This window comes from Patella vulgata, chromosome 6 (assembly GCF_932274485.2).
Source record: "Patella vulgata chromosome 6, xgPatVulg1.2, whole genome shotgun sequence".
NCBI classification, from domain to species: domain Eukaryota; kingdom Metazoa; phylum Mollusca; class Gastropoda; family Patellidae; genus Patella; species Patella vulgata.
In genome coordinates, this window is record NC_065884.2 from 18312824 (window position 1) to 18416434 (window position 103611).

At 33.4% G+C, this 103611-nt stretch overlaps 4 protein-coding genes and 1 long non-coding RNA gene across 10 annotated transcripts; 3 read left to right on the forward strand and 2 right to left on the reverse strand.

The window, feature by feature from the left end:
* Positions 1–466: 466 nt before the first annotated feature.
* LOC126823539 (uncharacterized) lies at positions 467–2784 on the reverse strand. Its single transcript, XR_007681209.2, has 3 exons — positions 2552–2784; positions 1130–1248; positions 467–660 (listed from the first exon to the last, which is right to left on the reverse strand). It is a non-coding gene; the product is annotated as an uncharacterized LOC126823539 (long non-coding RNA).
* A 3211-nt stretch (positions 2785–5995) lies between these two features.
* LOC126823817 (di-N-acetylchitobiase) lies at positions 5996–19482 on the forward strand. Its single transcript, XM_050552836.2, has 7 exons — positions 5996–6204; positions 6898–7042; positions 8794–9005; positions 10135–10306; positions 11548–11645; positions 12364–12522; positions 15632–19482. Exons 1-7 carry the CDS (start codon positions 6088–6090, stop codon positions 15833–15835), a joined length of 1107 nt encoding a protein of 368 aa, XP_050408793.1. The 5' UTR covers positions 5996–6087; the 3' UTR covers positions 15836–19482.
* Positions 19483–22162: 2680 nt separating this feature from the next.
* On the forward strand, positions 22163–32744 carry LOC126825187 (di-N-acetylchitobiase). The gene is made up of 7 exons (XM_050554684.1): positions 22163–22380; positions 23721–23865; positions 24655–24860; positions 27202–27361; positions 28288–28385; positions 29179–29343; positions 31894–32744. Exons 1-7 carry the CDS (start codon positions 22261–22263, stop codon positions 32089–32091), a joined length of 1092 nt encoding a protein of 363 aa, XP_050410641.1. The 5' UTR covers positions 22163–22260; the 3' UTR covers positions 32092–32744.
* A 754-nt stretch (positions 32745–33498) lies between these two features.
* On the reverse strand, positions 33499–41655 carry LOC126825188 (microtubule-associated proteins 1A/1B light chain 3B). The gene is made up of 4 exons (XM_050554685.1): positions 41511–41655; positions 38304–38359; positions 36833–36939; positions 33499–35984 (listed from the first exon to the last, which is right to left on the reverse strand). Exons 1-4 carry the CDS (start codon positions 41551–41553, stop codon positions 35825–35827), a joined length of 366 nt encoding a protein of 121 aa, XP_050410642.1. The 5' UTR covers positions 41554–41655; the 3' UTR covers positions 33499–35824.
* Positions 41656–41981: 326 nt separating this feature from the next.
* On the forward strand, positions 41982–102459 carry LOC126825186 (MAP kinase-activating death domain protein). Of its 6 annotated transcripts, none has more exons than XM_050554678.2 (33): positions 41982–42069; positions 43413–44210; positions 44629–44770; positions 53654–53812; positions 54317–54448; positions 54827–54940; positions 57134–57214; positions 60262–60432; positions 68281–68439; positions 69819–70035; positions 70823–70933; positions 71736–71941; positions 72133–72206; positions 72974–73199; positions 73661–73778; positions 74756–74821; positions 75437–75551; positions 75896–76082; positions 78004–78195; positions 78472–78583; positions 79832–79942; positions 82139–82524; positions 83405–83567; positions 83882–84002; positions 84476–84692; positions 85011–85118; positions 85344–85508; positions 86156–86228; positions 86483–86589; positions 91641–91713; positions 93293–93339; positions 96419–96534; positions 97509–102459. In XM_050554678.2, the coding sequence occupies exons 2-32, from the start codon at positions 43600–43602 to the stop codon at positions 96530–96532; spliced, it is 4878 nt and encodes a 1625-aa protein (XP_050410635.1). In that variant the 5' UTR covers positions 41982–42069; positions 43413–43599; the 3' UTR covers positions 96533–96534; positions 97509–102459. The 6 variants fall into 6 exon arrangements, with proteins under 6 accessions (XP_050410635.1, XP_050410636.1, XP_050410638.1 ...); XM_050554679.2 differs by having other exon boundaries at positions 96419–96515; XM_050554681.2 differs by having other exon boundaries at positions 71736–71866.
* The last annotated feature ends 1152 nt before the right edge of the window (positions 102460–103611 follow it).

Below are 103611 nucleotides of genomic sequence, written 5' to 3' on the forward strand. Positions count from 1 at the left end.
TTATCGATAACCATTCAGTTCCAGGGGTATGGGGCGCCCAGGGGTAAAAATTGGTGTGAAGCTTTGGGGTTACGGTTACGAGATGATGCGGATTGGTGTGGTTTAGTAGATACAGAAATTACATGTATCTAGCCTGAACATGCCAAGAACTCACCAACCTGTTTCAGATTGGAAGGCGAAAAAACACGCATGTGACCAGATCTTAGGGTATTTTCAGATAGTCTACACCAAAGTTATCATGTTGGCACTGTCTTGCTTTAATTGTTTTTACTAATTTAGTTATTATGTAAACAGCCAAAATAATCCTTATAAATCAGATTATTGAGTTCTTAGTTGTGCCGACTTGTTAGGGGGGGAGGGGGTAAATGTTGTGTTGTCGTTCATCGGTTAGTAAAGTTTGTGAATTGAACAGCAAATTGGATGTGACAAACAAGATATTTTTTGTTGAAGTAAACTTTATATAAAATTCGTCAAATTATATTTTAATTCTGGTACAGTATATTTGTATGCCATTTAGTTTTTCTTCCATAGTCGATTATGAATTAAAATTACAATATCTTCTAATACACCTTTGATTTCTTCTCTGTTGACACATTCTACAGTGCATGGCAGCTACGGTACCGAAAAATAATCCAGGGCGACCACCTGTGTCTGATGAATCTAGAGAATAAAAATATAGTATTATGCTAGTTAGTTTTGCTTCTATAGTCTATTATGAACAATAATTACACGATACAGGAAAAATTCACGTGGGCCCATTGGTCAACCGAAAACATAAATATACACCGACAGCTAAGTAATCCGCGTAGTCCATAAATCCTACTGCACGCCCTCCACCCCCCCCCCCCACCCCCCCAAAAAAAATACCATTAGATAACCCTGCGGACAAATTGACACACAGATTACACAGACATTGCAAGCAATTACCAATAAACCTACATATATATAAACCAAATCGAGTGAATATCATTGTCTGACAAGAATCAATGACTCAACCAAGGTCAATAACTCTATAAGTAATAATCAGATATTGTTGTAATTGTTATTCCTCGCAATAAAGTAGATAGGGTGATGACTTTCGCAGTTAAGACATTTACAGTTTTCTACAGAATGAGCAAGTGATAGTTACCTGGGACATGTAAATCGTCGTCTAGTCCAGGTAAACCTGGAAGTCCATAGCTTCCCCCTCCTAAGCTTCTTGGTCCTCTGATGTTAACAATATGTGGTGGACCTTCCGGACCATCATTTCTGAAAAGTAGACAATAAAACGCAAAGAATGTAACGTAGTGACAATATCCCGGGCTCCAATTCAGGCTCAATCTGGAGAATCTCGGTTTCAATCTGATCAAAACCAGATGTAACATACGCAATGTTTTATTTTTATATGTTGCAGTCCAATTGACCATTTTCTTTAAAGCTGGTGTTCAGTTTGCGTGAATTTATTGACCAATCAAATTGTTTGTGTATTAGCTGCAATATAATTGTCTTATTCAAGGCTACAACTGATAAACTATTCGAGGCATTGCGCATGCCAAATTAGGTTCAATTGCAACATTTCTAACACTTATAATCACAATTTGCATGGAAATAAGTAATTAGGCCTATGTTACAAATAGTGAAAAGTGGATCACTGAAATCTTAATCTTATCTTACCGAACAGTTTTTCTCTATTATGGAGGTGATGTGAAATCACGTGCGTGTTCTAATTCTGGTTCGGCGGCCAATTTAAAATTGACAGAAATTTCACGTAGCAGTTGGATTTTATCAAATCATATAATTATGCGGTAAAGTTTCACCTTTATTTCAATGGGAATTGGTTTATGATTTGTTAAGCTATGTGCAGTACAGTTTGGGGTCAGTGTAATTGAAAATTTCATGTAGCATTTGTATTTTTTCAAATCATATAATTATGCGGTAAAGTTTCACCTTTATTTCAATGGGAATTGGTTTATGATTTGTTAAGCTATGTGCAGTACAGTTTGGGGTCAGTGTAATTGAAAATTAAGGGATTTATAGGCCAGTAACCTTTTTGTAGTCAAATGACTACAAAACTTGCTCAAGGGCTTAGAACGATCCACTACTGTGACTGGACCATGTGTGTACATGCCTTCGTTGTGGGAATTTTAAAATTGAAGAGGAAATATAGCCGTGATTCTGTTTGTATTAAGAGTTAGTATAATTTGTAAATCGAACTCACACTAAAAGACTTAAATTGAAAGTTTACACTTGCCCCCCTCTTGTCAGACGCATCTGGTCGAATTGACACACTGTGACACGAATTCAAAGAAGCTCGAATTAATTACATCACTTCAATCGGAATAATTTTTTAGGGAGAAAATGAAAGTAAATATTATTATTTTGCAAATGAATAAGGTATTGAAATATACAAGAATTATTCAATGTTATTATATATGCTCTGTCACCTTTGCCATCATATTGTCGTATCATTCTATAGCTTACTTTCAAACTACACAGTAAATAGAAAATATTTTGGTTGGATATTTTGATTGTGTTACAAGTGCCATTAACAAGTGGATAATAAAATATTTACCCCAATTTAAAAGCAAAAGACTTTTCTTCAGCTACATCAATTTTGTCTAAATCTTCTTTGTCAGACTGAACAAATATCAGATCTGAGTTGACCTGCGACAGTACTGGAAGTAAAATGACCGAAAATACAATTATACAGAACAGAGACGAGTTATTTAATACACTTGGCGCCATTGCTATATATACCCCTTCCTTGGAAATATCTCATCGCTCGGTTGTGTTGTGCGTTTTAACTTTATGATCCTAGAACTATACGGAAGACCGTTTAAACATAAGAAATTTAAACTTTATAAAGTGTTGAAATATGAAATTCATTGTTTTTGAGGAAATTTGTAATATTCCACATCCAATTCATCAATGTTTTGTGAGAGTCGAAAATATAGACGTTATCTTCGTCTTTTATCTATTTAGTACTAAACTAGAACAGCGATTTCCATTTGTTCCATAACGCCCACCACCATTTGACCGCAACTCAATTTCTACATCTGTTGATGCGTGTCAAGGGCGGGTATTACATTTCACTAAAGAGGCTTTCAGAAGTTTCTATTTAAGTATTTTATATAACCCACAAACTTTGTCAGAAACCCCTTTTGTGAAACGGGAACCATGGCGTACGGGCCCGTAGCCACGGAGTGGCTGTGGGGTGGCTACCCCCCCCCCCCTAAAAAAAAATCGAAATAGCCACACCCGTAGGCTTGTAGCATGGCCCACCGAGGTCTGCCTGACATCATCACCTCCTGATCCTCTTGTCTTGATACGTGCGTCGTACATAAATACTGTGAGGCGTGTTGGTCTACTGAACACGTGTACTCGCTCATCACACTCACGTACCCGTCGAGTGGCCGGCTTAGCTCGCCACACAGCCCCTCCAAAAAATTCCATATAGCCCCACCAAATTTTACGAGCTGGCTATAACGGGTCCGATGGTGTATGTGGGGCTCCGGGTGAGGGTAAATTCTAGAGGGCGTTAAATTAAATAATAATTAAAATACAGCATTTAGCGGCAATATAGTACGTACCCCTTTTACATTTCAGGGCTTTTTAGCGAGGAATTGTTATTTTGTGATTGCAGTTTACAAACAGCTAGCCACCACGTAAATCAATCTTTATCTTATCCCAGGTTTAGTAGCTCTGACTTTGAATTTCTGTGTTATTTCTAAAAAGCGTTTCATACCAAACATATGACGCAAAACCAACCATTTATGCACACAACTTACAAATTCGTTACTTTACGTTGCACAATTCTATAGATGATGTAGAAATAAATAAATCTAATCCCCAGTTATCTTGGACAACAGCCAGCTCCGGATTAACATGATCTAGAGGCCATGGGGCCCTGAGCACGTGGCCGCTCCCCAACTAATACAAGTGGCCAGAACTTTGACAGTATTATTCCACACATATGAATATAACTACATCAAGGCTAATATGAAGTCGGTCATATCCGCGAACATTCTAAACATCAGAAATGAAATGAAATGAAATGGGGTTTAACGTCCTACTGTTCTGCTCCTAAACTGGGCTAATGAAGACGGGCATACGCCATACAGTGTGCTATAAGGGAAATTGTGCCCGGGCAGCGACGCTACGGCCTACAGTGCCTACTCTTATATCGAATTCCAACTGCCAAGGGATATTTTACGTGCACGCCAATATGTACACGGGACCTCGGTTTTTCGTCCCATCCGAATGACTAGACAGCTGTCAGGCCCTGCGTCCTGCATCACTATCAAGGGGAAACCACACCGGAAAATGCTGGGATCGAACACCCGACCTTCAGGCTAGCGAGCCAGCGTCTTACCCACTTAGCCACGTGATCCCCATAAAAAAGCAAAGCCAGCTACCATTTAATTTTTGTACGTTAGTTACGTACGATCCACGAAGGCCGTAACGTTTCGACATAGTAACCGGTCGGAGTCGATTTTTGATGAACGTCGAACACTGTAAGACCCATACGATAATACGAGATTCAGTCAAGAAATCAGACCATTTCTTCATCAAAGTTACGGCTGATGTATGATAAACTGCCCCCAACACTCGAAGAAAATGGATCATATAATCCTCATCCTAGCCTGACCCAAATTTAAATGCGCTTTGGTGGAGCCAAAACGCAAAATATCGTATACGGAAACTACCCATTAATATACACACCAAATTATCAAATAATTATAGTCAGGGGTCGAACGTCGAAGACGTTTCTCGATTAACCGGCAACAAAAAGAAAAGCAGCGGCTGCCAGGCAGGATACGCCCACATTTTGCAAGAGATGGATAGAGAACAAGCTGAAAACAAAAATGTTTTTTTTTGTACTGGGGCCATAATCCAGAAAGTTATGGTCAGAAATGCGCAAATATCAAGGGACTGGGATTTTTGAAATATTAAGATATGTTTTAAGTTTCATCAAAATTGGATATAAATTGTGACCTCTAGTGGGTCCATAACAATCTGATTCACAGAGAATTGCGAGTCTTCTAATACCTTTGTAAAAAAATTACTGCTTTTAACACGTGCCGTCACAGCATTGATGTCACCCTTATCAGTGATTGGACTAGCGAATATTCACTTCTGATCAGTGTGGGTCATACTTATTATCCAATTTGCATATAAAGAGCGGCCATTTTGTCGGGCAGTTTCATTTCGATTTTCTCGAAATTCCAATTCAACCTTCATTATGGTGGAATGGTGATATATCTAAACGGTTTTTAAAATCGGAAAAAAAAATTGTGACCTCTAGAGAATTCACAAGCTAAAAATGCGATTTTTCGAACAGTTAGGGACCATAATCCAGGAAGTTACGATCCAATTTTATTATTAATATGCGCGAATATCGAAAGTAGCCAAGCTCTTTGGGTTATTAACATGCATCAAAATCGGATTAAAATTGTGACCTCTACAGGTCCACAACCTTGATATACCATATTTTTTACACTATTCGCGAAGCGGCGGCCATTTTGTCCGGCAGTTTTTGTCCGAATTTCAGGAAGTTACGATCCGATATGCGCGAATATCGAAAGGAACCAAGATCTTCGGGTTGTAAACATGCCTTTCAAGTACTGATCAGCACTATCTGCTACACTAAAAGAATTAATTGTGATACCGGCCCGGTATCCAATTAATATTTGTACAATGTACCGCGGGGCTGGATAAAACTGAATAAAATTCTTATTCAATTCAAACTAAAATAGTCCTAAATCATTTACGGGATAAATTATTTTCTATGAACTTGAATTGGACAAATTTTGTCGGGGAATTTTGACCATGGCTTTCTCTATAATCTGAAGAATTTGGGCCGCTTATTACACTATATATAATATAAATAACATAGTATAAATTCATAACACTCTTGAATGAACTAAATGTACTACCGGTATTAGTAGAGTATTACCCTAATCTACGCATGTAAATTATCGGTGATCCATATCTCACGTGGTTTTTACACCATCACGTGATTCATAAGGAAAGACTGAATCAGTTGGATATTTTCGTTTGACAGAAGTAAGACTGCTGAACACTGAGTCGTGTTTACAGACAAAAATTATGATTGTTAAGATAGTATTGGTTGTTTGTTCACTGTTAGTTATTGTAGAAGGTGGAAAATGTCCCTGTGCTACACAAGATTTATGTGATCCTATAACTAACACTACAAGAAGAGAGGTGAGTCTTTATTAATAATAGACATCATAAAATGATCGTAGCCCATACACTCCGATAGCAATTGGGGCACCAGCTAGTTGTGGGCTTAATTTTATTTTTCATAGATTTTGAAATATTGGACCCAGCTAGGGCCCATGAGATGGGTTGGGGGAGACAGCTGATACACTTGTCGAGGGGCCCAAAGCATATAGAGGGCCCAAAGGTATACCCAGTAATGTTTTAAAAGAAATTTGTTGGTATAAAGTCATAAAAAATACAGTATACACGGTTACTTGATCGTAAAGTAGAAGAAAACAGTGATTTTCTGAATGTGGGTACTTAGTGGGATGGGTAAGATTAGAATCAGATTCTGTCAGTTCACTTTTTTTTTGAAAAATTGGTAAATTAAAAACTCTAAGCCACCTGCCAGGGCCCCCTTTATTTGGCCATCAGAATTTTTTATTTCCCAATCTTAAAGTTCCTTGATTAAAACAATATAATGCAGTTATGTCACTTTCAAAAAATGTTTGCGACCTCTGACCCTGCATAGACCTTCTGACCCTCATATCCCCTTAAGGACTCCACTTTCAGAAAACCTGCATAATGTCACGGCCACGGCACTGGTCCAGCTGTTTAATCTGATTGTTATTTTTTTATATTTCACATTATGTATGAGTTAAATTGAAATAAAAAAGATGTTTTATTTTCTTGCAGGTGTTTATCTTCTCTTTAAACAATGATAGAAATAGTTGGGAGAAATATGATTTTACAAAAGTTACTACTGTGGTTATGGTCGGATATGACAGTCCAGAATTAATGTGCCATGCTCACAAATTTGGAGTACGTGCTGTTACTATTGGTAAGTAGAACTTTTTATCGGAGTGTGTTACTTGTTGGTTTACGAAATAGGATTGATATTAACGTTAAATTTATGTTAACATTTGTCTAGCCTGGAATTAAAACTGATATTAACACTAAATTATATTAATATTTGTGTCTAGCCGACGAAAGGGATTGATCCCAAGCCTGGAATTAAGACAGATATTAACACCAAATTTATGTTAATATTTGTGTCTAGCAGACGAAAGGGATTAATCCCAAGCCTGGAATTAAGGCACCTGACACTGACAATGTCTGGCACAAATTTAGGCTTTGTCTGGCACAAACCTAGGATGCTTGTCATTTTGTCTGGCACTGATTTGGTTTAAGACTTTATAATACTTTCACAGAACCATTTCACTTCTTCTATGTAGAAATGTAATTAGGCATAAAACTATTTTAGAACTGATTGTTTTCTATTTCCCAAACCCTCGGTTCAGACAGCCAAATGAATTTTTGTATATGAAGAAAAGTCGACCTCAAAATGCCCAAGTTTTAAAGGGTTAACTTGGAGAGTTATCTGTACATTCCTTCTAGACTCTTAATCCATGAACAAGATTTAGCTAAACCTTTGGTATGAAGCACATGTTTAGATTGTTGAGACTAGAGCAAACTGTTAAATCTTTTGTTTATCTGTCCCCATGGTGACTGCAATGTTTCACCTGGTAAATAAAAAATAAAGGTTACCTTGACTTGAAATGGATATTCATTTTATGCTTTTCCGAGTTTAGTATGTTTGGGATTTCTAAAATCACCTGTGTTGTTATTGAAGAGAAATGAAAATGAAATAAAATGGGGTTTAACGTCCTACTGTTTTGCTCCGAACTGGGCTAATGAAGACGAGCAAAAGCCATACAGTGTGCTATGAGGGGAATTTCGCACGGACAGCGGCACTACGGCCTACTCATATATTGAATTGGAACTGTCAAGGGATCCTTTACATGCACGCCAATGTGTACACGGGACCTCAATTTTTCGTCGCAAATGACTAGACAGCTGTCCTTGTCAGGCCCTCCATCCTGCATCACTGACAACGGGAAACCACGGCGGAAAATCTGAATGAATTTTCTCGGCCAATGCAGGGATCGAACACCCGACCTTCCAACCTAGTGAGCCAGCATCTTACCCACTTAGCCACCGTGATCCCCGTTATTGAAGAGAAAACGAGACATAAAGTATTTCAGCCCACTACACCATTTTTTTCAGAGCACGGTTTTCTTATTTTCGAAGCACGTTATTTTAGGCCCTGGAGCGAGACACTGGCTCACTAACCAGGACGTCGCGGGTTCGCTCCCGTTGTTGGGTGAGAATGTTCCTTGAGATTTTCAGGTGCAGGAAAATCCCTTGACAGTTGTAATTTGAAATAAGAGTAGATTGTAGTGCTGCTGTCCGGGAAAAATTTACCTCATATTGCAGACGATATGGTGTAAGTCGGTCTTCATTAGCCGAGCCGGTGCAGAAAAGTAGGATGTTAAACCCCATTTCGTTTTATATTTCAATTGATAATAGAAATTGTTATTTAGCTATCAATAGAAATGAATATATACTTTTACTTCCTAGCTTAATAAATACTTATGAATGGGTTTTTTTTCTGCATTGTATTCCTTATAAAGTTGATGTTCCTTTTTGATGAGGAAAAGATGGGACACCTAGAAATCTACATCTAGAAATCTACATGTAAACTTTTTTTCTTTTATTGAAAGGATTATGAATGAACTTTTCATCTTTCAGCCAATTATCCTGTTGAAAAACTCACAAATGCTGCAGCTCGTACAGTATGGGTAAATAAAATGTTGGCAATTGTCAAAGAAAATTTCTTAGATGGAGTAAATATTGACTTTGAAGATCCGATATCTAAGAATGAAGTGAATTTAGAGAGAGGATATACATCTCTGGTAGCGGAAGCTAATCAAAGATTTAAACAAGAATTACCCTACTCTCAGGTGATTTATATTTTCAAATTCTTCCTCTTTTATATAGTGGTGGAAATTTTAGTCTTTTTAAAGCAAAAAATCTGTAACAGTATTATTAAAAAAGATGAATCCTATGAAATTCTAAATTATCAATGTCCCAAGAAGAGGAATATCAATGGTATCTGCACTCAAATAGTAAAAAAAATACAAATTACACAGTTGAAATATTTGACAATAGCTCATTTATGTTCACATCTGTTTTATACTCACACCTGTTTTATGCCCATCCCTGTTTTATGCTTACCCCTGTTTATGCTCCCCCTGTTTTATGCTCACACTTGTTTTATGCTAAGAAAAAAAAAAATACAACACAATTAATATGGAATACAATCACTGGTTTAATTATACACATATAGCACGTCGTTTCGACAAGTATTCTCTTATCGTACGATAACGATAAGAGAATACTTGTCGAAATATCGTGCTATATGTGTAAAAACCAGTGATTGTATTCCATATAAATTGTGTTGTGTTTTTTAATGTGCTCAATCACTAAATGCCACTCAAATGCTCACATTTGTTTTTTGCTCACACCCGTTTTATACTCAAATCTGTTTTATGCCACCCCTGTTCTATGCTCACCCCTGTTTTATGCTTGTCGCTGTTTTATGCCCATCCCTGTTTTATGCCCATCCCTGTTTTATGCTCATCCCTGTTTTATGTCGACCCCATTTATTATGCTCACACTTGTTTCATGCTTTATTAATGGGTCAGATATGTGAAAGAATTTTGAGATATGTGTTAATGTTAAAAGTATGAATTTGGATTGTTACACTATTGTGACTATATAATTGATTATTTCTTGGTTAAAATGAAATTCATGGCATATTAGATTTAAATTAATGTCACTGAAATTATAGAAAGTAGATTTCAACAAAATTACAAATATTTGTATATTTATTTTGTATGTAGAACTGATAACAAGCTGTCTATCTCTCAGTTTTTTTATGGAGTATGGAGAATATTCTCACTCATAGTAACTTAGTTTTAATTCTGAGCCAGCTTGATTGGAATATTATTGTATATTGTATCACTAACTTGAAATGGAATGAAAATACCGACATTTACAGAATTGGAACTATTTTTTTCTGTTTTTAAGATAACTGTTGATGTAGCATGGAGACAGCCTTGCATTGATGATAGATGCTATGATTATTCTGGACTATCAGCAGTTTCTGATTTTGTTTTTGTAATGGCATATGATGAACGGTCCCAGATTCTTGGAGAATGCATTGCTGGTGCCAATTCACCACTTGTAAATGCTCAGTTAGGTATGCAGCAAACTGCATGATTAGGTGGAGAATTCTGCCGTATACTGGAATTTTTATTAGATTGTGAATATTACCTAAAATAATATTTAGCTACTTTGTAGATCCCTAGTTGAGAGAGAGAAATAGTTTTTTTTAATGTCCACTTGACACAAATTAGGTAATTTCGGCACTAACATATGGAACAATTATATTTCAATAATTAGTAGTGGGAGAAATTGTGGACACTGAGAAAACAGACGAGGTTGGGCAGCCAACCATACTCCTTGTCACGTACAAGCTTGGGATCAAAACCATGCCACTTGACTCAATAACAGAATTTATAATCAAAAGCACACTAGACCACTTGAGTCAAGTGATCGACTTGACCATCCAACCCCCCACAGATCGCTAGTTGAACATAAACCCAAGGCCCCATGGTAATCTATGTATGTTATGATGTATGTTTTGTTAAATTGTTGCAAGCATCAATACAATATTCCAACAACTGGACCTGTCACAGCAAGAATGTAATATACCTTCTCACCTGTAATCTATGTCACAAGCAATATGTAGGCGAAACTAAAAGACTGTTCCGCATTAGGCTGAAGGAACACTACGCTGATATTACCCATAGGAGAGACACCCCAGTCGCCTCCCACTTCCATTTACCGAGACACTCCAGTCGAAACCTTGACTATCAAATAATTAAACAACTTGGCACAGACCCTGAGCTATATACTTCTACTACCAATAGACGCACAATCGAATTACATTGGATTATAAGATTAAAACCCTTTCGACCACACGGTATCAACGACAAAATCTGAACTTGCCCCCCCCCCTTTTCTTTGTTTTACATCAATACAATAAATATATGTTTAATTTTATCAACAATTTACATTTTATTCCTGTGAGTGATTGTGTAGCTAGGTGCCCCATACCCTTGCTTTGCCCGTGGGCCTATAATGCAAATAAGACAAGCCTGCATAAATCTTTGATAGATTTGTTGTCTAAATCTTGTGCTTACCTTAATATTATAATTCAGTTCCAGTGTGATAGTAGGAATGTACATATAGGTGACAAAGAATATGGTTCTCTATGAAACAGTTATAGCTCCTTTTTCAAAAATTTTAACAACTCTTTGAAACAGGAATTTATCATTTGTTTTCTGAAAGGAAATAGCTTAGTTATTTTCTGTATTTTTAATAGATACAAATAGATTTGAACACTTTTTCTATTGTAAGATATTTTTGTATTACCAGGTATTGAAAGTTATTTGAGTTTAAATATACCAGCATATAAGATGGTATTAGGAGTTCCATGGTATGGTTATCGTTATAAATGTTTAAAACTTGTAGAGGTAAGGACAGATTGGCGACCCGGTCTGCCAATTTAGAATTGATAGCAGAAATTGATTATTTAATCATTTTTGACATCCATCTAGTCATTTTGATGGTCACATCTCTTGGTATAGCTGAAGTGGGTATTGTAGTCGTGGAGGTGGGGTGGGGACGAGAACTGTCAGTCCATGATGCTCTTGGTCTACTGCTTTCAAAAATAAAGGTGATACAATTTACTTTTTTCACGAAAACAATGTTTTTTATTTAACAGTTTAAGGATGTTTGATTTGTATTGTGTAATGCGTGGTGGTTGTGGTCGGTGGTCAAATACTTTTAATGACCTAACTATCATCTTTTTTACATTTAAATATATTAAAATCTCCCAATTACAATTTTTAAGTTTTGTTACCATTTAGTCCATGCTAACACCTGTTAGACAGTGTCTAGTTGTTAATTAACTATTTTTGGTCTCTGAATAATTTTGACAGGATGTAAAATTTCATTTCGTTTAAATACATACAATACACATGTAACTCAGACACTGATAGCTACATGTATTTGAACTTCACAATATTGAAGAAGTGGTATCAGATGTTCTTGAATAGACTAAGCTTAAAGTTAGTAATATTTTGTATATTTATCCATCCATGCGTTATTTCAGAATAAATGCTCAATAGAAAAAAAAGCAGCTTCAAGGTGTAATATTTTGTTTATTTCTTCATACATTAATTATTTCAGAATAAATGTTCAATAGAGAAGAAGCCGTTTCGAGGTGTACCATGTAGTGATGCTGCCGGATCACAGATAGATTATCGTGCTATTGCCATACTTGTTAAAAAGAATCATATCAAGATTAATTTTGACAATTCTACAATGACACCATTCTTTAATTATCAGGTATAAAATATGTCATGTTATATTTATTCCTTTAGTGACTGTCACAAAATTTCAACAAATTTCAACATTTGCGTCCAAACAAATAATCCACGGATAGATCTTGAACCACCCACGCTGACATGCACATCTGCTCCAATGGAGTAAAATAATGTTATGTCAAATTTATTATTTTATATGGCTTGACAAAAAGTTAATATTGTGTTAGAAATACTCCTTTAAAGCCAGGAGCAATGGTGGTGCAGTGAATTAGGCGCTGGCTTGCTAACCAGTGTTGGCCATGAATGTACCTCAGGAAATTCCAGCTTGGTTCAGGGAACATGACAATTTCCCTCAGAGCCAGAGTTTATGCAGAAAAGTGGGACTTTAAACCCTGTTTGATTTCATTTTCTTTAAATAGGCTACTGACATTTATAAATATTGAGTTTAAGACCAAACACAATCAAAATTACTTATATTAAACAAGCAACTTTGTTGATCAAATCGATCAGTTCTAATTTAATAGACATGGCAAGGTTTGGGGGCAAAGGTTCGGAAAAGTGGACATTGAAATATTTATGAAACATTTTCTTTTTATTTCACTGGAACAATAATAGTTTATCCTATCATCTTGTAAGATGTGGGGAAAATATATTCTACAAAATATTATACTGTGGTGTTTTTCACCACAAGAGTTCCACAAGATATTGAACTTAGAAAAAAAATCATTTTTTTTTTCCAAAAAATTCTTCTCAGACCTCCCTATTTGCCTGTGTGGTACACCACATTCCACAAAATTTTCGACTTAGAATAATTTTGATACAGTGTTTTTGGTCTGTGGTGTTTTTCACCTCAAGAGTTCCACAAGATATTGTACTTAGACACAAAACACTGTATCAAAATTATTCTAAGTAGAAAATTTTGTCGAATGTGGTACCACACAGACACATAGGGAGGTCTGAGAAGAAAAAAATATTTTTTTTATCTAAGTCGAAAATCTTATGGAATGTGGTACCACATCGCCAGATTGGTTTAACGTGTGGGCTTTAGATGATAAGGTCTGTCTGTCATTGAGTCAAGTGACATGGTTTTGATTCCCATCTTGTACATAACAAGTCACCTGTATTTTCTTCTGGTCCTATGGTTTCCAGTTTCCCCCCCCCCCCCCCCCCACTGCTAAAGACTATTACTGTAGTAGTACTACGCGCAAGCGAATTATTGAAATAAACTTGGACCATATTATTATGTTAGTCCCAAAATAACCTAATTTGTGTCGAGTGGATGTTAAACCCCATTTCTCTCTCTCACCTTTTACATTAAAATAGCAAATGGTCTGACTTGTATTTTAAGTATAAATTATTAAAAAAATGACATTGAGGAAGTAAACCAGGATGTACATGTTTTGTAAGTGAGTTATGTCCATTAAAATTTGAATTTAGGGAAAACCCACACTCACTAAATGTTAGTGAAAGTTTAATGAAATAAAGTGGTTTAAAAGGCATTAGTTATTTTCCTGTCAGTAAATAAATGTTGATAATACTTTAAGTAGGTCTATGATTATTTGACATTAATCAAACTTTAAACACTAAATCTCCTGGCTTAGATTCAATCAGATTTAAACTAGGCCGATTAGGCTTCTTCACTGCCAATAAAGAGAGAGAGAGAAATGGGGTTTAACATCCACTCAACACAAACTATGTCATTTCGGGACTAACATATGGTTTAATTTTATTCCAATAATTCGCTGGCGCGTAGGGGTCTTTAGCAGTGGGAGGAAACCGGAGGACCCGGAGAAAACCCACGAGGTTGGATAGGCGACCCTACTCCTTGTCACGTACAACCGGGGATTCGAAACCACGCCAGTCGACTCAATGACAGACTTTATGATACAGCGCGCGCACGCTAACCAATAAAAGATGGCACCATCTTCTTACATAATAGTGAACAGCATAAATTGATGAGATTTCAATTCATCATAACTTTGTAAATACTGAATGGAATTGAATCATTTTTGGGCTGATATTCCTATTAGAGATTAAACTTTCACAACGTGTTAGTTTACAAGGGGTTCTTATAGCGCTAAATGACGCATCAAGCCTTTAAGGAATATTTGATCAAAGTACAGATACAGATACACAGCATCCTCCCCACCTTATTTATCTGTCAAATTATTTATATATGTCAACTGTATTATTATACAGATTGGCAATAATGTATTGTTATAATAATGTATTGTTTTATTATAGTAATATATTGTTATAATAATGTAGTGTATTATTATAGTAATGTATTGTTATAATAATGTATTGTTATAATAATGTATTGTTAAATCATGTATTATTATAATAATGTATTGTATTGTTATAATAATGTATTGTTTTATTATAATAATGTATTGTTATAGTAATGTATTGTATTATTATAATAATGTTTTGTATTATTATAGTAATGTATTGTTATAATAATGTATTGTTTTATTATAATAATGTATTGTTATAGTAATGTATTGTATTATTATAATAATGTATTGTATTATTATAATAATGTATTGTATTATTATAATAATGTATTGTATTATTATAATAATGTATTGTGTTATTATAATAATGTATTGTTATAATAATGTAATAATTTATTGTATTATTATAATAATATATTGTTATATTAGTTCATCCAGATTTTCCGGCGTGGTTCTCCCTTGTCAGTGATGCAGGATGGAGGGGCTGACAAGGAAAGCTGTCTAGTCGTTCGGATGGGACGAAAAACCGAGGTCCCGTGTACACATTGGCGTGCACGTAAAAGATCCATTGACAGTTGGAATTCGATATAAGAGTAGGCCGTAGTGCCGCTGCCCGGGCAAAATTTCCCTCATAGCACACTGTATGGCGTATGCCCATCTTCATTAGCCCAGGTTAGGAGCAGAACAGTAGGACGTTAAACCCCATTTCATTTCATTTATTGTTATATTAATGTATTGTTTTATTATAATAATGTATTGTTATAGTAATGTATTGTATTATTATAATAATGTATTGTATTATTATAATAATGTATTGTGTTATTATAATAATGTATTGTTATAATACTGATTGTTATAATAATGATTGGCATAATTTTAATTGTCTTCTTTTAGGATGCCAGTAATACAACATATCAAATTTGGTTTGACGGACCTAGGAGTTTAAAACTGAAGTATAGCCTGGCCGATAAGTATGGATTAAGAGGAGTTGGTATGTGGAATGCTGATTCATTAGATTACAGTGATACCATCAGTGCTCAATTACAGAGAAAAGAAATGTGGGGAGCACTACCTAACTACAGGAATGATTTCAATTAGATCTCACATAGGCCATACAAAAAAATATTCTGGTTCTCAGAAGTTTTTATTTTTGTGTCTTTATTTTATCAAAGTGTCACTGATTCACTACTTGGTTAAATGACTTCTTAATTCTCATACACATCAAATGTCAAGGCACTACATTATATCATCATGTTGTTTATAGGAGTGTATGATTATCCAGTATCATTTATGATTGCCATCAGGGTTGCGTACTTGATAAATGAGCCTATGGGTCCATTCAGATTTTTTTTATAGATTTACTTTCTGTAACCTGGGTGAAATATTTATGTGTGGTAATTAATAAGGCTGATTTTTTTTTCAAAATAAAAACAATTCATGCAGTCCTTTTTAAGTGATGAAGGATTATCTAAGAACCAGAATATATTTTTTATATGGCCATATTTATCTCTGTGTCACATATATCTGCTTGTTAAGTTTAAAAGCTTTTATTGGTGCAAATCATATTTCTTTTTTTTAATATACTACTATATTTTTAATCTAGTTGTATTCTTATGTAACATTATGTTTGTCTGGTCATCTAGCTGATCTGTTGGTTACAGCAAAGCCATACAGAGAGATTCTGGCCAATTTGTAATGTGCATCAAAATGGTTTTGTGTCTGATCTTATGTGCTGGCCAAGTACAGATTCTTACACAGTTCCAACCTCTGACCCACTGTATCTTATGTACAACCATCATTCAGTTTGTTGTCAACGGGGGTTTGGATGGCCAAATAGTTAGCATGTGCGCGCTGTATCATAAGATCTGTCATTGAGTCAATTGGCGCGGTTTCGATTCCCTGGTTGTACCTGACAAGGAGTAAGGTCGCCTGTTCAACCTTGTAGGTTTTCTCCAGGTCCTCCGGTTTCCTCCCACTGCTAAAACCCCTACGCACTAGCAAATTATTGAAATAAAATTGACCCATATGTTAGCCCCATAATGACCTAGTTTGTGTCAAGTGGACGTTAAACCCCATTTCTTAATCTCTCTTTTGTTTTCAATGACACCCATTATTTAATATTTGTTTAGGTCTAATGTTGATTTATTAAATCAACAGATTGGGTAAAAAAATGGCTGGAAATGGCCAGAGGTTTTTTATAGTTTTTGTTCCTCACTTGGATTCTTTAGTGATCTTTCATAAGGATGATGCCTATCAAAAATAATTGTGGTTATTCCCCTTGCCATTGAAGCATTTGAATCACCATATGGGTCAGTGTTAATTATTACTGTCAACATGCTGGATTGATTGGCAAGTGATCAGACAAATTTGATTAAAGTTTGGTTCATAAAAATCTTGTAATCACTCTGCAGGTCAGAGTTTTTGAGATCTTTCTTTGGAGCTGGCTGGCACAGAGGATTGCTGAGTTAGTGAAACCATGAATCTTATAATTCATATATAAGGTCCATGGTGAAATGGAGGAGTTTAAACGAATTTTCCACACTATTTTAGTCAGTATTTACTTCTTTAATTCAATCAAGAACCTTTTCATGTTTTGGGGTGTATGATTTGTTGCCTGGCAACATAAAGCTTCTTTTTTTATCCTGTGCCTGTGTTCAGCTATATACTGGTATTATTTATTATATTTTATAACATTTACGTTACTTTTTTTAGAAAATGAAGCAAGCAAATTCAGTTCATTTCCATTTTATGGACGTATCTGGTGATGGGTTTTCTAAAGTTATTTTTATATTATAATTGACATAACTATGAAATAATTGACATTCAGTCTTCGGTCGCTTTGATTTTTTACTACCTGTAATTTATTACAGAACACAATCTTTATGGAAAAAAATAAAAAATAACAGGTTGTATTATTATAATAAAATGATTCCCATAACAAATTGTGTTCTGTAATATAATATTTATCACAGTCAACCTTATTTATCAAAATATGGAGTGGCAGTTCATCCATAAAGTTTTATTTCCAATTTGATTAGTTAGTCTGTAGAGACATATTGGTATCTGTTTAGAGAACAAAACCTTTTTTAAGTTTTATGAAAATCTGTTTCATATCATGGTTTGTCCACAAGTAGGCTTTATATTGAACCATGCTATGTTTCTCATACTCAGACAAATCCATACCATTGTAGACATTCCATACATATCTTTTAAGTACAATGTATTGTTTTTGTGTAATACAATGTAACTTTCAAGTTATAGTTTGTTAATGATGTGTCTGTGATGTCTGTTAATAATGTAATATTTTATCAAATCAGTCTATTAATTATTTAACTGTTCATTGTGTTTTATTAAATTAGTTTAGTTATTCCTCAGTTCATCAGTTGTGCATATGTCATTTAATAGTGATCAATAATCCATTCATTTTTCATCAGTTCATTAATTATGCATATGTCTATTAATAATATAGTGAGTTTATTAATATGTAGCCTAACCATGTCCATTAATTATGTATCTGAGACCTGAGTCTATTAATTAATTACCAGTATTTATTTTTTGGAATTCACATTGTTAATTACAGGCCTTATTAAAAATGAAATCGGGTTTAACATCCTAATTTTCATTACCAACTGGGCTAATGAAGACATAATTTTTGTCCCATCCGCATGACTCGACACTGTCCTTGCCAGGCCCTCTGTCTTGCAAAGACTGACAAGGGGAAACCACGCCAGTAGATCCTCCAACACTGAGCAAATCCGAAACCTCTAGGTTAGCAAACCAGCATCTTACTCATGAGCCTGGTTTCCCCTTGTCAGTGATGCAGGACAGAGGACCTGAGACAAGGACAGCTGTCTAGTCATTCGGATGGGACGAAAAAATCAAGGTACCGTGTACATATTGGCGTGCACGTAACAGATCCCTTGGCAGTTGGAATTCGATATAAGAGTAGGCCATAGCGCCGCTGCCCTGGCAAAATTTCCCTCAAAGCATCCTGTATGGCGTATACCCGTCTTCATTAGCCCAGTTTAGGAGCAGAACAGTAGGACGTTAAACCCCATTTCATTTTATTTCAATTACTCATGAGCCACCCTGGCTCCCGATCTTATTAGATTAGTTAACTAATTATATATCCAAGTACGTAAGTCGGAGCAGAACAGTAAGACATTAAACCCCATTTCATTTCACATTAGTTAAGTATTATTGTATAGGTAATTAATTATAGTGATGCAATTAATATTTTATGGAAAATCTACTTTTGTTTTGTTTGTATCTAAACAATTTTATTTTGTTTATCTTGATCAAATTGAAATTGTACAATTGTGTTCATTCCTGATAAAGATAGTGTTTTCAAAAAGAGGACTCTTATTCACCCAAGTAACAGTTTAAATTGTTTACATTTGTTCACCAGGGGCCTGTTTCACAAAAATTTTAACTAAGATAAAATCCAAATTTTAGTAATTTGATTGGATAATATTAGATTGATTTTAGTGCTTAACCAATCAAAATTGAAGTATCTACTCAAATTTGGATTTTATCTTCAGTTAAGATTTCGAGAAACAGGGCCCAGTTCTTAGCCATATCAAACATATATTTCATACTAGTAATATCATTTTATATGTAATCTTTCAGAAAATATGTTTTTTTGAATTCATTGTTGAATTAAATCAAATTAAATTTTTATGTGTAGTCTTTCAAAAATATATTTTTTATAAATTCATTGTTGGAATTAAATTAGTTATGCCAAATTGATGTTTTTGTTTCAATATTGAGATACGTGTCAAAAAATTGTTTGTCTGTATATAACAGTGTGTTCATCTTTATCTTGTGAACGTTATGAAGAGAGTGCACACTTAGCAACAAATAATAGCAACACGCCAACACATCCTTTAATCTGCACACGTCATGTTCATAAAGTTGGTTTGACGGTTCCAACCACCATTGACATTCATAAAGCAATTTTGATTTGCTATTAACCATTCATATAATAATAATGCTGTTCACATGTGATGATTTCTTATATATTACATGAAAATCATATGCAACGAGCAAGGCTCTATTCTAAATTATCCCAGCATTTTCAGAATTTTTCAAGCCTGGCTATCTTTTAATAATGGCTGACAAGGAAAGTGTGCCTAGTGTACGTGAAAGAATCCTTGACAGTTGGAATTCAGTAAAGAGTAGACAGAAGTGCTTCAGTTCGAGTAAAATTCTCTTCACGCAATTACTACATTTCTGACTGAAAATGGGAAATTGGAGGATTCTTAATACAGATTACAGAAAATCACCCCAATCACCCCTAATGTAATTAAGAACAATAGAAAATATATTACAACGTATTTGAAAATGGATTGCTAAAAATATTTTCAAATTGAAACAAAATTTACATTGGAATCCCCATTTATTGCTTTTCACAGTCCAGACCAAGTTGTGGACCTTCAAATTATAAACCCCTGAATTATTCACACATATTGTTTGAACTCGCGTTGCTGGCTTCTGTTTATACTATTCGAGCACCCTGTCAGTGTTGTTGGGGTTACCAGGGTGTGTAGGCCTAGTGCTGATCAACTGATTGTTGAGATCTATGTTCTGGTATCCATATCAGAGGTGACTAGGATGTCTTGTCTTGTGCGGGATTGTGATGTTGTTTCGGTTCAGAACAATAAAGGGAAACTATATACACATAAGTGATTGTGTAATGTCTATGAGAGGGTCATAAGACCAAGTATAAATCCCAAATTTAGAACAACCAGAGGTAGGAGGTTGTAGAACAAAGTAAAATAAAGTTGGGTTACTCTATTTTATTTTGTTGTTGATTAATTCCTGATGGGGGCAGTATGTTGAATTACACTGTATTCCACATTTAAAAACCTTACCACATCATGCAATCAATGACAATATCTAAAGTTGGCCACCATATTACTTTATGTGACATATATTTAGTTATCAATCATTTCTCTATTAACCAGGTGATATCTAATCAGTTATCATTTACCTTGACCCATTTATTACCATGAGCAGCAGGTGTTAGTTTGTCTAATGTCCGTCCCATGTACATATTGACAGGCAGGTAAATGAAGCCTTGTTGTTAGAATTTGATATAAGAGTAGGCAGTAGTGCTGCTGTCCAGGCAAAACTTCCCTCAAAGCACACTGGATAGCATATGCTTTCTTCATTAGCCCAGTTGGTGCAGAAAATTGGACGGTAATCCCATTGCATTTTAATGTCAGGGATAATCTAATGTGTACCAGTTTACATTTAGTTAGCTATCATCTAGTGTTTACCAGTTAGGCTATCATCTAGTGTTTACCAGTTTCTATCACCTAGTGTTTACCAGTTAGGCTATCATCTAGTGGTTATAATTATTTAATATGCAGAGCATGTGTATATCTGCATGGTGGCTGACAAATTGATAGACCCTTCCCACCTCCACTCACCTACTTTTCTTGGGGCATTTAAGCCCCCCCCCCCCAAACCCCGCCCAAGTATATCTCACCATGTTACATTCACCTTTATTCACATGATTTGAATATCAATATAAAGACTGTTTTTTATTCAATTATACATTAATAAGTTCAGCATATCAATAAATCAAAAAACATAAACTCATATAATCCTTGAGTGGCACTTAGCAATTGAGCACATTAAAAAACACAACATATGTGTATAAACCAGTGATTGTTTTCCATATAAATTGTGTTGTGTTTTTTAATGAGTTAAACCTCATTGATTTAGGGGGGGTTGGATGGCAGAATGGTTAGCACCTGCACGCTGTATCATAAGGCCTGTCATTGAGTCAATTTGCGTGGTTTCGAATCCCTGGTTGTACGTGACAAGGAGTACGTGTAGGGTTTCCTGTCCAATCTCGTGGGTTTTCTCCAGGTTCTCCGTTTTCCATCCCACTGCTAAAGACCCCTACGCGCAAGCGAATTTTTGAAATAAAAATTAAACAATATGTTAGTCCCGAAATAACCTAGTTTGTGCCGAGTGGACGTTAAACCCAATCTCTCTCTCTCTCTCTCTCTCTCTCTCTCTCTCTCTCTCTCTCATTGATTTAGAGCAGAATGAATTATGTTAAACCTCAATGATTTAGAGCAGATTGAAGTATGTTGATACAATTATATTTTGGTTAAATGATGTTAAGCTGGAAACAAAATCAGATGTATCTAAACACTGGAGACCTGATATTTTAAATAAAGACTGATCTCCACTTAATTAAACAAATAAACACATCTAATTCAGTAAAATGGACGCTTTTTCTATAACCAGATCAAAAATAGCTCACCTAAACTAAGTTTCGGTCATGCATGTTTTCAATGTGTATCTTTTGTTACATGAAATAATAGATCTATTGTAAAATGTCTTAACAGAAATGATTTTATGTCACATGGTTTTCTTGTCATATGATATCATTTATACAATAGACCAACAATAAGTAATATTATTTAGAGCATATCACTGAACACTGAAGTATATATAACAGTTTGATATTGATGTTGATGTTTATATAGTTTCACAGTCAAGATATGATTATTAAGATAGTATTGGTTGTTTGTTCACTGTTAGTTATTGTAGAAGGTGAAACATGTCCCTGCCATGATGCACCAGATTTATGTAATCCTATAAAAGACACAACCAGAAAAGAGGTTAGTCTTTAATATTCTGTTCTCTGGGGAATGGAATCTTACTTTTCTGTACTGACTGGTCTACTGAAGACAGGCATACATCAACCAAACAGTCTGCAATGATGGAAAGTTTGCCCGGATAATGAGCAAGCCAATGTGTGGACACTGTCCTTGACGGGCCCTCCATCACTGACATGGGGAAACCGCACTGGAAAATCATGAGGATCTTTCTCAGATTACACTGGGAGCGAACCCAATACCTCCTGGTTAATGGAGGCAGCATCATAGACACTGGCTTCCCTTCTTGTTAACTAAAGCTTACTATGAAAATCTGAATTCTTATTGGGTTTCAGTGTATATCTAGGGAAGCTTAGAATGTGTCTCGGGGGGTTGGATGGCTGAATGGTTAGCGTGCGCGCGCTGTATCATACAGTCTGTCATTGAGTCGACTGGCGTGGTTTCGAATCCCCGGTTGTACGTGACAAGGAGTCGTGTCGTCTGTCCAACCTCGTGGGTTTTCTCCGGGTCCTCCGGTTTCCTCCCACTGCTAAAGACCCATACGCGCAAGCGAATTATTGAAATAAAATTAAACAACATGTTAGTCCCGAAATGAGTTAGTTTGTGTCGAGTGGACGTTAAACCCCATTTCTCTCTCTCTAGAATGTGTCTCAGGTCATGATTCATATTGACTTTAGTCAGGGGGATTCCCATGATTCATTTACAGGAGGTATATGAGTGTTATGCCTAAGTAAAGGTTGAAAGTTCAATTCCTGAGCAGACAGAAGCATTCTATCATATTAGCCCAAACTTATAGATAAGATACATGTATCATGTATTCAGTGGCAGCACCATAGTTCCCAATCCGCAACCACGCCCACGTACCCACCATCAGATGGCCTAAAAAAAATAATAATGATTGATATACATGTATTTACTTTTCATTCGAAACTAGCCATATCGAAGCTCCATCCGACAATTTTCCTTCTCTCTGATTAAAATGAAAAGTTAATGAGTTGATCTGTCAATTCTGCATACGGGAATCTTCTTACATTAGGCCCCTCATCCTATTCTATGTTTTCGCTTCCCTGCTTGTATGTGACAAGGAGTAGGTTCACCTGTCCAGCCTTATGGGTTTTCACCTGAGTCCTCCGGATTCCTCCCACACAAGTTAATTATTGAAATATTATTGAACCAAATGTTAGTCCCTAAATGACCTGGTTTCTATTTAGTGGACCTAAAACCCCATTTCTCACTCTCCCTCACTCCTATTCTATGCTATTTGCATATGTAAATAAGTGGAGTTCTGATTCTCCAAAAAATCTCGACCTGATTTTATGGCACTTGGTTATTCCTCTTTTCAGGTATTTGCCTTTTCTGTTAAAAATGACACCAATTATTGGTTGAAATATAATTTGACGAAAGTAACAACCATTGTTGCTTGTGGAGGTTATAATCGTCTGTTATTGTGCATTGCTCACACGTTAGGTATTAGAGTAGTAAGATTGGGTAAGTACAAAGATATTGGTAAAATAAATATTGTTGGCTATATAAACTGTTCAAACAATGGGAAATGGTATAATGCATTCTCTATCAGTAAATATACACTGCCTTGTACATGACCTCTGTCAAAAAACCTGCAATTGGTAGAGGGAGAAATGTGTGTAAAACTAATTTAAAAGACAAAGTTGAAAAAGGGACATCTTTCTCAATTTCCCACCAAATTTAGTCAATCAAAAACTGTCATTCTAAGTTCCATTTGACAGATTTTTTGCTAAAAATGGGGTAAGCCAGACTCACTGACTCTATCATTATGATCCACCATTGATTTAACTTGGAATTTAGAAGCGGAAACTATGTGGTAGACTGTAACCTCAGGGCAATATCCACAAGCTGATGAAACACAAATCAGGTCTAGCTGGAAAATGATTTCATTTTTCATGTACAATAATTTTTGTTCACGTTTATATACTATAAGCATGAAAGTTCATCCACATTTGCAGGAAGATGCCAGTATTGTGCGAGTGCATATAGTTGAAGTTTCTACAGAAATCATAAGAATGAAATTGTTGATAAACAGGCCTGGAAAATGTCAGGCACTGATGAAATGGTACCTGACATTTTCAACTTAGTGCTGGACATGTATTAATAATATCAATAAAAAACGACAAATCAGTGCCGGACAAAATGACAGGCACCAGAGGTTTAGTGCCTGACAAAGCCTGATTCTGTGCCTGACATTGTCAGTGACAGGTGCCTTATTTCCAATGATAAAAAATTATATTGTTTATCTTTCAGTCGATTTTCCTGTGACAACTCTCATGAATAAAACAGATCAAGAAGTATGGATCAATAACACATTGGCAGATGTGAGGACACATTTCTGGGATGGAATAAACATTGACTTCGAGAGTGCTATAGATGTTGTGAAAGTAGCTAAAGAGCTTACATCTTTTGTGACAAATATTTATCAAAGATTTAAACAAGAATTCCCCTATTTTCAGGTATAAACTTGTCCTTATGCATCAATTTTGTGGGGAAAGGGTGCAGGGCTTTCACTTCAAAACTTTGCCATCTGGTGATTTTTTGATGTATTTTGTTTAGAGATACATTATGTAAGATTTAGATAAAGAACTATACATGTTAAAAAATAGATAATTCAAAATTAATATATTGAAAATTTCATTCGAATAACTATATTCTGAGCCAAGTTATCACTGTTTGAAGTTTTGTCAGACTGTGGCAAGTATCGTTTATTATGTTAGCAACGTTACTTGTTAATCGAGACTCATCCTCGCTTCTCTATATTTAAATTAAATCATTAAATGGTGATCGCATTTCAATCAGTTTAAATCTCTGCCATCTGACTGCTTAGAGAGTTGATTATAGGCTTGTCATGTGAATAAATGTGTAAATGATAAATCCTCCCCATAGGAAACTACACAGCATATTATGTTCTTCTATATTAGCCCAGAAATGTAAGATGTTAATATAATATACTATTCAAAAAAAGTAGGGGATATTTGATTTTTAAGTGTTATTAAAGTCACCTGATGAAACTGACGAAGAAACAAATGACAAAATGAAATGAAGTTCACATTCATCGATTTATTCCAAATGATCGTTAGACTAAGTAAGGCACAGACTGACCATTATAAGGGTAAAATGATACCCGGGGTCAAACAGCAAAGTTACCACAGCATCACAACCAAGTCAGTAACGGGTAAATCCTCCTCTGTTTGCCAAACAAGCATTGATCCGACGTGGCATACTCCTAATGAGACGTCTAAGGTCATTTTGGTCCAGATTGTCCCATTCCTGTTGCAACGCAGCAGCAAGTTCTTGGACATTGGCAGGACGTTGATGACGTTGACGTAACCTCTGTCCAAGCATGTCCCAGACATGCTCGATGGGGGTGAGGTCGGGACTCAGTGCTGGCCATGGTAATGTGGTGATGTTCTGTTGTTGGAGGTAACCTGTAACGATCCTGGCCCTGTGACATCTTGCGTTGTCATCCTGGAAGATGAAACGGCGGCCATGACGTCGTGCGAACGGCACAACATGGACTGCCAAGATGTTGTCCCGGTAGTACTGGCCTGTAACACGCCCTGCAACAACATGTAAAGCCGTTCTTCCAGCAACAGTGATGCCTCCCCACACCATAACAGAACCACCCCCAAATCGATCATGTCTGATGACGTTAACGTCTTGGAAGCGCTCGTTTCGACGACGCCACACCCTCCTACGTCTGTCCAAAAAATCAACAGTGAACCTTGACTCATCTGAAAACATCACATTGCTCCAGCGTCGATTATCCCAGTGTTGACGATCCCTACACCAACGACGTCTTGCCTGAATGTGATGATCTCTCAAACAAGGGATCACGCGAGGACGTCGGGCGCGAAGGTGACCCCTATGCAGTCGATTCCGAATCGTCTGGCCACTCACTCTCACACCAGTGTCTGTTTGAAGACGAGCGCTGATCTGATTTGCTGTGATGACACGATTTCTCAAGGCCAAGGTACGGATAAATCGATCCTGGGCTTGAGTTGTCGCCCTTGGTCGACCTGAGCGTGGTCTGTCCTGTACAGATTGTGTATCACGGTATCTGGACCATAGCCTGCTTATGACAGATTGAGAAACATTCATCGTCCGCGCCACAACCGCCTGTGTTGTGCCGATCTGTAGCATGCCAAGGGCACGTAACCTTTCATTTTGGGTAAGCCGACGCATATCAAAATTTGTTTTCTGGTCACTAAAACAATTAAACTGATGTTTCCACCCTGGAATTCAATGCCACAATGACTGTAACATTCAAAGTCAGAGTCGTGCAAATCTTGGGTTGGACCCCCATGATGATCCCAAGCTTCACCTGCATTCCATGCGGTAGCTATTGGTGCGTTTGGGCGTCACATGTAACTGGAAATGTTTCTTCTGTTAGGTTCTATAGTGACTTTTTTCGTAGTCATTTGCATATTTTAGTATTATGCCCCAAAAATCAAATATCCCCTACTTTTTTTGAATAGTATATATATAAATATCAAGAATTTCTTCATTTGGAACATTCATATTGTTGCAAACTCAAATTACTTTTTCAACAGAGAGAGAAATGGGGTTTAACGTCCACTCGACACAGACTAGGTCATTTCGGGACTAAAATATTTTTTACTTTTATTTCAATAATTCGCTTGCACGTAGGGGTCTTTAGCAGTGGGAGGAAACCAGACTTTTTCAACAGTATCCTATATTGTATAAGATCTAGGAGTTAATGTACTGATAAAATACAACCAACTTTATTATGATTTTATATTATAAAATGTTGTTATCTTTTGTTTTTATATATAGATAACTATTGATGTCCCATATAAACAACCATGTGTCTATAATAGATGTTTTGAGTATGCTGCACTATCAAAGGTTACAGATTTCTTTGTGGTTATGGCATACGATGAACATTCAGGCAGAACAGCTGGTGCCAACTCACCTCTTGGAAATGAAGAAATAGGTGATGATTCTTTTATACAAAATTCCAGCAACAGTAAATATACCATTTGCAGTATATTAAAGAGACAGAGACAAATGGGGTTTAACGTCCACTTGACACAAACTAGGTCATTTTTGGGACTAACACATGGTTCAATTTTATTTCAATAATTCGCTTGTGTGTGGGGGTCTTTAGCAATGGGAGGAAACTGGAGGACCTACAGAAAACCCACAAGGTTGGACAGGCGACCCTACTCCTTGTCACGTACAATCGAAGAATCGAAACCCCGCCAGTTGACTCAACAAAAGACCTTATGATACAATGCGCACATGCTAACTATTTGGCTATCCAACCCCGCAGTAAATTAAAGATCCCTCGACAGTTGGAAAACGAAATAAGGGTATAAGTAGCACCGATGGGCATATAAAATTTCTCTCATTGCACACTTTGGTGCTAATGAGTAAGAAATTAAATCCCTTTTCAATTCAATTTGTAAGCTATGCAAACTTTTCAGGTGTTCTAGAAATAGTAAGCATACTCTTTTTAATACATAGCACTTGTCACCATTTTTGACTATTAATAGATAGTTAATTTTCGAAGTGTATTTAAAAAGCACCGATCAGAGGATAACTTGAGATTAATATTTCTTTGTTGTGATTCTGGTGAAATTCTTTTAAAAACTTGTAAACAGAAGCTTGAGGTCCACTTCAAGAATCACCAGATGAGTGGTTTAATTTCAAAAGTTTCTTAGCTATTTAAATTCCTCAGTGAGAATGTGTTAGGAGGTTCTCTAGAAAGAGTTAGGATACCCTGTCTTATACCACTGTCATTCAGTAATCTTTTAGGATAAAGGGAAATTTTTAGACATCATACGAACTCAAACAGAATATTCTCCATGAAAGTTATCAGCAGTGTCACCCTTTAAAGGTTTTTATTCTATTTTTTAGGAATCAAGAGTTATTTGAGTATAAATATACCCAAATCTAAACTTGTGTACGCTGCACCATGGTATGGTTATCGGTTTAGATGTTCAAAATTCTTAAAGGTATTACCAAGGCCAACGCTATTTTATTTTCATTTCTTCAGAGTTTTTATAAATAAATGGTTTGTTTACATTTCAAAAAATAGAATTTTGACTTAAAAGCCATCTAGATTTGCAACCACATGCTTTTTGTTTTTATTTTTTTTTTTCTCCAAGTAATAGGCTACAATATTTTAATAGGTATTCTTGAAGAACGGAAATTCAAATCAGTGTGGCTCGATATGGTTAATTACATATTAGCAACAGTATATACATTAAAATCGTGGAAATTTTTATTTTTGATCTGGCTTGATGTGCCTTTAACATATATAGAAAGAAACTATAATAAGTCGGATATATATGGGTGGGTATTTTTTTTATATCTTGGGATGTTATTTTACAAGTTGCTGATGGTTGTACATTTTGTTGAATGGCAAACTATTTTTCATATTTTTTTTGATGGTGTTAAGCATTGACCTGTCATTTGGATAGGACAGAAAACCGAGGTCCTGCTGTGTTATACATTGTGACTTGGTGTGCACGTGCAAACCCTCGACTGTGAAAATGAGAAGGATGAAAATCTGCTTTTTAGGCTTAATTTCACCCCTTTTCGCATTGCATACGATAGAAATAAAAAAAAAAACATATGTTAGTCTCAAATTGACCATAGTATTGTCACTATTGTGTGATGTGGACATTTCTTTCTTTTTTCGTCTACCATGTTATCAAATTTAATGTGTTTGAAATTTTAAAATTATAACTTATCCTCCAGATTTATCCATATCTTAAAAAATTTCTGTTTATGAATATATTTTAGAATCAATGTGTGATAGGAGAACAAAAGCCATTTCGAGGAAAGAGGCCATTTGGAAGTGCAGCTGAATCAGAGATACCATATATAGATATAGCTAACCTTATTGAAACTAAACATATCACGGTCAACTTTGATAACGCAACAATGACACCATTCTTTACCTATCAGGTACAGTTTAAAGTAGAAAATGTTCACATACAAGGTTACGTTAGATAAATACAGCAATAGATAAAAATATGTCTAGTTAAAACAAATACAAATACTTTTATATATATTTATGGAAGATAAAATTCAACAATGTTTACTTGTTCATTTTGATATACATCAACTGATATGCTAACAATCTTTCCTTAGGCATACCCAGAATTCAGGCCTGACGATTCGTTTGATAACGATGAAATAACATTTGAATTTTACTAAGAGAGTTAGATCGTATTATATACTTTTTCTTATATATATATATACTCTTCAAAAAAAGTAGGGGATATTGAAATGCAAATACCTATACAGGTTGTGATATGATAAATAGTCAAAGACATGACATGCTTTGAGAGTATGTTCACAGATGAAGAACTTATCGCCCCAACAGAACCACCGAGGTTCACATGTTTGCTTTCCTATCGGTTCTTGCATAAGATTTATTGTTTAGCGTATCTTTGCTTTAGTGTGTCACGTTTAATTTGATCGGGAGACGTGGTGTCAACCGACAACACTGCAAGAATTGGCCATGGCACTGCAAGAGAAGTGGGTCAGATTTCTCCAAATCGTGATTGGACGTTTGATTAGGAGCATGCCACGACGATTTGCTGAATGTTTGAGGATTGGTGGAGCAATTACTCATTATTAAGACAAAAATCAAAAACGTCAATTTTCACTTTTGACAGTGTATCTTTTTGCGAGTGAAATGGGGCCTTCAGGTAAGCCGCCCATATGAACTGTTTATGTTCATGTGTAGGCAATTGGCCTGTTATTAACATACACTGGTTACCTCTAATAAAAACAGCGGTGCATTTCCGCAGTTTTGTATTGTTTCTGAATATCCGCTACTTTTTTTGAAGAGTATACATATACAAGGGTAGGGACCCTTTGGGGCTAAAGTGGGATTGGATGACAGAATGGTTAGCATGTGCACACGCTGTATCACACGGTCTGTCATTGATTCATCTGGCGGGGTTTCGATTCCCCGGTTGTACGTGACAAGGAGTAGGGTCGCCTGTCCAACCTTGTGGGTTTTCTCTGGCAGCTCCGGTTTCCTCCCACTGCTAAAGACCCCTACGCGCAAGCAAATTATTGAAATAAAAAAACTGAACCATTATTAATCCCGAAATGACCTAGTTTGTGTCGAGTAGACGTTAAACCCCATTTCTATCTCTCTTTGAGGCTAAATCGTAATGTTATCCTAGTGGCATCCTTATTGTCACTATCTTGATCAATCTTGAAAAGTGCAATTACTTTTATCGAAACATTTCTATTTGTGTGCCCCCTTTCGGAGTAGATTGTAATGCAAATGGTCATGTCCAGATCCTGGTTATGGATTTTCAGCAGGTGGGGGGGGGGCGGAGGCTAGATATATCAGATCTCCATACTGAAGTGTTATAGTGACAATTAAAATATGTCTGTATTTTTAAATGCAATATCTTATTTTTCAAGACTTCATCTAGGCTAAACTTTACTCAAATTGATTATTTAATATTTTTAAAATTAAGAAAACAAAACTAATGCTAGATAATCTCCACCACTACTGGGATGAAATCAGATTAAAAAAGGGGCCTGTCAGAATATTTTATCCAATACTTATAATATGTAGCTCTGACTTGTCTATATTCATGTTATCTTTCATCTTCAATAGAAGGCCTGATCTCGCTTTAACTACGTACATCTTATCAAGGCCTTCACATAATACCCTGCAAATTTCAGCACAAATTTCGATTGGGTACAAGCCCAGCTTGTGAGCCTATCAAAGTCCTTGATCGTCGCGAATACCAAGTCTCACGCTTTTAAGCTAAAATGTCTACATGTGATAATCGAGTTGCAAAGTTCAAGGTTCGTTCAATGTCATAGTTTTTCCGTGGAGCTCGCTATATCACAACCTCTGATTGGACGCTACTGTTCACGTGTCTGTAGATAATATAGCTATAAATTCGGGAATTGTGAAGTAATCTAGCAGCGGCCAGATGTTGTAAAACTTGCAGTCTTTGCTTCAGGAACATGGATATCTTTGTAAATACAGAAAGAATTGTGCCATTTTTGATTGATATTCCATTCCCAGATTCAGTTTTTACAATCTAATATGCAAGAGATTCATAATCCTTTAAATGACCATCAGTTGTTCGAAGCCTGCCTTCAGTAGCCCAGTTGGTGCAGAAAAGTAAGAAATGCAATGAAATGGGGTTTAACATCCTACTGTTCTGATACGACTGGGCTAATGAAGGCAGGCATATGCCATACAGTGTGCTATGAGGGGAATTTTGCCCGGACAGCGGCGATATGGCCTACTCTTATATCGTATTCCAACTGCCAGGCGATGTTTTATGTGCACGCCATTGTGTACATGGGACCTCGCTTTTTTTTTTTATCCCATCCGAACAGCTAGACAGCTGTCTTTGCGAGGCCCTTAGTCCTGCCAGAAAAGTAGGACGATAAACCCTATTTCAATTCAATTGTTAGAAAGATACTCTTATTAAAGATGCTAATAATATGTTTTGTATATTGTTGCAGGAAGCTGATAATACAACTTACCAAATATGGTTTGATGATGCCCAGAGTTTAAAACTTAAATATGATATGGCAGTTCAGTTTGGATTAAGAGGTGTGAGCATGTGGACAGCCGATTCCATAGATTACAACAATACAGTCAGCGCCCTGGAGCAAAGAAGAGAAATATGGAGAACCATACCAAGTTACGGGATTGAATAACACAGTAGAACTGAATTAATTGATCAATTGAAATCCGGTTCAATGCTGAATCTATACTAATATTCGTGACTTTTGTTTTTTTGTTTGTCTGTTCAGGGTTGGCGGCTACACTAGTGTTGTCTCGGGGCTGAAATTTGGTGTATATGAATAGCTCAGACCGGGGAGTAACATAGGCCTGGTGGCGATGGTCTACCACTTTCAATTTTGCATTCTCCACACAAGTCGGAAGACAACTCTGTTTGAGAGATTGCCAATTTCGGAGTTATGTTACTTCCTATGCATGGCTAGTTAGTTAATAAAGTTGTTCTAGAAGACTAATCTGGAAAGTTGCTTGAACACTCTTCAGCAAATGATGTCTGATTTTTGAACATATTAGTGGGAATCAAATTTCTATGCATGCATCTAGGCTATAAACCAGATGTTATTTATAATGTTTTTTTAATTATTAAAAACTATATATACTTTGCTTCCTGCATTCTAACCCCCTTTGATCAAGTTATGTAGTTCTTGTAGAAATGAACGTCTTTAGTAAAACTGGACAGAGAAATCGAGAAAAATTTACTTCTTAGTTGTTAACACAATATGACCTCTTTAATTGTTTTTTCATGAAAGATAGTATTCTGTAAAATTGAAATAAAAGTTTGAAAATTATATTTTCGATTTTTTGCTATGAATATCATGGATGTTTGTGTATATCTTTCTTTTGTTAACTTAATAAGAGTATTCTGTACACAGATTCCAAGGTATCATCCTACTTCTGATGTTTTTTTCTGCAGCAGAAAGGGATTCAGATAAGCATAAGGCATCTTGAGATTATACATGATTGTTTTTAATGTGGGGAAGAATTTTGCACAGGCGTTGGTATTTATCTTTTATGGGCACTTCCAATGTATACACTAGACTAGCTGATGATAACCTCCTTGTAGTTGATAACAAAGACAAGTAAAAAAACTTTCCAAGATTCGGGAAGTAGTTTGGTGGCCAAATGGTTTAACATGTGCTCTTTAAATCATAAGGTCTGTCATTGAGTCAAGTGGCGTGGTTTCGATTCCCTGCTTGTACAAGACAAGGAGTAGTTAGTCCCAAAATGACCGAGTTTGTGTCCAGTGGACGTTCAACTGCATTTCTGTTTCCCTCTTGGTTCAATTTACGCCTGGATTCAAACCTTCAGTACATGACTGCCTACTATGAGACCTGGGCCCTGTTTCTCGAAATCTTAACTAGAGATAAAATCCAGATTTTAGTAGATACTTCAATTTTGATTGGCTAAGCACTAAAATAAATTTAATATTATCCAATCAAATTACTACAATTTGGATCTTATCTTAAATAAAATTTTGTGAAACAGGCCCCGGGCTGTACCTTTAGGACTTTTAAAAATTAATTTGTAAGACACAGAAAACAGAATTCTATACTGATACAATTTAATCACCATATTTATAAACAATATTTAATAATTAAAACAATGAAAGGGTTGAATTTAATTCTAAATTTTTCCATACATAGAAAAAAAAATTACCAAATATTTTTCATGGAAGCACATGAAGGTCCCTTACCAGTTTATCACATAAAAATGGCCGAATGATATCAATAGCCAACATTGGTTTCTGATTTCCTTTTAATAATATTTCATGGATCTAAAATACAGCAATGAATGGTTTGCTTCAGTAGATTATTGCAGATTGAGATATCCTTTAATTTCTCGGAACCCTGATTGTCAAGTGCAGAATTTCTATATGTAACCAATATAACATGATTTCTAGAAATTGACAATTTCAGAGACAAAATGATTACTTTGCATCCATCTTAGCATAAACAGTATGAATCTAGCAAACACATTAAAAAAAAAAAATTTAAGTCTATATTCCGAAATGTTTAAGATGTTCATGAGGAACGCCCTCCTATATTAAAGCCAGAAACACATTTTTTATAAAAATTCCACATTCCAAAGAAAATTCTGATCCGATGGGTGTAGTAAGATATCATACTGTGTTTTATATATACCATATATAATCAAATATATGCACAAAACAATCATCCCAAATATACAATAAAATATATATAACAAAACAAAATATATAATTAAAGATGTGAAATAATAAAATAAACAAAGATAAATAACAAAGTCTTTTTAGCTGGTTTTATTTGACTCCTTTCAAAGAAATATTTAAATACCGGTACTAAAAAATAAGATTTTATTTCTTATTCCAAAATAGAAATTTTATGTACACGAGACTGACAAAGTGGTAGAGACACATAAATGTACGATATCGTACCATAAAAAAATGATTTTTTTTTGCAAAGTTCCTGTGCCTTATCAAAATGACTCACAATTGTAGTGGAAGTCCTACTCATGTCCTGAGATCTTAGACTGTTAAAATAAAACCAGCTAAAAATGCTTTGCCTTCAAAACCGTTACTAAACTGTTTTAACTTTTCCCGAAATATAATAATATGTCAACTACAACACTTCAATATAATTTGTTGTTATGAGTTTGACAATAATTTCTACAGTCAGAACAAAATAATACCACAATGTAGGAAGGTACGCATAAAGAAAATTAAACAGATCTACTTTTAATTTTTATTACGTATCATTTACATTTTATAACTTTTCTATTTCTTACAATCTATTTTTAAAATATTATTTAGATCAAATCAGAAATAATAGTTACTTTCAGAGAGACAGTTTATAAGTAAAGAATTTACGATGTGTCTGAAATGTTCTTCTTCAGAGACAAGTTTTTAATAATGTAGAATATATTTTATTTTAAAGAGAAAAGAAACCTACAACAGTAAAAATAAATTTACTTATCAACATACATGTAACATTCATACAGGTTATTCTATAACTAATATACCTGGAATTGAAAATTAAAAAAAAAAGGGCAACAAATAAACCGGTACTTTTATATTTCATCTATTGGTAACTGACTGTAAAGGACAAAATGATCTTTTAACCCATATTTTAGCTGAAAAAAACAACTACTACATGTATATAGTGCAAGGAAAGAATTCTATACCATAGGAATTTTCTGAAATTAACACAACTCTCCATTGTTTTTGTTAATATCATGTAATATTAATACCCATTAATGTATAAAGTATTGATTTAAACACTTCTAAACTACTACATAAAATATTGTACACCACAGTGGAAAAATGCAATATGTATACATTATAAAATTTTACACATCAACGATTTTTATAGAAAAAAACTAAGTTATATCTTTTATGCTGAAATATGAGACCATCTATTATAATTTTATACAATTACAGCTAGTTTGTATGAAACAAAAAGTATCTTTATCTGCTTTATACAAACTTAAAATGGAATAAGCAACAACAATAAGCAACCTGGTTACATATCTCCAACAACAGGTCAACATCTATTTGTAAAAACAACACACATTATATCTAATTTTTCCCGATTTCCCATCAATCACAAATAAATGTCACAAATGATAGATTTCTAGAGGATCTAAATTAAATGCTTTATAATCAGATAATAAAAAAATCAAAATAAATAACAATGACGTGAACCATAAATTAATATTATATCAAACGTCAAATCTTTATTTCCATTAGAATAAAAACATCAAACTTTGGTACAACACAACATAAGTATTTGAAAAGGCAAGCACAGCTAACCAAAAAGGTCTTTCTTAACAGTTCAACTTATACTTAGATCCTTTTTTCAGTTGTTTTTATCTAGAATGACAATGTCAGGAAATTTAACCGAATGTTTCTTGAGAGGCATAGACAATGTATAGGAATCCATCTTCATCTTTTTCTTGTTCATAAACCTGTGATATAGGTGCTGTATTACTAACCATGCTGTGATTATTAACCAATAGATAGAAGGCTTGACTAGGATGTAGTTGTAATCGACGTCTACAAAACAAATATGTAGGTTTGTAAGTAATAATAAGACATTACAATTTACATGAAAACAAATTAAAAATTGCCTTCTTTTTGGTTGTGCTGTTCAAAAGCTTTTATTTTCCAAATTTTTAAGTTTTGAAATTTTAAACAAAACATCTTTCACATGATTCAAGTGGCTATTTATTTATCAAGGAGAGAGGATGAACAAAACTACTGTGTTCACTTTTGTGACCATATAAACAAACATTTCACAGTTGGAATGATTAGGGAACTGAACTTCTCAATTCCATTATAGGCCGTTAATGTATGCAAGACTGACAAGGAGAGCTTTTCCCGACCAATAGGATGGGATAACAAAAACTACTGTGTTCACAACAGTTGGAAATTTGAAAAAAAGAATATAGTCTGGCGTAATTCTCCCCCACCTTACACCGTAACCTGACTTTTTGAAATCAATTTTTGGTCTCAAAGAAAAGAAGTTAAAATAGATTTCTTTCTTGTTTATATTTGATCTTGATAAAAGAGAGAGAGAGAGAGAGAAATGGGGTTTAATGTCCACTCGACACAAACTAGGTCATTTCGGGACTAACATATGGTTTTTTAATTTTATTTCAATAATTCGTTTGCGCGTAGGGGTCTTTAGCAGTGGGAGGAAACCGGAGGACCCAGAGAAAACCCACGAGGTTGGACAGGCGACCCTACTCCTTGCCACGTACAACCGGGGATTTGAAACCACGCCAGTCGACTCAATGACAGACTTTATGATACAGCGCGTGCACGCTGACCAGTCAGCCATCCAACCCCCCTCTTGATAAAAAAGAAATCGGTTAAGAATGTACACAATCCCATATTCTTACCTGATAATTTTGACTAATTCAGACATATTCACATTATCTGGAACTAAAAATTTAGTTTTATCCAACATTGGTAGATTTTTTTCATTTTTGTATCTTTCAATAATAACCTGAAAAAAAAGTAAAATTGATTTCTGACGTGGAACATTGACCGAAAGTATTACACCACATAAGAGCTATTAAAATCTGAGAAGATTGACATTCTGATTAAAACACAGATCCTATTTCATTTCATTTTTTATAGTGCAAACTGTGTTTTATTTTTTTTCATGACAATGGCATCTGAAAGATTTTTTTAAACAAATCGTTTTCCAGCTGATGTGGGGGTTTATCTAAATACGAAAATCTTTATTAAAGCTGTATTCTCTGCACACAATATTTGAGACAAAAGATTAATACATTTTATGAGATTTTACAAGAAAAACTGGCTTTGATAGTCAGATACAATCTTTCTAAGTTCAAATGCCTTCATCATGTGACATCACATCACATCACAATGCGTCGATCACTGGCTCGATACTCGCGTGCATTGGTTGCACAAGACGTAGTAGTACAAACTAGTCATGGCAGAATGGTGCCTTTTACTCATTTTAAACATACATTATGCAAGAGCTAAATCTGCCAATTGCAGGTCTCTCTTTAGGCCTGAAATGTTATCTAAATTATTAATTAGACATTATTTAACTTATCCAGACCATAATCAACTCTTGGTGGCATCGCTAGCCTGCGATATTTAATGGATTAGAACCCGGTCTGCTGCTTCTGATTAAATCAAAAAATGGATAACCGAGACCATGTTTTTTATCGTACCGACTTTAGTAATGATGATAGAGGCTAGGTCCAAAATTCAATCACTGAATACTTGGTTCAGGGTAGTTCAATTTGACTTAAATTTTCAGCAAATTCCCTTTACATTATCTAGTTTTTAACTATTATAATGAGAACTACAAGCACTTTATCTAATCTCCCATAATGTATCTTTAATTACCCGTTTACGCAAAATAGGAAATATTTTTTATCAAGATATACTTCAAACACCTTTATTTATTTTTTCTAATACTTCAAATAAAAAAAATTGTTCTAAGCCACATCAATTTAGGCAACACCTAAATAAAAATGTTCCTTCGTATTTCTTCAGGAAAAAGACTTCCTTAAACACCAACAGTACTTGGTTGTTCTGTTCAAAAGCTTTTTAGTTCCAAATTTTTAAATTCTAAACAAAACATATTTCACATGATTCAAGCTGCTATTTATTTATCAGACCCAGAAGAACAGAAAATAAAATTGGTGTGGCCTTAAGACAATAAATCTTTTGACTTTATGCAATTATGCAAAACAATAATAACGACTAGGATTTCAAGACTTTAATTTCTAAAATCTGTATCAATTTTCTTCAAGAAATTATATATTTTTTTAATTTAACTTAAAAAATTGAAATTACATATTTTAATGATAAAATAAATTAAATGCATACTGGAATCTTTTCTGGGTGTTGTGATCTGATGGCTTCTACATCCTTTTCTCTCTGAGCTAAAATATATCAAATAGGCCTATTATTAAAGGCTCAATACCACTCTTGTTGTAACAGAATAACATGTCCCAATCTTTATTCTGGTCAACAAATTGTACTATACTATTCAAAAAAAGTAGGGGATATTTGATTTTTAAGTGTTATTAAAGTCACCTAATGAAACTGACGAAGAAACAAATGACAAAATGAAATGAAGTTCACATTCATCGATTTATTCCAAATGATCGTTAGACTAAGTAAGGCACAGACTGACCATTATAAGGGTAAAATGATACCCGGGGTCAAATAGCAAAGTTACCACAGCATCACAACCAAGTCAGTAACGGGTAAATCCTCCTCTGTTTGCCAAACAAGCATTGATCCGACGTGGCATACTCCTAATGAGACGTCTAAGGTCATTTTGGTCCAGATTGTCCCATTCCTGTTGCAACGCAGCGGCAAGTTCTTGGACATTGGCAGGACGTTGTTGACGTTGACGTAACCTCTGTCCAAGCATGTCCCAGACATGCTCGATGGGGGAGAGGTCGGGACTCAGTGCTGGCCAAGGTAATGTGGTGATGTTCTGTTGTTGGAGGTAACCTGTAACGATCCTGGCCCTGTGACATCTTGCGTTGTCATCCTGGAAGATGAAACGGCGGCCATGACGTCGTACGAACGGCACAACATGGACTGCCAAGATGTTGTCCCGGTAGTACTGGCCTGTAACACGCCCTGCAACAACATGTAAAGCCGTTCTTCCAGCAACAGTGATGCCTCCCCACACCATAACAGAACCACCCCCAAATCGATCATGTCTGATGACGTTAACGTCTTGGAAGCGCTCGTTTCGACGACGCCACACCCTCCTACGTCTGTCCAAAAAATCAACAGTGAACCTTGACTCATCTGAAAACATCACATTGCTCCAGCGTCGATTATCCCAGTGTTGACGATCCCTACACCAACGACGTCTTGCCTGAATGTGATGATCTCTCAAACAAGGAATCACGCGAGGACGTCGGGCGCGAAGGTGACCCCTATGCAGACGATTCGGAATCGACTGGCCACTCACTCTCACACCAGTGTCTGTTTAAAGACGAGCGCTGATCTGATTTGCTGTGATGACACGATTTCTCAAGGCCAAGGTACGGATAAATCGATCCTGGGCTTGAGTTGTTGCCCTTGGTCGACCTGAGCGTGGTCTGTCCTGTACAGATTGTGTATCACGGTATCTGGACCATAGCCTGCTTATGACAGACTGAGAAACATTCATCGTCCGCACCACAACCGCCTGTGTTGTGCCAATCTGTAGCATGCCAAGGGCACGTAACCTTTCATTTTGGGTAAGCCGACGCATATCAAAATTTGTTTTCTGGTCACTAAAACAATTAAACTGATGTTTCCACCCTGGAATTCAATGCCACAATGACTGTAACATTCAAAGTCAGAGTCGTGCAAATCTTGGGTTGGACCCCCATGATGATCCCAAGCATCACCTGCATTCCATGCGGTAGCTATTGGTGCGTTTGGGCGTCACATGTTACTGGAAATGTTTCTTCTGTTAGGTTCTATAGTGACTTTTTTCGTAGTCATTTGCATATTTTAGTATTATGCCCCCAAAATCAAATATCCCCTACTTTTTTTGAATAGTATATTTTAGAGTATTCCAATTAATTGATGATACAAATTTCATCTTAATAATACACCTAATTTAAAAAATTGGAAAAATTCAACTAAATGATTTGAAAAGCCTAACGTAAACCTTTTCAAATGTGACTTGGATTTAAAAATATTTTCGAAACCTCTGGACAAGTAAAATAGGATGTAATGGATAAATTACACAACAGGTAGGACACTTAAATATCTAATACTTAGAATAAGGCTAATATTTATTTACTGGAGCTGTCAAGCCAGCAAGAGTGTTATTGTCCCTTTAACTAAAAATTGTGTTGAGTCTATTAGACAATGCAGATCAGCCAATTAATCATTCATGAACACAACACAGACAGTTACAAACCTAGGGCTATTTTACTAAACAGTACACATACCATTTTTGGATATGGTATGTAAGTATATGATTGCCATACTTAAGTATCTAAACAATGCGATTTAAAGTCAAAATTTGTGATGTTTCTGATTAGCACAAAATCTACTACCCACTTAGGAAAACGGCTTGCCCATGCCCCCCCCCCCAAAAAAAAGGTAGGTTGCTAGGCAACGAAATATACACCCACAGCGACTATGGTTAAATGCATTTCATCCAAGTTATTTCCATAAAGGTGGTTAATACATAGGCCTACATGACTGTTAAGGTAAATAAACCGCCAAAATTCTATAGGGTTCTTTGTATCAGTAAGGTAGACAACATAATAATATTTTAAAATGATTTGACAATAAATGTTGTCTGTAGAGTGTTCACAGTAAATCGTCTACAACTAACAAAAAGATGACAAAATGAGCACCTTTCAATGTGTAAGCCGTAAGCTTATTTCAAAAACAAGACAGCTAAATCCTCAGAGAAAAAGTATTATATATAATGAAGGGATCACAATTGTAATTTTGTACGCCTCTGTCCCTCTTTGTTGGCTTTTAAGAAAAGATATTCGGACATTAGCCTTTAAATTAAGTACCGGTATAAGTAAGATAGATACATTTTTAACCAAATAATAAAATAAGCTAATGTAGATGGGATGTAGTCATAACGGCCCTATACATAACGGCCAAAAACAGGTTTTGTCAAAACGGCCTAACTTTAGTCATAACGGCCAAAGCTGCCAAACAGATGGTTTAGGGCCGTTATGTCTATAAGTATAACCCATGTAGACTCTGTTAGATCTAGATCTAGTATATATATATACGGTATATAATTTGATGGCATAACGAAAAAATCAAAAAAGAAAAAAACATATTTTACAAAACTAATTTTCATAAAAAAAAAATATGCTCCATAAATTTACTCAAGTAAAATACAAGTGTCAAGTGAAGTATTTCAAACAATTCAACAAACTTATTTCCTGGCCTTAATGACATCATAATCACCCAATTGGACTGAAATTTTGAAATCCGACATTTTTATCCGTCACTTTTTTGTGTCTGAACACAAAATTTACCTGAAACCCCTACGTTAACTACATCTTATGTTTCAAATTTCTACGCATAAACTTCACTTACAAAGTGTCCTTCTTTCTTTGAAGGTTTTCATGCTGTGGGACATCTTGAATTTAGTCAAATGTCCAAAAGAATGTGAAAAAATAATCTGCGTTGTTTACAAAATAGAGTTCAGAATAGTCTTGATTGTCATAAAATATTTACCAGTAAGATTTCTAACTAAAAGACTGGGTAATCGCTTCTTTTCAGTAGCCGGATGTTTTCGTCCCGTCATAACTCGGAATTACCCGAAGTCGAACGAATCTAAAAATAACTCAAGCACGCGTGATAAGTAGAGTTTTCTCCCTTTATTCATTGAGCCATTTTTTACAACTGAACGCGTTCACTGTGAAGTTACCAAATTTAATTGGCAAATAAAGTAAGCCTGTTAGTACTAGAAATATATATTTATAGTCCTATAATAGTTCAAACTTTTCCTGACAGTTTTGCTTTACAGCTAGGATATGAAGACCTAGAGAAAGAGTTATCCCACCGAAATAGTTTAGGACGTATCGATTTTTATAGATGTCGCCCGTTCTCTTGACGTCAAGCGATGTTTATCATAATCACGGTGCCCAACGAGGTAAGTTGACAATATTTCTGAAACTTTCTGCAAATTGACTAATTAATTGACCCCCCTTTGAAATTATAAGTAAATTTCTATATATTCGGATGTTATTACACGCAGTCCACGGATAGATTTGAAGGTATTTTCATTTTTAGGTTTAGCGCTTCCCAAATTTTCGCTTCGCCGCTTTCGTTCCATTCATTCGGTCGAAATATAGCAAAACATACGCCAGAAAGCGGCATCAATATTATAGCTAAGGCGTATGTCCAAAAATGTGTCTCTTATATAGTATAATATGGTCATTTATATAATCTACACGCGATTTATAATTATTTGTCATAGATAGGCTATTTAGAGAAAACTAAAAACGAACCAAATGCACAAAACGTTATATTAATATGGTATAATTTTTGATAATAATTATGATAGTATTAGGCCTAATTGAAATAGACATGGCATGAGCTAAAATATCTGCCTTAGACCTACCTTGGGCGATCAAAACATTTTCAAGATTATAAATTATTGACTGGCGTAGGCCAATATAATTTAGTAAGGGAAAAAGAACAATCCATGTTTTAAGAAAATTCATCGTGGTATTAGTATTAGTTTGTTTATCCTCTTAAAAAGAAAAAAGAAAATAATTAAAAAAATGGCATGAGTGTAATTAATTAATTTTATGAATTTTGAAAAGACATTTGTTGTCATCACATTCACAGATCCATTTTGTGGTAATGCCCTACTAAACATTTATTCATAATTTAGTTTTAGATGAGTTTGTCAAATTGAAATAAGCGCGAAGTCAAAATAAAGAACCGGAATTGATCATAATTTGTGTTTTATTTACTGACAGGGCAAACTTGTTCTATAAAAATGAATTTTTGTATTACAAGATTTATTAAGCGAAAGTCAGCTTGTTTACTAATTTTAGTTTCATTTTGACAGTGGAACAGAGAATCGGTTATCTCAAAACCGTAAATGTAAACTGTAAAACTATGGAATGAAATATTTTAGTAATCAAACTATTAGTGTTCAGACATTCATTGTGTTTAACACTTAAACACCTGTTTGTCCATATGTCATTTTTTGTATCTCTTTGAACTTTGATTAAACTGATTTTTACATTTATAATCTTTTCTTTCAAATATTTTGACTTGTGCCTGCTTTTTATAAACTATAGAAAATAAAAGCTTTTAGGTCAAATTAATCAAATCATTAGTGAGGCATTGTTTCTGTTTAATACCTGTTTGTGTCGCTAATTCTTTATGTACATATGTCATTTCTTTGATGAATTGATTACCTGTTTCATTAAAAGATTACATTAATGTATAACCTACAGTTACTTATTATCCTTTTTTCAGGGGATACCATGTTGTGAAAACTAATGGGCACCTTCCTACAGACTAACTTCCCCGAAGACTACTCGTTAACAACATGCCAGATAAATAGAGGAGGTCAACCAGCTAATTAATTATTTATGATAAACAGGTGGAGTTAGATGCTCTGGTCAGCAGACACAACGTCGAGAGCACTCCTGTCACAAGCAAGATGTCTGAACTACACAAGAAATATTTCTGTCCTCGACTTTTGGATTATATTGTAATAACAGGTAGCCGCAATCCAAATCATAACAACAATGTTGCTCAAACTCCAGAATTACTTCGAAGGTATCCACTAGAAGATCACAAAGACTTTCCACTTCCTACCGATGTGATATTTTTCTGTCAACCTGAAGGTTGTATTAGTGTAGGACCGAAACGAATGAGCTTGAGGGAAACTACTTCATTTGTGTTCACATTAACTGAAAAAGATTCTGGAATTGTAAGATATGGTATATGTGTGAATTTTTTTAGACCATTTGAAAAACGCAGCCATGCAAGTGACTGGCAAAAAAATGAACGAAACAGCTTAGCCAGCACACACTCTGTTGATACAGTTAGTTCTACGGAGAGTGATCGATCGAAATCTCCACGAACTCGAAGGAAAGGTGGACCTTCATGTCGTGTAAGAAACAATACATTAACGTCATTGTGTATAGTTAGTCATCATCCATTTTTCTCTACTTTTCGTGAATGTTTGTTTATTTTACGTCGTCTAATTGATGCCTGCCATGATAGAAGTTGTACCAGAAGAATAGGGGGTTCCAAAGGTGTAACAAGGTACAGTATTTTTTATTTACACTCACGGTACAACATGGTCAATTTGAAATGAAAGAAATGGGGTTTAACGTCTACTTGTACGTACTTTCCTGCACTGAGTTGGCTATTGAAGATGGAATATGTTCGTTTTGTTCAGCATTGAAATTATGTGTAGGCAAATGAATTTTGCTTTTATTTTATGTTAGGTGAAGGAGATAGCATATTTGTCATGAAATGTAATGAGAATGAAAATGCCCTTTTATTTGAAAATTGTCAGTAAAATTTGCGACAGACATGATAAACTTAATAAAACTTTTACAAATTGTGAAGGCTAATCCTGCACTGGTTTTGATAAATTGAAAATTGATATTCAAATACCGCTAAAAAGTTTATTCTTCGATGTTTAAAAGCTTTAAATGTTTTTTATTTTATTTTTCAGAGATACAGTATGGGGAGTATTGACTGGTCAGTGTAGTGACAATATTACCTCATTAGTTATGCATGATATTAGAGAGATCGAAACATGGATATTACGTCTGCTTAGTGCTCCCGTTCCTGTACCAGGCAAAACTAGAGTTGAGGTAAGAATTTATAGCAATGTTAATTTATGAAATTCTTGAGGCTTAAAGATATTGAATGGATTAAAACACTCTTGCCATTTAATAATTGCACGTTTAAATGGATAATCAAGATTTTGTTTATTATTGTAGCAATTTTACTTGACAATCAAGACGTTATTGTCAAAATGTCAAACACTCATATATGTAACTTCGCTTAAAAAAAATTAATTTGACTGTATTTTTCAATATAACATTATCATTATAGCAAGAATGGCCACCTCTTTATCAAAATCTTGCATAATGCATCTTTAATACACCAGATCATAAAGGATACCCTAGGCCTAACATCCCTAAATATAAATGACAAATTATGAAGCAAAATAAGTTACACTGCAAAGAGCCTAAGAGTAGACATGCCCTGTCTAGTACTTGGTACCCGCTGTGGCTATGAGACTCATTGTCTATAAGGGGTGTCTATCCAAGGAATAGGCTACATCACAGGCGTGGATTTAGGGGGGGATGGGGGGGGATGGGTCCCCCCTTAGAATCGGAAGGGGGGGGGGGGCGAATAGGTCTCTGTCCCCCCCATGATTTTGATAGCAAGGACAGATTTTCATGTTTATATCCACATGAATGTCCCGTTCTGAATGCTATCTAACCACTGCCTTGGGTCTCGCCACAGTAATTCATCGTCACGATATCTTCCTCCTTAATTGTACATGTAGGTAGTCAATTTTACCATATCGTCATCATATTACTCCTAGTTACAGCTTTCATCGAAATAACACTGGTAAATTGTTCGTAATTATTATTTTGGTTTGGTAATGAAAGGTTCCAGGGTTTGTCCGTCCCCCCCCCCCCTAAAAGTTATGACAAATCCACACTCTTGGGCTACATACGTACATATTGACAAAAGTAATTTATACTAATATTGACAATATGAGTACGGTATAGACTTCTTGGATTCATGAAGAAACCAACATGTACATGTACGAACGAATGTGATTGAGATGCTGGTAGTGAAGTACAGATACTATATCATAAAGAGGAAACAATCACTACCTTATTTACTACACAGAACAAGTTATTTAATTCCTCTTCGCCACCTCTTATCTTATGTTATGCTTATTTAGTGAAATATATATTCAGCTTTAAGGACAAAGCTTTTTGTCAATTTTTTTTTTTTTTATAAAACTTCAAAAACTCCATAAATGTTTATAGAGCTTTACGAAATGGTTAGAAGGGCTCTATTATGGCCTGAAATGTACCTATACAAAAATCCATAAAATAGCTACTGTGTTTTGCAGCCAGTTGAGATTTAAGATTTCCTTTAACAGTGTATACACTATGTGACTAAGAGTAAGACTAAGAGTGTAAATGTATCAAATCATCATAGGACTTTATGACACTTGGACAGAGGCTTTAGTAAAGTTTATAATTTGTAAGAAATTTTTTAAAATGCCTTGTTTACAGGACAAATTTCCTTGAAAGTACAATTATAATTAACTCTTTGTGAATTTTGCAATTTCTCTTATAGTACTAAGAAACTTAATAAAGTTTAATGGCGTTTTAATTATCCTAAGAAATGGATAAGGATTGTATTGTATGCATCTTAAAGTAGCTAAGTCTCTAACTCAATATCATCCAAAATCTTCGACATTGAAAACACAAATTATTTGTCAATATAAATCAACATTGATGTTTTGGTCTTACCGGGAAAAGATGGGCTTCGGATATCCAATATTTAAGACAAAATAAACATTTTACCATTGGTACACGAATCGCGTACCATAATGCGTTCCAGGCCCATTCTAACAAGGGACTCGAAGAACGAGGCTAGACATTCAACAAGTCATGTCAAACGGTGACGACATCTTCATATCGGGAGAGTATGCGCAATAAATACTATGTAGACTAGAATAACCAGACGCTAGAAATTTTCATTGGATTGAGACTTCAGACATATTTCGCCGAACGTAACTGATTTGAAATTAAGAGTAAAAATGGAAACGATTCAATGTAAATCAGTTTATATATATTCCTATTACATTATTATATGCGTTACGACCCATTTGTGTCAATTTCTAGGTCCAAAATATTAGCGATTTAGCTCCTTTAAACATTTTCAGGAATATTGCCCTTTTTGGAAATTGTCGAGTATATGGCATGTACATTTACATGCAGGTGGTTTGGCAACCCTTTGCAATTTTTAAAATTCATTAGATTTCAGATTATGTAGATTTCAGATTATGTAGATTTCAGATTATGTAGATTACATTGGATTTGCATTATGAATAATTAAGTTTGACTATTTTTAAGTAATTTAATTGGAGGTTTGATAGAGATTGATGTCGTAAATACATAGATGGCCGGCGCAGACTAGTTATATTATTGGTTAGAACCTACTTACATGTGATATTGATTTTTATTTTATTGATCACCAGATAGTGACAGATGGTTTATGGGCGTATATTATTATTCACATCTAACTAAGAAGTTTATCTATGGAGTTATTTGTTTACATGTCCGCATAAATATATTAAATAAAGTTAACTGGGTGAGCTAATGATAAATGGGCCTACTGTTGGTATTTAAGAAAATGCACAGTGTGGCTATTTTGTCTTATATACGCTTGGTTGGACATACTGCATTACTGCAATATCGGTTATTTATACCGGTAATTTAAATTTCACATCACCATCTTTGTACTTGCATCAAACATGTTCATTTGCTTTGTAAGAAATATAAACGTGAATCACCAATAGGAAAATGGGGTTGTCATGGCTCAGTGGTTAAGGTGATGACTTGTTCCTGGTGTTGGCCAAGAGAGCCCTTGGGATTTTCCAATGTAGTTTTTACCCCTTGTCAGTGGTGCAGGACAACGTGAAAGCACAGGTCCCATGTACATATTGAAATGCACATAAAAGAACACTTGACAGTTGGTATTCGAATTAAAGTCATAGCACACTTGGTGCAGAAAAGTAGGTTGTTTTAAACCCAATTTCATTTCCTGTAGAAAAGAATATTGATTAATTGTCTTATTTTCACCAAAATAAAAAAACCCCATTCTTCTTGAATTATATTATCCTTGGACATTGTTCAGAAATTTAGACAATCAATATTGTAGGCCATTCTTCTATTAACAGAAATCTAAAATTTCTAAGTAGAGAAACGTGTTTATAGTAATCACTCGTGAGGCTTTTAAAAGCTAATTTATCAGATAGAACATCTCGACTCTTCTTTATAATGTAGAATTGGCCACTACAGTAGAAAATCTTCATTATTTTTTAATGGAAAAGAGACTGCCTTATACAGTTAATTAAACAGGCATTATGCAAGAGCTACATGTAAATCTGCGTATTGCAGGTCTTTCTTTAGGCCTGAAATGTTATATAAACTTAATTAGACATTAACTTACGAAGACCGTAATCAACTCTTGATGCCATCGGATGGCTGTGATGTACTAGATTTGAATACGTTTTGTGGTCAATGCGGTTATCTTGAAAATGGATATTATCGTAACAACGGTAGTATCACTAGTAATGACAATCGAGGCTAGGCTATATCTAGGCTCAGAGTGAAGTAATTTGAAAGTTTCAGCATATCCTCTTTTCATTATCTATTTTTTAACTATACTATTATAACGAGAACTGTCAACTGTTTATCTAATCTTACCTAAAGCTGATTTAACTTTTGTCAATGAAAAATGAAGACTGGTATCTTGCTTGCCGTAGATTACTGTGTTTCTAGTTGTTATCAATCTTTAAGTGTTAAAAATATCTCAGTCTTTTACTTTACTTTTAGTGTAAGCTTATATGTGTTTAAAATATCCCTGGACCATTTTGCGTGTGTCACAGCTGTGCTTGTGCCGGAAGTGCAGTCTAAAGAAGCCTAGTTAGGGCATTTTCGAACAGTCTAAGCCAAAGTTCTAAATAAAGGGTTAAAACCGTTTACCAGTAGTAAATCTTCGAAAATTTGATAGTGAATAAGAAGCACTCACTAACCATTCGGCCATCCAACCCCCAAAGATATGTAATATAATATATACATGTATATAGTGTAATTGTTTGAAAATGTCCCAATATTCGCCATCCCCTGCAGACAATGTAAATATTTGCATCAATATTTTGAGTACATTTTATCATTGATTAAGCCATGAAAAATTAGAATTGTTGAAAAAATGCAAAATGATGATCAGCAGAGTTTACTGTATGTACATGTATGTAATTTTAATACCATAATGTACTATTTTTATGTCATTGGTTATAAATTTGAAACTAAAAAATTTACTTTGAGGTTATGGTTATCTGACAGTAAAAATGAATTGTGCAGATGTTTAACAACTAAATGGACTAAAATCTTTTCAATAGAACAGATGGTCTGAAATTTATGTACAATGTATATCATTTTACCTGAACACTTCTGGGTTTAATAGGAGGTTCAGATTTCTCTGCATGAATGAAGTTTGTCACTAATTTAGACTGGGGGTCAGGTATTTTGGACTACAATCAAATTTAAAGCTAAGGTTGATGAACATTTGACATTTTATTTGGACCTTGTCTTCCACATGGGAATCCAGTGTGAAAATTCAGTTGATATTGCCAGGTTAATGTCAACATAAGAAAGGACATTGAATTCTAGATTCTCTTGGGGCATGGTTTTAGCTTTCGTAAATTTCTAAAATCAGTCCATCTTTCATTGTGAAAGATCACAAATGAAATCTGATTACTGTCATGACAACTCACAACATGTAAGAAAAGTCATTCTAGATTCTCTGTATGCCATTCATTGTGAAAAATCTTGTCACTTACTTACAAGGAATTTCCTTTGACAGCTAATTCCCTGTTCCTAATGAGACATATAGATTTCTTATATTAATATGATGATATGATGGCAAATTAATTTCTATATTTGTACAGATTTTGAGATGAAGTTGGAGAAGTGTGTAATATCGTAGGTTTTATGGAGGAGTACATCCGTTAGACAACTGTGATATAAAGATTGTAATGACAGACTTGACAGGTTTGACATTTACAGACCCGGTCTTTAGTCAGCAACATATTGATATTTTGTGCCTGTGGGACTTCTGTAGCTACAATTTACACGATTACTTGTGCTTGAATTGCTTCTCTACAAACCCTTTTTAAAAAATAATGATTCATTTTCGCCATTTTCTGTCAGTTGCAGCCTCCGGCCTACGCACATGGCTATTTTCACTAGCATTTATAGTATTGTATTTTGATACTAAACGTGTTGTACCGTACAATTTTTAGCAAAAAGATTTAACTCACATTCTAAAACAGATCAAGAATTTTTATCAACTTACTCTACACACTATAGTAATTGCTATGAAAAAGACATTTCTTGAACATTGTTATTCCAATCTTTTTGGAAGACTTAGTGGCTCAGTGAGTAAGATGCTGGTTCGCTAACCAGGATTTCTCGGGTTAGCCCCCTGCGTTTGCAGAGAAATTACCTCAGATTTTTCTCCCATGGTCAGTAGAGCAGGACGGAGGGCCTGACAAGGAAGTGTCGACTAGTTGTTCAGATGGGACAAAAATCTGAGGTCCTGTGTACACATTGGCGTGCATGTAAAGAACCCTTGGCAGTTGTAATTCGAAATAATGGTGGGCCATAGTGCCACTGTCTGGGCCAAATTTCCCTCATACGCATAGCATACTGTAGGAAATTTGCCAGTATTCATAAGCTTAGTCGGTACAGAACAGTAGGACGTTAAACCACATTTCATTTCATTTCCAATCTTTTTCGTTTTGGAATCAATGCATACATATGTCTGTAGTGAAGAATTGAGTTGATTATTGATCGAGTTTATTTGGTTTGCTGAACATGAATATCATCTTTCTTGCCAGACTGATCTAAAAAGACAGGGGCGACTTTTCATAATTCAGATGTCAAGAATGATAAATGTTTGGTATTAAGTAATCGTCTTATGTTAAGGTTACTTAAAGGTTGACTTGCCATTCCCTGTGGAATAATAAGTATAATATTACATAATATCCCATGCTGGTACCAGTAATCCTGATAGAATAAGATAATAGATTATATTGATTGTAATGTAGTCAAAGGTATTTATCAGACTTAGTTTCATATTATTCCCATAAAATGACATTTATAACCATCAGACTGGAAAAAAAATTATACAGGCATTCTGAATATAAAAATTAAAGTTAAAACTTACTTACTGCTTTGAAAAAGTGTTCGTAACATTGAGAAAAATAGATCTATGAGATAAGGAGGTACATTGTACTTTAAATTCATTATAAATGTTTCAAAAATTTTGAAATTACAGTTTAGATATATATACCGGTAATCTTAGAAAAGGGAGTTTCTGGCAAGTCTTCTTTAAGCACCTTTGGCATTTTTGAAACCCTATTCTCACTTGTTGGTTGGCTGACAAACAGCTGACAACGGAAATGTGCCTAGTCCTTGGTATGGAATGAAATAATGAGGTTCCGATTGTTCATATATTGGTGTACATGTAAAAATAAAAACCCTTGGCAGTTTGAATTCGAAGAAGTAGGCGGAAACACTGCAGACAGGTTGTACGTGACAAGGAGTAGGGTCGACTGTCCGACCTCATGGGTTTTCCTCCGGGTCCTCTGGTTTCCTCCGCTGTAAAGACCCCCAAACGCAAGCGAATTATTGAAATAAAATTGAACCATGTGTTAGTCCCGATATGACATAGTTTACGTCGAGTGGACGTTAAACCCCATTTCTCTCTCTCTCTTACTCTCTTTGAAATGTGTCGGAAATCATTCTATGCCTCCAATAGCTATTTACAGAGATACATTGTACTAGCTGAAGATAATGGGTCAATAGTATTTATTTTTAGGTTCTGTAAAGTAAATTCAGTTACTGTAATTCTGTTAATGATGACATGCAAAATTGGTTTTAGCCATGAAAATGGAGTGTAAAAATCATTATTTGCTTCAAGTTCATGGTCTCTTTTCTGTCAATTTGGGCGTATGAGAAAATACGTTAATGTAAAATAAACCCACGCTGGCTTTCTAGATTATTTGAAGAACAGGCTCTGTCTATATTTCCTGCGCTTACACTATCGGTTGTCTCCGAATTTCTGAGAATGCATTATTTAAATACAAATTGGCTATAATTCAATATTCACATGAGCTTCAAGACTTTCTGGTAGAATTTCTGAGAATGTATTCTTAAAATACAAATTGCCTATAATTCAATATTCACATGAGCTTCAAGACTTTCTGGTAGATAGTTGCCTCAAAGGATATCATGGTTATTAGACACCAAAATAGCTTCGTTCTTGTAAGGATAGAACTTACTATAGCTGAACTACTGTAATTTAGTAGATGCTTTGCCAAGACCAGATAGTATCTTCCATAATGTGGGAAAAATCAATTGTGGGTCTGATACGATGGTTAATGGGTTCAGAACGTTGTGGACGTATTATTGATTTGTTATCTACTACTAGGCATGATATTATAATTAGGTGTAGAATTCTTACTCCTTGCTAACTATACCTATATATAAAGTAATTTTAACCTGATATGATACATGTATATTAACTAACATTATACATCAAGAGAATTCTGACTCCTTGCCGGCTTTATTTTTAGAGTATTTTTAACCTATTCATAATAGATTTATACTGGTTATTAAAAATGTTATTGATTTTATTTTTTTTCTAGAGGATAAATATAATAAACATTGTTGTATTAGTTATCAATTTTAACAATCATTTCCTCACTCCACATGATATAATTTTTACAGTCTGTAACAACAATAGATAATATATTGATTTATGATGACAGATCGAATTGTTTTATGATTTGACAAGAGTTTTATCAATAAAAAATCTCAATCAATAGGAAATATCAATAACGTCCAATTCAAGAGATATTGGTAATTTTGGCTGCAAAAAAAACAACAAAATATAGTCTATCCATCCAGTTAACTATCAGTTTTGACATGTCCACACTAAACTGATCACCATTAAACTAGACATATCAATGAGAGATCTGCCAGCTGGGATTCGATCAAATTAAAATAGAGGCCCTTCAAAAGATTTTACTCACACTTGTACATAACTATGGCTTGTTCATATTGTCTGTAGAGGATGTTGCAAAATTGTTCATTTCATGATATTTTTGTAAATACTTAACAGAATTGAAGCATTTTTTGACTGATATTCCTTTTAGAAATTCATCTGTCTCATTATTTAAAATCCATCTAATCATAATCAGCACCTCTCTAACATCTTTTGTCCATTCCAATCCTGAAACTTCACATTAATCACTGTTTTTGATTTGCAAAAAAAAAAGCTTGGTGACAATTGCAGTATTTTCATTTTAATAATTCAATACAGTTTCTAATTCTATGTCCACCTTTTTTAGGCTTTGAATTAAGTTAATTAATTCAAAAATAGATGCAGATTATTTTAAAAATAAATTAATCTTAGTTCTTTTTATACAATTTTAATTAATTTTATACTCATTGATTCACAAATCAGTATATTTTAGTCTTGGATTCTGATTCACTACACAGCGTATCTATAAAAATCACTCTTCTTAACTATTAATTTCTCTGAAAGATATTTACGTATTTCCTTGTTAGATCTCCACTTAATGTTGTACATGTGTATAGACTTCAATCAAAAATGGCCATAAAGATAATTTGATTCTATGGATTTATCTATTGATGAGGAGTCAGTAATTAGTAATTCTTCCGAATTCAGATTAATTCTATATATGGAATTACTTTGCCAACAATAAAATGCAATTACAGGAATGATATTTAAAGAGTTTTCAAATTAGTTCCAGGGAATTGTGTGGGATCCTGATTCGTGATGTGCATGTAATTATGATACCAGTATCTTTAGTTTGTTATGTGATTTGATTTCCTATATTTCAGGTGAATGTGTTGCCGAAAGATTTACAAGCACCGTTATTATTTGCACTGCCTGATAATACAAGATTTACCCTTATAGATTTCCCTCTACATTTACCATTAGAATTATTAGGTGTTGATACATGTCTTAAAGTTCTTACTGCTGTTATGCTGGAACACAAGGTACCCAAACTTTTCCATACTTTTGTTTCATTTTAAAATGTTCTTACACAAGTAGTTCATGTCATAAGTTTATATTTGGCTACATTCTTTAGGTCAGATCATACATATTCTTTCCACTTAGTGACAAACTGTGGAAATTGAGCTTTCAATATTGAAATAAAATTAGGTGTGACTTAAACTCGTGGCATAAAATTAGACTCAGGGTTTTGGTATATCATAAATGTACTTGAATTTAGTTCTCAATATTTAAAAACCCTTCTTCATCAGCCTATTTGGTGCAGAAAAGTGGTACTTTAATTCCCCATTTCATTGTAATATCTTAACACAATGCCATAATGGAGGGAAAATTAATTCTTGTTATTGCAAATTAGTACATTACTTCATTCATTCTTTTTACCATTTGACTTCAGGCACCTTATTGTAAATACATTTTCAGCATTAATTTGTTATCTCATGTCCTTGATTTTATTATATAAATGTAATTATTTCTGTTTTATCATATAGGTTATTTTACAATCAAGAGATTACAATGCTCTATCAATGAGTGTTATGGCCTTCGTGTCCATGCTATATCCATTAGAGTATATGTTTCCCGTTATTCCCTTATTACCTACATGTATGGCATCAGCTGAACAGGTAAGTATTCATTGTAAAAATGATATAACACACGTCTCAGCTATTATTCATGAAAACATTAAATCAGCACTTATTTACCATTGTGAACTCCTATTCTTAAAATAAGCTCTTGCTTATCATTCTGAACTACTGTTCTTAAAATCATCACTTACCATTGTGAGCTCCCAATCTTCAAAGATTATCTGTTAAAATTCTCAGTAGATTAAATTAATTAAAACAGTAGTTTGATATTCAGACCATGGAAGCATTTTAGAAATGTAACTACTAGTTATCCAGAGTTTTATAATGAAAGAAATATAAGGGTACATACATACATACATACTTTAAGAAATATACAATGTACTATTGAGAAAATTTTACTATATTTTTATTTTGTAGCTACTATCTGCCCCTACACCATATCTGATTGGTGTACCTGCCAGTTTTTTTCTCTACAAAAAAGGTTTTGTTTTACCAGATGATATATGGCTTGTTGATCTAGACTCAAATAAAGTAAGTTTGTGGTATACAACAGTAACAATTTCATATTTCATATACATTATATGTCGAGGACAAATTTCTCTTTATAAGAATTTAGATAGAGAACTGAGATAATACAAAAAAACAACCATCTGAAAATATTTGACATCAATGTCTGTGGTCAGGGATAAGCATCGAACGATCAGTTTGACTTCTGCTCACACAATAGAGGTTAATCACGAACCAGCAAGCAAGCAAGCAAGCAGGATTCACCATATTTGAGATCTTTGAAAAACACAAAACAATTTGATTGAATTTAATCTTTTATCCTGATAATGATAATCAGCCAAGTTGTTGTTAAAGAAATTGATTTTCATATATAAATAAATAATGTATGTTTATGTATCGAAGAGATAATTCTGTGCTGAGTTGTCTCAATGGCTTATCAGTAGTCAGTTTATAGTGAAAATTGTGTAAACATGGTCTGTAAGTTGGATCAATATGTGTAATCAATAGTTTCAGACATACGTCAAGATTGGACGGAATTCTTCACAGACTTTTTTTGTTCTCCTGTTTAAGTAACGAATACTATCCATTTACATTACTCGCTAGTCGTGCAGCATTTAACAAAAAGAAAAACCAACCATTTTTAAATGTCAGACTACATGACTTGTTACAGAATCAAAAAAGTTTTCATTTTTATACGCCCACATTTTCATGTGAACGTATATTGTCGTCGCCCCTGTCTGTCTGTCCATACTCAATTTGTTTGTGTACACTATTACAGATCACAATTTTTATCTGATTTTGACGAAACTTGAAATATAGGTCTATCTCCCAAAGATTTTGGTTCCTTTCGCAATTGGCATTTATCGGAGCACAACTTCATGGATTATGCCAATCATTGTACGAGAAATCGGATTTTGATGAAACTTCAAATGCGTGTTTATAACACAACCATCTTGGTTCCTTTGGATATCAGATCGTAACTTCCTTAATTATGGCCCCTGATTGTACGAAAAATTGTGTTTTTAGCTTGTGGTCCCTCAAGAGGTCACAATTTTTATCCGATTTAAAAAGCCGTTCGAATACGCAAATTGTGTAAAAGTATATAATACGAGGTCACAATTTTTATCCAATTTTGATGAAACTTAAAAGATATCTTTACATCCCAAAGATCTCAGTCCATTTCGATATTCGCACATTTCAGACCATAACTTTCTGGATTATGGCCCCTGATTGTATAAAAACTCACTTTTTTATTATTAGTATTAGCTTGTTCTCTATCCATGTGGGCGTATCTTGCCTGGCAACTGCTGGTTATTGATTATAGAACTTAAACTTATAAAGATAAATATTTTTAGATTCCCACACACAAACATTTGAGGTTTTTTGTTGAAATATCTACATGTACAAATCAATGTTACATTTCATGTTTGAATGGTTCAATAGTATAGAGAAAAGTTACAATTTCCTGTTTCAAATCTGAAAAGAAATCTTACTTTGTCATGTTTCGATTATAATAATATTCAGTGTCGTACAAAACTGGAAGGAAATAGTTAATTAGCTAAACATCTATTTAAGACAGATTCAAATTATCACAATGACGTTCACACCTCCTACACAGAGAAACATGTGAAAATATAATTAAAAGGCCATTGCCTACTGGACTAACAAGAATGAATATCTAGTCATATGGATGTATGAAAATATCGAGATCTTATGTACACATTGGCCCTTATATTAAAAAGTTTAGAATATTTGGTGAATCATAATCATGTATTAGAATAGTATAGGAAATACCCTGCAGGGCTGTCACTTTCAATATTTTGCCAGCTTGTCAATTTTTGCTATATTTTGTTTACCATAGTTAGCAAGTTATCTTTTCTAAAGAATATGACAATGTTTTAGCTGTATCACATTACAAGCTATACATAAAAATATACATTTAACTCTTTGTGTTCTAAGATTAAATTCTTTGAAATTCTAATTTTGTGCATGTAAATTGACTGACAGGTAAGTTCTCAAGCCAAGCCTGTCAAATATGACCTAAACAAGAGCCCTGGTACAGCCTAACATGTAGGTTACATGTAGGATATTTCGTGACTGACATATGGTTCAATTTTATTTCAATAACTCACTTGTGCGTAGGGGGTCTATAGCAGTTGGAGGAAACCCATGAGATTCGACAGGTTACATATAACCATACTATAATATTATTTTTAGATTCACCCTCCAACTAATGCGGAACCACTCCCCAATTTACCAGATCCTGAGGGTTCAGTTCTAAAGACACACCTTAAACAGGTCAGTATGGGTTAATTATATTAAAAATTATTTTTAAGATAAATCCATAATAGACGTGTAATTTATATGGGATGGGATTTTTTTTTTTTTTTTTTTTTTTATAGACAATTAAAAAAGTGAAGATAACATAAATGTCAGAAAAGTTTTAAAATATTCCAAGTCATTCATGTATGTAAACATGTCAAAGTATTCAATTTCAAACCATTACAAATTTATCTAAATATTTAAATATGTCTATCAAGTTATATTAATGTGTATTTATTCATGTTAAGTTATTAATCACAAAGACTTTCCCTTTGGCAAAATTAAGTACAGTTTTACAGTTTTAATGTGTTTACTTACGAGAGAGATACCATCTAAAAATTGCCAGTTTGAAAGATATCAAAAATAATTGGTATTTAAAAACTTGTTGATGTAAATTTTTGTGAAGATTATGTTAACGCTGACATAAATTTTTGCATTTGAATCAATTATACGTTGAAAATGTCAATGTTGAAAATGTCATTAAATTTCTTACTGCGTCATCTACAAACCAACTTGGTAAAATTAATTCTATTTCATTTATTCACAGAAATTTATTGTTGTTTAATGGCCAGCCAGACATTGTATAAAATGAAATAAAACTGTAGTTAATTAGACAAACGGTGGAATAGTCTTTGTGAGCCATGTGGGATTGTAGAGGCTAGTTTTGAGATGGTTACATAACATGTCTACTTGATTAATCTGCTATTCATCATTACTCATCATTTATTACTCTTTATTTTTAATCATCATTAATCTTAACGATTGATTTTATACATTGCATGATTCTTTATTTACTTTAACATTATTTAATTATGCCTGGTTGCATAACATTTATTAATATTTGTGATAGTCGAAATATTGTTAACATTTATTATCTTTAAAAAATTGCTTCCCCTTAGGAGATCATATGCGGGCTAGTATGACAAAACATATATTATACAATAACATTTAATATTTGTACTGTAAATCCAACATTTGAGAGGCAGACTCTGTACTTCAAGTAATATTTTGTCGAGTCGTTAAACACATTTGCTTTTTTATTGAATAGAATTTTATATTCTGGTGATTGGACTGAAATAGAATGATAATAAATACTGACATTACAAGCTGTTTAATTGATCACAATAATTGTTGTCACCTTGGTGATACAAGCTATTCTATAACATTTATAAATGACAAATGCTTTGGTTCAGCTGAAATAATTATAATCAATATTCAGATATAGAATTACTTCATAAGAATTCAATTAATGGGCAATGAATCAAAATAAAATCATCGATTTTTGATTTGAAATATTAAGCAACAAAAAAAAAAAAAAAAAAAAATGCAACAAAAAACATCTGTAATCTTTGGCTGATCATTTAATCTGTTTATGGTTAATCATTTAAAAAGAGAAAAATGAAATATATTTCAATTCCAAAGCAGCATCCTGAATGGATCGCTGATGAAAATACACGTTTATTTTGATACCAAATAGTAGCATTAATAGGCCATACAACTACTGATAAGACACAACTCTAGTTGAGTGTAAAACAAACCTGATCAATTTGTTTTATCAGGCTCTGTTGATAGCTTAACAAAGTTGTAAATCAAGTCAACTTATTGGCTGAATAATCACCCTAGTTTTATCTCGATCTGTTTATGATTAATCTTGATCTGTTTACTGTAGAGAAGAAGAATTAATTGACACTGGGGAAATCAATGTTTTAGCACTGATTGTTAGGTTAGACATTGTTCAAAATGTTATTCTTCCCCTAAAATCTAAAATAAAGCTCTTGTTTTCCATATCAAAATAATGTATAACCATCCATTCCAATGTTTAGAATATTTTTCATTAAAGAACTAGTCTATAAAATGTTAATACTAAACCTGTTGACAGTATAGGACAAGGATTAATTGTTATTTAACAAATATATTTTAGTATTGATATTAACGTTGAAAAATATTATTGTTTGCAGAAATATATAACCCTTGAAACAGATTGTGTTTTACTTTAGTTTGAGTTTTATGTTCGATGAAATAATATTTTATTTCATTAATTTAAAGAATAAAATGTTAGACAAAAATGTGAAAGTAATGTATATGTAGTAAAAAAATCAAATTACATTCATTAATTATTAGTAGTACAGCAAAAAAAGCAAATTAACTATAATTAGTATAATATTGTAGTAAATTAATTACACTTATGACATAAAATATGCGAAATTACTTAATGTAGTAAATTATTTAAACTTGTGACTTATCTTTAGTATATTCTAAATTACTTAAATATTGTAGCAAATTATTAAAACTCTAATAGCTTGACAGTTGAGATAGATAGCCAGTTTAACTTTACTGTCTGAGCTCAGATCTCAAGGAAATAAGCTAGCTTAAAAGCACCTGCTCTCAAGGTACATGTGGTTTAAAAAAGGTTATTCTAGCTTAACTTTCCTATCTGAACGGCTTAAATTTATCAGATTATCTGCTTTCTTGCATGCACTTTTCATTGCCTCCTGGGGTAAATGACAGTCGCCTGCACCATATGTGTAATTAATTATTGAACAACGTTAAGCAAATTATTTAAACATTTATACACATAAAAGATAGATTTATTCAAATACAAATATCTTGATAATTTTCATTCAACTTCTCTAGAAAGTTACAAAAATAGGGTTTGGTTAAAAGTTTTTAAAATGACATCATCAGATTCATCGGAAGTTATGACAGAGTTTGGGCTAAAAAAAGTTTAGAAAATTGAATCGTCAACTTTACTAGAAAGTTATGTAGGTTTTGGTTAAATGTTTGGAAAACAGAATCATCAACTTAAACTAGAAAATTATAATAGTGGTTGATTGGTTAAATGTTTAGAAACAGAATCATCAACTTCACTAGAAAATTATAAAAGGGGTTTGGTTAAAAATATAGAAATTGGAATCAGAATCATCATCTTTGAACATTAGAAAGTTTTGTTTTGGGTTTAATATAGTTATTTTGGTGACAGGGATTTTAGCTCATTAACCCCTAGCTAACCGCTTAACTTACAGGCTTTGGCAAGCATGAGCATGACACCTCAGCCAATCAAAAATCTTGATGCACTTGCTCAGAATGCTGAGATATGGCAACGTAGAGAAAGTTTTTCTTCTCAGACTGGCTTCAACCCGTTGATATATGGAAATGATGTAGATTCTGTAGATGTTGCTACTAGAGTAGCTATGGTAAGTACCCATCTATTTTATTACTTTTTAACATGTAAAATTTCACATTCATATTATAACTTTCCTGATTTGATCTTTTGTTCAAGTCATCATGGACTGTATTCAGCCTAGATGCATTATGTAAGAATAAAATCTGTCCATTGCAGGTTATTTTTTTCTAGCTTCAAATGTTATGTAAATCATTGTATGGAAATTTATTCACATTACAAACCCATAATCAACTCTCTAGAACATCAGATGACCTAGATATCTAATGGATTAGAACCCTTTTGACATTTAATAATTTGATGATAAAATGGATAATCGTAGCAATGGTACTTAACAATTAAGACTATCTTGTCAAATCTTCGAACACTTATAACTTCGCTCAGAATCTGAATACAGTAATTTGACTGCAATTTTCAATATAATTATTGAACCTTTATAGCAAGAACGGCCAGCTCTTTAATCTTACATAATGTATTTTTAATTGACATCTTCATGTAAATTAAAAAGCATCTAATCGCATTTCAATCTCATTTTTATTACGTTTACTGAGAGAAAAAACAAAGCAAATGGAACACTACTTTGACTTGATCAGCAAGAATTTACTTGATCATATCTAAAGCTGTACAGTAGATTGTAATTCATGCAACAGTGACTCCTGATTAGGATTCATGATAATCTACAATGACTGGTCATTGGAACTTAAATTAATGGGACCATTGCAATATTCTATCACATTGGATCAGTTTAAATCTGGCAAGAGGGATAGGGGATCAACATCTGCTTGACACAAATTAGGTCATTTTGAGAATAATATATTATTCAATGTTATTTCAATAATTGGCGTTGGGGTCTTTAGCAGTGGGAGGAATCCTGAGAACCTGGGGTAAACCCACCAGGTTGGATTGGTGGTGACCTTACTCCTCTCTTGCATGAGTGAATCAAAAACATGACACTTGACTCAATGGCAAATCTTATGATCTAAACTCTAAACCATTCGACAACCTAACCCTAGTTGAAGATTTGAGAAAGAAAATGATTTAACTTTAATACAGAAATGCAGAAAATGTAGAAATGTTATTGCTTATGTTGTAATTTGAGTGAAAATTGCTTCCATTTTGAAGTAAAAATAGTAGATATTGTATACAATTATCATTAATTCACATGTGTTTACGACTACTGAAATATTCATAGAATTTATAACTGCTGGATATGTTGATGAACTATTTTTACAGTGGAAATTATTATTCATACATAATATGTAACAGTCCATATAGCTCTACCTAATTGTCCAATCAAATATGTATTGATAATATTTAATTGAAGCCTACTAACAGTGAAGGCTAACGTACAACATTTAACACTTAACTGCAACTTACGAAAAGTTAAGGTCAAGAAGAACAATTATCATTTCATTAAATATACATTATGTAATGAGCAAAATCTGCCTGTTGCTGGGCCCTTATTCACGAAAACTTAAACTAAGATACAATCGAAATTTTAAGAAATACTGCAATTCGATTGGCTGACCAGTAAAATCAATTTGCATATATCCAATTTGCATATTGGTCAGCCAATCGAATTGCAGTATTTCTTAAAATTTCGATTGTATCTTAGTTTCAGTTTTCGTGAATAAGGGCCCAGATCTTTCTTTTGGCCTCAAATGTTATATGAATTATTAAGTAAACATTTATTAACATGACAAGCCCATAATCAACTCTCTAGATCATCAGATGGTTGTGGTTTTGAACGGATTGAAACTTGAGACTATGCCTTTCTTTAAACAGACGTAACATCGCTCAGAATTAATTTATTTGACTGAAATTTTCAATATATTCTGTTTTCATTATCTATTTTTATACGTCCACATTCATAATGTGAACGTATTATGCCGTCGCCCCTGTCTGTGTGTGTGTGTGTGTGTATGTATGTATGTGTGTGTGTGTGTGTGTGTGTGTGTGTGTGTGTGTGTGTGTCTGTGGTTCGCCTACAGGGCGCAATTCTTCATGGATTTTCTTCAAACTTGGTATACTTATTCCTTATACCCCAAGGAAGATCCCTATTGTTTTTGGTGCATGCCCGACCCCCCGGGGCAGAGCCACGCCCATTTCTAGTATTTGTTTGTTTGTCGTCTACAGGCCACATTTCTTAACTAATAATCTTGAAACTTTGCATACACATTCTTTGTACCCTAAGGAACATCCCTATCGTTTGGGGTGCATGCCCAACCCCCAGGGGCAGAGCCACGCCCATTTTCTTTTCGTGTGTCTTTGTGTCGCCTACAGGGCGCAATTCTTACTGGATTTTCTTCAAACTTGGTATACTTATTCCTTATACCCCAAGGAAGATCCCTATTGTTTTTGGTGCATGCCCGACCCCCAGGGGCAGAGCCACGCCCATTTCTAGTATTTGTTTGTTTGTCGTCTACAGGCCACATTTCTTAACTTATAATCTTGCATACACATTCTTTGTACCCTAAGGAACATCCCTATCGTTTGGGGTACATGCCCAACCCCCAGGGGCAGAGCCACGCCCATTTCCCATTTTCTTTTCGTGTGTCTTTGTGTCGCCTACAGGGCGCAATTCTTACTGGATTTTCTTCAAACTTGGTATACTTATTCCTTATACCCCAAGGAAGATCCCTATTGTTTTTGGTGCATGCCCGACCCCCAGGGGCAGAGCCACGCCCATTTCTAGTATTTGTTTGTTTGTCGTCTACAGGCCACAATTCTTAAGTGGTCATCTTGAATCTTTACATACTTCTTCCTTATATCCTAAGGATGATCCCTATTGTTTTTGGTGCATGCCCGAGCCCCAGGGGCAGAGCCACGCCCATTTTTTGTATTTGTTTGTCGTCTACAGGCCGCATTTTCTTAACGTATCATCTTAAAACTTTGCATACTTATTCTTTGTACCCTAAGTACCATCCCCATCGTTTGGGGTGCATGCCCAAATCCCAGGGACAGAGCCACGCCCAGTTTCTTTTTGTGTGTCTGTGTGTCGCCTACAGGCCACAATTCTTAATTGATGGTCTTGAAAAATATTCATATGAATTCCTTATACCCTAAGGATGATCCCTATTGTTTTTGGTGCATGCCCGACCCCCAGTGGCAAAACCACGCCCATTTCTTGTATTTATTTGTTTGTCATCTACAGACCTAGTGTGTTTTCTCCGGGTCCTCCGGTTTCCTTCCACTGCTAAAGACCCCTACGCGCAAGCGAATTATTGAAATAAAAATTTAAAAAAAAAAAATGTTAGTCCCGAAATGACCTAGTTTGTGTCTAGTGGACTTTAAACCCCACCTCTCTCTCTCGTCATCTACAGACGACATTTCTTAAAGGCTCAATACCACTCTTGTTGTAACTGAATAATATGTTAAAAATCTTTATTCTGGTCAATAAATTGCACTATTTTACAATATTCCAATTAATTGATGATACAAATTTCATCTTAACACACCTAATTTAAAAAATTGGAAAAATTCAACTAAATGATTTGAAAAGCCTTGACGTAAAGCTTTTCAAATGTGACTTGGATTTAAAAATATTTTTGAACCCTCTGTACAAGTAAAATAGGATTTAATGGATAATTTACGCAACAGGTAGGAGGACACTAACACACCTAGTACTTAGAATAAGGCTATTTTTTATTTTGTAAAGCTGTCAAGCCAGCAAGAGTGTTATTGTCCCTTTAACGTATCACCTTGAAACTTTGCATACTTATTCTTTTATCCTAAGGAACATCCCTATTGTTTGTGGTGAATCCCCCCCCCCCCCCGGGACAGAGCCAAGCCCATTTTCTTTTTGTGTGTCTGTATGTCACTTACAGCCTGCAATTCTTAATCGATCTTCTTGAAAACTTTTTTTATACTCATTCCTTATACCCTAAGGCTGACCTCTATTATTTTTTGTGTATGCCCGACCCCCTTGGACAGAGACACGCCCAATATTTGTGTGCCTACTGGCCGCAATTCTTAACATACCTATTTTGAAAATTTGCATACCTATTCCTTATACCCTAAGGATGCCCCCTGTTGTTTTTTTGTGATTGCACAACCCCCCGGGGCAGAGCCACACCCATCTTTTCTTTGTGTCTCTGTGAGTTGCCTACATGCCACGATTCTTAATGGATAGTCTTTGAACTTGGGATGTGTATTCCTTATAGCCTAAGGACGGCAACTGCATGTCCCGACTACCAGGGGCAGAGCCACTCCCAATTTTTGTGTTTATCGTTTACAGGCAGGAATTCTGAATGGATCAACTTGGTACTTGGCATATGTATGCCTTATAGCCTAAGGGCGTCAACTATTGATTTTGGTGAATGCCCCGAGCCCCAGGGACAGTGCCACGCCAAATTTTTGCCTTTAGCGCCCGAAGGCCACAATTCTGAATGGATTATCTTGGAACTTGGTATACGTATTCCTTATACCCTAAGGACGGCAACTATTGATGTTGTCATTTCAATAACAGGGTGGTAACTATTTACATTGTTCCATATCCAACCCCTACGGGCTGAGCCACACCCATTTTTTGTATTTATCGTCTACAGGCTGCAATTCTGAATGGATCATCTTAGAACTTATTTATTTCTTATACCGTAAAGACAGCGACTATTTATTTTGAGGCTTGCCCCGACCTCTTGGGGCAGTGTCACACCCACTTTTTTGTTAGTACTTTGTCAGTAAATTTGGAAAAACAAACCCAACGCCTAGCCTTCTTTGCCTCTGATCCCATTACAGCCATTTCATATTTCATTCTCTTCATTTTAAAAAGTACCATATCGATCAAAGCTGGAATGTGGACGTATATTGCAGCGTTAGCGGTGCTCTCGTTAAACTATATAATGAGAACGGTCTGCTCTTTATAAGAATCTTACATAATCCCTCACTATCTTAATGCCTGGATAACTTTGTCTACAAATTTGCATACACTGTAAGAAAAGTTATTTTGGTAATTATGAAGTCTATGATATAATGAACAGTGGTCTTCTTGTAATTGTATGAGTTACATAACCTCATTTCTGAATGGCTCAATATATTGAGCTGCCTCAAATTAAAGAAGGTATTTGGGTTATTTCACTTTTTGCCTATTGATTTATTAAAAGACACCCGGGCAATTCCATGCAAATGTGCAGGACATGGTTAGTGAAAAATGAAACAGCAATTAGAACCATTTTTTTTATGTTTGTCTGGTCTATATATTCTTTAGGGTTTGGAATTGTAAAGAAATTGTAAAAATTCTAGCGAACTTTTTATATATCTGTGGTTGGATTTATTTGAACTTATCCTGAAACATGTCATCACTTATAAAGTTTTATTTAAGTATTCTTTAGTTTTGTTTTTACAAAATGAATGTAACGTGAGTAACGTAACGTGAGTAACAACATTTTCTACACACTTCATTTAAAAAAAATCAGATCCTTTTCATATATTTATACTTTATTGCAAAGAAATAACTTAATAACATCCATACCTATTGCAATAAATACTTATTATAAATAAGAGATTAGACTTGAAGGTAATATTTATGTGCAAACAAAACATCAAAATTTTGGTGTCCATTTCATGTAACATGAGTAACACCATGTTTTTCAGATGTCACCCAAAAAAATTATTTCATTTTTGTTCAGTCTATCTTATTATTTCCTTCCATCACTGATGGATGCCCATACACAATATTTAACATATCAATGTAGATTGTAGTCTTTAATCTCAATATGGATGGGGTTCTTTAAATGTAACATGAATAACGCTGGAATTGCCCACCCCATGAAATCTGGTACATATATACTCATTTAATTATTTCATATAATAAATATTAAAAATGGCAAATATTATCGGTAAAACTAGTCCCAATACTGGCACAGATGTTAATTGATTCACATTGCAATTGGACCATATGCCTAAATCAGTGACTTTTTCTGTTTAGCTCACGGAACTGTGATCTCTGCTTTAAACATTTTAGTCTAAGCTCAAATATTTAATTTTTTGGCAGTAACTTGATCACGTATTGTAGCTGCGTAAACAAGCTTTTAAAAATGTATCTAGATTTCAATAAAGACTCTTTCGTCACTAGAAGTTGATCCTATAAAGATTAGAAGCTGGCCGATATTATATAGTGAAATATTCAGGGTTTATATAAACATTCCTGTACTATATTGATTTTATACCTACATTTGTATATCAATAAAATAATTTTATAGCTTATACTTGTGTGTTTATAATAAAACACAGTGTGTCCTAGATTATAAATATAACACCAGTAGATTTTATTTACCTGTAGGAGAATCATTTTTATTGCCAAATAAATGTTGATCACAGTGATGTAACCAATGCTTATCATGATATAGGGTATTCATAAAGGTCTTATTTTGAAGCTTATTAACAAGTATGACCGAACTATGAACCAGGAACCAGCCATCTTGGAATTGTGACATCTCATCAAAATCAAAGACAATTATTCAATGCACAAACATATCAAGTTTCATATCAATTGTACTCAAATTGGGTAAAGCCTTAGTCTTTTACCAATAGAATAGTATAAACCAGACACTTTCAGGAAATATGGCCAATAGGCTTCTATTACCTTTAATACTAACAGACTGCGTCAAAAAAATAGTTCTTGATTATATATGTAACCTTCCTCATAAATAACTGGGTCTTCGTTTAATTTATCAGTTCAAATGCAAATTCATCCTTCATTATAAAAGGTGATTTTTATGCGTGGGTACCAATATGGAGGCTTGATAATCAAACATTTAACTCCTGCCCTTTAGACATCTTTGTATATTTCATGTTAAAAACCGCCTTTAAAGATAAATGTCGCAATACCTTATCTAATCAATAGAGGACTACTTATTGATTTTTGGTGGTTTCTATCGTCAGTGAAGAAATGATGCTAATTTATATATATAACAAATCCTCAACTGAACTGTAACATTTCTTATCTGCTTGCAAATAAAAGCCTTGGAGAATTGCCTTAAATGAGAATCATATTACATATTCTGATGGATTTATGTGTGGACTCTCTTGAGGCTACAGACACATGATTAATGATTATGTATTTAGTTATCCTGGTGTAGCTAAGCAAAGATAATTTTTTTGTATTTGAATATTGAATATTCAGTGGTTGAATGATTGAGTTGTATAACGTGTGATTTAAGTCATACATTCTGTCATTGAGATAATTGCCATGAAATGTGGTAGGGTTGCCTGCCCAACCTTGCAGGTTTCCTCTGGGTCCTCTGGGTCTTCTGGGTTTCCTCCCACTTCTAAATACTGTACATGCAAATAAGTGAAATAAAATTGTACAATGTTAGTCCTGAAATGACATAGTTTATATGGAATGGACTTAGCCCCTCTCTCTGTCTAACTCACACACACACACATATGCTTTTTATGCCTAGCTTTAATATTTAAATAGCTGTTCAAAATATTATATTTTATCGCTTTAGTCTACTTTTATTTGGGTCAAAAACATAAATTGTCGATTTAATTAGATTCTATGTGTTGAATTGTTTTGTGGCATGACAATCTGTTGACACATTAAGCCAGAAATGATTTAAAAATTAATCAACAAACATGCTAACTGATCTTAAAAGTTTCATCACTACTTCAATAAATAGTTTCATCGGGAACTTGATAAATACATATATATATTATGATTTTAAACACCAAATATTAAATGAATAAATTAATAAATGCTAATGATGTCATTTAACAGGGCATTAAGTGTAGGAATCATTAGTTTCACATGAGTTGTATCACCTTTACACCGAAGTATCTCATTCCAAACCATAGTCTTGATGAATAAGACATCAATGAAAATAGACTTCACACATGTAATTGTGTTTTTTTTTTTCAGATCAGATTCTTCAACTCCACCAACATTTTAGGGAATTTCTGTGAACACACACGCACATTACGTTTATACCCGCGACCAGTAGTGGCCTTTCAGTTGTACAGTTTTCTTAAATCTCGACAGATTAGAACACATTTTTCTGTTCGTCTTGCCAGAACACAGGTAATTATTTTTCTTATTGTAGAAGATGCAACCTACTACCCATCATTTATTTCACGAGTAACCGAGCCAGCATCTTACTTACTGAGTCAATGTGGGCTCAAACTCAAAGCTGCTTAAGTAGAATATTTAAATAGAGTTACTGTTCTGTATTAGTCTCAAAATATTCACCCCCTGCCCCCCTTTATTTGTGTTCCTTTAAGCAAAAATATTACTGATCAGCAAATTTGTATATTTTATGAATGATTAACAACCAACCTGGGACATTAATTTAAAATCAATAACAAGGCACTATTTGTGATTTTAGTTTTACTATTCTTAGTGCAAGAAATTGGTGCCAGATGCAAGATTACAGATTTATAATTGTATATAAAGTTTATTTAATGTTGAATGTGGGAATTTCAAATCAACTGTAAATTAACATAATATTCATGAGGGCCTTAAAAAAGTGATTTACATAAGTCATTACTTATTGTTATTCTTCTTAATAACCACTGTTGGCTAAATACTGTTAAAAAATAGTTGATAATTTCAAGGTTAATAATGCTTTAAAAAGAAACAGCAATTATTTAAACACATATTGTTGTATTTTAGCCCTGTAGTGTTTTCATTTAATAATCTGCATAATTTAAACACTTTCGTATTCAGACAAAAACTATGAGCTTGTCTTAAATCCTAGTATTATTACTATTAAGTAAAAAGCAAATTAGAGAGTATACTGTATGTGTTGTGACCTCTGTGAATATAAGACTGCAAATTCTAATACAGTAGGCCCTAATCAGTCTTTTTCACTGAAAATATCTGGGTCACTGATCAATAGCACTGGACCTCAAATTATATACACAGTGTAATGCTTGTTCCAGTTTTATACATTCTACGTAACGGTATCTAAATCACATAAAACTGAACATTAATTGTTTATCCTCATGAACATGTGTGTTAAATATTTTGGGTGTGGGTGTTATATAGATATGTTAATATATACATACCTGTAAACAGGTTATATTGATTTCTGCTTTTTATTGTAGGTAAATGTCATTTGTAGGGAGGGGAGGGGGAAATAAACAATGACATTATGATTAACTGAACAAGGGGGAAATAAACAATGACATTATGATTAACTGAACAAAATACTGTATCGTAGGAGTTAATGTGATTATTATGAAAATTCCATCTCCTGCTTCACTTGTTCTGTGTCGTCTCTTGTTACGTAAGATTTCCTGTCGTCTGTTTTTTTTAAAAGGGATAATAAAAGGAAGTTAATTTAATTCCATTATTCATATGTTTAATGAATTATTCAAACTTTTGCAGACAGAATGACTGTCTGCTACAATCATCTTTTTGGGGGGTATTAATGACAATACAATTAATGTACATTGTAGGCTGTTGAATACTATGCAGAATGGTCATTATGTCCTCAAAATCTGGTTTATCTTCGTGTACAGACCGGTGTATATGATCCATCTTTAATAGGAGATAAACCAAAATGGTATGCCCACCAACTACAATCAGTGGAATTTCACGTCTACGATCCCAACTCCAGTTTAGGAGCAGCTCTGACATCTGTATCGGACGTTCTTAGTGATGAAATACCTACAGGTAATTAATATCCTGCTGTCGGCAGTTGATATTAAATTATTAATGCTGATCAGCTAGGAATTTAATGGTGATATATTTATAACTGACCCAGACAAGTATTTGACATAAGATTGTTTGATGAATTGACATTCCCATGTCCCCACATGAATGTTTTCCTTAAATACAATTGTTTTGGGTTTTTTTGATTGCCCTGAACTCAGACTTTGTATCTTAAGTACCATCTTTATTATTTGTTCTTTCCCTTGTTTTTGTTCTGTCCTGTAGTTTTTCCTGTATTGTCAATAAGTAAAATTAGAAAATATATCAGAATTGAAATATTTATTATATTATTTAATTATTCTCTGTCTTGGATTTATTTATTTCTCATTTACTGTATTTGACCGAATTAGTGCTTGTGTTTTTCCACTTTCATCAGCTATAGGAAGTATTGTATTTTAGAACCCTATCTGCAAGCGAATTACTGAGATAAAATTGAACGATATCTTAGTCCTGATTTGACTTAGCTAGTATTTCGTGGATGTTGAACCCCATATCTCTCTCTCTCTCTCTCTCTTTTGTCTTCTGTTATCTTTGGGCCCTGTTTCGTTTTAAAATATTGTCTTATGGTACGATATAGTAAACTTTTGTTGAGTTTGTTTTGTCTTAGTTTACAGTAAATATAGTATGATTAAAAAGCTAAACTTAAGATTCATCGAAATGTGAAGTTTGAATATTTGATTTAATTCTAAAAGTGCTAATGAAGACTGTTTAAAGTTTAAGTAAAATGCTAATAATGTATATATTATAGATGAAAGTGGTAGTGATAGTGAAGGTGCAGAGAGTACAAGTTCATCTTATTCATCATTAAGTGATTTTGTCACTGATATGGTTAATAGTGAAATAGATGGCGAAACACCAGGTAATTATTGCCTTACATGTATATTATTATAAATAATGGGATTCCACCATGTAGATATATAGACTAATATAAAATATTATTAACAATAATTCTATTTCATAGACTGGTATATTATAATTGTATGGAATATTATATTAATATTATACATGACTCATAATTTAATGTGATGAGGTTAGTGCATGAATGATATATAATCTTTCTATGAATGATACTTGAATTAACATTAACCAATGATTACAAAATATACATTTTCTTCCGAGAACCAAGTTGGTCATAAACAAAATAGACAGTGTTGCACAATTTATCACATTGTCTACATTGTGTAGTGTGTTCTATATATATGCTGTTTGTCCCAAGTGAATGAACTATATTATTTGATACAGTATTTCGTTGATAACTGTTTAGTTGTTTGACTCAAATTGTTTTGTATCTCTCGTTTGTTAGATATTTGGTTGATTCTCTTTCTAATCAGAGTCACTTGTGTTTTTCACAAGTTTACCTATTAAAAAAATAAGTTTTAAAATCTATTTCTGATAAACTTATAAGATAACGACTGTGTTTTTGGAATTTCTTTATTAACACTGAGCTTAACTGCTGTATGATTTATGAAGAACATAACATTGAAATGATGTTACTTATCAAGTAAAACGTGTTATCTCCGAAATCTTGTATTACAGCACCTTTCAATCAATTATTAATTAAAAACCGAAGGAAATGAGTTGTCTTTCCATCATAATTTAGTCCTTAAATGGAATGTAGAATGTTTCTAACAATAAACTAAACATCCCTCCCCTTTTAACAGCTTTTCTCCCTGAAAACCAAATACTAGCAGTAGATGAGTCGAAGGTATTCTGTCCTCCTGATAAACTGCATGTTCCTGATGTGAATGCTACTAACAGTGATTCCGCATTGTCTATGCCTGAAGATAGTGATGTAAGTTCGTCAGCCTCTTCAAGTCCTACATACAGCGATAATATACCTAGAGATAGGAGTCCTAAAGATTTAGAGGTATTCATTTTTAAGATCTGTGCATTTTATAGTTTTTAGTACCAGGGACCTCATTTTGTCACCCCCACTTTTCAGAATTCCTGTGTCTGCACTTGAAGTAGAAAGTAGTTAAATATAACAATTTTAGAAAATGTGGCCGATTTGTTTAAAAGTTGCCTGGAGTAGTTATTGAAACGTATTTCTGTTTACAGGAGGATGAAAATGATGGTCATGTATTCCGTTATGATTCTGGGAATGTAACAGCAACGAGTCTCACACCAAGCCGGTTTGTATCCTTTCTATTTTCTGAGAAGGAGTAGAGTAGTTTTGAAAACTACAAATATAACTAACTTAGCGAAAATGGGATTCCCCCATACTTTGATCTCTTTTACTATAAAAGACCACATGCCAAATAAGGTTATGTAAATTTGGTGAGAAAACTGCCTAATTTATGCATGCATGAATAATAGATAACAAGACCTGATAATTAATGTAAATCTGCTAAGCCTTTTGATTATTGATTAAGCTATCAATATAATTTAAAACAGTTTATATAAAGAAGATAAACAATGTTTGGATATTCTTACCATGGATATCACGCTTTTATTTGCTATTGTATGAATGATGACAGGGAATTATTGAGAAATATTATTGTCATGAACTTAAAACTGTACACAAATTTAATGTCAAGAACTATTTTTACGGAAGCCTGTTAAACAGATTGGAAGCTAATTGACTCTATTTCCTGAAGTTGACAACAACTTGAAGTAATCCAATTTTGGCCCCTGTTGACTCTAACTAAAAATATTTGACGGGCAAAATTTTAAAACATAAACCATGGTCTGAACTGTCAGCCGAATATTCTAAATTGCAGGAGTATGTCAGAAATTATGACATATATTTTGTTTGCAAATAATTATTTGATAATTTCTTAGTCTTTCATCACAGAAATGCTGAAGTGTATATGGAGAAGTACCCAGCATATAACAGACTTTATAATAACCTGATAAATTTGAATTATTCAATAATTAGACATTTATTATTGTATTACAGGAACGATAATTTTGGAGCAGGAAGTCCAGCGTCTGTAGATCTTCCACCAAGAAGTCCTAAATTACCTTCTTTTACTAAAAGTACTAATTCTGCATTTGATGTGTATGAAAAGCCCAAACCGTTATTAGCTCTTATTCCACCTAATCCAAATATGATGCGGGCACAGAGAGGAAGTATTTCTGGTTCATCTGGACCATCTGCTATTAAAGGCAATTTACGAGTCCCGGTAAGTATTTTATATCATTTTAACACAACACAGAGCGACAGTGGCTCAGTGAGTAACAAATGCCTGAAGATAATGATTTTTATTTTATCTAACAAGATGTCGTCCGCACTAGTACCTTTGAACCACGACATGTATTAAAATTACCTTTGAAAATACTGGAGATAGACAAATCTGTGCTTGAAAAAAAGACAGGCGCTATAAGGATTGTACCTGGCAAAGCGTGAATTTGTACATGACAGTGTCTGTGACAAGAGCCTTATTTCCAAGCTTGAGTATGTTGTGATTTGAATAAAATACTTGTGTTATATGATACTTCTATGAGAAGCATTTTTTATAAGTGTTCAAGCGAAAGAGATTTATTTATGCAAAATGACACTACACATTAAAAACAGTGGTGATCATTTTCTTTCACTGTATTATTGTAGACTATATTCTTTCACTGTGTTATATTGTTATTATAGAGTATAAGTGATCAAGATTCTGACAGATCCTCCTCCCCATCATCTATCATATCTACCATAAGTAACGAATTAACAGATATGGCCCAGTCAGCTACACATACAATGTCAGAATTATTTGGTGAGTAATAATAATTTAGGATGCTTACATTGCTTAATGTTACATGAATTTATTAATCAATTTGTCTGTCATTCTATCTTTACAATAAATCAGTTAAACTTGCCGATCCTGATTGAGTTATGTTTTTGACAATATCTAATTTTTCATGGCGTAATCCATGCTAAAATGGACTCAAATTGATTATTTATCATTAGATTAAGAAAAAATCAGAATTTCAGTGATAGATAATCCCTCAGCTTGGATTCAATCAAAATAAAAATAGGTCCCTAAAAAGGTTTTACCCAATACTTAAAAGGTGGCACTGGCTTGTTTATATCTACTGCAGAGGATGCTGAATGTTTGCAACTCATCATATCTTGAAGTAAATACTGATATTACTTTTAGACATACAACTATGACAATATTGTAGTTTATAAGTAATTTAAAATCCCTTAAATGATGATCAGTATTTATGTTGCAGTGAAGTACCAAATTAATCTTGAAAATGTTTAAACTATTAGGAACTATGCCAGACTGCATCCTGTAGTTGAAGAGCCACTTTAATTATGAGAGTTGATAGAGTTTACAATATCTAGAATGGATATATTTAAAATGTCACTTTAAATGTTAGAGTTGATATATTGTTATGAGATGTAGATATTGATCAATGTATGAATACAATGATATTACATACATGAATCATTTTAAGTGAAAATTATAAATGATATTCATTAGGGACTCATATATCATAAAATGTTTATTGATGCATTGGTCATGCAGTATCAATATATTTAAACAACTTAAATTACAGACACTATCCCACAGGTGCATTCAATGAAATTGTCACATGAGACCAATATTTCATCTAGTATAAAAAATTACGATTGAAATAATGGTATGCCAACATCAAAAGATGGTGTTACATATGTATTTTAATTAGATATATTGTAGGGCATATGAATAAATGTATAATGTTCTGTATATTTTGTTTATTATAGGTGGTAATAAACCTGGTAATAATAGTACATCAAACAAACCACCATCCAAACCTTTTACACCTCTAGGTACATATATTTCTTCAATGATACCCAGAGAGTTTTCTCTTAGCTCTCCAGTTACCACTACCTCCAACTTCTGATGACACCTTTCTCAAACTAATTAATGAAATAAAGATGTATGATATGTCCTTAGATAATCTGGCGGGTTGGGTGGCCGTGTGGCTAATGCGTGTGCATCATGAGGTCTGTCATTGAGTCAAGTGGCATGGTTTTGATTCCCTGCTTGTACATGACAAGGAGTAGGGTTGTCTGTCCAACCCCGTGGGTTTTCTCTAGGTCCTCCGGTTTTCTCGCTCTGCTAAGGACCCCTATGTGCAAGCAAATTAATGAAATAAAAATTGAACCGTATGTTAGTCCCGAAAGGACCTAGTTAATCCCCATTTCTCTCTATCTGTCTTTCTGTCTGAAATAACCTATCTTGTGTCAAGTTGTCATTGAACCCATCTAGGTCACTTGTGATTTGTTTTCAAATAGTGATTATAATATAAGGATAACCTGAATTTTACCTGTCGTTAATGCAAATGTCTTTTCTACAACACTAGAGTGTTTTGTGGATTTAAGTAATATTGAATAGTAATGTACTATAGATGTTAAAGTATAAAGTTTAATTTTCTATTTAAGGTAATCGAAAAGCTTCTGTTGAGAAATCTGGATTAGTAAAACATGCAGCTAGTATCAAGAAAAAAACAGAAGGAATCAAACCTTCACCAGCTGATGTTAGAAATTCTTCAAATAGGTAAACTAATTTTTCCTAGTAGATTTGTAACCATATTTTATCAGTCTGCCATCTACTGTGTTCAGTCTTATTTTTACATGTTGCGTTTAACCACAATGGTTTTCCCTGGGTTCTTTGGTTTCCTCCCCCTGCTAAAGACCTGCATGTAAGAAAATTATTGAAATAAAACATACCATGTTATTCTCAAAATCATATTGTTTCAGTTGAGTGAATGTTAAACCCCATTTCTCATTCTGTCCCTTATTCTTACTCATTAAATAAGGACCAGCCAACTGGACCTTTTACAATTACTACATCCATGTCATTCTTTTCGTATTACCATTGTGTTCTATTTATTTTTATAGTGAAAATCAACAGTTTTTAAAAGATGTTGTAAATTCTGTTATGGAGGGCCAAGGAACAAGTTGGTTAAAAATGGGTAAAATAAAAACTCTTATGGAAGATGAAAATTATCGCAACTTTGTAGTTAGCCGTTTAAATAAAAATCTAGATAAGAAATTAACAGATGAATCAGTACATATAGATGATGTGGTGAGTTTAATTTATTTTAAAATATGAAAATAGAACCAATAAATTTTGAGAAATGTAGAAATGGCATATATTATATCTGTTGATTAATCAGTGTTGACGTTTCTAGTGGATTACCCTCAGTTCCGTGCATCACACGCCAACAACTTGCCGTAACAGATCGTTTCATTGGCTAATCCCTCACTCCAACCAGAACGCCGGTGATATAACAACTCTTCCAGATCCTAGTGTAGTAAAGACAAGTAAAACATAATTTTGAACAATAAAAAATGAAACGAAATAGGATCTGTGTTTTAATTAGATTGTATTGTTCAAATCTTTATACACTATAAACGGGTCTCCACGAAAATTGTGAATTTTACTTGAATCATTGTTTTGTTTTTTATACGCCCACATTTTCATGTGAACGTATTATGCCGTCGCCCCTGTCCGTCCATTCGTCCGTCCACAATTGTTTGTGGACTCTCTACAGGTCACAATTCTTATCCGATTTTGATGAAACTTGAAATATAGGTTTATCCGATTTTGATGAAACTTGAAATATAGGTTTATCCCCAAAAGATCTTGGCTGCTTTCGATATTGGCATGTATCGGATCGAAACTTCATGGATTATGGCCCCTGATTGTACGAAAAATCACGTTTTTAGCTAGTGGACCCTATAGAGGTCACAATTTTTATCCGATTTTTTTGAAACTTGAAATATAAGTTTATAACCCAAAGAACTTGGTTCCTTTCGATATTCGCGCATATCGGACCGTAACTTCCTCAATTATGGCCCCTGATTGTACGAAAAATCGCGTTTTTAGCTTGTGGACCCTATAGAGGTCATAATTTTTATCCGATTTAAAAAACTGTATTATTATATCACCGTTACACCCTAAGGAAGGTTGAGTTTGAATTTCATGAAAATCGGCCCAAAATTGACAGACAAAATGGCCGCCGTTCGTTCTCAAATAGCGTAAAAATATGGTATATCAAGGTTGTGGACCCTATAGAGGTCACAATTTTTATCCGATTTTGTTGAAAATTGAAATGTAAGTTTATAACCCAAAGATCTCGTTTCCTTTCGATATTCGCGTATATCGGACTGTAACTTCCTGAATTATGGCCCCTGATTGTACGTAAAATCACGTTTTTAGCTTGTGGACCCTATAGAGGTCATAATTTTTATCCGATTTAAAAAAACGTATTATTATATCACCGTTACACCCTAAGGAAGGTTGAGTTTGAATTTGCGTGAAAATCGGCCCAAAATTGACAGACAAAATGGCCGCCGTTCGTTCTCAAATAGCTTAAGAATATGGTATATCAAGGTTGTGGACCTTATAGAGGTCACAATTTTTATCCGATTTTTTTGAAACTTGAAATGTAAGTTTATAACCCAAAGATCTCGGTTCCTTTTGATCTTCGCGCATATCGGACCAGAACTTCCTGAATTATGGCCCCTGATTGTACGAAAAATCGCGTTTTTAGCTTGTGGACCCTATAGAGGTCATAATTTTTATCCGATTTAATAAACCGTATTATTATATCACCGTTACACCCTAAGGAAGGTTGAGTTCGAATTTCGTGAAAATCGGCCCAAAATTGACAGATATAATGGCTGCCGTTCGTTCTCAAATAGCGTAAAAAATATGGTATATCAAGGTTGTGGACCCTTAGAGGTCACAATTTTTATCCAATTTTGTTGAAACTTGAAATGTAAGTTTATAACACAAAGATCTCAGTTCCTTTCGATATTCGCGCATATTGAATTGTAATTTCCTGAATTATGGCCCTTGATAGTAGGAAAAATCACCTTCTTTTTAGCTTGTTCTCTATCCATCTCTCGAAAATGTGGGCGTATCCTGCCTGGCAGCCGCTGGTTTAAACTAAAGGTGTTCCATGGAAAGTTATCTTTTTTATTTTTTTACTCTGTAATAGTGTGTACCACGACAAGTGTTCAAAGGAATGTTAGCGATGTTAAAAGCTATAATACATGGTCTAGAAAGAACGTTTCAGAATCATGGTCTTGGTGGGGCTGCTAGTGCCTATATGGTGTTAGAAATAGCACACACACATTATTGGTATAGAGAACCATCTGCTTATAAAAATGAATCAAGTTTAACACCAGATGTAAGTCTACTTTTATTTTATCGCAATAGTTTTCAAATCAGAGTTTTTACCTCCAGACATTTTTAAGTATGGTACATTTCGGACAGTTTAATCTAAAACAGCTAATTCTATAAAACTGGTGACCTTTTTCGGATCATATTATCCCAAACTAGCCCATTTGAAGTCTGTCTTGTTGTTTGGATGGGACAAAAAAAAAAAACTCCACAAAGTTCTTTGTATATCATTACATATTTAGTAAAGTGCCTTTAATGTCGCATATTGTTAATTTATTTATAGGTGCCGCCATTTTATGGTAGCCATGACAGTTTAACATCGCGAGATGATTATTGTCAGTCGATGATATCTGATGCCAAAAGTCTTCAAGATGACAATGTGGTGGCTTCTATAGGTATGATGTATTTACAAACCTGTCTCTGTATGTTAGAAGCTTTCAGTGTAGTTTAATTAGCACTGCTTTTAAATAATTTATTTTATTAAAGCTTTTTTTATTATCCTACCTAAAGTATGGTTCAAATTAGATTCACCCTCTATCATTGAGTCATCAACTTTATTTTTTTTTTTCAAATGCTATATTTCATTTTTATTATGAGATTAGAATTGGCATGACTTAGAAATTTGGAATCATTCTTCTATCTCGTTTTAATTAGCATGATTATGTCATATCATCAAATTCATCCATTTCTATAAGTTTATTGCCCTGTTAGACATAGATAGTTTGTAGTGGCTAGTTCATGCCTAGAATTCTGTAGGTATATCCTAATTATGTTCTTCACAATTATAGAATAGTTAGTTCAATTAGTGATGTTAATAAAACGGTCTTCAAATAAGATATTATATATGTTATGTAAGACCTAGCTGTTCACAATATATTATATTAAAGTACATCTGATTAAAACCAGTTCACTTTTGTGGTTGACATACTGACTGAATGATATGTTTTTGTGCTTATACTTTTTTTTTTCACCAACCCTTGCAAGCAATGATGAGACTGTATTTGTCAGATGTGTCAAGATGGTGTATTGATGACTAGCACAATGCATTTGGATCACATATTTTGCACTGTCCTTGACCTATAACTCATTATATTGATTAGATCTTTGCATATAATTTTGGAAATATCCATTATTATGGAAATTATTTAGAATAGATCATCTTCACATTGTCAAGTATGAAAAGTACAGTGACGTAGTCTGCCTTGATTACTATGGAGCTGTTTGTTTAAGGAGACACCCCCTACTGACTAAAATGACAAAAGAGAAGAGTGCGACTACATTAAGATCTCTGACATTAGCAAATCAGAATAAATGTATACAAAGTTGCCCTCATAGCACACTGCTTGGAGTATGCCCGTCTTCAGTAGCCAGGTTGGTGCATAAAACTTAGACGGTAAACCCTCGTTTCATTTTATCGGTTTCTAAGATTATGCTTGTGGGCAACTTGTTGGTCACATCAAATTAAAATATTCAGGCCACGTACTAGCTTTATATACTGTTGACACTTATATGAAGATTCATTTTTACATACTCTGTTTTAAACTAAAGGTAGCGTATAGTGTGTCAGCCATAGATGTGTTAGGTTGTATTAACATCTTTATAAATCCTTTTGTTAGTTTTAAACACTACGTATTACTCTGTAGGATCAAAACAGAGTGATTGGTCATTTGAACGCGAGAGACCATCTCCTCCTGGAGCCCCTAGCAACGAGCCGTTACATGAGTTATCTACCCCTAGTCCCAGTTCTGAAACAGGCAAGTAGTACACTAAACACTAACTGTGATGGTCCAAACCACTAATAAATATTGTCAACTGTTGTCTAATCTATCAGTCAACTTATATCAGCCATTTAAATAAAACCAAAAGGTTGTCTACTTCTATATTAAATAATTATATAAAATTACATTAATCTGCACCAATTTGATTTACTGTTCTTCAGGGCATTGGTAAATAAATAGCCACTTAAATGATGTGAAAGTTCAAAACATAATAATTTGGAACTAAAATCTCTTAAACAGCACAATCAAATACTTTGGGTTTTTGAATAAGTATTTTTCCCTTTAGAAATAAGAACGAAAATCTTTACAAGTGTTGCCCAAGGATAGAAAATCAAAATGGTGTGGCCTTATTGTTGATTATAAACTACCAGTTAACAACTCTGCATTATATTTTGGAGATGGCGCAGCCTTCTTTATATTTAGAAGGTGAAATAAAACATTATGAATTTTAAATTAATACAAGATGCTTAAATATTTGAACTTTCGGCCATGAAAATTAACTAAAAAATAGATCCTTGGTGGGGCATTGACTGGTTGAAAGGGCTGGTTGAAAACCATTGCACATAGTAAGAGTAAACTTTCAATATATGAGCAGGCAACCTTTTTGTTTTACTTACTAACCTATCTGTACTAACACGGCATGAGTATGAAAGAAAATATATTATGTAATTATTCGGTAATTATATATACATTTATTGCATGATTGCAAATACAATAAGAATGATCACCAAAGTTTGATTTCTTCACTTTACATATATTTTAAGTGCTGAGAATTGGATTACAGATTTATACTGTTTTAATTATGTAGATAGTGATTTCTGAGGGAATTTTATACAATAGATTGTCATGAAGACATCTTGAATTTAATGCAATAAGTTTCCAATTTCTTCAGATATTCTTATGTCTGTTCAGTTGAAAATGAATGATTCTAATAAATCACAAAAAGACGTCTTGATTCAGTTCTCAGCACAGTTTTATTAAAATCCTACCCATAATCTTACAAGGAAATTTCAATTTATGCCAAATTCTATTTAATAATTTTATCTTTTAAATTTAGGATGATATTTTCTGTTTACATTTTATGTGATGATTTTTATTTCTCCATATTGTATTTCTTTTAGTACTTATTTGTACTTATTTCATTCTTTTTCCTCTGCTGCATGTTTTCTGGGTATTAGAAGGAAGGATTCTTGGCGAGGGCATTGGTTGGTAAAATTCATATCTCGTAGAACTTAGATATACAATGAGACATCACTATAGCGCTGTTGGCTATAAGACACAGGTTTGGGTAAAAGACCTGGGTCAGATTGTCCCAACAGCGTTATTATAGTATGTACAGTGAAAACTGATTAAACTGACATTGATAGAAACTGAAGTGTGAAAAAAAAAAATTGTTTTCATCAATAATCTCAGTTTTAAGATGCCAGTGTACCCAAATTTGACTGTATTTAGGTTTTGGAATGAATTAATTGTAGACTAGTTTCAATATATAATTTAATGTTGTGGATAAAAACCTTTCCCAGCCATAACCCCTAGACCACCCCTACTGAATAATTGTCAAAAGCAGATTAAAAGTTGTAGAAACCCTAGAAACCCACTCCTACTTTAGCTAAAGGCATAATTTATTGTCATAATGAAGCTCAAAATTTACTGTCGAGTTTAGATTAAAAAGAAATACATTATGGGTAATTAAAAGATATTCTGGTTCTCAGACAATCCTTCAAAAAAAGCTGATGCCATAGGAAGATTTTTTGTTTGCTTCTGTGTCAGCTGTATGTGTTGGTCGAAGACTTGTCACAAACATCCCATATATGATACGAGAGCTAGAATATATTTTTCTTGTATGACCTTAATGAATGTCAAATATTCTAAGTTTGTATTCATTGAAAAATGCAAACAGTATGTATCTACTTCAGATTTTAAGAAGAAAAAAAAAAAAACCAATATGGTTTTCAAATCTAATTCTGAATTATTATTACTTCGGAATAATCATGAAGTGTGAAAAATAAAAGAATTGATACTCTCTGCTGTAATTCAGACATTTTAATCTTTGGTCAAGATGCAGAGATTTTAGATATTTTGTATGGATGAAATGACAATAATCAGATCCATTTTTGAACATTAATACATTAGTGTTTGGTTGTATTTTATTTCAATACCTTTTTTAAACAGGATCTCCGGTTATTGTGAATGGTGATGAATTTGAGAACATTGAAATTAATCGAGATATTAACTTAAATATGAGATCTTTAGACAACACAGGTGATTTAAATAGAAATACTCAGAAAGGTCATAGCTGTGACATCATCATAACAGATCATACAGATATACCAAGTGCTAATACACGATCGGGTGATATGTTACATGAAATGGTGAAGAACAAAGAACTAATTAAAACCAGCCGATTAGATAAATTCAGTAGTATGGATTCTGAAATGTCTGATGCTAGTACATTAGTTAGTACGAGTTCTGACAAAGACGATGATCGTAAGAAAACACGTATCAATCATCATTCTATTAGAAGTGCCATGTCTGATAGTGAAATGGATCCTTCTGGGGTAAGTTATGTGAATATTCGAAAAGCACTTAGAAATTTTGATAACTGTTTTAAGTGTATTGAGAAAATCTGAAATTTTCACAATTTAAAACAAAAACATGCCCCAAAACAATAATTTGGCTCCAAAGATGCTCAAAGACTTATCTGGAAGCTTGCATTGTAAAATTTGTGACCTACTGATTCAAATGAAATTCATAAGCTACCTCTTGAATTTAACTTCTTTGATAATGCTAGATTTTCTTAAAACAGATAGAGAGAGAAGACAAACTAGGTCATTTTGGGACTAACATATGGTTCAATTTTATTTCAATAATTCGCTTGCGGGTGGGGGTCTTTAGCAGTGGGAGGAAATCAGGGGACCTGGAGGAAACCACGAGGTTTGACAAGTGACCCTACTCCTTGTCACGTACAACCGGGGAATCGAAACTATGCCAGTCGACTCAATGACAGACCTTATGATACAGCGCGCATATGCTAACCATTCGGCCATCCAACCCCCCCTTTCTTAAAACAATACTTCTAACACTATGGTGATTGCCATTGTGGTTCAATGAGTATGCTGCTTGCTCACTAAGCAAGAGGTCCTGTGTTAGTTGAGGAAGTCCCTCATGATTTTCCATGTGGATTCTCCTTGTCGGCGGTCCAGGACAGAGGGCCTGGCAAAAAAACCTGAGGTTACATGTATATCATTGGGAGAATGTTGAAGATAACCAAACTGTTGGAAATTGAAAAAGTAGCCTATGGTATCATATAGTCGGGGCAATGTCTCTCATCTTAACTGCATACAATGTATATGCCTATCTCCATTATTCTAGTCATTGCAGAAAAAGAAGAATTTTAACTTGTTTCTTTCATTTCTTTATGAATTTTACCTATTTCAGTCTATGGTACGTCAGAATAAGCGTAATCGTTCCCCTAGTTTGTGGAGTAATAAGAGTAGTGTAAGTACAGGTTATAGATACAGAGAAGGTAAATTAATCAGCACATCATCAGCTGTATCCAACACAGAAACTGGCAGAACTTTCCTCTTTGAAGGTTTATTAGGTAGGTTACCAAATAATTTATATATTATTACAATATACTATAAAATCCCTTAATTCACACTCAACTGTGGGCTGAAAAAAAAATTACCATAAATCTCCTCCCTCTCATTGCAATCATAACTTTAAAATATCCCCTTTGTAAATAAGTAATTATCAAGACATTTTAATGTCTCCACCAAGAGCCACTTACATTAGACTCTGTGAAAGTTATTTCCTCGGCCTGCCTAACTTATTTCATTATAACAAAAATAATAAACTGTTACCTGACTTTATTATATAAGTTTAAGTAAAATGTTTAATTGAATGTTTTTATAGGAAAAGAACGCAGTAGACTTTGGGATCAAATGCAGTTCTGGGAAGATGTATTTTTAGATGCTGTGGCCCAAGAAAGAGATATTATTGGAATGGATCAAAGTCCTTCAGAAATGATGGACAGGTGAGTGATGTTACTAATCGATTGCAAACTAAACTTGCATAATAGACTGGATAAGGAGGAAGCCCTTATTGATTTTGAAGGTCATATTCAAAGTCATTATCAGCATTTATTCTAAATTGGTATAAAGACTTTCACAAATGAGTGCATCTTCTGATCGACATCTAACCCACAAACAAATTTGATGTTTTGGACGGTGGAAAAAAATATGTTTTTTTAATTCTCTACTTGTGAGGACAGAAATGTGTTTGATTGTCTGAAATATTCTTTTAATGCTATCATATTACATGTTGACATTAATTAGATCAATTCCTATGAAATACAGACAAATTGATTTCAGATGCCCACACTTCAAAATATCTGATTTAAAAAAATGGCAAAACAATAAAGATAATTACTAGAAATCAGGCATTTTTGCATCTGAACATCTTTAAGAAGTTATGAAATATTTTATAAATATAATTTTGACTTTGCAGGTATTCATCATTAGGTGAAATGGAGAGAAAACGATTAGAACATGATGAAGATAGAATACTGTCCACCATGTTGTTTAATTTAGTTAGTTTTATGATCATGTTGAGAGTTAATAAAGTAGAGATAAAGAAGAAAATTCGACGTTTATTAGGAAAATCTCATATTGGTCTCATACACAGTCAAGAAGTCAATACTCTACTAGACCAAATTAAAAATTTAGTAAGTATTTTTTACAAAAACAAGTGGTAACAAATCTTTGTTCTTTTAAATGAAAATCTATTTTTAGAAATGAACTCTTATAAAAATGAAATGGTACTTTTATTGTGGATTTATTTTGTATTCACACTGTACAATTTCTTTTGAATGCTCAACAGTTCAGATTTCATTGCAAGTTTTTCTTGAATACACTTCCAATGTTTTGATCCTAGTCTACTTGACATCCTTCAATATTGAGGGTGAGTCTATACCTCGAATCTCCAGAATCCAGATTGAAAAAAATAATACTGTGAATGTAACAGCCAATATATTATTTTACAGCATGGTAATGATATAGATCTGAAACCAATCTGTAGTAGACAGATGCAGAAACAATCATTTACAGTACATTGGGGAACAGATAACTCTGGTGATATGCTCTTCATGGAGGTAAGATATCTAGTCTAAACAATTACGATGTAGTCAGAACTTTCTAGAGTAAAAATCAGATACACAGGATTAGCTCGCTGATTTTTTTTTTGTCTCCGAAAATCATCAGTTCGATTCATATTAAATCATTTTACAAATACAAATTCAATTTATCTAAAAGAGGAAGTATTATGGCTTTAGGCATTGTTAATATAATTTTGTAAAAAAAATTCTAATTATATCTAGGTGTGTGATGATTGTTTATTGTTGAGAAGTGTAACAGGTTCTATACATGATAGATGGTGGTTTGAGAAACTAGTTAACATGACCTACTGTCCTAAAACTAAAGTTCTCTGTTTATGGAGAAAAAATGGTGAAAAAGTTCAACTTAATCAGTTTTACACAAAGAAGGTTAGTAATTTATTCTATACACACTGGCATTGAAATTAACCAGTTGGATAACTTACCTGTCAGTCAGTTGACATGCTATGCTATTAAATTAGAATTCGAATGAATTTTAGGGGTGGGGGTGGATGGCCGAATGGTTAGCATGTGCACGCTTTATCATACGGTCTGTCATTGAGTCAACTGGTGTTGTTTCGATTCCCCAGTTGTACATGACAAGGAATAGGGTTGCCTGTCAAACCTCGTGGGTTCTCTCGGGGTCCTCCAGTTTCCTCCCAATGCGCAGATGAATTATTGAAATAAAATTAAGCCATGTGTTAGTCCCGATATCACCTAGTTTGTGTCTAGTGGACGTTAAACCCCATTTCTCTCTCTCTCTCTGCAGTAAAAAGAAAAAGCCCCATCAAAATATGGTTTAGCTAGAAAATTTAACAAATTAAAGCCCTGCCCACAACTAATGAAATATTTATTACTACCATTGAGTTATAGTAATTGCATATGCACAGTTTTTTTCTCCAATAAAGCAACCTATCTTCATTAACCCAGTTCTTGCAGAAAAGTAGAATTTAAACCCCATTTCATATGATATCCTATATAACAAAACATAAATTAATTAATTATGACATATATTATGTATTTCTATATTTCTCTAGTGTAAAGAATTATATTTCTGTGTGAAGGAAGCTATGGAGAAGGCTGCTGCCAGAAACAGCGGCAAGCTTCCTGGTAAGTTGAACTTACTTTTCTTATAATAAAATATTTTTGCTTTTTGAAAATAATTCTGAGGACTATTTGTTTTTTTATTCTGCTCTGTTTAGCAGGGTTATCTATAATTAAAGTTGGCTATTCAAAAAACCTATTTCATTTTAAATGAATATTGTTTAAGGAAAAAAAATGATTTAAGAAAAGCAGCATATTTTCTTCTTTGCCAATTTGATAAAATTATTGAATAAACTGTGATAATAATCTGCTATCATTAGGTCCTGAACTCGGTGGAGAGTTCCCAGTCCAAGATCTGAAAACAGGACAAGGGGGACTACTCCAAGTATGTATGGAAGGTATTGGACTTCTGCTGGCTAACAGCAAGGTAGGTTATATTATAGAGGTTTTGTTACATCAATCTTATGTGTTTCTATTGTATTGTTTTGTTTTATTTGTGTATTTAACATCTTTGTCCGTGTATAAAATGTGTTGTAGTTAACTAACATGATCAAACATACACTATAAAACAAGAACATAATGTTGGCTTTTTATCAGGCTAAAAATAGCTTTTAAGCATTTATCGTACGTGACTCATGACTCAGTGTCGGGAATAAGGTACTGGGTTTGATCCCAGTTTTGCCCGAGAACGTTCTTCAGAATTTTTCAATTGGCTTCCCCTTGTCTTTGTAGAAGGATGGAGGGCTTGACGACAAGAAACGCTGACTAGTTGTTTAGATGGGTTTTAAACATGTTGGTGTGCATGTAAATAAACCCTTGACACAATTGTAATATGATGAAGAGCAGGCTGTAATCCTGTTGTCTGGACAACATTTCCCTCATAGCATATTGCATGGCATTATGCCTGTCTTCATTCGTCCGGTTGGTGAAGATAAGTAGGATGTTAAACCCCATTTCATTTGATTTTGTGTCTTGTCACCTTAGACTGTATTCAGTTGCAGTACTCTTATGAAAAATGTTGAATTCTCTAGGGATAAATTACACTGAAATTTTCTTTTCTGCAAGTCTGAAGACCATCATTTTTTTTATTTTGACAATAACTGTCTTAAACTGCACTGTGATATCTTTTAAGATCCTGTGATATCATTAGGAGCGAAGTTTTAAGATTTTTAGAGGTATAGAAATCAACTCAAGTATGTCATGTATATCCATTCACTCTGATTGATCATCGCATTTGAAGATGCAAGAAAGTATTGATGATCTCATATTCATTTAACATGGCTTTAAAAAAAAGTATATTTATGTTTCAGGAAATACTACCAGTAAGATTTTGATATCGATATCGTATAAATCTGAAATACTAGCACTTCGTAACACTCACTAGAAATACTTAACTTTACTTTAGATTTAGATGCTTTCAAAATATAGATTAAGTACCGGTACTCACAGAAAAATAATACCAATATTCATTAAACACTTAATAACACTGTAGCAGCTATTTATGGGCTATTTATTACTCAATTCACTAACAACGCTATGTAACATCAGTAAAAAAAAATGTTACTGTGTACAGTATGTTCATTGAATCGAGACAAATTTGAAATAAAACAGAAACTTTCAATGTTTGAATTAGTATATTAAAAGTATGCATATATTAGATGATTTTCCTATTAAATTAAATGATATACAATGTATTATTAATAATATATGCTTCTTGATGTTTTCTTTATCTAATAATATATCTGTTCATATCTGCATGATATTATTTATATACTAATATAATCAACTTTACTTATATTTAGCATCAAAATATAATCGCTACATTTCTTCACCTTGTAATCAGCCTCTCAAATAAAACACCTGAGATTGAAAATGAAGAAGCCTTTAATGTGGTCGTATATTGCGATTACCTTAGTCTGTCTAACTGTCGCTCACATTTAGAGGATATTGGTAGTCTTATCTCTTTGAAATTAAGAAGCTTATTGATTTTCAACACAATTTCAACTCCCTTTCGATAATATTCCTTTTGTTATGAAATCTTGTTAGTACATTAGAGGCTTCAAATATTATCTGATCTTTCTGAAATTTGTATTTTAACACATTCAAAGGAAGAAACCTTTTAATTTTCGAAGATAGTTATGCCCCTTTGTTAAGAAATTTTGTTAGTACCATAGAAGCTTCAGTTATGACCTCAACTTTGTTATAATCTGCTTAACTCATTCAAAGGAAGAAGCCTTTTCATTTTCAAGTTATGCCCCTTTGTTAGTGTGTCTACGTTCTTTGGTCTGTCATTGATATTTCATGTTACCGTAGCACAAAATACTACAAAAATCTATATATCACTATTGCTTGCAAGTTTGGATGTCTTTTAGTAACAGTGTCTTTCATTCATTCATTATATTTCATTAAATTCTTTTCCTAATTTGATAATGTTAATGCAAAAACCTCCATTAATAATGTGAATGACAAAGTTGCCATGCCTGAAAGTACAAAGCTAAATTTACATATGTGTGTTAATTCCTTGCTTTTACAAAAAAGAGTTTGATTTATAGCTCCTATTACAAAATTGATAAAATGGTGTTCCGATTTGCCTTTATTTCATATACTGAAGGGATCTCAAAGCCACTGGTGGGTGTTTGTTTTGCTGCCTGGCATCCTATGTTTAGAAATTTGTTGCTCAAAATGTACATAATTTATAAAATGCCAGTACTGCAATCTTGTACTTTGTCAAGATCTCATAAATTATTTGCACCGTAATATTTTTGTCATCATAAATCCTGTTGTTGGTTTAAGTGTAGTAAAAGATTCGACGAACATAATTTTCATATTTGGTTTTAGCATCTTGTGAATGAATTTTAAAACAGAAAATCCTAAAGTTAATATTTAACAATACGATAAGGAATATAAAGAGGTGAAGAAATGTATTTTTATCTAATTATCTGTTATAATAGCTATGAAACATATAAAGATTAAAATATCTTCTCGGCTACAGCTTGAGCGTTAAATGTCGTCAATATGGCTATTTATTCATTTTAATCCTATTACTGTCATAATCAGTTTCTGTCTTTTTTGTGATGTGCATTTCATTTATTCAAGTATTTCGTACAAAAGTTGAGTGATATGTTTCTTTTTCAGCAGCATTGTACACCAGTCTCTGTCATTCTTAAAACATAGCAAGCTGCACCATTATCAAGCAGCTTGAGTAATTCTTGGTCTACAAGTCTTATCTCACTAATATGCACTCAAACATTCGTATCTACCACATATATCACTTTCCATGTATAAAAGACCTGTAGATCAAGAATTACTTAATACTGTATATAATATTACACTTTACATTATTTGTCAGGCAAATATTCCTCACAGTCTTATTAACAAAAAAGAAATGGTTATATAATCAACCTATATTAAAAAAAAGTCAAGAGTCTGTTTGGCACACATCATTGTCTGACTATGCTATGTCATTTGGTAACAAGAAGTCAAAAAGTAGAAGCTAATGTTTTTGCTTTTAGCCTCTTAGAGAGATATTGAGAGCACATAAGTTTCTGCGTCGGGTGTATCATTCATAGAGCATGGCATTCTGTAAAGAAAACAAAACAGATACAAAAATCATTCAAAATTAGTTCGAGAATGCAAAAGATGCCTAATTACTTGTCTGCATTATATCCAGATCATTCATCGGCTATATAGTGTACATTTTATTTAAAACTGTAAAAAAATCATTTTCAAGATGTAATTCCCAGTATTACATTTTTAATAAACCATTAATCGCTCTTTATTACAATATAGTAAACTATCTCCATCGTAACAAAAATACTTCTGAATGTACATAATTATAATTATGTCAAATCTTTAAAGGATTAACCTGAAAGAGGAACTGCATAGTTACTCTCGGTACCATAACCATCATCATTTTACAACATAGACCAATATCATTTTATAAATCGTTTTATAAAATAGATCGATATCTTAACATAAACACATATTGATTGGAATCGGTGGGTTAGAATTATACAATAGTAGGCACCAACAAACCAATTTACTATGATAAATCCTGCATAATTATTATCCAATCTGATTAAAACACAGATCCTATTTCGTTTCATTTTTGTAGTTCAAAATTTCGTTTTACTTGTATTTACTACACTAGGATCTGGAAGAGTTGTTATCATTGATGTGTTCTGGATGATGTGAGGGATTAGCCAATGAAACGGTCTGTTACGGCGAGTTTTTGGCCTTTTGATGCACGGAACTGTGGGTAAACCACTAGAAACGTCAACGCTGATTGATTGATCAATATCTGACGTCATAGGGTCAAAAGCCGGTCGTTTGACCCCTGACGTGAACTTCCACTATAACTTGTCAGATCTACATGTAGTGTAGGCCATCGAAAGTATAAAAAAACGAAACGAAATATAGATCTGTATTTTAACCATATTGAATAATAAGCCCAAAGTAAAACTTGTCTGATGTTACTGAATGTGAACAAGAACAAAAGAAAGTTGCTGATTTTTGTTGTTGGAGCTTATCGTGTCCTTGCCACATCTGATATGATATCAGTATATTATGTCCTTGACCTAATCTCTCCCTTTCCCCATCAATATGAAGCTTTTTAACTAATCTGCTTGGTGGTATGGTACACATGCATATCTCTTCTAGGTTATATGAGTATATTATTCAGTTTGATTTTGGACAGATCTTTGGATCAAGTTCACCATTTTCAATGCATTAGAGACATAGAAATTGGTTTAATGGCGAACTGGTCAAAAGAAATGTCTAAAAGCAAATACGGTGTTGGATTGAAGGGTTTTTAACGCATTCCTTTCTTTTCTTTCCTCTTGCATCCTTCCAAACCACTGGCTTGGTGAAACAGGAGTTCGAGGTAATCTTATCTTATCTTGATGATATCAGTAGATATACAGCCATTATATAGCTCTATATAACTAATATACTACGTCTAGCAGCCATCTCAACTTCAGTTGTTGCATGAGTCGTCTTGCTTTTATTTTTATTTAGTTTGCACCTTGTATTATGTTTAGTTTTTTGTTTCTGTTTATCATTTTGTTTGCTTGTTTTTTATTTATTTTGTGTTTTTGTTTGCAAGTAGTAAGCTTCAACTAGGCTGTTACGATTGCAAAACACATAAATTACTGATTCCATACCAAATCAGTCGAAATACCACTTGTGCGAAAATGTATTTGCTGATTTATTTTCTGCTTCTTTCGAAAGACAGTGTTTCAATTTTACCAACTTTTAGTTCCGATTTTTCTATGAAATATTCCTTTTAGTTTCATTTTGTGCTGCCTCCATTTATCAAGTGCTTCCACTTTCAAATTGAATTTTTGGACAATTTTTTTTGTGGTTGCATTTCCTTAAGAATAAAATGGACAGCTTAAAATGGATGTCAGTTTTTGGATTTTCCCACAAGTGGTCCACAGGTTATTTGTAGTTAAGTTGCTGTCCACATTTATATTTCAGTTCTTTATTGAGCTAGCGCGTATCAGGAAATGTTTCACCCTGAAGGGAGGTATTTTTGTGCTAGAGGAATTTGGTAAGAGATTCATCAAATCATTTGATTACTAGTTTCCTCCCTTTTTTTACTATTTTTATTCTTGATTCTTCCCCCCCCCTTCCGAAATCTTACATTGATTACTTCATCCTCTTTACCTGCATGCTCAGCAATTTTTTGCATGATGTAGCAAACTTGAGTCGAGGTTGTGTTTTTGACTAAGTTCTTATAGATTTTTCTGTTAGGAGATGGTGTCCGCTTAGATTTTTTTCAGCATGGTCTCGCATGGACGCACAAAATCAGTCTTAGATAGATTTAAACAACAGTAAAGGTAAAGTATTGAAATAACAGAGAAAAACATAACTAAATCAATTTTGTATCAAACAAAACCAACTATATCAATAAAAACATGACAACTTTCCAGCAAAATTTGTTTTAAAACCTGTACAAGTTATATGGGTATAGTAAATAAAAAGTATTTATACTTTATGCACTTGCTTCTTGGAGTAGCAACCTTTTATATAAAAACTACACATTATTAAAAAACCCAAACATGCTGTCTGAGAGACCTATTGGCCATAGCGGTAAGTATTATTGTTATATCCCAGCTTTCCTAGACTTTTCATTTTGTGTTGCACATTACAATCCCTTTGTAATGATTATTATTTCTAAGTTAGTATTCTGGGGGTCGGAGTTCAGGGTGATGCATCTGATTTTAAAGACACAAGGTAAGGTACAGCTGTTGAACAAATAATGTATTCTAAAATATTTTTATTATCATCATTGTGCATGGCCATTTCTATAACCAACCTTGGTCAAGTTTTCAGATAGGTCCAATTCAACCTTCAGAAACATTTGTCCAAAGTGGATTACAGATCTATCAAATAGTTTGATTGAATCAACAAAGTATCTTTACATTGATGAATAATCCAAAGCTATCAAATTAAAATTAGATCGTTATTTTGTTACCTTTTATTTCTTTTGTGTGACTACACTGCATTGAAGATCTGAATACCTGTTCTGTTGAGCTCTACTTTGACCCTGCAAGAGATCTTAAACCTTTGAGAAAGCATGGATTGATTACCCACAAGTCTCCTTATCATGTCTTTAGACAAGACTATTTTACACTGAAGAGACAGCTTGTATTTTATTGGCAAGAAATAAATCATGCTGGGCTGATCGGAATCGGTGTCTCTTGGTTCTGTTTTTAGGTCTGACGTTTTGTTTAAAAGTAGACAAAAATTGTAAAGTGAAACAAAATTAATGGCTAATTTTAATTTAAGTGAATCAAGAAATAACTAGAGTAATGGCTTTCTAGATAAATGTTGTTATGTATTAAGATATTATATATATATGTGCATTGATCCACCTGGTATTCTGTTATCTGCACATTGTTGTTATTATTTTTTTTTTTTTTTTTTGCATTTTTATTTCAATATTGTAAATTGTAATAACATGGCTCCACACAGGAAAAATACCTGATTTGTCTTAAAAATAATTTACAGATCTTCATTTAATTCAAAACAAATAATGACAGATTTTTTACAAAGAAAATTTCGGCATCTTTCTATAAATGATTCTAATGAATATAATTAATTACTTCAATTATTTTCTTTTCCAGATACCAAAAATAAACAAATAATTCAGCACAAATTCAAATCCAGAATGGTGAGTTATTTATGTAATAAATTTGATAGGTAGAAGGTAAACAGCTAGTTTTATTTCCTCAGTTTTCACACACCATTAGTTTATTATTTGCTGTCTAGTTATAAATGTTGTGTATCCAGGTATTGTTTGTCTAGTCTAGGTATGTATTTGTGTATCTGATTAATTCCAGGTAGTTTTTATTTCATTTGCTACAAACCCTCATTTATTATAAAATGGCCATGATATGTTTTCTGCACAAGATAAACTTAATAACGTATTGAATTTTAAGGTTAATATTATGATTAAGTTACCGCCGCTATCGGTAGTATAAAATTAAAAGATAAACCATTATTTAACTTTAAGTTTTGGAACAGTATGTATGTTTACTTCATAATTTAATATAAACTAATAAAGGACTGAACTAAGTCAGTATTGAAAGTTAATAAAAATTAGCAGATAAAACAGTCTTGAACTTTAAATTTATGAACTTGTTTTTCATATTAAGTCTGTCAGATCATAATTAACAGTATGTTAACTCCATTCTACAGATCATAATGGGTATTGAATAAATATTATTCAATATCTTATTAACATATAATTTTACCTAACAATCTAATTTTGAATGATCAAAAATGTTTAAACTGCTTAGTAAAACCTAAATGAAAAAAAAATAATAGAGAGATCATTCCCCTTAAAATTTAAAAAGAAAATTACAAAAACATTAAAAGACATGTTCCTTTGTTATTTGAGACAAAATATATATGAATATGTTAAAACTGTTCAAGAATATTTATGAATTAAGATAAAAGATGTATTGAAATGGCAATTAATAATGACTGCGATGAATGAATAATCAGATATTCAGTATAAATCTAAATATCGGTAATCTCTCAGATATTCAATGTAAATCTGAATTTTCAATATTTTTGATATAGATAGGATTGATCAAAGTTTTCAGTGTAAATCTAAATGATCAAAATATTCAGTATAAATGTGACTGATCAAACTTAAACAGTACTAATCAGCATGATGTAAATATTCAGTAATAACAGAATAATCAAAATATTCAGTACAGACCTGAATGACAAAAACATTTAGTAATTTGTCCAATTTATTTAGTAATTTGCCCAATTTATTTAGTAATTTGTCCAATTTATTCAGTAATTTGTCAAATTTATTTAGTAATTCTGATTAAACTATTGAGCATAAATCTCAACGATACAATATGTTATGATAATCTTTTGGGATAAATCTGAATAATTAACATTTTCAGTTAGAAATCTGAATAATCAACATTTTCGGTTAGAAATCTGAATAATTAACATGTTCAGTTAGAAATCTGAATTGTATGAAAAAGTAATATCCACAATAAATATAAACCAAATGATAAACCTTAAAAATTTCTACTTGGATCATCCACATTACCCGGTAGTCCGGTACCCAACACAGACAAAAGACATGTTCAAAACCATGAAAATATGCATGTTAGAAGTAAAACATACTAGTTTACATGTACATAACTGAATATTGAAATGTACCATTGTCACCCTGAATGATAAAATAAAAAATCTACTTACCAACCAGAATTAGTTTCCTAGATTAAATCCAGTGGTAAAATGATAAGTGTCTCAGTGATTTTGGTCTGTAATTGTTGAATAGTTGATAAAATTCCAAATAAATAAGATATTAAGGATTAAGGTAGCTCAAATCAAACGTTTCAATAATTGAATACTTAAGATGTCAGAGTTTCAATACAGAACAGATTGATTTAAGTCACCTTGATTGTCAATTCTTTATTGGTAAATTGCATGTTTTATAATATGCTTCTTGGCTAAGGATAAAACTTTTTGATTTAGAATGAAATGCAATGGGTTCTAAGTTTAACCTTTTTTTGCTTAGCATAATCTAAGCCTCTTATTTTTAAGATTCAAAATAATGGAAAAGTAGAATAGAATTAGAAATAAAGTTATTTGATAAAAATTGAATAAGTAATTCAAGATATAAAATAAAGAGTAGTGATACAAAATTCACTTTTTTAATATTGTTTCTGGCACTATTATTGCATGATATTTAAAGGAGAATGAATTTTATGCATACCACAGGGTCTGAAAATGTGCAATTCGTGTTAATTTTAAACAACATTTTGTTGTTTTCTGATAGGAAAACCTGGCACAATCACAATAATCAAGTATGGAATGATGAACCAAACAAATCTTGGTTTCACTAGTATTAAATATGTAATAATAACCACACTGACAGAAATCATTGTCTCACATATCAAGTGCTTTTCATCGACCAATTTGTGAAATTAATCAGATAACTTGAATGTTTTCCAGAAATCAAATAAAACCAACTAAACACCTTAATGCAAATACTGAAACATTTATTGTGAAATAAGGGTGTATAAAACTGAAGCAATTTACATGTGTACATTTAGATTGTAAAACTTGTAAATTTCACAGAATGTCATCATCTGACAAATTAAACATCATCTTGGCCTTCCTCTTGGTTAGCTACAATTGGCTACCATCGGTAATCTTTAATATTATTTGATTGGAGATTGTTAAGAAATCTGTTAACATGGTCTTTAGTTTTGATCATCTTGATTGTACAGTAACACAGTAGTTCTATTTTAACGGTTACCAAAGGTTCTTAATTGTAGTGAACTCTGTAGGGTCAAGATACCACTAAATCACAAGTCCTCAAGAGCACCACTGATATAGACATAACTGAATCTTTGTAAAATACATTCAAAACTGTCATTCTGTAAGCTGATGGTATTAAAAGCTTTTATTTATTTTGAGGAAATGAATTGCAAAAACATTTGAGTGTTAGGTATATTAGGTACTTTAAATGGAGGCTTGTGTTATACACATTTTTACTGTTGTACTAAATACTATACTCATACACCAACTCATCAGGCTTAGATAGAGAACTTAGATACCAAATCCAAGCATTAATTTTATTTTGCAAATCTTTTTAATCTAAGCACTTGTTTATACAGAGACCTTGTGGTATTCAATTTTTAACTTTTCTGATTCAATATTTCACCCATAGTTTCTATGTCAATCTTCTTTTTGGACATTGTTGTATCCTTTAGGCGAATGAGGCAGCGTTAATGATGCACAGAATATTTGCGGTTAAATGGGCAAAGCTACAAAAGATGCAGAATAGATACCCTGATGAAAATGGCAACAGTATGCAAGCTACTTAAATGTATTGACCCGCTTATTTTTTGTTTTGTTTGGGTTTATTTTGTTGCCTAGAAAACCGTAGATGCCTAACCGTTGCTTATTCTTTTAATTTGATTATCTTCGTTGTCTAATATCGTATTCCATCCAAATTTGGAGCCATTTACTTGAAAAATTTAATCCACATTTTCAAATTTTGTAGTAAATTCTGTTGACAAATAGTCTATATAAATAAATATAAATGTTTATCCTAGCTTATGGTAATGAAAGATTTGTGATGGCGTTCAAATTTGGATAGGATCTTTATTGGGTCTTCAAATGTGACACTTTTAATATTAACATTTTGTTCTAGTTCGAGTGGCAATTTATAAACCAAGCTTACTAATTATTTCTTATGTATAAGCACGATTCCCTAACGTAGCTTATTTTTTTCATTTACAATAGAAGTAGCCACAAACCAAGTCTGTAATAATTTGCTTTTATTTCAGCATTTTAATTTGATTTTTACTCTAATGTTGTTAGATGTTTAGTTATGATGTTAGGCATTCTTAATTTTATTAGCTATTTTTATTATTAATTACTAAAAGTATCAGCTTGCCTTGTTGCTAAACCATCAAGAATTTTGGTAATTTGGGAAAATGTAATTATGCGTTCTGTGTATTAATTGGGATAATTAACACTGCCTTTCGTAATTGTGTAAAGCACTTCTTTCTCACGCTTACCCTTTTCTATATAATTCATCTTGTGAATTAAGATTTAACTAATTATACAACTTTATTCTCTACTTCTTGGAATACATAAGTTCATATTTGATATTAACAGATTATTTATTTTATTTAATTATTATAAAATATGGATTTTGATGAAAGAAATATTTTCAATGAAATATACTTGAACTTATAAAAATTATGAAGATAAATTTTTCTAAAATTATAATTAAATTTTAAACTAATATAGTTGATGATCTATATTTAATTATTTGTCTTGCTTGTGTTTCAGGCTGACCAAATGTGTTATGCAGTCTTATGTTTATTTTCCTATGTAGCAGCAGGGTTAGAGCAGAAGAAACAACAAACTTCCTGACAAAGTCTCCAGCCAATTTAATTATCCTGACAACAATTCTTCCAATTTGAGCATTCGGTAGAAACTTTGCTCAGATATTTCACATATTTATTTAATTGCTCATTACATAGAGAGAAAAGAAATATATCTAAATCTTATTCGTTATACTAAAGAAAACATTTATCTTTTATTAATTAATATTATGTATTATAAGATGATATAAATATTTAAAATATATATGTATACTGTATTAGTGACAAAGTATATATATATCTTGCTTGCTCCAAGCTGAGATTTATATGTCCAAGCTAAATTATTTTAAATACTGTTATATTGTATGTTTGAATACTATTTTAAGAAAAAGGTGCTTAATTATTATTTCTGTATATTTTGCATACTGTTTATTTATTGTCAGAGAGACAGGTCTTTCTGTGTATTGTGTATTTATTTCCTGTGTTAGACTTATTAAGTAGAAAGCTTGAGGCCCAAAGGATTGATTTCATGAACATCACCACCACATGATTTCTCACAATGGCATAAAGATGGGGGGGGGGGGGGGTCCACATGTTCTAACTTTAGTAAATCACATTTTGGGATTACTAGTAGGAGAATTAAAATCCAAAATCTTCTATGGAGCTGCCCCCTTTACAATATCCACATCTGGACTGTCGTATTAAACAGCACAGGCATATAGTATTCATATTAAGAGCGGTTACCTCTACAGAACCAATGGTGAATACACAATTATGAGATGTGAAATATTAAAACTCTCTCAGTTGTGCAAGGCTATGCTGGTCATGGTTCAAAATTTTTACAGCACAACCAATGCCTCTTGCTTTCTCTTAAAAATTAGTATTGGAATTTACATGTTTGTTTCATATTGTTGTCTTATTAGAGTCAATTAGATTTTATTTTTTGGAATCTCAGATTGTGAAATCCGTAATATGTTTAATTTAAATCTAAAATGGACAAGTCTGACTCGGCACACTGATGCATAATAAAATTAATCTTGATACATATGATGTATATAATTAAGGCCAAACCAATGTAATTTTCTGTTCTTCAATGGTCTTGATAAATAAATAGCCACTTGAATCATACAAAAGATGTTTAGTTTAAAATTTCAAAAATTTGAGACTAAAAGCTTTTGAACTGTTTTTGTTTTTAAATTGGTCCCTTTCCCAAAGAAAAAAGAAACATAAACAGGGGTTCCTGAAGAACAGATAATCAAATTGGTATGGACTGACTTTTTGGAGAAGTTTTAAGATCCACGTCCAGAATTGTGTCAAAAACAAATTGATAAATATATTGACTGGGACTTATAATAATGGTGCCTTGGTTTAGTGTTCGCATACATTTACCCATTTTTCTGTATTAATTTTCTGTTTTATTTGCTTGATTGAAAACATGAGCATTTAGCTTAAACTAACTGTAAGGTACACCAGATTATCCTGTCCTAAATTTGTAGAATCATTAGAGACTAGAAGTTTGGATATATTCAGTTTAAACATAATGTATTTATTAATAAACTAACAATGTTTCTTTAAATTATCAATTGTGATGTTGATAAATTTCTTAATTATATAAATAATAGACATAAGGAAATATAAATATATTATATTTTTGTCGATTTGCCTTCCATTTTCTCATACCACTGGATTTGAATTGTGTAATTATGAATTATTGTTAAAATATTACTGTAAATATTATATAAATATATATTATAAGTAGTATATAAATGCAATGTAGTTAAATCAATTGTATAATTGTAGAAAATTTTTAATTTGCAAAATCGACTGTAAGAATTTTGTGTGATATTGGACTTTTCTATCTCTGCATGAATTGACTGTTTCTTTCAATATTAAACTAACTAAAATTTTGTGATTTTCAAGAATTTTTCTAGTATTTTGTCTGTTTAATTGAAGAACGTTCCATTTACAACTTTGATAAATTTTGAATTCTGATATATATATAAAAAAAAAACAATTTTAATTCCAGTTGTAAATTATTATTAACTGATTTAATTGGAGAAATTGTGTATTTTAAGATGTTATTGTTTTGTTAAGAATTCTATAGATTTTGATTAATCTTGAATTTGTTTGGGAAGTTTTATAATGTTAAAAATTTGTGTAATGATCACACTTTGTTGAAATATAACAGTCAGCTCCTTCTAGTCATGGAATAAGTGTATATATAATGAAGCCCAAACTAATGTAATAGTTAGTTTTTCGGGATATATAAATAGGCATTTGAGATTGGTGTATGATGTTTTGTTTAATATGTCAAAAATTACAATTTTTGGGGTTAGGGGTAGATGGTCTAGTGGGTTAACACGTCCATATGGAATCACAAGGTCTGTCATTGAGTCAAGTGGGGTGGTTTTGATTCACCACTTGAACTGGACAAGAATTAGGGTCGTCTGTCGAACTTCGTGGGTTTTCTCTGTGTCCTCTGGATTCCTTCCACTGCTAAAGACCCCTAGGCTCAAACATTATTGAAATATAATTGAACCATATGTTAAACCCCATTCTCTCTCTCCCCAAAATTGTAAAAGGTGTTTCCGAAGGCCAAAAATTAAAATTGGTATGGCCTAACTGTATTAATAACAAGCATATTAGCAGAAATAGAAACAAGTTGCTAAAAGAATTTTTGAGATTAAAAACTTACTGTACACAGTTACAAAAAGAAGATAAGATCATAGCATTTAGCCAAAATGATATAGTGCATTTCTGAAATTCTAGTAAATTTGTGGAATTTTTCACTTCTTGGTTCAACCTTATGTGAAGATGAAATCTAGTCATAAGACCAATTTGGTACTTTCGGATCCTGGTTTTCTAGTGTTAACAAACAACATGCTTTCTAAGTTACCCATACAAAAAAAGAATATTACTGGCAGGAGAACCTATAACCGGGGACGAAAAAAAGTATCACAAGTGGTTGATTGAATTAACTTCTTTTTCATAAGGGTTAAAAATTGGCAAAAAGCTGTAAATTCCTACCTTCATTATACTTAGGGTATAGCAAGTACTGCCACTAGATTGTGATATTAACAAATATATTATTGGGTACGATTTGAGATAAAGGTTTTTATCAGTATTTATAAGTTATGCAATATGTTGAATATGGTAGACGAAATAAAATACAGATCGATTGATTGATGTGCACTTAGGTTGTGATATACATTTTAAATATACTATTAATTTCATTATTAAAAACTTTATACATATTTCTCAAATATCCCAATCTGATTAAAACACAGATCCTATTTTGTTTCATTTTTATAGTTCAAAATTTTGTTTTACTTGTCTTTACTACACTAGGATCTGGAAGAGTTGTTATCATTGACTGTTCTGAATGATGTGAGGGAAAAGCCAATGAAACGGTCTGTTACGGCGAGGTTTAAGCGTGTTTTGCACGGAACTGTGGGTAATTCACTAGTAACATCAATGCTGATTGGTTAATCAAATGTCTGAGGTCATAGGGTCAAAAGCTGTTCGTATGACCACTGACGCGACCTATCGTTACAACTGGTCAGATCTTCATGTAGTGTAGGCCATCGAAAGTATAAAAAACGAAACAAAATATAGATCTGTATTTTAATAAGATTGCAAATATCCAAAACCAGTGTCTTGAGAAAATTAAACAACTGGTGAAAAATTGTTAGGGGAGGTTCTAGACAATACTATCCGAGAACATCCTAGCCATATAGATGTGAACCCTTTTCTCAATTTGTCTAATTTGATCATAAATCAGAACAATATAATATTGCAGTGTAACCTGTTTGAAGATGCAGTATGTAAGATTTAGCTGGTCATGATAATCCATTCAATATCTAAGTCACACAATGGCCTAATATCTAATTGATATTATATAGCTGCAAAAAGACCTGCAATAGGCAGATAAAATTCTTACATAATGCATCTTTAAATTAAACTAGATTACATATTTTAATATTCAGACAATACACATTTAGCACAAAAAATCTGGAATGTGAATAATTTTTAATATTTTTGTCCGAGAAAAGGAGATCGGCTTGGATAAATTCTAAGTTAGTTCTGGTAATGTTTTCAGACTTCTAAGGAAATGTATGTAGATAAAAGGAATATTTTTTGAGAAATACTGTAATACTGTTTTTAATTTATAGTTGCATGTAATCTGATAGTTTAGACTTCCATGTATGTAGAGATAGGTGTGAGAATTATAATTTACTGCTTACCGAAATATAATATAGAATCACAAATGGAATCTTATAGGACTGTTCAGTCTTGTCTCATTCAGAGTTTAAACTCTCTTTAGCCCTGAGAAATATTCCAGAATAAGGGTTATAAATTTTAAATATAATAATCAGAAATATAGAATATAAACTTTATAACCAGAAATATAATTCTTAGTATAAAATTTAAATTATATACAACTATGCTGTTTAATCTTAAATCATGGAATTAACCAAACTTTAAAAAGATTTGAATCTTTAATGTCTAAATTTACCTTCATTTTCGAATTATTTGATAATTCAGGATAAAATGCATTTATTCATTAACTAATCCCTTTGATTAGTGTTGATAAAATATTTAAAAAATAATTCTGTTAAAATATTATAACTTCAACAATTAAAACAGCTAAATAACACTTTGTGATAACTTATTTTAGGGCCCATATGTAAACAAAAACACTAACCCGAAAGATTTGTTTTTATCTATTAAATAATTTGTTGAAATTATACCAAAGTATGTAGATCTGCATGCAACTTCTGTTGAATTGTTGAAGATTTTATATAATACCATCAGTACTTATCTGTTATAATCTCAGTTACTATGTTAAATATCTCTCCTCTTACTTTACCTAATGTAGTATAAGAAATGAATAAATAACATTCCAATAACTCGTATCTTGGGTTGTCTGTTATTAATACACAAGTCTAGTTGTTCAGATGGGACAAAAAAGAGACCCCTTGTGTACTTGTAAATAAGTCCCTAACAATTTAGTTTGATGAAGAGTAGTGGGAAAAACTACTGTTGTCTTTTAAAGTTTCCCTCGTAGCACACCGCATGGCATATGATCGTTTTCATTATGCTGGTTGGTGCAGAAAATTAGGAGGTTAAAAACACGTTATTTCATTAATATATAAAGTGTGTTGAATCCTGCATATTGTGATATAAAAAATCAATACACCATCCATTACTTCCCCAATGGGGTAGGCCTATGGTGTACCACGCGGATCTGTTTTGGGGCCCTTGTTGTTTATTGATATGCTACTGGACATAATGTCTATTACCACTGAAAATGGGAGTTTGGGCTGGTGCATAGATAGTCCCTTTCCTCGACATGTATATGTTTGTTCACTACACTTTATTATGTTGGGGTTTTCTGGGATTCTTTCCGGATTATCGCCCTTATTAGTAAAATTGTTTGACGTTTTAACTGGTAGACTATCGCCATTCAAGATACGACCATCGTCAAGATAGGTCGCAATATTTACGTCTTTCTTGTAAATCATTTTCTTTTTCATTTTGAGTGAAGCCTGTATCATTACAGGCCGGAGACTGTACAGCACAGTGAAAGCTAACGGCTGACTCCCGGATCCGTTCACGTGATTTGATATTTGTTGTTCATTTCTTGCAATGTCAGTGTAATTTGTCTTGTCCGCAGGTTTGTCTTTTCGGGTTTGTTTTGCGTGTAGTTCGGTCCTCCAGCACTTACTATACTATGCACATAATACATTGATAGTAATTTTCCCTGTATGAATAACGCCCAGTTCTTCATTATGTGTTTTTGTTGTGTGGAAATGAGGTCCAGTATTGCAGTCGCACTTGTTCGCTTTGCAGAATTTCCTGAACGCAGTGGATTGCATGAAGCATTATGAGAAGATAATGGGCAACTACTTATTTCGGATTAAAGCAAAATTGGCTTGTTGCTGTTGATTATGTTCTAAAATATTGCCAAGTTAACTCTCCGGTGATGTTTTTCAGTACAACGATTTTACTTTTTATTTACATAAAGAACAGGACGACAACCTTTATGAAGTCGCATAGAACTTTGT

Bases quoted from the DNA above. Each gene is read 5' to 3' on its own strand.
- LOC126823817 (XM_050552836.2), top strand. From the start codon at position 6,088: ATGATTGTTAAGATAGTATTGGTTGTTTGTTCACTGTTAGTTATTGTA. The intron at 10,307-11,547 runs GTATGCAGCAAA...TTGTATTACCAG, and splicing joins ACTTGTAAATGCTCAGTTAG to GTATTGAAAGTTATTTGAGT. The intron at 12,523-15,631 runs GTATAAAATATG...GTCTTCTTTTAG, and splicing joins CACCATTCTTTAATTATCAG to GATGCCAGTAATACAACATA.
- LOC126825187 (XM_050554684.1), top strand. From the start codon at position 22,261: ATGATTATTAAGATAGTATTGGTTGTTTGTTCACTGTTAGTTATTGTA. The intron at 24,861-27,201 runs GTATAAACTTGT...TTTTATATATAG, and splicing joins AAGAATTCCCCTATTTTCAG to ATAACTATTGATGTCCCATA. The intron at 29,344-31,893 runs GTACAGTTTAAA...ATATTGTTGCAG, and splicing joins CACCATTCTTTACCTATCAG to GAAGCTGATAATACAACTTA.
- LOC126825188 (XM_050554685.1), bottom strand. From the start codon at position 41,553: ATGTCCCACAGCATGAAAACCTTCAAAGAAAGAAGGACACTTT. The intron at 36,940-38,303 runs GTATGCATTTAA...CTTTTTTTTCAG, and splicing joins AACACCCAGAAAAGATTCCA to GTTATTATTGAAAGATACAA. The intron at 35,985-36,832 runs GTAAGAATATGG...TTTGTTTTGTAG, and splicing joins GAATTAGTCAAAATTATCAG to ACGTCGATTACAACTACATC.
- LOC126825186 (XM_050554678.2), top strand. From the start codon at position 43,600: ATGTCTGAACTACACAAGAAATATTTCTGTCCTCGACTTTTGGATTAT. The intron at 74,822-75,436 runs GTACATATATTT...TTTCTATTTAAG, and splicing joins CAAACCTTTTACACCTCTAG to GTAATCGAAAAGCTTCTGTT. The intron at 86,590-91,640 runs GTAGGTTATATT...TTTATATTTCAG, and splicing joins TTCTGCTGGCTAACAGCAAG to TTCTTTATTGAGCTAGCGCG.